The sequence below is a fragment of the Engystomops pustulosus genome, chromosome 7, assembly GCF_040894005.1.
Source record: "Engystomops pustulosus chromosome 7, aEngPut4.maternal, whole genome shotgun sequence".
NCBI classification, from domain to species: Eukaryota; Metazoa; Chordata; class Amphibia; order Anura; family Leptodactylidae; genus Engystomops; species Engystomops pustulosus.
The window spans coordinates 21,742,799-21,864,694 of NC_092417.1; the positions used below are offsets into that span (position 1 = coordinate 21,742,799).

A 121,896-nucleotide genomic window follows, 5' to 3' on the forward strand; every position below is an offset into this window, starting at 1 on the left:
CAAAGTGGTTTTTCAGAGACGGATGAGACTCTTTGCATAAAACCCTCTTTAATCATGGGATGAGCAAGGCAACCAGGGACCCAACAGATCCCCCTCCCCCCCAGATATGGCAATTTCTGAAGACTTGTCTTAGAGTCCTGTGAGCGGCACAACTTTATAGACTGCACGTAGGTTTTCTATTGACAGTTATAAGACAAGCATTCATAGATCCAAGCCCTGTGACTGTGGTAATCTTCTTATATTTCTTATCCATGACCTCCTTCCTTGTAAAATCAGCATGTCAAATTATACTAATGAGACTGAAGTGCTCAGGGGGTGTTACCAGAGCCCTTCAGTGTTGTAGTTTCACAGGCTGTTACACTGTGCAAAGAAGCACCTCAATCTCCCACTCTTCCTGTGAAATTACATCAGGCAGAATGAAGGGGAGGTCCTGACGGAGCTTAGAGGGAGAGTAAGACATGCTCCTGTACAGTGTAACAGCCTGTGAAGCCAGGGCATAGAGAAGCCCCCATCATTAACATAGTTATAAAAGTTGATTTTAGAATGAAGGAGGCCATGGAAAGAAATATAGAAGATTACCACAGTCACAGCGCCTGAGCCCTAAACTTAAAGGAAACCTACCATGCCAAGCCCCCCCATACATCTATATTGGGGGAAAAAAAGAATCTTCTGGAGTATTAACTATTAACATGCTGAGCTTAAAAGGGGTTTTCCCACCAAGAATGTTATAGGGCATAATTTCCTGATCAGGGGAGGTCTCGCTGATGAGATCCCGACGGATCACAAGAACCGATGGGTTCCCAGGTACCTCTGTTGGACCCCTCTTTGCTCCCCTAGACGGCCGTGCATGACCTTTCTGCTCCATTTATCTCTATGGAGCTGACAGAGGTGCCTCATTCTCTTGATCTGTGGGGTCTCATCACTGGGGATAGGGCCTAACATTCTTGGTGGGAAAACGCCTTTAATGATGAAACTAGGTCATGTCCTTGGGGGATCCCTCAGTGTATGGGGCTTATTATACAGCAGGTGATCTTCAGGCACAATTAAAGGAAGCAGCGACACCTAGTGGTCACAAGTCATATTACATAAAGTGGAGACTGTTAAAGTTGTGGCCAATTGTGTGGTAAATGTTCAATGGGATAAACAGCCTCATATGTGGGTTCCACCAGAACCACTAGAACAGGCAAGGTGGTCCTCAGGAATTTTGGGGCCACATACTGGCAGATTTTGTTTTTACTCCCATTACCAGAGACACATTACAGTATCCCATCCCACAACTTATCACATAGTTTACTTTTTGTCTAAGCAATTTTGACAGTTCTAAAGTGAGTCTGATCAATCCAGTGCCTGCAACAATTGTGGGCGTTACCCATTTTAATACCAGCGGCTCATGTGCGCTGCCGTCTTGACCCCGATTTTGCCCCCCTCCCCAATGATGTCAATGGGGAAGGTGGGTGCCATCCATTTTTGCGATATGGGGTGTTATAGATCATGTCTAGAGGTGAGTGGACCATATGGTCAGGTTCGGGTTCAGCTGCCTGACCCACATTTTACTTCTCAGCCCACCCAGACCCAGCAGAAAAGTCATGGTTTTTGGGGCCTCGTCCTACATGATGTGATGATGTCATCCCTGCCTGCAGAAGGAAGGGAGAGAGGAGCTCCTGCGGAGCAACACGGTATTTGTGTTTATTATTTTACTGTGGGAGCACAATAAGAGGGGGAACTGCTAGGGGGGCACTATGAGAGGGGGGGCTGCTGGTGGGGAAAATTAAAAAGGGGAGTTGCTGGGGGTCAAAATAAGAGAGGGACTGGGGGCACATTGTAAGAGGGACTACAATGTGACAGGGAGCTGGGGGAACACAATGTGAGGGAGAGATAGAGACACTAATGGAGAAAATATACTGTGTGTGATTGGAATAAAAGGGTAAAAAAAGAGCCCTCTTCATACATCTACAACCACTTAAGGACTTATATTCACCATGTATGGTCCTGAAGAGGTTAATAATTGATCTTGGCCTACTCAAACTTTGTATTTGACACTACACGTGGTGAGGGTTGTGTCACACATCAGAGGGTTAGTCAGTGACTACAGCCAGAAGTGGCATCTAGCGAGTTATAGGTAACAATCATGCTGGGTACAGATAATAATTCTTTATTTACATAGCGCTGCACAGAGTTTGCCAAATCGGTCCCTGTCCCCAATGGGGCTGACAATCTAATCATCCTACCAGCATGTTTTGGTGTGTGGGAGGAAACTGGAGGACCAGGAAGAAACCCACGTTAACACGTAGAGAACATACAAACCCTTTGCAGATGTTGAGCCTGGGACATGGACTCAGGTCCCCAGCGCTGCAAGGCTGTAATGCTAACCACTAAGCCACCATGCTGCCCATATACAGATCTGCATAGTGACTTCTGTCGGTCACGGCTTATAATTGGAGAATTTACCACCAGATGTCTTGGGGTTTTGTAGAACTTCTCTATACTGTGCCCAAGTAAATACCACAGGAGACAATTACAGTAAACTTTATTATTCATGGAGCTGATTTAAAACCACAAGGCTGGTAATGTGGGCAGTATGGAGTGTGATGACTTGTATGGCTGACAAGACCATATATACAGTATAACGCCCCCTATAGCAATGACGCTGTGACTAAGGCCTCTTACCCACAAGCAAGTGCAATCTGTGTAAAGTGATTTCCTAACCCAAACCACTGATCACTGGAATGAACTATACCCGTTATTTCAGATCAGAGGCCTAATATTCAGGGAGCGACCTCCAAAGGACCAATAATGCCCTCTACAGGGCGCTCCCGCTAGGCCAGGACCTCTGGTTTTCAATAGAACATAGAACAACACTATAACACCTTAAGCTGTATTAACGCCTTATAAAAGATGTAAGTTTTTCTGTTTACAGAGCAGTCTGAGGACTTGTTTTCTGTGGGACAAATTGTACTTGGTGGTGGCACCATTTCATACTCTTTATTATATAAATCTGCGGTGACCTCCTGACTGAGGTGCGTCATGAAAGGGCAGCAGAGGTCAGCCAAGTGTCAGCCTCTTCTAGTCATCTGTGTAAGTTTTCTGAGCACTGCTCAAATCTCTGTAACCACCAAGTTTGTTGCCTCTTTGTAAATAAACTTTTGCTGACATGATTCTGTCATCACTGAGTGGGGAAACGACTCCAGCACCACCTAGAATAAGGGAATTATAATTAAAGGTGTATATTATTTATCACCCTGACTAAACCCAAACGTAGCGAACTCCCACTTTGATATTAGGAGAGGACAGAAGGGGTTAACAGATGGATTATCATTGTTAGGGTCCGGCTCCTGTGAGTTACCTGTAGAACCAGTCGGGCAATGCTCGTGCGCCCGGAGGCTCCTGGAATGCTATGGCAGCGTGCCCGGGGGCGGCCAGGCTCCTGGCTGTGACTACATACAGGCTGCATTGTGGAGCGGGGAATGTGTGTGCGGCCTGGGGAGGATTACTATATGTACATATGTGTCATGGTAACACTATAGATGTGGTTACCAGTAGTAACCAATTGTTTGACTATCCAGACCCATATCTACCGGTATAACGTATGAACTTACTGTCATTCATTGCATAGCATACAACGTGTACCCCATATGGTGCACCCCTACAGGTCAATGAGAGGTGGGTACCTCAGACCTCTATTGATTGAACAGTCCTCTCTGCTGAGTGGTACTTATCTAGGATTGGGTGGTCCCACAGTTATCTGTTCACTATAGGTTCTCATCCCATTATACTGTGAAACTGTGAAAGATGATGGTACAAGCTGAAATCAGATAGATAGATATAAGATATAAGAAAGATAGATAGAAAGATAGGTGATAGATAGATAGATAGATAGATAGATAGATAGATAGATAGATAGATAGATAGATATGAGAAATATAGATAGAAAGATAGATAGATATGAGAAATATAGATAGAAAGATAGATATGAGATAGATAGATATGAGATAGATAGATATGAGATAGATAGATATGAGATAGATAGATAGATAGATAGATAGATAGATAGATAGGAGATAGATAGATAAATGACACACGCATATAATTTACAATGTACCGCTTTGCATTACACCGAATGGTTCTAGGAATATGAGTGACAGCAGAGCATTAGTGACGTTGGTCTCCTAGACAACGGTATAGCAGCATTTCCGGTCATGCGCATTACACCTCCTTTGGCTTGCGTTCCATATGTGCGTACCACGCACGGAGGTTATCGGCGCGCTCACAGGCTGGTTATTTTCCCTCTGCAGCGCGTGGATGGGATGGTGAGATCCCGAAATCTTTTGTCATTGTTTTTGATTGTAACACTGCACTTAGCACTTTATAATACACAATCTTGATGATATTTGTAAAATCAATGGTATGTACTGTACCACAGCACATGCACTATGTATATATTTATTGATGATTTTGTGGATATTTAATGTATATATATATGAGCTCCACTGTCTTCACTTGGCTTGAAAAAGGCTCTCTGGAGCCGAAACGTTGCTGCTTATGTACTTTAATGTACTCTAACATGGAATAAAGAACACTGCTTTTTCACTGAATACCTTGGAGTGTTGCCTATTTTCAATTACCTAGATAGATAGATAGATAGATAGATAGATAGATAGATAGATAGATAGATAGGAGATAGATATGAGATAGATAGATAGATAGATAGATAGATAGATAGGAGATAGATAGATAGATAGATAGATAGATAGATAGGAGATAGATAGATAGATAGATAGATAGATAGATAGATAGATAGATAGATAGATAGGAGATAGATAGATAGATAGGAGATAGATAGGAGATAGATAGGAGATAGATAGATAGATAGATAGGAGATAGATAGATAGATAGATATGAGATAGATAGATAGATAGATAGGAGATAGATAGGAGATAGATAGATAGATAGATAGATAGATAGATAGATAGATACAAAAAGAAAGTCCAAGCAGCACAAACCTTCAGAGAAAAAGAAAAAGAAAATTGGGTGCAGGCAACCTAGGACCGGGCCTCAGGTCCTCCAGTAATAGTATAAAGAAAGCGGGCAGCACTCCGTTGTAGATAAAAGTAAAAAAGTGTCTTTATTCCATAGTGAGCAACTGTGACAGCGACGTTTCGGCTCTGCAAGAGCCTTTCTCAAGCCATTCAAACAGTGAAATGGTGGCCATATTTAAATACAACAGGTGATCACATGACAAATTGGGATACTCCCACCATTTTTGTATAACTGTGATATAATGCATATTACATAGTCAAATTACATATCGTGAACATTAAACATAGTGCACAATGTAAAATACATGTATATGTATGTGATAGACATTAAAATTGTGTTATATATAACAAACAGCTTTATTAGTGACACAGATTAGTCCAGCCATTGGTCTTGTCTGTGTAAAGGTGCTCAAGTGCTTCTGTGTTGACAGCAATGCTTCCCAGTTGTTTCCACGTGTCGACCTTCCCTGATCAGCAACAATGTACTCCGATACATGTAAAAAAAATTTCTTTGAAAAAATTTTTTTGAAAAAAAATTTTTTTTGAAAAAAGGAAAAAAGGAAGAAAAATGCTACATGGAACGCAAGCTGAGCGCCAAAATGTGCGCATAAAAAATATGTCGCACGGTGGGACACACACTATGCGCCTGGTTCTGCGCATGTGTATTATGCCCCAGCAAGAGCGTCTGGTGCTATAGAAACCAAAAATGAAAATTTATCAGATAAAACATAGATGATTCTGGAATGCAATATTCATGCAATTTACATAAAGGAAAAGTCCACGATGTGTCAGCCATAAATCAGGACCAATTGGCTGTGATAACAACCATGTTGGATGCACGTTGATATTGATTCACCAACGATTGTATAACTCGCAAATATAAGGGACGACCTTGCTGAATATACCCCTAATAATAAACGGGGCAGACGGCATCATCAATCCCCTAAGTTTTTGACTGTACTTGTATAAAAGACAGTGTGGTCCCTGGCTAGACACACCAACCGTAACCCATGAAAGAACAACAATATACAAAATATAAGGGAATGGATGGAAATACGTTTACCATAGCACTTGACAATTGCATGAACGGCGCATCAATTTGCGCTCTTGAAGCACCAAATGACAAAAGAATATTTTGGGAGTTGTGTAGGGAGGCTTCCACGAGGAGACATCTGGGATAGGCTCATATTCTAAAAGAAAAAAAAAAAAAAAAAAAAAAAAAAGACATATAATGTCAAAATTATTATATCACAGAAAGTTACTCATTGCTACTCTGATGATGGACTATACAAAAGGAACTACAGCTGGATCAACAGGATCATAGGGACCAAAGTTTAAAATCCACATTGAGACCCTGTGGTCTCAGTGTGTCAAGGGTATAGATCCAATGTAACTCACGCTTTTTTAGAATAGCTACTCTATCACCACCACGTATAGGAGGTGGCACGTGATCAATGAGACGGAAACTGAGATGTTTCTCTAGATGTCCAGCTTCTGAAAAGTGTTTCGATATCGGGAGATCTTTGCGGTTGGATCGTATCGTATATCTGTGTTGGTTGAGGCGCGTCTTAAATTCAAGTGTCGTTTCTCCCACATATAATAGCCCACATCCATTTATTACGCTTGGTAAGTTCTTGTTCAGATTTGCCAGTTTTCACATGCGTCTGAACCGTAGCAAAAAAACGTTATACTCGACTTCAATTCGATTTTGACCACAGATGAGTATAACGTTTTTTTGCTACGGTTCAGACGCATGTGAAAACTGGCAAATCTGAACAAGAACTTACCAAGCGTAATAAATGGATGTGGGCTATTATATGTGGGAGAAACGACACTTGAATTTAAGACGCGCCTCAACCAACACAGATATACGATACGATCCAACCGCAAAGATCTCCCGATATCGAAACACTTTTCAGAAGCTGGACATCTAGAGAAACATCTCAGTTTCCGTCTCATTGATCACGTGCCACCTCCTATACGTGGTGGTGATAGAGTAGCTATTCTAAAAAAGCGTGAGTTACATTGGATCTATACCCTTGACACACTGAGACCATAGGGTCTCAATGTGGATTTTAAACTTTGGTCCCTATGATCCTGTTGATCCAGCTGTAGTTCCTTTTGTATAGTCCATCATCAGAGTAGCAATGAGTAACTTTCTGTGATATAATAATTTTGACATTATATGTCTTTTTTTTTTTTTTTCTTTTAGAATATGAGCCTATCCCAGATGTCTCCTCGTGGAAGCCTCCCTACACAACTCCCAAAATATTCTTTTGTCATTTGGTGCTTCAAGAGCGCAAATTGATGCGCCGTTCATGCAATTGTCAAGTGCTATGGTAAACGTATTTCCATCCATTCCCTTATATTTTGTATATTGTTGTTCTTTCATGGGTTACGGTTGGTGTGTCTAGCCAGGGACCACACTGTCTTTTATACAAGTACAGTCAAAAACTTAGGGGATTGATGATGCCGTCTGCCCCGTTTATTATTAGGGGTATATTCAGCAAGGTCGTCCCTTATATTTGCGAGTTATACAATCGTTGGTGAATCAATATCAACGTGCATCCAACATGGTTGTTATCACAGCCAATTGGTCCTGATTTATGGCTGACACATCGTGGACTTTTCCTTTATGTAAATTGCATGAATATTGCATTCCAGAATCATCTATGTTTTATCTGATAAATTTTCATTTTTGGTTTCTATAGCACCAGACGCTCTTGCTGGGGCATAATACACATGCGCAGAACCAGGCGCATAGTGTGTGTCCCACCGTGCGACATATTTTTTATGCGCACATTTTGGCGCTCAGCTTGCGTTCCATGTAGCATTTTTCTTCCTTTTTTCCTTTTTTCAAAAAAAATTTTTTTTCAAAAAAATTTTTTCAAAGAAATTTTTTTTACATGTATCGGAGTACATTGTTGCTGATCAGGGAAGGTCGACACGTGGAAACAACTGGGAAGCATTGCTGTCAACACAGAAGCACTTGAGCACCTTTACACAGACAAGACCAATGGCTGGACTAATCTGTGTCACTAATAAAGCTGTTTGTTATATATAACACAATTTTAATGTCTATCACATACATATACATGTATTTTACATTGTGCACTATGTTTAATGTTCACGATATGTAATTTGACTATGTAATATGCATTATATCACAGTTATACAAAAATGGTGGGAGTATCCCAATTTGTCATGTGATCACCTGTTGTATTTAAATATGGCCACCATTTCACTGTTTGAATGGCTTGAGAAAGGCTCTTGCAGAGCCGAAACGTCGCTGTCACAGTTGCTCACTATGGAATAAAGACACTTTTTTACTTTTATCTACAACGGAGTGCTGCCCGCTTTCTTTATACTAGATAGATAGATAGATAGATAGATAGATAGATAGATAGATAGATAGATAGGAGATAGATAGATAGATAGATAGATAGATAGATAGATAGATAGATAGGAGACAGATAGATAAATAAATAGGAGATAGATAAATAGATAGATAGATGATAGATAAATAGATAGTTATATAGATAGTGTATACAATGTATAAAGATAATGTAAATGGTAAACTCCACTTATACTTGGCCACTGTCCATAAACATCCAGAAGGAAAATCTTATGTATTCCAGCAAAGCAAGAAAAGAGGGTGCATCCAATGATATAGATGGTCCAAAGAAAAAGACACAATAGATTCTGCCTGGTCATAATTTATTTCAGCCTGAAGAGCTTTCTGCACAGTGCACCGCGGCCCCTCCCCTCTGCTAAGAGTAGGAGATTATCAGGGTTTTGGTTGGCCGCTTACAGCAGTCACTCAGAGCAGAGGGGAGGGTCGTGGAAAAGTTCATTGCAAAGAGCAGAAAGCTCTTCAGTCTGAAAGACCTTCCCAGAGCATTTAAAGGAGCTGTAAACCTGGATTTACAGTTCACTTTTCACAGCTCTGCTGGTGTTTACTACACACACAAACGTTACACCGAAGGGCCTATGCCAAGCACTGCCTGCAGTTTATTGTGTTCAAAACTGATGGTAGATTCCCTTTAAGGATGACGAATACTGGGGCAGATTTACTTACCCGGCCCATTCGCGATCCAGCGGCACGTTCTCTGAACAGGATTCGGGTCCGGAGGGGATTTATGAAGGTAGTTCCTCCGCCGTCCACCAGGTGGCGCTGCTGTGCTGAAAATCATCTGAACGCGCCGGAATACTCCGAGCTGGACCAGGTGAAGGTAAGCGCTTCCCAAGCGACACATTTTCGGTTTTTAAATGCGGCGGTTTTTCCGAATCTGTCAGGTTTTCGTTCGGCCACGCCCCCCGATTTCCGTCGCGTGCATGCCAGCGCCGATGCGCCACAATTCGATCGCGTACGCCAAAATCCCGGGGCAATTCAGGTACAATCGGCGCAAATCGGAAATATTCGGGCAACACGTCGGGAAAACGCGAATCGGGCCCTTAGTAAATGACCCCCAATGTTTTCAATGTGCTGCCCCCTGTGGACACTAAAGAATATAACATGTGACTCCTGAAGCACCAGATTTGCTTTGTGTAAGTAAAAAATACAATTGTCCAGCGATGGAGGAAAATTATGTGAAGGACAATGGCGGCTCGGTGCAGGTTACAGTATTATAGAGTCTATTCCCTGTAGCGTACAAGGGAGGGGGATGTAATACACAGCCAGAGCTGACAGTCACCTGATTCCCCAAATCCGCCCCTGTGCCAGTGAATAGAGAGGGATCCCCACCCAGACGCTATTCATCAGCCTGGCTCCATGTAAGTACTATAGTCTCCTCAATGCTACATGTATCATGTATATACACAATGCTCCATGTATCTGTACAACACAGGATCACAGAGTATTTTCTGATCAAAGTTTTTGTGGAATGATGACCGCACCCCTGTGGGCACCTCTCTTATCTCTACACACTGGTGACCCTACACAGACACTGTATTAACCCTACTAGCGGGATATCTAGAAGTATGATATGCTTTCTGGGGCAACAAGAGCAAATTTTAAAAATTTTTTTTATCCCATTTATTCCTGTTTATGTATTTTTTTTGTAGTTTTCTTTTAACTTTGTAGCTAGGAAATAAAATATTAAGTATAGGAAAACAATCAGCAAGTTGTATTATAGAAAGAACACATGAAGAAACCATTGTCAGGCCGCGCGCTATGGCGCAAAGCTAAAAATCGAAATAAAAAATTGCTAATCGCTATCGGTGGGGAATAAAAAGAGAATTTATGACTTATATACAACCTGCAGGTTACTTTCTGTGGGACATAAAAATGGGGTAACAATCAGCAAGTTGTTCCTTCTGCCGTACGGCAAAGATCCACCGGCTCCTCACTTTATGCAGTAACCAAACTTTGCAAACAAGCAGCAAGTTACTATCAGTGCAGTATAGTATAAAAGATGTAGAGACAATCAGCAAAGTCCTCTAGAGAAGAATAAAACACTATGGAAACAATCAGCAGGATGCTCACTGGCAGCAGATTCTTATGTCACCCATTAGGACCTACCCTAAGTTTCTGATATCATCTGTGGAAAACTGCTTGTAGTCTTTCAGGTGTTGTGGATGCATTGGGGCTTATTTACTAAGGGTCCCGTGGCTGCGTTTCCGTCTGGTTTTCCGACGTTTTCAAGGTCCGCACCGCTGGGACAGGGATTTAGATTGGAATTGTGGCGTACACGATCGGATTTTGGCGCATTGGTGCCGGCTTTCATGCGACAGAAATCGGGGAGCGGGCCGCCGGACAATCCGTCCGATTTGGAAAGAGCACGGGATTCAACTTTAAAATTGTGTCCTATCCAATGCACTTACATGCACCAGGAAGAAGATGGTGTACTCCGGCGGACCTGAGCGGGGAAGCGACACATGCAAGAAATCGGGCGCACAATGTTAGTGAACGCGGCACAGTACATTCTCGGATCGGGAAACGCGCAGGACCGGGTAAGTAAATGTGCCTGTTGGTTTTCCCCTTTCAACAGGGATGTTGACTTTACTGCGACATGGTCTCACGAAGCTGCCCCTTAGAGTAGTCCCTGTGTAGATGGCACAGGCACTGGGTGGTCAAGAAATGCATCATGGGGTTAGGCAAGGAATAGTCAATAGTCAAGCCGAGGTCAATGAATGTTCTATTGGACTGAAGGGAACCTGTCATGAAGACTTAGACTCATAAGCTGTCACCAGCTTGTCATGGAGGAAGAAGAGGGTCCTACTCAGGTGTCCCCTTCTGCATAATGATCTATAGTTGAATCAGTGCTTCATCATAAATGACCATAACCTGCCGCCACCATGACTTATCATGTCATGTCCATCTACCTGGACTACGGGACATCAAGTCAGGAGAGGACAACCCAGTATGACTTTATGCTGCCCCATGACTCCTTATACATAACTTGATTTAGTATCCTACTTTATAACAGGTTGGTGGTAAATTGTTGGTCTAAATCCTTAAGGAGGACAGCACAGAGCTGTGGTCAAGACTCACTAGCATTCTCATAGGGGAACGGCAAGTCAGGACAAGTTATAGGTGCATAGATCAATAATCACATTCCTTCAATTCTTGGTCCACCCATATAGATAAGTACCTGCGGAGACATTGTGAGCTGCTCATGATGTCCTACATAATACTTGCTAGAGTAGTACATTGCCATTCAGCAGGAGGAAGTGAAAGTGATAATGTCCCTGAGGACTGTAACATTGCGGTGTATTGGTGTATTACAGGCGGAGGGCGGTATGTAAAGGTATGTTTGTCATCCTGGATGGAGCCTTTCTGCCAACCAGCGCTTCAGCTACTTCCACATTCTTTGACATTTTTCCATTGAAGAGCAAAGGGCTGTCCACTCCCATCGTTCCTCGCTACGGGACAGGCTCTGTGCTTGTTTAAGAACAGCCAAAACCAGTTATTCACTTTCAATAAAAAGTCAGATCCTGGGCTGCTGCAAACTTCTGCCTGAACACCACCAGGAATCTTCACTAAAAAACCTTGTGTATATTCCAGACTGAACCTTGAGGAGCAATGACGTTGACTCAAGAAATCCTAAGTTCTCTCCACCTGGCAGATAAGGTGAGTCATCATGAGATTTAGAGACACATTTCGACTCTACTTCTAAGGTCACGGAAGGCAACGGAGACCTCTGTTGGAGAATGAGCTGCCACAATTTCTGATTCTGATTGGAGATATGTTTTGGCACCGGGGTCTACAGAGATGTCAGACTCTACTCATAGTGTAGAACCAGGGTGGGCCATTGGGGACATGCACCAGAAGATGAGATCTCCTTCACCTCAGTATATTTTATTGCTGGCCATCAGGGCAGTGCTGGAGGTCATAGTAGGGCTTGTCCTTCTTGATAAACAAGTGGTCACAAGTGGTCAATCTTCTCCAGCAGGTAGAGCAGGTCTGTCTAGAAAAGAAATGACCAGGGGTCTGTCAGTTGGGTTGATAATCTTGTTGATAGTCCCACTACTTTGATGGTGTGAGGGGGTTTCTTTGGCTATTGTCATGATGGATATTCCAAGCCTTATCTGCTTAGTATCTGAGATACTTTGCACCAGTTTCTATAATCTGGGGATTACTGTATGAAAAACTGACTTTAGGATACTGAAGAAAGGTCAACTTGGGTGGGCAGAACATACAACTTGTTGATAATAATGGACAAGCCACCAAGCGTTGATCATGTAGGGTTGGATTTTTATCCTGAAGTTGGCTATATCTTCCTCCAAAGTGAGTCTTTGACATGATTGACATAAAGTTTTGTTTGATTTTGGAAAGCCCGGGATCCTGCTTTATCAACCAAATGCATAAAAAGTGCCTTGTAGAGTGGAGAATCTCAAAGGTTCCCTACAAACCTTCTTAAACCCTTCAGAAGGCCACACAAGGATTAGGTTTTATTGGGTTTTCTTCGTCAAAGTCTAGAGAGAGCCCATCTTTCATCGGAGTCTTCCATCCATAGAGTCTAAAACTAAGAAATAACATGACATTTAGGTCTTCAGTTTCATTCATTTCATTGTAGAGAGACTGAATATGTGACCTTCTGCCTGAAGTGAAAGGCCCATCCTTGAATTCCAGTGAGCAGATACCACATATCTTATGGCTTTATACTATTTTAGTTTGTATACATACTTCCATCAGATGTATGAGCAGCAGATCATCTGGGTCCCATTGATATAGTGTGAATCCTCTAAGATTTTGTATATTTAGTTTCACTATTGATATATTTTTAATGGGAATGGATGTGGTTTGGGATAAGATATAGAATATTTGGCCACAGGAGCTCCAAAACATTATGGACCTGCAGCAGGGGCTCCATGGATGGACCTCATTATAAGAACATGGTGTCATGTGGCAGTTTTTATACAGACGGTCCCCTACTTAAGGACACCCAACTTACAGACGACCCCTAGTTACAGACAGACCCCTATGACCTCTGGTGACCTCTCTGGATGTTGCTTTAGTCCCAGATTGCAATGATCAGCTGTAAAGTGTCTGTAATGAAGCTTTATTGATAATCCTTGGTCCCAGTACAGCAAAAAATGTTTAAACTCCAATTGTCACTGGGGCAATTTTTTTTTCTGGATCTACAATAATAAAATATATAGTTTTGACTTGCATACAAATTCAACTTAAGAACAAACCTCCGGAGCCTATCTTGCACATAACCCATGGACTGCCCGTACTTAAATCTACTTTATTACAAAATATTTCTTAATGTTGAGGTGATTTTTTAATGTCCGTTCCCTAGACTGGTATATACCATTCATTATCCCACTCCGGGAATGGGGTATTACCTGTTGTCTGTCGTGCTGTACTTGTTCTTGCTCAGTTTTGTCAATGAAACTGTCACTAATAATAGTCGCACACAATCCTAGCTCTTCCAGTAAGCAATGTCATCCACATTCTTTTCTATTCTTATTTCACAATTTGCTCATTTGTTCATCCTGAGCACCCTGGTTCATGCCTAGAAGGACATAGCTGTACTTGACAATGAGAAGCCACTAATGTTGGCCTGTGAGAGCGTGTCTTTGGCCCATTCCAAAGTGGATTTTGTTATAGTAAGCGAGAGAATAGAGGCTACAAGGAGACCCACATGTCAGATGGAGAAGGTTTTGAGCCATGAGATAGTGGCCCTCGCTGCAAAGAGCTATCCTTAGAAATAGGATTTAGACCCTAACCAGCGGTCCGGTTTAAGTCTTCCTAGAATGTAACAAGTTCATCAGTTATCTTCAGTTCCTCTGTAAAAATGTTCCGGCCTTAGGCTGCATGTACACGACCGTATGGGAGACGTATGTATGGCATAGATGGCAACGGCCGCACGGAGCGATAGGATGCTGCACAGGTGTGGCACCGTACCGCTTCATACACGGGAAAAAGATAGGACATGTCCTATCTGCCCGTACAAAGTGCATTGCTATGGAGAGGGGGGTCACTCCCATTTTGCAACCCCCCCCCCCATACGGCCTCATACTGTATAATTTCAACTTTGTGGCCCCCATACTGTTTATACTGCTTATAATTCCCCCTTTCCTTTACCTCCCCCCATTACTAATTCATCCTTTTATTATCCTCATATAATGCCCCCCCCCCCATTTTCTCAAAAACAAAACAACTAATACTTACCTCCCCTGGTTTCCGTGTAGCACTTGTGCTTCCTCTCCTTCTCTAAGCAATTCTCAACAGAGCTGGCACCGTGACATCATCACCCCCGAGGATGTAGATAGAGTTCATTTGAGGACTGTCCTTCCGCTACCCAGGACAGTGGGACAGACCCCGAAATCTAGGACTGTCCTGCTAAATCCGGGATGGCTGAGAAGTGTGCAGGAGGCTTTGAGGAGCTTTTTGATGGGGCCTGTATACTCCATATATCAAATATACCAAATATCATACTATATATGGTATATAGGGAGAGGGAACACTAAAGTCATACAGGATTTGCTGTCCTTGGTAAAACAAAAAGGGGCTCTAATGAGAGGTGTAGATTGTAGTCTCTGTCTTTTTGCAAAAATATTATATTTGGGTGGGATTTAGATGCTATGGACCCCTCTCTTCAGTATGAGGATTGTACTTAGTGGGGGGGCTTATGTTGTTTTTTCTGCTCCTTCTGATAAATTATTCACAGCGCCCCCCGGAGGAGCACCTGACGCCTTTTCACATCCGTCATTGTGTATATTTATCCTTTTCACGTCCGTAATAATTGTATTATGTGTCACAAAGCAGCAGTAAGCGAGGAGACAATGGCAGCTATTCCTGTCCCACCAGGAAACAGATTGTCCGTATCATTCTCAGCGCACAGAGCTTTATTAATACAGACCTGGTTGTACGGTCGCCGCCTGCAGAGCCGGGGCTTCCTCAGCATTGTGATACGTCTTAGTTACAGATCTGAAAAATTCAATCTAACTCAAACCTTTATGTCCCATAATTAAACACCTTTGTCCTGTGCCCTGTTGGTTCAGATGGGGACGTCGGTGCCTCTGATGGGTGAAAGGTCAATATGGCAGGTGACCTTTCCAGCGACACTATAACTCCCAATGTGGTTATCAACTACACCTTTTAGTAGCCATTGGGGGTCATTTACTAAGGACCCGATTCGCGTTTTCCCGACGTGTTACCCGAATATTTCCGTTTTGCGGCGATTTTCCCTGTATTGCCCCGGGATTTTGGCGCACACGATCGGGTTGTGGCGCATCGGCACCAGCATGCACGCGACAGAAATCGTTTACTCATTTACTCAGGGTCCGCGTCCCGCACGATTTCCGATGTGTGCCACATATAGAAGGGTTTTTTGGCACACGCGATCGGATTTTGGCGCATCGGCGTCGGCTTTCAGGCGTCAGAAATCGGGGATTCAACATTCAAATTTGTGTCGCAAGCCAAGCACTTACATGCACCAAGAAGAAGAAAGTGAACTCCGGTGGACCTGAGCGGGGAAGCGACACATGCAGGATATCGGGCGCACGATCTACGTGCATCGTGGCACAGTGCAGGATCGTCGGGGAACACACCTCGGACAGCTAAGTAAATGTGCCCCGATGTTCCAGAAAACTGATTTAACTTGAGGCTACACCCTTTAATCCCTGTGTAGATATCCACCAGGTACCTACCTCGAGTATCAATTTAGTATCAATTTAGTTGCAGCTGAAGACATATGAATGTGTGACACCAAAGGGAGAGGCAGAGATATAGACAGAGAACAGGCCAAGGTCAGGTAATTTTTGTAGGGACACAAGGAGACTAAGGAACATTTCTTGTGGAATTGATGGAGAATGCAGGACATGTGCTGGCTCTTTGAGAAGATGGCAGGGCACGATCTAGCACTCGGACCAGTGACTACATGGTGGGGATGGAGCATATGTACCCAGAATCCTCCCCTTTAAGCAGTCAATGTTAAAATGAATTATTTTCCATCTTTAAACCTATATGTTTATACACCTCAGCCCCCCCGAGAACTAATCCACGTCTTTTCTGACATCTCCTCCAGCTTTCCGCTTGGGATACACTCGGCACCATAAAACCTTTTAAGAATTTTGATCCAGAGTCCGATGTGGACAGAATTAATGAAATACTGACTGAGAAAGGTAAGTTATAGACTTTCATATAAATGTCTTAATACGACCATGAACTACCTGTACCATTCCATTTTAGTACCTAGAACATGTTTAATTATTAATGCGCCCCCCATATTAGTAACCATCACAGTGCCCCCTATAAAAGTACCCTTCACAATACTTCATGTTACTTCATCATAGTACCCTTCACTGTTCCCCCTATACCAGTACTCTTCACAATACCTCCTATCATAGTACCCTTCACTGTTCCCCCTCACCAGTACTCTTCATGGTGCCCCCTATATCAGTACCCTTCACAGTGCCCCCTATATCAGTTCCCTTTCAAGTGCTCCCTATACCTGTATCCTTTATAGTACCCCCGTTACCAGTACCCTTAATAGCACCCCCTATGCCACCACCCTTCACAGTGCCCCCTATATCAGTACTCTTCACAATTCCCACCATTATAATAGTACCTTCACAGTGCCCCCTATATTAGTACCCTTTATAGTAACCCCCCATACCAGTACCCTTAGAAAAAGCCCCTTTTGCCACTACCCTTCACAGTGCCCCCTTTCCATAACATGTATATAAGTCATTCCCATCCTGTTTCTTGGCAGGTAACGTGCAAACCATCATCGACATAGTGACCAATCTCAACAATGACCAGAGACAAAAGGTGGCCCAACTATACAAGGCAGCACTGGAGCAGGTAACAAGGAGCTGTACTCATATTTATTATTATATCAAATCTTGTGAACAAGAATGGGGAATAACAAGAATTTTAATTCATAATCCAATAATCCAATAACTGGTATATTGGAAGGGCCTAAAGGGCTTCTCAGTTCCCACATTAACACCAACCCCTAGATTTACCTAATGCAAAATAATAGCTATTGTATTGTGGGGACAGCGTTACCCTCGATACCCGAGTGCCATTACCAGTGATATGGGTGAGTTTCACTTATCATAGGTTTAACTATAGGGAAGACCTTGGGTCATTTTTTTATATACATATGTATTGTTGTACTTCTTTTTACTTATGATGCCGTTCACTAAACCCTATACCAGGCCGATTAGAGATCGTTCTATGTTACTTCTGCACCTTTTTTTACCGCTCATTGTTTTAATGATGTGTTTAATAAACATAATTCATAAAGTTTATTACATTAAAGTATTGTCCCTTGGTTTAATTTTCCCATTTCTGGGATACAATAGATATTACTAGATATTTATTATATTATATCTTATATAAACATTAAATAAAAGTATTGAAAACTACCAAAGAAATACACTACCTAATATAATGATGAAATCAAGGCAGCAGAAAGTAGAGCAGAAAACCACTGGAGAGGGAACCACAAGGGTAGTCCAACAGTATAAGAGTAGCCTAACATAATAAGGGTGGTCCAATGTTACTTGGGTGGTCCGACAATGCAAGAGTCATCTAACGTTATAAGAGTGGTCCAAATATTACAAGGGTAGTCCAACACTACATGGGTGGTCCAACATTATAAGGGTAGTCCGACATTACAAGAGTCATCCAAAGTTATAAGAGTGGTCCAAATATTGCAAGGGTAGTCCAACACTATAAGGGTGGTCCAACATTACAAGAGTGGTCCAAATATTACAAGGGTAGTCCAACACTATAAGGGTGGTCCAACATTACAAGAGTTGTCTAACATTACATTTGTGGTCTAACATTACAAAAGTCATCCAACATTACAAGGGTGGTCCAACATTACAAGAGTCATCCAACATTACAAGGGTGGTCCAACATTACAAGAGTCATCCAACATTACAAGGGTGGTCCAACATTACAAGAGTCATCCAACATTACAAGGGTGGTCCAACATTACAAGAGTCATCCAACATTACAAGGGTGGTCCAACATTACAAGAGTCATCCAACATTACAAGGGTGGTCCAACATTACAAGAGTCATCCAACATTACAAGGGTGGTCCAACATTACAAGAGTCATCCAACATTACAAGGGTGGTCCAACATTACAAGAGTCATCCAACATTACAAGGGTGGTCCAATATTACTAGAGTCATCCAACATTACAAGGGTGGTCCAACATTACAAGAGTCATTCAACATTACAAGGGTGGTCCAATATTACTAGAGTCATCCAACATTACAAGGGTGGTCCAACATTGCAAGAGTCATCCAACATTACAAGGGTGGTCCAATATTACTCGGTTTCCGACTACAATGATGGTCCAATATTACAATGGGGGTTTCAAGTAAAATCAATGCTGCCACTTATGTTTTTCTCAGCTAGACTTGTATACCTTACTACGGAGATAACATAACTTCAAAAACACAAGACCGCTAAAGCCATTCACTGGTCTCATCGGTTCTCCTACTAAACACTGGACTACTTGATAAAAGGGTCTGAGATAAAGATGGTGGCCCCAGATATCAGGCACTTGGACTTGAGCATCTGAACCTCTAGATACCAGGAAGGAGATTACTGACCACCGGACTATCATGGAAGATGAATGTTTCATTGACTAGCTTGGTGTGGGCATAGGGCACATTTTGCTTTAAGAGCCACCATGTCCTATACTGCAATGTACACCAAGCACAAGTCACACAAGTGTAAAAAAAAAATGTAATATTAAAAATAATATTTGATGTGCATCTTAATCCTTGTAGGACTTGGTGGAAGACATGAAAAAAGCTCTCTCAGGAGATCTTGAGAAGGTCATAGTTGGGCTCCTGAAGACTCCTGCAGCCTTTGATGCCCAAGAACTTAAATCAGCGATGAAGGTGAGAAGATCAGCTATGAATGATCTAATCCAACATAATTGAGGACTATGTTAGAAGTTTCTTTAAGGATTAGGTTGGGTCTTCATCATGACCATGTGGTGGAAGTAAGCTGCTGCTAGATGCCTCTTCTTTGAGAACAAAGGATTGGGAATGTTGGTCATTTGGCATCTCTTACACGACATGTCTCATGAAAAAGGGGTAGGATACCCCCACACACATTAGATTTGGTATGTTCCACCGACATTCACCCAATGTGTATGACGTTTCTATAGTACTGAGGACCTCACAGGGTGGTTGCATCAATATTGGCATCCCAATGATGAACTAAGAAAGGTCCAGAGGGATTCCCATAATTCTATCTTCTAATGCAGGGTTTAGGTACCGATGAAGCAACATTGACGGAAATCCTGTCCACAAGATCCAATGATCAGCTCAGAGAAATTCGGACATGTTACACGCAAGGTAAGTAGACAATACAAAGTTCAGCCTCGTAAATTATAATGTTTTCTTAAAGGCAATGGTATTTTGAAAAAAAAACTTACGGGAGGCGGTTCGTTCGCGAAGTGATGGGATTATAGAGCTTCCCTCTGATACCTGAATGTAGCAGAGGAGCTGTACATAGATAATATTGATGTGTATAATATTACTATGATGCCTAATCTAGGCCTCAGCCTAATGTAGTACAGTATAGATGTCACTGACTCAGAATGAGATAACTCTGCTCATTCTGTCCCAGTCTATAAATGTCTGATGGGAGTATAAGACCTCCCTCAGATGCCTGATGGTAGCACAGACCTTATCGATGTGTATAATATTACTATGATGCCTAATCTAGGCCTCAGCCTAATGTAGTACAGTATAGATGTCATTGACTCAGAATGAGATAACTCTGCTCATTCTGTCCCAGTCTATAAATGTCTACAGGAAGTGATGGGAGTATAAGACCTCTCTCAGATGCCTGACGGTAGCACAGACCTTATGGAAGTGTATAATATTACTATGATGCCTAATCTAGGCCTCAGCATAATGTAGTACAGTGAAGCTGTCAATGACTCAGAATGAGATGACTCTGCTCATTCTGTCCCACTATATAAATGTATACAGGAAGTTATGGATGTGTAGCACCCTTCAGATCCCTGAAGGTAGTTCAGTGGAGCTGTCATTGACAGAGAATGAGATAACTCTGCTCATTCTGTCCCAGTCTATAAATGTCTACAGGAAGTGATGGGAGTATAGGACCTCCCTCAGCTGCCTGATGGTAGCACAGAATGAGATTTCTCTGCTCATTCTGTCCCTGTCTATAAATGTCTGATGGGAGTATAAGACCTCCCTCAGTTGCCTGATGGTAGCTTAGACCTTATCGATGTGTATAATATTACAATGATGCCTAATCTAGGCCTCAGCCTCATGTAGTACAGTATAGCTGTCATTGACTCAGAATGAGAGGACTCTGCTCATTCTGTCCCACTATATAAATGTCTAAAGGAAGTGATGGATATAAAGATGCCTGGAGGTAGTACTGTGGAGCTGTCATTGACTTAGAATGAGATAACTCTGCTCATTCTGTCCCAGTCTATAAATGTTTTCAGTAAATAATAGGAGTTTAGCCCCCTCCCTCAGATTTCTGAAGGTAGCAGAGGGGCTGTACACAGACCTTATTGAGGTATATGATATAACTATGATGCCTAATCTAGTATAGCCTCATCTAGTATAGATGTCATTGACTTAGAATGAGATGACTCTGCTTATTCTGTCCCAGTCTACAAATCTCTACAAAAAAGTTTAACTCCCATTCCTCAGGTGCCTGAAGGTAGCAGATGGGCTGTACACAGACTTGTATTGATGTATAAAAAATTACTGATACCTACTTTAGGCCTCAACCTCATGTAATAGAGAGGATCTGTCATTGATTTTGAATGAGATGACTCTGCTCGTCTGTCCCAGTCTATGCTGCAGAGCTGATAACAGAATTAATATCCAAGATAATACATAAATAATGTGACATATGATGAGAAATTCATATTTTTGCTGAATATAATGGAAGATATCAGATCTTTTCAATGTTGTCAAAATGTAGCAACTCTTGTAGGCTTCAGGACTACACGTGTTAATATCTATAGCACCTACACTCCCCATTTTGGCTGTTGAGGTTGAGGCTAAAACCTCTTATTTTGTATCCAAAACAGAATATAAAGTCGAGCTGGAAAAGAATATAACTTCAGACACCAGTGAGCCGTTCACCGGACTCCTCCTAGCACTGGCCAAGGTGACAATACACACAGAGCAGTTATCAATGTCCTTACTGTATATGAGAATATTACTAATAATATATGTGTCCATTCCAGGGCAAGAGAGAAAGGGATTCTGGGATAATTGACTACGGCCTCATTGAGCAGGAGTCAAAGGTTGTATCCGACTTTGTATAGTTACAATGCTCCACCTAGTGGTAGAAATTGGTACAGGCTCATTTATTTAAAGGACATCTACCACCAGGATGAAGGATTGTAAACTAAGCACACTGACATACTGGTGTGTGCCCCGTCTGGTGGGATCTGCTCTTCTTTAAGCTACCTATGCCCTAGTTTTTAAGAAAAAGGCTTTAAAAATCATGCAAATTAGCCCGAGGGGCTCCAATTAACACCTATGGAGCCCAGAGCCCCCCAGGCTAATTTGCATAATTTTTAAACCCTTAAGAAAAAAAAATAGGGCATACGAAGCTAAAATATGAGCAGATCCTGCCAGAGGGGGGCACACACCAGTATGTCAGTGTGCTTGGTTTACAATCCTTTATCCTGGTGGTAGATGTCCTTTAAAGGAGAATTCCACCTTTAATTGATGCATTTGATATTTGGATCAGATGCTGAGTGAACTCGGACCCAAGAACACACCCAACAGCGCCCATTGGATCAGTATTCTGACAGAACGCAACCATGGACACCTTAGGAGAGGTACGGTCCTAAAAATGGCTGCCTTGAAGGCATAATGATACAAGACATTGCTCACTTTCCTCACATTCACTATATCTAATCTTAGTGTTTGATCAGTTCAATAAATCGACATCGGTGGATATAGAGGAACATATAAAGAAGAATTTTAAAGGCGACTTCCAAAAAGGTCTATTGACATTAGGTAAGTTTAGAGTCACAACCCTACTAAGCTGTACACCATAGTTTCCCAGACTAAAGATATTCCAGGGGAAAGTACCACCCCCCTGATTAGTTTTTTTGGAAGTACAGCTCCATTTTCTGTATAGTGGTTGGTTTGGGTAACTGCATCTCAATTGCCATTGCAATTATTGGGAGCAGAGCTGTAGTGACACAACCCTGCCACTACACTAAAAAGGGATCTGGACTTCAGTCACCTTCCCATGCTGCTTTTCTGCTGCCAGGATTGGCTGATCAATCGTGGTCCCATGTGTCAGACCCCCAGTAATCTGATATAAAAGACCAAACCTATGGATAGAAAATCAGTATTAATAAACTGCAAAACCCCTTTAAAGGGAATCTGTCATCAGGTTTTACCCCACTAAACTACTACCCCCTCAGGTAGGGGATCTAATGTCCATTCTAGAATTCCCTCTTTCATGTGAAATGTCACCTCTTTACCTATAAAAAAATCTCAACCATCAGGCAAATATGACTCGTTTCACCTCATTTTCACATGAGATGAGTCAAGTTTAGTGGTTGCAGGGGGTGTGTCACATCAGAAGCCTCCTATCTTCTGTTCTATAGCACCTACAAACATGCTTTTTGTGACATATTAAAGATAAGAATCTTGTCTTTCAGAACACATCCTATGGCTTTGTGATCTGCAGAACCAGGGATACCTGCAGCTAAAGATGTAGTTGGAAATGCAAGTTGCAGATAAAGATCCAGTTCTATAGTTGCCTGTTTGTCCATTTCTGTAGATCACAGAAAAATAAGCTTGATGGTATCTGAAAGATGAGATTTATATCTTTAATATGACTAAAAAATGTTTCGGGGTGCTATAGAACAAAAGATAGGGGACATCTGAGCTGACACTACCCCTGTAACCAGTAAAATTGACTAATCTCATGTGAAAATAGGGTGAGAAGAGTCATATGTGCCTGAATTTGAGGGAAGATATTTTATAGGTAAATGGGTGAAATTTCATATAAAAGAGGGAATATTAGAAAGGACATTTCATCCCCTACCTGTGGGGGGTAGTAGTTTAGTGGAGTAAAATCTGGTGATAGGTTTCCTTTAAGGGGATTTAAGGAAAAAAACTTCTATCATTGTTCAAATCTCATTAATTCAAGTTCACTGTTTGCTGTCAGTGGATGGGAATATTTAATAGTATATGTTAAGAGGCTGACAATACATCTGAAGTCTTCGCTATTACACAGCGGAGGGTTTGTTACAGGGTGTAACAGATTCCTGCGGATGCGTTGCAGGAATATGATCAGGACCGGTTGGCAGCAAATGGTTCTAACAACTAAAAGCAAGCAGAGATCTTGAAAGAGTTGATGAATAAAACATTTCAATACTGGTAGTCCCCGGGTTGCATACAAGATAGGGTCTGTAGGTTTGTTCTTAAGTTGAATTTGTATGTAAGTCGGAACTGTATACTTTATAATTGTAATCCCAGCCAAAAATTTTTGGGTCTCTGTCACAATTGTATATTAAAAATGTTGGGTTGTCATAAGAACCAGGATTATCACTATAGCTTCATTGCAGACATCATTTATAACTGTTACAGCTGATTATTGTAGCCTAGGACTAAAGTACAGTAAATTACCAAAATACAGAGGTCCGTTTGTAACTAGGGGTCGTATGTAAGTCGGGTGTTATTAAATAGGGGACCGCCTGTACATGACAAACCGTCAGTACTTAAAATAACATCTCGTATGTTCTCCTCCTAGTGGCCGTGATTAAGGACACCCCACTTTACTTCGCAGACAAACTGTACAACTCTATGAAGGTAAAAAGACTTCTTTATTATTTCATGACCCTTGTATTAGGGGCTTTTTCATCATAACCTCCCCACAGCATTAGCATGTAATAGAGCAGGTTGTACATAGTGTCCTATCTGCAGGCAGCATGTTATAGAGCAGGAGGAGCTGAGCAGGTTGTACATAGTGTCCTATCTGCAGGCAGCATGTTATAGAACAGGAGGAGCTGAGCAGATTTTACATAGTGTCCTATCTGCAGGCAGCATGTTATAGAGCAGGAGGAGCTGAGCAGGTTGTACATCGTGTCCTATCTGCAGGCAGAATGTTATAGAGCAGGAGGAGCTGAGCAGATTGTACATAGTGTCCTATCTGCAGGCAGCATGTTATAGAGCAGGAGGAACTGAGCAGGTTGTACATAGTGTCCTATCTGCAGGCAGAATGTTATAGAGCAGGAAGAGCTGAGCAGATTGTACATAGTGTCCTATCTGCAGGCAGCATGTTATAGAGCAGGAGGAGCAGAGCTGGTTGTACATAGTGTCCTATCTGCAAGCCGAATGTTATAGAGCAGGAAGAGCCGAGATGGTTGTACATAGTGTCATATCTGCAGGCAGCATGTTATAGAGCAGGAGAAGCTGAGCAGATTGTACATAGTGTCCTATGTGCAGGCAGCATGTTATAGAGCAGGAGAAGCTAAGCAAGTTATAATTGGTGTCTTATCTGCAAACAGCAGGTTATAGAGCAGGAGGAGCTGAGCAGTTTGTACATAGTGTCCTATCTGCAGGCAGCATGTTATAGAACAGGAGGAGCTGAGCAGATTGTACATAGTGTCCTATCTGCAGGCAGTGTGTTATAGAGCAGGAGGAGCTGAATAGATTGTACATAGTGTCCTATGTGCAGGCAGCATGTTATAGAGCAGGAGGAGCTGAGCAAATTGTACATAGTGTCCTATGTGCAGGCAGCATGTTATAGAGCAGGAGGAGCTGAATAGATTGTACATATTGTTATAGAGCAGAGGAAGATGAGGAGATTGTAACATGTCACCAATCTCTTTTGCCTATGTTTTAATAAATTTGACATGATGTTACGGATTTTCCTCCATCAGGGGCTGGGGACTAGTGACAGCACTCTTATACGTATTCTTATTTCTCGGAGTGAGGTCGATCTCTTGAGCATCCGGGTGGCTTACAGAAGGAAGTATGGAAAATCCCTCTATTCATCCATTCAGGTAACGTCTATTTTGTGCAAAATCTTAAAGAGAGATATATATGTTTTATTTCTCTTGGGTAGTGGTACAAGCACATGTATGGTGGGAATCATGTAGTAGGATAGTACCTACCCTATTCCTATCCTACTACATTCCCCCATAACAAACATCTATCACCCTATCAGATGGTGCAATTCAAGGGGCCGTATAGCCAGCACCACTATATGTCTGGTGTTACGGTTAAGGCCTATTGACTGAAATGCAGTACCGGATGCCTCCATTGACACGAGTGGTGCTGTTTCAAACAGAAAAGGAGAAGCCTTGATTCTTTTTAAAAACCCTTTATTGGAGCCTAAATGTTTACAATGACCCTGATCGTAGTTACACGGCGTAAGCTAAAGGATTAGATAAAGTCACTGTCAGCACTTCATAAACACAATAACCTATTAATTATCATGGCCTAATGAAGGCCCCTTGGCTGCAAATGCTTTTAGGATTGTAAAAACTGGAGCACGGCAAGTTTAATAGACTACAGTTGTCAGAATGTTTGGAAAAGCAAGTAAAAAATACTACATAAATATCTTTCTGTAATAAGTAAGTAACATATACACATAGTATGGAAAGAAAGTACAGAAAATGTAATGAATAAATAGTGCAAACGGATGCCTTTGAAAAGCACAGCTCACCATGCAAAAAACAAGCCCCATACTGATAGGGGAATTAAGTTCCAATGTCAACATCTGCAAAGAGTTTGTATGTTCTCTCTGTGTTTGCGTGGGTTTCCTCCGGGTCCTTCGGTTTCCTTCCACACTTCAAAAACATACTGATAGGTTGATTAGATTGTGAGACCTATTGGAATTATTCTTAACCCCTTAACGCTCTGCGCCGTAGCTCTACGGCGCAGAGGTATAAGGGATGTATGAAGAGGGCTCACGGGCTGAGTCCTCTTCATACAAAGGTGGGGGTTTTTGCATTTTGCAGAAAACCCCCACCGCCAATAACCGCGGTCGGTGCTTGCACCGATCGCGGCTACTAACCATGTGATTGCCGCCGGCAAAGTCGCCGGCGGCGTTTAAAAAACGGCGGCGCGCGGGCGCGTCATAGGGGGCCGGCGATCGGTTGCCGTGGTAGCCTCGGGTCTTCTTTTGACACGAGGCTACATGGCTTCTGCAGATTCGTTACAATGAGCCAGTGGCTCATTGTAATGAATGTGCTGCAAAAATGCCATATATTGCAATACAGAAGTATTGCAGTATATGGTAGGAGCGATCTGACCATCTAGGGTTAATGTACCCTAGATGGTCTAAAAAATAGTGAAAAAAAAAAGAAAAAAAAAGTTTAAAAAATAAAAAAAATTAATAAAATATAAAAAATTCAAATCACCCCACTTTCCCTAGAACGGATATAAAACATAATAAACAGTAAAAATCACAAACATATTAGGTATTGCCGCGTCCCAAAATGCCCAATCTATCAAAATATAAAAACGGTTACGGCCGGCGGTGACCTCCGAGGCGGGAAATGGCGCCCAAATGTCCGAAATGCGACTTTTACATCTTTTTACATAACATAAAAAATGAAATAAAAAATGATCAAAATGTCGCACAGACCTCAAAATGGTAGCAATGAAAACGTTGGCTCATTTTGCAAAAAATGACACCTCACACATCTCCGTGCGCCAAAGTATGAAAAAGTTATTAGCGTCAGAAGATGGCAAAAAATTTTTTTTCTTTTTTGTACACATTCGTTTAATTTTTGAAAATGTATTAAAACACAATAAAACCTGTATAAATTTGGTATCACCGCGATCGCACCGAACCAAAGAATAAAGTAGGTGTGTTATTTGGAGCGAAGAGTGAAAGTCGTAAAAACTGAGCCCACAAGAACGTGACCACGTGCGTTTTTTTTTTCAATTTTTCCACATTTGGAATTTTTTTTCAGCTTCGTAGTACACGGCATGTTAAAATAAATAACATTACGGGAAAGTAAAATTTGTTACGCACAAAATAAGCCCTCACACAGGTCTGCACACTTAAAAATGAAAAAGTTATGGATTTTTGAAGTTGGAGAGTGAGAAATGAGCCGAAAAACCCTGCGTCCTTAAGGGGTTAATGAAACAGCAACAACAAAAATCCACTTCTGGATTTGTTCTTCTGGTTCCTTTCCCTATGTTACTGCTGGATTCGGTCCGATAGCCTCACCAAAATGATATTAAGGTATGTGGAGGGAAGCCCCCCTTTAAGTACCAGAGAAGGGGCCATCCCTTATTATTCATCAAACCTCTTGGGACACGCATGTTTCCAATGTTATACAAAGAACAGAGCAATAGGGGGCGCTGTATTACCTTTATTCATAGAGCTGAGCTCCGCAGTGGTGAGAAGTTGTGACTATGCTGCAGATTGGGGATGAATCTTCTGATGATGGCCGACCTATCAGTCTGAGCAGCGAGCTGAGCTTCAGGGAGTATCTCCAGTATACAAGACACTTTATATGTATATATGTATGTACTGATATCATACACTTCTCTTTCAGAGTGATACCAAGGGGGATTACCGCTCCGCTCTGCTGCTGCTGTGCCGGGCAGAAGATATATAGATGTCATGGCATTATATGAACATATATGTTACTAAATGGACAATCAGTACCTGTGGCCACCATGATTCTCCCCCCCCACGGCTGCCCTCTCCTGTATAGTGACCTGTGACCCACCATTGTGCCTACATTTCATACCTGTCTAAATAAATGTGTCTTTCATAAAGATGTCCTTCTATCATTCTCAGTGATTGTAGGGATACATCATACACACAGTATAAGACTGTTATACCCCCACCATATAAGCCGCACATACACAGCACACCCACCAAATCAACCCCTTATACACAGCACACCCACCAAATCAACCCCTTATACACAGCACACCCACCACATCAACCCCTTATACACAGCACACCCACCATATCAACCCCTAATACACAGCACACCCACCATATCAACCCCTTATACACAGCACACCCACCATATCAACCCCTTATACACAGCACATCCACCATATCAACCCCTTATACACAGCACATCCACCATATCAACCCCTTATACACAGCACACCCACCATATCAACCCCTTATACACAGCACATCCACCATATCAACCCCTTATACACAGCACATCCACCATATCAACCCCTTATACACAGCACACCCACCAAATCAACCCCTTATACACAGCACACCCACCATATCAACCCCTTATACACAGTACATCCACCATATCAACCCCTTATACACAGCACACCCACCATATCAACCCCTTATACACAGCCCACCCACCATATCAACCCCTTATACACAGCACACCCACCATATCAACCCCTTATACACAGCACACCCACCATACCAACCTCTTATACACAGCCCACCCACCATATCAACCCCTTATACATAGCCCACCCACCATATCAACCCCTTATACACAGCACACCCACCATATCAACCCCTTATACACAGTACACCCACCATATCAACCCCTTATACACAGCCCACCCACCATATCAACCCCTTATACACAGTACACCCACCATATCAACCCCTTATACACAGCACACCCACCATATCAACCCCTTATACACAGCACACCCACCATATCAACCCCTTATACACAGCACACCCACCATATCAACCCCTTATACACAGCCCACCCACCATATCAACCCCTTATACACAGCCCACCCACCATATCAACCCCTTATACACAGCACACCCACCATATCAACCCCTTATACACAGCCCACCCACCATATCAACCCCTTATACACAGCCCACCCACCATATCAACCCCTTATACACAGCACACCCACCATATCAACCCCTTATACACAGCCCACCCACCATATCAACCCCTTATACACAGCACACCCACCATATCAACTCCTTATACACAGCACACCCACCAAATCAACCCCTTATACACAGCACACCTACCATATCAACCCCTTATACACAGCACACCCACCATATCAACCCCTTATAGACAGCCCACCCACCATACCAACCCCTTATACACAGCCCACCCACCATATCAACCCCTTATACACAGTACACCCACCATATCAACCCCTTATACACAGCCCACCCACCATATCAACCCCTTATACACAGCCCACCCACCATATCAACCCCTTATACACAGCACACCCACCATATCAACCCCTTATACACCGCACACCCACCATACCAACCCCTTATACACAGCCCACCCACCATATCAACCCCTTATACACAGCCCACCCACCATATCAACCCCTTATACACAGCACACCCACCATATCAACCCCTTATACACAGCCCACCCACCATACCAACCCCTTATACACAGCCCACCCACCATACCAACCCCTTATACACAGCCCACCCACCATATCAACCCCTTATACACAGTACACCCACCATATCAACCCCTTATACACAGCCCACCCACCATATCAACCCCTTATACACAGCCCACCCACCATATCATGGTTCTCTGTTCGCCATGACTGGACTGAAATGTTGCTCATGGAAACCAATCAGAGCTCAGCTTTCATTTTATAAACAGCTGTGGGAAAATGAAAGCTGATCTCTGGTTGGTTGCAGTGGGCAACTAGACCAGTTCTGCTCTAAGAGACTTATGATAAATCTCCCCATGGTGCGTATCATGGCAGTAACCTTTTAGATGCCGTGGTCAAACCTGAACTGTATGCCTAAACTCTGGCGGTGCATCGGGCGCTTGCCATAACATCTGGACAACATTTCTTTTCTACAGATATTTTTATTTATTTATTTATTTTTTAGGAAATGTTACGGTTGAAGGAACAAAAAATCATAAAATAGGGTATAATTTATGAAAACAACATATATACAACATAATAACTTTAACTTATAGCTAAAGAAACTGGATATATGTTGTTACCCAAAAAAGTGTCATAGGTTCAGTATATGCACCTACAAGAATCTGTAACATTGGCCCAAAAGTCTTTCAGTGCACAATGGTCCAGATTTATCAATACTACAGAGTGTGCCAGATTATTGAAGATTATAGTCTGGCACTCCCTGCCCGCACCGATCATTCTTAGTTTAACAGGCCACATTTCTGTCAAGTCGCTATAATAAATGTGTGGCACCGCTCGAATTGGCACCGGAATTCCCCTTTAGGTGCAGAACTGGCGCAGACACTTCATAAATACACGTGTCAGCAGTTTGTATGTTCTTTCAGTGCAAAGTTCCCCCCACCCAGCTATTTTATGGGTGCTCTTAGGTCTATCTGGTGGCTGACACACTGCACAGAATATTAGTCCAAACGGTGATCATCTCATGGGGGTCATTTATCTTATATCTGTTTGTTTTTCTTTTTTCCGTCTGCTACTTTGGTAATTTATCAATCTCACTTTTTTCTTGTGTTAACAGTTTTTTTTTTTCAGATCTCTTTTTGCGACATTTGTAACAAATGTCTCCAAATTGTCACACAAATGTCTCAAGTCACTTTCCATTTTCTAAGTTTTCCTTAGGCATGGCTTTGTCTGGAGTTTTTTTGCAGCAATAAATGTTGCAAATTTTAGACAATTTGCAACGTTTAGCATATCTGGAATAGAAGATAGAAGTTGTACTTGCGATAAACAAATGTCTGACGGCCTTCAGTGCACATTTCAAACAGTCCCCAAAAAGGCGCAAAAATTGCCTTGCGCCAAAAAAAAGTCTCAGAAAAGACAGAAGAAAAGGAAGAAAAATAAAGACAAATGACCCCTATTGTGTTACATAGCAGAGGGTAAGAGAGCCGTGCTTCAGAGAAGATTTGTCACGAACATAGCAAATCCCAATATCAGAAAGAAGGGGCAGTACTGGAGGACAACAGTGGTGGCGCTATTGCAAACAATGCCCAAGTTCATGACCACACCGGCCATGTTGAATGTGTGATTTCCGAAATTACAGATTGAATCTGTTGCGCAGCCTCGTAGTTTAGTGCCAAGACCTGGCCCCACTGGAAGGAGAAGAAAATAACGTAAAATTTTTACTAAAACATTCACATAGGATAAATATTTGGAAACATTTGGGCAACTCATTTTCTATATATTTATAGCAGATCTATTCATTCTTACAAATTAGCAGTGCAGAGTTCACCCGTCTGGTATCTTGCAGATCTCCCCAGGTACATACACGCTGTGGACCTTTGAACTTTGAAGTGACAGATGTTCCTCAGACAGGTTCAGAGGTCAAATACACAAATAATCCCAGAGTACAAAGATAACGTGAAGAACACAACTTCAACCTCTAAAGTTATCAGACTGGAAAGTATGTCATCATTTGGCTGAAGGTGGTTTAAAGTGAAAATCCAAAGTTGGAAATAAAAAAAATCGTGAAATCATTCTTATTACGATTTCCAGTCCTTTTGTGTTCTTCTACATGGAAACCATCAACAATTTGCTGTTGACTGATCTTGTTAACATATAGTTATAAACAGTGTGGGATTGGGGTTCCTTGGGCCCACCAGACAAATTATGCTGGGGGCCCACCCTCCATCAACTTCTAGAAAACAGACTCTAGAATCCTCCTCCAAATTGAGTTGTCTTCTGCTGTATCTCTGGGGTCCAGTACTGGGTTAGAGCCTGGGCCCACCGGAGGATCCTCTGGTACTCTGGTGGGCCAGTCCAACACTGGTTATAAACCAATCTTGAAGGTCAAAATCAATGAATACAATGAAGTCATCATAAGATCTGTCAACAGCAACTCAACTGCTTGTTGACGGATTCAATATCTCCATATGATATTCCCATTTGTATGACACTTACCTGTGGCTAGCTCCACAGTAGCGCACTTTTTCTCATCTCCTTTGCAGTTAATGATACATTGGTCCTGAGATGATGGGGGGCACGTCTGGCAGCTCACTCCATTTGGCTGGAGGTTGCTGGAGGGCACTGCAAGAAAAAAGGATTGTCTACATTTTGAAGCCATAGTCAATGAATATTTGTCACAACCCAGAGCTATTTTACAGTTTTGGGAATGAAACAGCCATACTTTTCTAATCATGTGCAACCCCTTTAAGGACTAGGTAGGAGTGTGCCATAACCATAATATTATACCCACAGATGTCTATAGGCCTCACTGCACGCCTGTAATTTGACATGGCTCACAAACTACCCTTATGTATAGGAAGAGAACACAAGGCATACGTACACTTCAGCTCATCAGGCGTGCAGCCGTCAGTTTTGCAGCAGGATGTGGAGAGAATTGCCCTCCCTGTCGAGGTAATACTCCCAGATATTCCACATGTGTCGGCATTGGGTGCACACGATCGTCCAAATAACAAGGTTTCTCCTGTATTTAGACAAAGGCAGAGACAACCATTAGGAAGGATTGTAACCAGAAAAATACTATCGGTGATTCAATGGGATCTAGACAGTTGTGTGTACAGAGAGCTCCCCCTTGTGGAGGCTGCAGGCGGACACAAACCTCACACTTATTTCTATGATACTGATAACTATATGCACTTTATGCACTATGAAGCTACATTCAGACGTTGTATGCCCGCTGTACAGTAGTAGCTCTCCCCCGCCCCTCTCCATAGGAATATACAGCGCACGGCGCCGTATCACGTAGAAAGATAGGACATGTCCTATCTTTTTTATGGGCTACGGAGTGGTAGGGTGCCGCACGTGTGCTGCACCGTACCGCTCCCGTACGGTGCGGTGAGCCCATAGAAGTGTATGGAGGGCGTATATCCGCTGTATATACAACAGCCCTATATACGTCCCCCATACACGTGTGTGAATGTAGCCTAATGCATTATACTATTTATTGAGCATAAATATGATGGATATGATGGGCATTGCCTCCTTTGGTGAGGGGAGTTAATAAAAAGCCTACACCTCAATATTTTCCTGAGTAAAACCACTCTTTTTAGTTTTCAAATTAACTCTTTACTAAGCAGTGCCATACTTGTCATCTGTGTTTGTCGTGTGATGGGTTACAGGGCACACAAGTCCATTATTTTTTCCACTTGTCTGCTAGAATCTGAGCAGTAGATCTAGGACCATTATTGCTGAACCTGATTATTATCAGAATGAAGTAATATTTAACTAGAGTTTATTCTTGTCCTGCTGACAGGGTTTCTGGAGTTGAAATAGTAAACATTAAAGGGGTGGTATCAAGTTTTAATGTACCACCGATCCATAAGATATGGAATAAAGATGGCTATTTCAACTGCCCTGGCAAAACAGGGGAATGCCAGTGCCTCAGCAACTCCATACCAGTGGTACATCTGGGTTTGGGACAACCTGTACTAGTCAATGTTGTGCAGACCTGCGTTCCTTTTTATTCTGTGGGACTTCCAAAATCCAGAAGTTCCACTGGCATGGGGTATTTCTGAGGACTTGTGGTGCCATACTCTTTTGGGATTGGTAAACAGCCAGAACCCAAGCAATCATACATTTAGCCCCTATCTTGTGGGTAGGGCTTTAAATTAAAATTTGCCCAACAACCCCTTTAAAGGATCTATGGGGGATATTTATCAGGACCTCTGCGCACCGCCACTGGCGCAGAGGCCCTGAAATAATCGCAAATGCTAGCTTATTGCTAGCTTTTGCGATTATTTTCCCCAATCCGCCACCTTCACGCCAGTGGAGTGTGAAGGGGCGTGAAGGGGCAAGAAGGGGGGGCGCGGTCGGCCGAGCGGGGGGCGCGGCCGTACGGGAGTGGGCCGGCGCGGGGCGTTACTGTCCCCGCACATGCGCACTCGCTGCTGCCGGCGACTTTCCATACTTTTCATATGTGAAAAGTCGCCGGCTGCGTCTTTTTCTACGCCAGGCCCTGCCTGGCGTAGGTTAAACGCTGCGCTGCTGGCAGCCCGATACATCAAGAGGCAGAAGCCTCTTGATGTATCGGGCTGCGAATTTGCAGCGGCACGAGCGCCAGCGTATGATAAATATCCCCCTATGTGCCTATTTATAGTGTGCCCGGGTGCCCCTATCTTTTGTCTGATGCTGCAGAGCAAATATGTTGCAGTTTAAGACTGTCCAATCTAACTATTGGCTGATTTATCTTCATAAAATGTGTCAAAAGTTTGAAAAATGTACTTGGGAAGGGGTGAACATTTAAGCAAGCAAAATCATTGCTTGTGCTTGTGTTATGACCCCTGTGGGGGGGAAAGTTTAATAAAATGTGTGAGTGGTCAACCAGCAATCTGTTTCCAAAAAGTTGAAGGCAACATAACTGATCTACAGGACAAAATAAGGAAGAATAGAAGGAAAAGGTTTAGATAGAATAATTGTGAGTAATATTCTATCTGTGTACAGAGAAGGAGAATTGGAGCAGACTTAGGGACTTATTTTTATTTTTTTTTAATGTTTTACCACACATTAGGCCTTGTTAAAACTGTGAAAGAGTAAGACTGTCCTTGTTTCCTATGGCAACCAATCAGAGCTCAGCTTTGATTCTCTCAGAGCCCTTTAAGGAATGAAAGTTGAGCTGTGATTGGTTGCTCAATGTCTCCTCAGATTGCCTTACTCCATTGACAGTCCTGATCAATTCTGAGGGAGATAAACTAAAGTTCTCTAACAGTTAGATAGTCCTAAACTTCAACAAAATGTCAAAGATGATAAATCTGTGTGGTTACCCAAAGAACAAAACCCACCATTACTGAACGGGCTGTCATAGGACCAGTAACACAGAACATGCACTCTGAGCCCATATTTGGTGCCTAAATCTATGAAAAAGTCATAGTACAAAGTGCAGCTTCACCTCCTTACTGGGTTATGTGATCTGTACACATCGTGGCCACCGTATGGTTGCATCATTTAGACATTATATAGAACAAAATAATAGGGAACATTGATAAAATGTGCTGCGCAGGATCCCATCTAACCTAAACTGCAGCATACACTTTAGATGAAGAATATTTGAGCCTCCAGCTATTCCTTCCTTCCCCTCCATACACATGCATCCTTGAAACACTTCCAAGGACGATCAGAGAAGCCATTTTTTAATCTAACAACCCACCTACAAGTTCAATTATCTTCCATATGTTATTCTATCGGAAGACTTACCTAGTGAGATGAGTCCAGACATACAGATCCCAACATCACAATCCTTTGTTGGTCCAGTGCAGGAACTTGCACTCGTGTTGAAGCACTCAACACATTTTAAAGAACATCCTATAAAATAAAAAGTAACATGGAGGATTATTCCCGTGTTACATCTGCAGTACTAGGTCACCACACGCACATGTAGGTAGGTTATGATTGTAAGTGACACTTCTCTATTGCTCTCAGCTGGTTTCAGTGTCAGTCTTTACTGTAGCTTTGGCATTCTATACAGTATATCTATGCTACTGTTAGGAATATATTTTAGGGTGCTAAATGTTCTGGAGAATTCATGCTATAAACCTGAATCTAGCTACACGGTAATAGTAGGTTGTCCTATAATAATAATAATTCTTTATTTATATAGCGCACACAGATTACGCAGCGCTGCACAAAGCATGTCAAATCGGTCCCTGTCCCCAATGGGGCTCACAATCTAAACAGCCTAACAATATGTTTTGGAGTGTGGGAGGAAACCGGAGTACCCGGAGGAAACCCACGCAAACACGGAGAGAACATACAAACTCTTTGCAGATGTTGACCTGGGTGGGATTCGAACCCAGGACTCCAGTGCTGCAAGGCAGAAGTGCTACTCACTCAGTCACCGTGTCCTAGATAAAATACTATTATAGTCACATATAAATGGAAGAATGGGGACTCATAGCTAGCTATCAGTCTCATACCCACATCGCACACGCCTGCGTTTTGTTGCTTATGTAGATTTTGTCACTTTGCCATATTATACTTGTGTATTAAACCTTACACATAGCACTTTTACCTTGTTTGCAATTGGACCTTTATTGTCTTCAGATTTTTTACGCATACTTTTTACCCTAATCATATCACATTGTAAAATGAACAATAGGTGGAGTCAAATTGGGCAAGAATTTTTTATATAAGGAAAAAAAGAACCCGCTACACTAATGCCACGGTTTTATGAGGTCAAAGAGGAAGACAACGAGACTGTCTGAATGAAAGACAATAAAGGACGCAAGCAATAAATGTACAAAGCAAAAGCCAAAGTAAAAACTGAAGCAACGTTAGCTTAAAAAAAACACCATCCTTCATACATACCTCCCACTACATACCTGCCGGCTGTATAACACTTCATTCTCAAGAAAGGTTTTGTACTAAAATGTTACATTTCATCGATTTTCTTAAGTGCTCCATTTCTATTTATGCTAGGTCCAATCTAGCTATCTCATTATCTGTCACTCATATCTATCTACAGGGCCGGCGTTAGGGGTGGCAAACTGGGCATTTGCCCTAAAGCAGCCCCCTGCATGTATTGCTCCTTTAATACCCCTTGGTTGAATGCCCGGGGGGAAGATGCTTACCATCTATCTCCTGTCTATGCATTTATCATCCGTCTAGTTTTCTTTCCCTTATAATTTGTTTGTCTCCTATATATCTGTCTATCTAACCATTTATCTATCTAGAATTTTGTCTATTTATCTATATATCTTCTATCTATGTGTTTGCGTGGGTTTGCTCCGGGTCCTCTGGTTTCCTACCACACCCCAAAACATACTGGTAGGTATTGGCAAGTTTTGTGCAGCGCTGCGTTATCTGTGTTCACTGTATAAATGAAGGAATTATTATCTATTAATCAATCTTCTATCTTTCTTCTACTGTATCTATCTCTCTTCTATCATCTATCTAGCTATCTATATGTAATCTACTGTATAGTTATGCATCTATAAATCTATATAATCTTTTATATGTATCTTGTATCATCCATCTCCCTCTCATGTCTGTACCTACTACTGTGTGTAACTACAAAGTGTTATTATTTTGCCAGGATAAAAGAGCCTCTTAGTGACTGTGACTGCTCATAAAATAGTTTTATTTTAGGTCCCCACTTTTAGTTTTGCCCAGGGCCCCGCCTGTCTAAAACCTGCCCTATCTATCTATCTATCTATCTATCTATCTATCTATCTATCTATCTATCTATCTATCTATCTATCTATCTATCTATCTATCTATCTATCTATCAAATCCAAAAAATGAAGCAGCACTCCAAATCCAAGCAGGTAAAAGTGAAGAAAAGTTTATTCCAAAACTGGCAACATTTTGGTGTGTTACCACCTTTATCTATCTATCTGGGAGCATTTATCATGTCTTTTTGAATCAAAAAATTTTTTCAGGCTTTAAAAAAAAAAACTAAAATCTGCCAAGCCTTGCACATAATGCACATTGAGGATCGTGGGGCAGATTTACTTACCCGGCCCATTCGCGATCCAGCGGCGCCTTCTCTGCGGTGGATTCGGGTCCGGCCGGGATTCACTAAGGTAGTTCCTGCTGCGCTGAAAAGCATCCGGATGCCCTGAAATTCACCGACCTGGACCAAGTGAAGGTAAGCGTGTCCCAAGCGACACATTTTCCGTTTTTAAATGCGGCGGTTTTTCCGAATACGTCGGGTTTTCGTTCGGCCACGCCCCCCCCGATTTCCGTTGCGTGCATGCCGGCGCCGATGCGCCACAATCCGATCGCGTGCGCCAAAATGCCAGGGAAATCGGCGCAAATCGGAAATATTCGCGAATCGGGCCCTTAGTAAATGACCCCCCATGTGTCATTTGTGCTTCTTTCTTCCTCTGTCTTTCCCATGTCACTAGTAGTTACTTGTATTTGTCTTGAGTTATTTATCAAACACGCTCGTAGGTGATGATACATTTGCACAAAATTTACAAAAATCATAGAAACTTTTGAAAATTGTTCAAACGCCAGATAAAATTCTGCCCAGCTCACTTGATACACGCTTTCCAATGCCTACGTACTGCCTGTCATTTCACGTTCTTATAATTCCATGATATACCTGCATCAGAATGCCCAGGATGAGCAGTGCTATAGCTCCCGCCCAGTGCAAGTAAATCAGAGAGAACATTTAACGAAAAGATGTTAAAAAAAAATAGTAAAACGGTGGCAGTTTTTGTAGCTGAAAACTCCAGGGGCCTCCCGGGAAAGTTCTCGCAGTGTGCTAGGAGAGTTCTGTTTTAGATAAAAAGGATTGAGGCCACCAACTCCGGGGAGAATAGACGCTGACATTAGAGGAACACACACAAAAAACCCTCCAAAACAGCAGAAACTAAAAACAGTAATAAAAGTGCAACATAATAGACATTTTTGTCTCTTACCTGGAGTAACAAGATTAAGGAGAACCCCGAGAGGTAGTAGCACAGAGAACATGGTGTCTTTTAAGACGCAATGATGTGCTGCAGAACTAGTGACACCTATGGGTGGGGCCTGAGGTGACACCCCTGTGACATTACCATGTGCACGCCTACCATGGAAAGCCAAGAGTGTAATTACTGCAGAAATTTCCATAAATCCAAAAACTCCCAACTCAGTCTGGAAAGTGTTTTCTAGTTCTGGAACAGCAGCCAGGAAACTCCAGGTTATGGAAGTCATTACAGATCATAGAGGGGAGGGGGGATGTACAATGTAGGGGACTTCTGCACTCACATCAAGTGTGACCACTGAATCATGAAAAGCTCTCTTTGTTTTGAAATTTCTCACCGGTTTCAAGGTCTTTACCTGCTGTTAGTGTCTTACTCTTACTACAGTTATTAAAGTTTGTTACAATGTGTCAGTGTTAGCAACGCAAATCAGAACTGAACATCTTTATCCTCTCCTGACTACATCGTAGTCTGTAGCCATGGTGACAAAGGTCTTCTAAGGAGGGTAGGTACAAAATGGTAAATTTTGTATAAGTAATTTGGATAAATTAGAACAAAATGGTTATAACAAAGTAAATAGGGGAAAGGGGGTTATCATATAAACACCTCCTCACCCATATAGCTCTTAAAGGGGTCAGACCACAAAAGACCTGGGTTTGCCCCAATAATAACTTATTTAATGCAAAAACAACCCATTTTTCTGTGTAAATTACAATTGATTATGAAAAGATTGTTCCTGCCTACATATTGCTGTTTAATAATTGTTATTCCGCCCCCTGCTGGGCGTTTTAATCCCCATTTAGAATGTCCTGCTAGTGCTAGTGGTCACACATGCTTAGATCATACAGAGACCACCCACGGGCACCCTAGAGAACTAAGGAGAAGGTGAACATGGAGATGCAGAATGCGGCTAAGCAATCAGTCTGCACCGCACACAAATCCCAAGCTGAAGAAATTACCAGAGACTCGAAAAGTCAGAGTGTTTGCTTCCATATTATTGTTAAGACTGGAGCTCTGGATCTTTGCATTTATACTTTAATTTTTTTTCAGCAAGTGGCAGGAAAACAGTGTCCAATAGAAAACTCCTGCACTCACATTGTTATTATGTCCTGTCTGGGTTTATTGTGGTTAATTAAACAAATATGACCCAACCTGCAAAAAACAAGACCACGTATGGTTTCACTGGCAAAAAAAAGTGAATGGATCTTGAAATGCATAAAAATGATGTTGAAGTTCAACTAAGCAAAAATAGAATATAAAAATATCTATATATACATGTTTGCGGTCTCAATATAATTGTATTGAGCCATGGAAGAAAGGGCACAATATTGAAACCCGTAGTAGAACACATAAATTTACATGTTAATAGGTTTCAAATGGTTAAACAGTGTTTAAAAAACATGATGCGTCCTCATTGCCTTGAATGTGCAAAAGGTGGAGCTGATTTATAGACAAAATCTTCGTAGAACGGAGTGGCGTTTTGAAACCGTTTTTGACAGGTTTTACCAATTATCTTTACTAAAACTGGTCAAAAACGCATGCGTTTTTAACGGACTGCTTAAAAACGGCCAAAAATGGGTTCAAACCGCCATGTGTGCCACCGACTTTATTCAAAGTGGATTGTATGAAGGTTCAGCCATGATTTTTAGAATAGAGGACAATGAGAAGGTCAGTAAGTGGCTGTAAAGCTCCGCTTATAATAGTCATTACTATCCGCTACACACCTGTCCATACAATAAGGTTCAGAACCAGAATGCAGTACCGTATGTCCCCTAGAAATAGTGAATTTCATAGATTCTTCTTCAGGATTGCCAATGCAATCCAAAATTCTACTATCCAGAGGATAGGTGGGGGTCTATAGTAGCCTAATCCCTGTACAAAGACTGGGTCCCTCCTACCCTAATACCTACAGGAGAAGCTTTCTGACAAGTATTTGAGCTCTGACCGGTCCTCTATAATATGGACCCTGAGGGAGACAGGTGCTGTACATAGGGACCAGACAGATTGAGACAAAGGATCGCTTGGAGCAACGTGGTGCTAGCCCTATACAGGCCGGACAACATTCTGACATGACAGACCCCAGGGCGAGTAAGAATCACTGAAATCACACAACCTGGTATCAGATGTGCTCAAAGTCACAGAAAGGGCCCAATTACTGACATAAGAAAGGATTAACCCATGAGTTCCCACCTGCAGAATGCAGACGAGACACAAGGCAAACCTGAATGTGTGAATACGCCCTAAAGATATGAGATGTCTTTGATCACATCGTGAAAACTGCGTAACAAATCACACGTGGTTTTATCTTGCTGTAATGGCAAAGGTGTCCACCATGATACATGTAGATCAGACACTACACCCTTCTAGCAGTATGACTTGTCCATATCCGACTTGTTTGATCATTTCAAGGTTGAGTCACCCAAACTATATCTCCATATACCCTTCTCATTCGAAGCATTCAAAATGTGCAAAAAAACAACAACATTATGGAGACCTACAGGTTATCAATAACTACAAGTAGGAGAACCTGGGATGGAGGGCTGGAGGAAAACCAAAGCACCCCAATGGTAGCAAGAAAGCGAGGGTGCAAGATGGATAAGAAGAAAATAGCGCAACTATCGTGTGATATAGTTAAATATAGATGGAATCACACCTGGATTCAGATGATAAAAGGCATTTTCCAAGAAAAGGAGTCCAGCTGCCAATCCTAGGTGACCACGTTCGGCATGGAACCAGGATCCTGGAACGGTGTGGAGCAGATGAGAAGTAACCCGGAGGAGATATCAGGACAGCGCTGTTTTTGACTCACACGGATTCGGTGTACAAATGAACTACTTTATTATTAAAAAGATTGCGACGCGTTTCAGCTCCGGTCCAGAGCTGAAAAGCTTCGCAATCTTTTTATAATAAAGATGTGTCACTTGTTGGTATGTTGGACACTACACAGAGTAAGGTTTATGTAGAAAGTGTCAGGTGACATTGAACTCACTGCCCCAAGATCATTCTCTAATACACAAAGTACAATCTAAATATCTAAATATAGCAAAATAATATGTATAATATATAGGGTCAAAAGAACTTGGCATTACATTTACATTACTTTATTTTTTTCTGTGATTTAATGTGATTTTTACCGGAACCTATGATGAAGCACCCGAAGAAGAATGTTGTCCAAATCTGTCCATTACGATGAGTTTGGCTGAGCAGGGGTGGACTAAGACTGGCATGGACCCTGGGCTGTAGGAACATTATAGCACCTACAAGTCTGTGATCACTTCCTACATATGTTGCTAGAATCAAGCTTTTGGGGGAACGGAGGATGTGTCCCTTCTGCTGCTTTCAATCTGGGGTTTAAGGACCTTTGGAAGAACTACAAAGGTCCTGAAATGGCTCTTGTGTACATGTGTATTGAGAGCAGAAAAAGATGTATGAGGTGAAGGTCTTTCTCAGTTGAAAATTTGGTGGGTGGTTTGGGTGGGCATGTGCCCCCTAGAAGGCTTGGGCCCCGGGCTACCGCCCAAATCGCTTGTATTATAATCTACTACTGTGGCTGAGCATCTTATGTGTATGGGGTCTTCTGCCTCCACTGTCCTCCCAGGAGATATTTGAGAGCAGATGAGATGAGACTGTGCCGCGATTCACTAAAATCCTGCACCCAATATCCTGCATGTGTCACTTCCCCGCTCAGGTCTGACGGAGATCACCTTCTTCTTCCTGGTGCATGTAAGTGCATTGGATGCAACACAATTTGAAAGAGTTAAATCCTGCGCTCAGTCTGAATCAGTCGGATCATCCGTCGCCACCCCCCCCCCAATTTCTGTCACATGAAAGCCAGCGCAGCCGCGCCACAATCCGATTGAGTGTGCCACCTGTTAAATATCTGTCACAGCCGTGCAAAACCCCAAAACATTGGAAAGTCTGTCAAAAGTGCATACGCGGACCTTTAGTAGATAAGCCCCATTATGTTTATGGGATATAAGCTCCTACTAGAGTGTAGCTTCTGCTGTCTCCAATCATTGCGCTTGTATGAGGCTGACAGCAATCTCACGTGTATGGGAACACTAACTCTAAAATCTGATCTGACATTTGGCACGATCTGGACAGGGAGAGTGGGCCTGGCACAAGAAAACGGAAAGTCGGGAAGTAGGTCAATTCCCTGGGTGCACTACCAACTCATTCAATACATCTGGTCTGATGGAGATTACAATGTTACATGGCATACACTGTGTAATACTCTACATTCACCACTAGATGTCACTGGTGTAGAGATGTGTTTGGTTAAGCAAGTAGATTTCCAGTTCAGTAGATTTTCTGGGAGAACTTCCCAAGGATCCCATAGCGGTCATAGCAGGATCTAATACAGATCCAGTGAGGTGCCAATATACTGAAATAAAGCAATATTGCAGTATAGTGTATCAGGTGTCAGGGGCCTCAATAAAAATAGATAAAAAAAAAAATTCCAAATATCTTTCCTTGTAAACAGCGCTGTGTCCTAAAATCCAAATATAAAAACAATTATTCCTATATGATTTGTAAAGCGCTACGGAATCTGATGGTGCTATATAAATAATTAACCCCTTCCCGCCACAGCCCTTTTTCGTTTTTGCGTTTTCATTTTTCACTCTCCACCTTCAAAAATCTATAACTTTTTTATTTTTCCATGTACAGAGCTGTGTGATGGCTTATTTTCTGCGTAACAAATTACACTTCAAAATGGTGGTATTTAATATTCCATGCCGTGTACTGGGAAGCGGGATAAAAATTTATGATTTTTACTGTTTATTTATATTTATATCAGTTCTAGGGAAAGTGGGTGATTTTTTTTTTTAGGTTTTTTTATTATATATTTTTTTTATTTTTACTTTTACTATTTTTCAGACTCCCTAGGGTACTTTAACCCTAGGTTGTCTGATCGATCCTATCATATACTGCCATACTACAGTAGCCTCGGGTCTTCAGACGTCACTGGGAGCGACAATCCTCAGAAAGATGCCGGCACCGATCGCGGGTGTTACCGGTAAGCCTTTGCTGCAATATACAGCAAAGACTTACCGGCTATGGAGAGGGCTCAGCTCGCGAGCCCTCTCCATGCACCTGTACGCGGCATGTGACGTAATACTACGTCACATGTCGGTAAGGGGTTAAATAAAGATATATATATAAATATATAAATAATATAAATATAAATAATATAATATATAATATAAATATAATATATTAAATAATTAAAAATATAAATAATACTATATTAATAATAAAATGATTATTATTATTAGGAAAACCCTGTAATGGGAAATAGCGCGCAAATGTCTGAATTGCCTTTTCACCACTTAACCACAGTTAAAATTTGAATAAAAAGTGATCCAAAAGGTCGTACATTCCCTAATATGATATCATCATCATTGTCCCTCAAAAAGTTACACCTCACACAGGTTCATACAGAGAACTATGGAAAAGTTATTAGAGTCAGAATACGATGAAACAAATACATTTTTGTATATTTATTCAATTGTGGAATCTTTTCCAGATTCCCAGTACAGGCAGTCCCCGGGTTACGTACAAGATAGGGTCCGGAGGTTTGTTCTTAAGTTGAATTTGTATGTAAGTCGAAACTGTATAATTTATAATTGTAGCTCCAGACAAAAAAAATTTGGCCCCAGTGACAATTGGAGTTTAAACATTTTTTTTGCTGTAATGGGACCAAGGATTATCAATAAAGCTTCATTACAGACACCTTACAGCTGATCATTCCTGCCTGGGACTATAGTAAAGCATCCAGAGACTTCCCCAGAGGTCACAGTGGGCAGAGGGGTCTGTCTGTAACTATGGGTTGTCTGTAAGTCGGGTGTCCTTAAGTAGGGGACCGCCTGTCCATGGCATGGAATATTACATTGCTACACTAGGAAGTGCAAATTGGCCTGCAAAAAACAGACCCTCATATAGCTCTGTCACCTGAAAAATAAAAAAAATTGACGATTTTTGTTTTTAAAAAACAAAAAAAATGCAAAAACTGAAAAAGGCATCGGTGTGAAGGGGTTAATGGCAAGACTTGAAAAAGCTGCAATGACTAAATATTTCAGGTGAACTTTTTGTGGTTTGAAGGCCATTACTTTCTTTTTTGTGTGCTACTTTAATTATTTTTGCAGTTTTTTTTATTTTGACACCTAGGACTAGTTAAATACTAACAATTTTTAAAGGATTTTTTAAAATTACTTTTAGCTTTATTTGGGGTTCATGTTTCAAAAAGTCTAAAAAAAAAAGCTGTTTTTGTATATTATATAAAAATGATCATGAATCGTTCTGTCATTTTGATACATACTGGGGCAGATTTACTTACCCGGTCCATTCGCGATCCAGCGGCATGTTCTCTGTGGTGGATTCGGTCCAGCCGTGATTCATTAAGGCAGTTCCTCCGACGTCCACCAGGTGGCGCTGCTGCGCTGAAGTTCCCCGGAATGCACTCAAGTTCACTGGCTTATTCCTAGTGAAGGTAAGTACAAGCTCTGCAACACTTTTTTTTTTTTAAATGCAGCGTTTTTTCTGAATCCGTCGGGTTTTCGTTCGGCCACACCCCCCAATTTCCGTCGCATGCATGCCAGCGCCGATGTCCACAATCCGATCGCGTGCGCCAAAATCCTGGGGCAATACAGGGAAAATCGGCGCAAATTGGAAATATTCGGGTAACACGTCGGGAAAACGCGAATCGGGCCCTTAGTAAATGTTCCTAGTTTTGGTTAAATGCTTGTGTGTCCACCCTCTGGCAGGATCTGCTATACTTTTAGTTTCTAGCTATTTATGCAAAAAAACGATTTAAAAATGATGCAAATGAGCCTGAGGGGCTCCAGTCACCATTAACATCTATGGAGCACGGAGCCCCTCAGGCTCATTTGCATTATTTTTAAAGCCTTTTTTTTTAAAATAAGAAGCTTAAAAAAAGATCAGATCCTGAAAGAGGGGGCACACACCAATATGTCAGTGTGCTTGATTTACAATACTTCCTCCTGGTTGTAGATTTCCGTTAATATCTATTTATTGATTTATATTTAATGTAGTTTATTTTATATTCCCCACATGAGGTCATGAAAGACCCATAGGGGACATTTTCAGTATTTTAAATTCTTTCTTTTTCCTCTCGATACGAGCCCCAGCTACGGGGGAGACAGATGTACTGATCCGGCTCTGGTTGAATATTTCACATCCGGTGACTATAGCCTATATCAGCAGCAGCACTGCTCATACCGATGTAAGACAAGGTCTGAATGCAGCCTAAGGATGATAATAGTTTGTATTTTAATGACAAAATTTAAAAAACTTCTCTTTTCTAACAAGAGCCCTACAAGAGTGACATCTAGTGGTGAATGAAAAGTATTACACAGCATATGTTCTGTAACATATGTAACATCTAACATATGTTCTGTCTTCTTCCACATCACTTTGCATTAATAAAAAAGGAACATAGAAACAGATATCTATGATCAGATGGATGATGTATAAGATTTATGTATTTATGTTCATAGATACAATGTATACTTTGTTTCTATCACTGTGATGTAACTATTTGGATTGGATGCATCACATTGTTATCTGCAATGAGGTTTTCCTAACGTGATACTTGGAATGAGAACGATCCCTGATTGGGTTTGAAGTTTGTCTTCTTTTACCTGTAATTTTTATACATTTGCCCAAGGGCTGTTTCACAGTAAAGGAAACCTACCACTTGAAGTGGCAGGTATAAGAGGGAACTACCGAGCACCAGCTCAGGGTGAGCTGGTGCCGGAGCTTTTTTTTCTGTTAGTGTTTTAAACCACAGTATCGCGGTTTAAAACACTTTTTAAACTTTATGGCCAAAGCTGCTTCGGCGCAGGGAGGTACGCGCTATTTTCGAATTAGAAAGGGATAAAGAAAGAGTTATTAAGATGGCGGATAAAGGGGGTACTGTTGTTGTTATGAGTAAAAGCATGTATAAAAGTCAAATAGAAAATATGTTACACGATACAACGACTTATAGATTACTCCCTGCAAACCCGACAAATACGTTTATGAAAGAAATGTACTCCTTGATAGATGATGGTATAGCATTACATGTACTGACAGAAAAACAAGGTGACTTTATCAAAGTAAGAACCCCAGTCACCCCTATATTACATGCATTACCAAAGATCCATAAGAGCATAACTTTACCTCCTATGAGACCTATAGTTTCTGGAATAGGATCCCTTAACGAACGTCTATGCCAGTGGCTAGATGTTCATTTACAGCCCCTGGTCAAACGTATTCCGGGATATTTGCAAGACTCCACTGACGTTCTAAGAGCCTTTGAGAATATAGAATGGACTACTGAATCCATCTGGGTCAGTTGCGACGTAGTTTCCTTGTACACTACCATTCCCCACACTGTTGCGATGGAGGCTCTGACCTTCCATTTAGACAAATATAGTAGCTACACTACAGATTGTAAGTTATTCATCAGAGAAACTACATGGTACCTCATGACTCATAATTTTTTCGAGTTTGACCAGGTTTTTTACCTACAAACCAAGGAGGTCTCTATGGGGGCGAAGTTTTCGCCCTCATTGGCCAACTTGGTTATGGCATTTTGGGAAGAACAGTTTATTTATGCTCCTGCTAATCCTTTTCTCTCTTCCATGCGCTGGTACGGCAGATACATCGACGATCTCTTGATTATATGGGACGCCGGTGTGTCTGCCGTACCGGCGTTTGTGGACTATATCAATAACAATGTTTTCAATTTGAGGTTCACGCATCATGTGGACCCAAAACACATAGTCTTTCTAGATTTGTCCCTGAATATTTCTAATGAGAATAAAATTATTTCCTCTACCCATCGGAAGGAGACAGCGGGAAATACTATCCTGCACGCGAATAGCTCACATCCCAGACACACGATTAGGGCTATCCCAGTCGGGGAGATGACTAGGGCCAAAAGAAATTGTACAGAGCAAGAAAACTATAACCATGAAACCTCCCAAATACAACGCAGATTGATGGATAGAAAATATCCACAGTGGATGTTGAGAAGAGCAGGGGCTATAGTTGATAAGAAGGAACGGGAATACATGCTCACAAGAAAGGAGAAACCCTTAAAAAAGAACATACCTAGGAATGCCCCTGTTTTAAGCTTACAATTTTCAGACCAGTTCCACGAAATAAAACAAATTATACATAGACACATACCAATTTTGTTTGAAGATAGGATCTTGTCTGAAATCTTGAAAAAAGGTTGCCAAGTGGTCGCTAGGAAAACAAAAACTATAGGCAACCATGTTTCTTCTAGCCTGTTTAGATCTAAGGAGCGTAGTAATCGTACCTGGTTGGCACAGAAGGGTTTTTACAAGTGTGGAACTTACCCATGTAAGACGTGCAATTTTGTGTCACCTACTAAGTATTTTTTCAATTCGGATGGAGATCACAGGTTCATCATTAATAGCTATGTAAGCTGTAATAGCGACCATGTAATATATCTGGTGGGCTGTACCTTATGCCGTAAGATATATGTGGGGTGCACGACTCGTAAATTTAAACAAAGATTCCTAGAACACCTTAGAGATATTAACAACTAACACGCTGAACAGAGTGAAAAAAAGAAGAGTTTATCGGGAGTAGCACGACATTTTATTGATGTACATAAAGGCAAGGTAGCATCTCTATATGGGGCTGTAATCGAACAGGTAAAACCCCTGGTGAGGGGAGGAGACAGAGCTAGGGTCCTACGGGATAGAGAGGCCTATTGGATTTTTTGCCTCGATACAAGGTTCCCTAAAGGTCTAAATCATAAGCACAAAATTATGTTTCATTATTAGATTGTCTTGAGAACGCTGATATTTTGTCATGTCTAAAGTCATAATATGAGTATTACTGGAGCACAATTACGATGCGATATACCAAACTCTGGACCGGAATATCTTTTATATCAGGATATGTCAACCATCATTATTGGATACATAATTATCAAAAATACCCATTTGTGTACATGTAGATGAAAAATATATATATGTTCTTTCTGGAATTTCTGTTTTTAACAATTCCATTATATCCTTTAATTATGGTAATATGTTGTACCTTTAATACACTGGTATCTAGTGCCGGAGTCCGGTCCGTTCTTCTGCAACAACCTAGTCATGTGACGGAGGTGGGGCAGGGGAGCGGCTCTTATTCCGACACATTCAATGGAAAGTTAGCCATGACTAAGGGTGCATTGTGCACCAGAAACATGTAGGCTTTTATGACCTCATATGCACTTGCGGGGATTATGCTTGCCACGTTTTATTGGATTTGCCGAAAATAAAGAGTTCTTCAGTGGAAGACGAATATTTTTACCAAGCACTGTTGCGGAGTCTCGTGTTTTCCTTGGATAGACATGTAGCCCATGAATAGACCAGATGTCAAACAACTCTCTAAACCCAAGGTGTTCATAATGTAAGTTATTACATTACCCAAAAGAAAAATATTGCACCACTGGTCCAGAGACTTGACTCCGATCACAGGACGGGGGGATACTGTCACATATCACCTGTGATTTTCAGAATTTTTCAAGATTCTTGTTGCTATCCTCCACTATGACAGGAGAGCAGAGATGGTACCAATCTGGTACTGACTCCAGCCCATCTTCCTCCAATCTGGGAAGCAGATGTTCCAGTCTGGAGAATTATCTAGATAAGGAGAAAATGGACCTGAAACCTGTGAGTCCCTAGAACGATCTCCTGTTCTACTAGGATACCATATTGGTGAAGGTCCATGCCAGGTATACAAAGCCTGCAACCCAGACAAGGCAAAAACCATCACCCACCGGATCAGGTAAGGAGGAACCTCTATAATAATGGAACATCATCTATAATCCAGATTATCATCTCTCCATCCACATTTCAATTGAGTACAGATAGGATCAGGTTAGAAGGTACCTACCGTCTATAATCCAGATTACAGGTGGTCCCCTACTTAAGAACACCTGACTTACATATAAACCCCTAGTTACAAACGGACCTCTGGATATTGGTAATTTATTGTACTTGAGTCCTAGGTTACAATAACCAGCTGTAACAGTTATCACAGGTGTCTGTAAGGAAGCTTTATTGCTAATCCTGGTTCTTATGACACTCCAACCTTTCTAAAATCCAATTGTCACATTGACCAAAAAAAGTTCTGGCTGGGATTACAATGATAAAATATACAGTTCCGATTTACATACAAATTCAACTTAAGAATAAACCTACAGACCCTATCTTGTATGTAACCCAGGGACTGCCTGTATTATCCTTCCATCCATAGGTCAGCTGGGGGTCTGAGAACAGGGTGGTCTGATCCCAGGAGTCATCTATAGGAGGTTGTGGTGAATGTGATCAATAACTCAGCAGAATATATGTAACTGTTCTGCATTCCCAATCTTAAAGATTCATCTTGACCACAAATGTCTGCACGACCCTGACCTCTGCTCCTGCAAGACAGCCCCCAATGGTAGAAAACCATATATGGGCTCCAGTTAATCTGCTCGCTCCTCCACCATCAAGACGTAGCTAGAGCCAGGATCGAGGAGCTGTCACCATTATCAATAAGATATTATACGTCTTATAACAAGAGTGTATTATTTTATATTTACTCATTCTAATCACTTACATCACACAATGACCAGGAATTAGCTCCACTAATGAATAGGGGCACATTTACTTTCCCGGTCCAGTCACGATCCCGCGGCACGTTGTCGGACGAGGATTCGGGTCTGCCGGGATTCACTAAGGTCGTGCGCCCGATATCCACCAGGTGTCGCTGCTGTGCCGAGGTCCGCCGGAGTTCACCGGTGCATGTGCTGATCTTGCGACACAATTCTTTTATCGCGGATTGTCCGAATCCGTAGGGTTGTCCGACGGCCATGCCCCCAATTTCTGTTGCGGCGCCGATGCGCCACAATCCGATCTCGTGCGCCAAACCCAAGGCAAAACGGCGCAAATCGGAAATATTCGGGAAAACCCGACGGAGTCGCGGCCGCAGGACCCTTAGTAAATGTGCCCCAATATTCTGTGACGGATATACTGGGGTAACTACAGGACAGGATTACAGGTAAAGCTGCAGTAACACCGAGATGTTCCTGATGATCTGATGCTTTCCTTCTGTTTTCCATGCAGGTGAAGAATCTACCATCTGCAGTCTCCAGAGCTGCCATGGTGGGTGCCTGGGTGACATAACTGAGGGGCTACAGGACAAGATGCTACATGGACTTACCACCTCCGTCCATATCCTTCTGCAGAAGAGCGGAGATTGCAACATCTTTCTCTGTGACGCTATTGAAAAGGCCTTGCCCTCCATGGCCCTCAACATCCACCCAGGCAGAGCCCTCGCCGCCCTCATTGATGGCGGAATAAGGTATATTTGTATATGGTCATACAGACAGGAGGAATAGTTTTACTTCTTTCTATCAGTAGATTTTCTATTGATCTTTTTTTGTTCTTTCTTCACGGTTACATTAACCCCTTCTATAAAATCCTGAAGAGATGAGCAGCTCTAGACTACGGTCCAGGGGAGCCATAGCGGATCAGTTTATTTATGACTCTTTATATAACTACACTCTTTTCCCCTACTATCATGGCAGGGGAGTCGGGCTTGTACCAACATCTTAGCCTATCTTCCTCTAGACTAGGAAGCAGATGGTCCAGTTTCAGTAGTGGATTATAATGTAGGTGGTTGTGTGGGGCCCAAACCTTCTAGGGGGCCCGTGGCCATCCAAATCTCCAAATTTAATACTGAGAAAGACCTTCACCCGCCACTTTTGAAGGTCCACCATAGGTCCTGAAACCGCAGATTGAAAGCCGGCAGAAGGGACGCATCCTCCATTCCCTCCTCCAGTATATAGGAAGTGATTCCAGACTTGTAGGGGCTATAATATTCATACAGCCCACGGTACACAGTCTTTATCCGGCCCTTTCCAGTCTAGAGAATCTGCAGGGATAGACAAAATGGGATAGAAGTAGATATATGCGGATGTACAGAGTACTATCACTAATCCTATGCATCCTCTGCAGGGAAAAGATGACCACTGACTTCCAGGCGATTCGCTCCCTATCCATCCATCATCAGGACATAGCTGGAGCCAGGATCCAGGAGCTGCCAGCATCATCACTGAGATTTTTATACACTCTTATTATAATAACTTATTTTTATCTTTTATTAATATTTGATATGAATGCTGAAGAAGAAAGAGACATAAGAACAAAAATCACCTAAATTCATATCATATTAATATTGTTACCGCTTCTTTTCTACTTAGGAGAGGTAAGTCACTCACTTTATGAGTGGATATGGGTTCCTTCATTGACTCTAGATCTATGACCAGACTAATAATAATAATTCCTTTATTTATATAGCGCACACAGATTACGCAGCGCTGCACAAAGCTTGTCACATCAGTCCCTGTCCCCAATGTGGATCACAATCTAAACAACCTAAAAGTATGTTTTGGAGTGTGGGAGGAGACCGGAGGACCCAGAGGAAACTCACGCTAAGATGAGATATAAATATATATGGAGCCTATGGTTTTATTGGTATAATATGATCACTATTTTAATTTTATCTATTAGTATTCTTTAAGAAACAAAGCTGTAACTTATATTATACTGAGATTTGCAGTGTATTTATGTCTTATATATTTCTTGTTGTCCTGTAATGTTATAGGCTATAACCTTAAATACCTAATAACTTATGGTAATAAAGAACCCAGAAACTGCAGGCTGAGTAGATTTTGATAAGTTATTAGAGGGAATGCTTTTTTAATATTGATTTTTATTTGATTTTATTAATGTTATATGATCAGTATTTCAATATTATGCGACAATAAACTTCAATAAAGAAGCTTTGTCTGAATTTTATCTCCCACTGATATTTAATTGATTTCTCTTTACTTCTCAGTTATTGTTGTGTTCCCAATATGTGATGAATCATCCCATGGGATTGGTCTTGGATCACACAATTGACTAAGTGTGGACTTCAGGGATCAGAAATTGTGACCATTTTGGATGTCACCACCACCTCTCACCAGCCATAGAAGTAAATACAGGCAGTCCCCGGGTTACGTACAGGATAGGTTCTGCAGGTTTGTTCTTAAGTCGAATTTGTATGTAAATTGGAACTGTATATTTTATAATTTTAACCCCAGCCAATAAAATTTTGGTCTCTGTGACATCTTTTGGGTTGTCATAAAACCAGGATTAACAATCAATCTTAGTTGCAGACACCTTTGATAACTTTTACAGCTGATCATTGTAGCCTAGGACTAAAGTACAGTAAGTTACCAACATCCAGAGGCCGTCTGTAACTAGGGGTCGTCTGTAAGTTGGGTGTTCCTAAGTAGGTGTCTGTCTGTATAGTATATTTATGTTTATGGAAATTATAGATTTATACAAGTCTTGAAAATAAACCCATAAATTATGATGATATTTAACATGACGCACAGCAGGAAGCTCTTACTGCTCTATGATCACAATCCCAATTTTATGTTTGATGCTTTAGATGTGGAAGGATGCAACACCCCAGATTGGACCTGCTTTGGTACTCAAGCAAAGCTGTGTCTATGGACTCCCTAATATACTTTGGCTATGTCATTATCTTTCTATACACCCCCGGGCTGACGTCCTTCTAGTTACTGGTCATCACCCTGATTTTTTCACTTCTATGTATAGTTACTATTTCTTTTATGTAATCATAAACCTATTACTTTTTAGTTGTTTTCTGTGTCTTTAGTTTACGCTCTCTTTTTTGTAGATAGGTTTGTGCATTGTCTTCGAGAGGGCAATATTTTGGTCCCCTACTTGACACTTGTTGCTAATTTCATTCCTTGTTTTGTATAAAACATAATTTTTTATTTTTGTCTATAGATTTGTACTGTATTGGTGTCCAGAGGGCGTCATTATGGGCCCTTCCTGATCTTTGGTGCCAAAAGCAATTGTTTTGGTTGATTTCTGAGTAAATTCAACCCCAAAATGAATAAAAAATCTTTGTATATAAAAGTCAAATTTTATAATTGTGGTTTTCACGATTTACAGATTTTACCCAAACTTGACATATGTTCCTCATTACCCGACTGAAAATACTTAGGGGGTGAATGTGTGACTTAACATGCACTGTGTCAATGAAAAAAATCTGTTTTACACACTGTTTTTCTAAGGCCGATGGTTGAATACGCAGACATCTTTGTTTTAGGAGAATTTCACATATTTTTCTGATGCAATTTCAAATTTTTGGGGTAAATGTGCAGAAAAAAAGGTTTAAATATCATTTTATTACAATGAATTTGTTGGATAGAGATTGGAGTCAGCTTTTATTAGTATACATTGCGATAACTAAAACAGCTGAGGGTCCGTTCCTCTTTCTGCCTCTCCCTGAATGTGCTGCTTTATCAACTGTTTGTCTACGGCTGTTTGTTTGCCCATGGCAACCAATCACAGCACAGCTTTGATTTCACTAGAGCAGCAGACGTATTGTAAGCTGGGCTTGGATTGGTTGCTGTGTAGAACTGTCTGTTGCCAATTGCAGCCTATCACAGCACAGATTACATTTGACTTTAGCAGCTTATAGAATGAAAGCCAAGCTCTGACTGGTTCCTATTCTATCATAGCTCAATACAGCACAGAGATAATAATAATAGAAAAATAAATTAATAAAAAGCACAAAGCCAGATGACCATTTTCAAGTATTATATATAAAAACACAAACCCAACACCCTTGAAACACTCCTGACGCTGACTTTTTTTTGCCATTTTTTTAATGCTAATCTGCAAATTTGTAGAGTACTATAGTTTCATTGTAATAAATCTACACATGAAACTCCCTGAAATAACAATGATTATTAAAAATATCATCAAAAAAGGGTGACCTAAAAGCCCGCTTTGAGTTGGAACTGCGTTGTATATTCATAAGCAGGTGCCGGCGTCAGCACCCAGCATACCTGGGCAAATACCGGGGCCCAGAGCTGCTGGAGGGGCCCACATGGCCCAATCTCAGTCCCCAACAGCCTATGTGGAGGCTTAATATAAAATAATCCATGAGGAGGCTCTTTGGAATGATAAACTAGGGAATATTTTAGGGAACAGAAGCTTCAGAATTTTTAATTCCGCAACCTGAGTTCATTGCATAGGGGCCTATTGAGGCTCTGTCGCCCAGGGGGCCTATTGAGGCTGCGTCGCCCAGGGGGCATATTGAAACCTGGAGCCAGCCCTGTTCATAAGCCAAATGAAACTGCAGTGCCCTCATATATAACCTGGATAATAATACCATATACATCTGACGTATAATTGCCGTATACTGTTGTACCAAGATAATACATTCACATACCACCAAATAGTACCAAGATAATATTACCATATACAGTTCACATAGCACCATATAGTACCAAAAATACTGCCATATTTAACTCAGATAATACCACCACACAGTACTGAGATAATATTGCCATGCAGGGTCGATTCTAGCCTTTTTGCTTCCTGACACGAAAATTGAAAATGGCGCCTCCCCCCTCCTGCCTCACACACTAGTAGTTAGTCAGTGACACAGACATTAGTGACAGGTGATGATCTGCTCCATCAAAAAGATTTCTGCCGGTCATGAATTATCACTGCTGAATTCACAGTCAAATGTCTTTAGCTCCATGTAGCACAACTCCACACGGCGCTCCTAAAAAAAACCAAGTCACTTACAGTATGATGGAGAATGTTCCTAAATGTATATTATTCTCATAACACGACTGAGAATGCTAGCCATATATATCTTCCATAGACAGATCCCCAAATCACACTTTAGTAATATTACTGATATTGCAGTTTATTAGGCTACAAAATGTAACATTTTGACGGGTCCACCATAAGCTATCTGTGAGAATGAATCTGACACATATACAATTATAGGGATTAATCATTTTAATTCAATCTTTAGCCAATTCCTTTTATGTTTACATGAATATTGGTCCAATCCCCAAGTCATCGGTATCTTTATATTATATTTATTATATATATATCTGCTATAAAATCTAACATTTCCCAGGTCCTTTGGATTATTAAGTAAATAGCGCCACCTGCCGGCAAGAAAGGGTACACCATCCAAAAAATATTAATTCTTCAAAATATTCCAGAAGTAAAGGTCCAGTCCTCCTTTATCATGGATATATCTATTCTAAAAATAAATTAAAAGCTAAATAAAAATCCAAAGTCTTCAAGGCATATCAAAAGCTGGGCTTCCCTCCAAATAGTTTTATTAGAAGAAGGTTGAATGCACACTGGTGTTTTCCGGAATTTGCGTTTTGCGTATTGTGCTTTTGACACTGCGGTGTGACTTTGTAAGACATTGTGATTGGACGATTTACAACAGGAAGTTGATGTGTCGCTGCAAATCTGTCCATTGGTTCCCATTGTCCTGGAAGGAAGCTGATTGGTTGACATCAATACTGCAAGATTTGTGCTATACGTAGAGTTTATCACGGATGAGTGGTTGAGGCTTATTGCTGAATGGTCACATGTAAATTGAGAAATGTGGCGGATTTATCACAGTGGTGTATTGAGGACTTAGTGGTGCTAATTTACAAATGTATTTGTGCCTAAAAAGTTAAATTAATGCATCAAATTTGGTGCAAATTAGGTGTCACATCTAGTTTTAGAAATACCCTCCCAATTAGCTCAGCAGGGGGTGTGGCTTAGCCAGAGGAGGTATGATTTAAAGTGTTCAAATTTTTTCCATATTTTTTTCGGCATAGACTAGGCCTACCAATGGGTAGTGTAAACTTTTGGGCCCTCTCTGGAATTGTGTGTGGAAAATTTGCTGCAAATTACAGTAACTTATCAATGACATCTAACCTGAGGTGAATATTCCCCCATATCATCTAGATTTCTCTGGGGTTCGACGTGGAGCTGTCCGTAACAGGACTTTATCATACAACTTGGGTCACTATGATGAAATTGCCCCGAACTATGTAGTGTAAGTTGGTTTTATTTGCGCCATGATTTTGGCCCATCTCTGGTTCAAATTGTTAAGTCCAAAACTCTGCCCCTCTCCCATAAACCATGTCCTTTCTGATACACCATGTAACCCAGTCAGGTGAATTTTCCTATAGCTTAGTAAATTTCCCGCCATTTAATTTTCTTTAAAAATGTCAGACATTTTGCCAACTTTACCCATTCAACTACCCACGGTTGTCAAAAACTGCCCTCACGCCTCTGAAAATTCATCCTTACCCTAGGTTGGTTGATATATTATATCCTGACCCCATCCACATGTAAACGTGGCTCGACCTCGCATCCACTGGTTCTTAATAGGGAGATGAATATTAGGTGCACTCAGATACCTCTCTGGGTGCCATATTCCTCTTCCTCATGGGGAGAGTCACCACCAGACACAATACATGTCAGTCAACTGTGATGAAATTAGTTTGGTTTGGCCTATATCCAACTTTACTAATATGATGAACAAAATGACTTGTCCAGGACCTGATGGGGGCAGTGCAAGACATAAAGAACAACCTATACAGTCACTGTGTCATGGCCGCCTCATCTCACACACAAATCCCCTCAATATTGGCAGGTTTGTTCACATAAATCTGTCTATGGCTAGTTTTCCAAAAGGATCCCATAACATTTCAGGGGATCGTTGGCCAAAACTCTATGGGGTCATCTGATTTTCTAAAGTATTCAGTTTTCCTGACCCTTGACAAAGACAGATATCAGGACGGATAGATGGGATGCACTGGATTTTAAAATGTCTGGTCCTTTATTCCCAAGCAGAGGTGTCTGGTATTGGGTTACTTCCAGTGGCATAACTTGAAGCTGATGGGCCCCAGTGCAAAATTTGTGCAAGGGCCCCGACTATAATGTATAGTTTATAGTACTAATTTGTTTCATATGGGAAAGTGAGACTTTATGGGCCCCCAAAGCCTCTTGGGCCCGGTTGTGACCGCACCCCCTCAAGTTACACCCCTGGTTATTTCTCTCTTTCCATTGATAATATATAAGATGTCCAAACAGGGCCTGCACCAACAAGTGCCAGGGCCCAGAGCTGCTGGGGGCCCCACAAAAGGCTGTACATAAGGAATTCATGAGGGTGAGGGGGGCTTTATATCAAATAACCATGAGGGGGTGTTTGGGTTGATAAACTAGGGAACATTTTAGGAAACAGGGGACTGTTTTAGTTTTTTTTAATTTTTAATGCCGCCAAGTAAGTTCACTGCAAATGGGCCTACTGAGGCTCTGTCACCCAGTGGTCTCCTGAAACCTGGAGCCAACCCTCTGTCCAAATTTGAATGGCTATAGGAAGGCCCAAACGTGCATTTGGTCAACAATCATGGCAAATATATGAGTACTGATATTGTGGAAGACATCTCAAGGGTTCTCCTAACTTGGTGTCATAGCTGTTGGGTAATGGCTTGTTTGGCTGTCACCTATGCAAACTCGTCATGAACATAAATGATCCACTTCACAGCTATGGTTATAGTATAAAGCTAGAAGGACTCCTTTGTAAGACTTGACGGGTATCATGTAAGTTAGATTTTGGAGGTTCTAAGATTAAAACTACTCCAAGATTGGTAGTAAACTCCACAGGCTGGATCTCCAAAGTCTCTGAGATCCAAAGCCTTGATGAACCTTGAAGAGAATTATATTGAGTTTCAGGATGAATGAGGCCAGCCGATTTGCTAGACTTCAGCATTTCATTAAGTGTCTGACAGGAATTGCAATTCCTTCCAATAAGATGGATGGAAACAAATTACTCTGGAAACCTTCCCATTTAGCTAATGAGATTACAGAGAAATACGACACATCAAGTCAATGCTGAACCTGTGGTTTCATTTTCCAGATTCCTATACGTTTTCCTCTTGGGTAAGGGCAGTGATTTAGGAAATGATTAGTAATATATTGTTTCTCCTGACAGGACCCATTGATGGCTATTGCCTCAGCTTTCAGGGCCCAAAAGGCAGTAGGTCAAGGTCAAGGTCACATAAAGAAGAATTTTCCACCACAACATCTTTTGTGCTTGACCATTATGTCCCTTTGATCCTCAAACATTGAGTTTTGGATGTACTTGTAGGCACTAGGCCAAGGTACATAAAGAATTATGTCCCACCAAGATGTCTTTTGTGCTTGACCATCATGTCCTATTGATCTCCAGCATACAGTTTGGGGAGTCTTTGTAGGCAGAGGGCCAAGGTACATGAAGAAGAATATCTCACCAAGATGTCTTTTCTTCTCGACCATCATGTCGTATGAATTCTCCAATAAAAAGTTTGGGATGACCTTGTAGGCAAAAGGCCAAAGTAGATGAAAAACAATGTCCTATTGATCCTCCCACATAGAGTTTGGGATGTCCTTGTAGGGGTCCATTATAAGCCTGGCACAGCGGACAATCATCATGGCCAGGAAGACACAGAGGAGCAGGAAACACGCAATGGCAAAACCTTTATCCAGATCCACAAGGGGTAGTAAGGTGGGATCATCCATCTTAAGGGTCTTTGTCTTCTTTTCATTTGGTTCAAGAAGAAGGGATCTGTGAGAAAAAAAGGAAAGATGACATTACAAATGTGTCACCACTGGAAATTTTGACCCAAACCCAACAAGTCATTTTCATTATACGGTAGATACAGATGTACGGAAGCTGGCATGTTAGTTTTTGATGTCTCAACGCACCCCATCATGTGAAGACCACTTCATAGCTATCATGATAGTATAAGGCTAGGAGGACCCCTCTGTTACATTTTGGAGGTTCCAAGATTAAGACTTAGTAGTTGGTAGTAAACGCCACAAGTTGGATCTCCAAAGTCACTAAGATCAACCAAGAATGAGACTGGATAGCATGACTACCCCAGGGACCAAGATCTGCTCCGTGACTTCTGAGAGATAATTTGTATTTATTGAGTACAATGGTTGAAAAAAACCTTCCCTATAAAGTAATATTGGGGTGGGGGGGGGGGGGGGGTGTTTAAGAGAAATCCAACAGATTCGCCCCGAGCGGGATCAAACATTGGGTACAAATAGTGTCTATCTTTTTGGAGGAATAATTACATCCATCATAATAAAAGGATTTTCAATATTTAAGATGTCACCAACACTTGCCCAACAATGAGTGGACCTGCAAGAAGTTTTCTGAGATTATTGAAAAACTCCTTTAAGAACCCACTGACATCAATGAGCATTATTTAATACTTTATTTCACCCTCTGATTACCGCAGATATCGGGAGCCTGATATCTCATGTCTCATACCGCAGCGGTCCCTGGAGGATGAGTGAATGTGGAAAGTTCATCTATTCTGGAGAGGACAATATTTGGAAGATAAACAGTGCACGTCCATCTGATTGATGTCCTGCCATGACACTGGGCTGAGGCCAGAGAATGTAGCACGCCTGTGCTATGTGTACATGTGAGGAGCTTGTCATTGTCTCAGCTATGCGGTGGGTGACCCCTGTCAGGCTGCCATTCATCTCCATCAAGGTCTAGAATTCTTTTCCTTTAATTAATACAGAAGTCTCTATACTAAGAGGGGCTTCTGTCCTCCTAGGAGACTTGGATGTGTAAGTATTCATTAATTTTTTTTTTTGCCCCAGTGACAATTGGAGTTTCAAATTTTTTTGCTGTAATAGGACCAAGAATTATCAATAAAGCTTCATTGCAGACAATTTTAAGCTGATTATTGCAGTCTGGGACTATTTTAAAGCATCCAGAGAGCTTCACCAGAGGTCACAGTGGGCAGAGGGGTCTGTCTGTAACTATGGGTTGTCTGTAAGTCGGGTGTCCTTAAGTAGGGGACCGCCTGTAATCACTTATAGCCCTTAAGAAGACATCTAGTATGCAATGAGTTACATTTTATTAAGAGATGATGCTTGGGGTCTGACCCGTGGGACCTCCACCAATCCTGAACATAAATGTATTTCCCTTTCTGTGTATCCCCTAAAAAGTGGTGCCCCCAGTCATGCAGTTCCTCAGGATCATTGGGGTCCTAGAGGTCAGACCTCCACTGACCTCTAGCAGAGGAATATCTCTATCAATGTGGCTATTTGAATACATTTGGCACAATTGGCGCTTTAATGAAGTAGTGTGCCTTTTGTCTCCATGACGCTGTCTGGAATACATGGGCCTGCATAGGAGCTGTATACACAAATGGAGGGTGATGTGGATGAAGAAGGACCCTTAGCTGGCCGGTGGTGAAAAGCTGGACGGTTAGTGACTGGTACAAGGCCCAAGACAGGACTAGCAGATGGCAGAGCAGAGTACAGAGCCCGAGACTGGATCACAAACAGGTCGCGGTCACAGGCTCGAGGGTCCGGGATGCATAGATTGCATGTAGTGGACACTGGGCTGGAGCACATGGCTGAGACCTAATACTCTAGCAACAGCTTCATAGCCCCTCCCACAGAGAAGATCACATGACCTCAGGAGGACGTTGCGGGATATGACTGCAATACTGAGAACCAGCCACCAGAGGGGGTTAGCAAGTTATCTGCATACTTGCCACTAGGGGGAGTCAGAATTGGGGGGCTACATAGAGGAGACATAACTAGGGGATGAAGAAAGGGGCATCATTATACTTAGAGGGGTATTTTACTACACTGGTGGTGGTGGTTGGGGCACTATAATTTTTAATGGAGGGGTAGCTTTACTTGTGGTGGTGGTAGATTTGCCCACTGTAACATACAGTAACGTGGGTTTGGTGCCCATCAATTGTCTCTCTCGGAAGCCCCTTTAACCAAGGCATATCATTGTAAGATAGGAATATCCCTTTAAGGCTGCAATATACATAGTCTCCTCTTATAAATTGGAGTGCAGGCGCCCTTCATCCACCCAGGCAGCTCCCAGCTGTTGTGTGTGACTATCACTAAGCAACTATGGCGTGGATAAAGGAGTCAGCCATCAGATCTATGACCTTCCCTGGCACCCATGTGCCGAGCGACCTTCTAGCGACCTTCACGCTTCACCTCCATACAATCCCATTAAGAGGCGCTCCTGCTACAGAGATACAGAAGGACAAAGCGCCGACTTCAGCTGAAAATCTGCAGATGGCGCTTTTTGGATTTTTTGCTTTCTTATTCCTGTACGGCTACATTTATGCACCGAGGGCTGGAATGTGCTGATGCGGGGACCTCCAAATTATTAGACATGATATGTAAGGGATATTTTATAGGGACAGTCCCACCAAACCTCACATCTCAGCATCTGACACACGTAGGGACACGCCTATTTGACAAGGAAAGTGGCCACACCCATATGTAAACTTACACTACCTATTTCTGAAAATTGCTATTTTGAAAATAATACAAAAAATTACAATGAAGGTGAAAGGTCCTCCTTTAACCTCTTAAGGACGCAGGGTATTTTCACTAATTTCTCGCTCTCCACCTTCAAAAATCCAGAACTTTAAAATTTTTACGCGTACAGACCTGTGTGAGGGCTTATTTTGTGCATAACAAATTTTACTTTACCGTGATGTTATTTATTATTCCATGCCGTGTACTGGGAAGCAGGAAAAAAATTCCAAATGTGGGAAAATTGGAAAAAAAAAACGCTTGTGCGTCACGTTCTTGTGGGCTCAGTTTTTACGACTTTCGCTCTGCGCTCCAAATAACACATCTGCTTTATTCTCTGGTTCGGTGCGATCGCGGTGATACCAAATTTATACAGGTTTTATTGTGTTTTAATACATTTTAGAAAATTAAACGAATGTTTACGAAAAAAAAAAAAAATTTGCCATCTAGCTGGGGGAGGGGTCATTTTTTGCGAAATGAGCCGACGTTTTCATTGCTACCATTTTGAGGACTGTGCGACATTTTGATCACTTTTTATTACATTTTTTAATGTCATAAAAAGGTGTAAATGTCGCGTTTCGGACATTTGGGCGCCATTTCCCATCTCGGAGGTCACCGCCGGCCATAACCGTTATTATATTTTGATAGATCGGGCATTTTGGGACGCGGCGATACCTAATGTGTTTGTGATTTTTACTGTTTATTATGTTTTATGTCAGTTCTAGGGAAAGGGGGGTGATTAGAATTTTTAATATTTTATTAATTTTTTATTTCTTTTTTTCCCCCCACTATTTCTTTAACCCTCTAGGGTACATTAACCCTAGATGGTCAGATCGTTCCTACCATATACTGCAATGCTACTGTATGGCAGTATATAGCATTTCTGCACACTATACATTACAATGAGCCACAGGCTCAATCTAACAAATCTGCTGAAACCATTCAGCCTCAGGTCTGACGAAGACCCGAAGCTGTCATGGCAACCAATCGCCGCCCCTCAATGACATTGGGGGAGCAACGATCAGAGGTAACATGGCGGTGCTTTTGCATCGCCATGTTTTAAGTGCCACCGACCGCGGGTGATAGCGATGGGTCTTTGCTGCGATATGCAGCACAGCCCATCTATGTATGAAGAGGGCTCAGCATGTGAACCCTCTTCATACACCCATCATACCTCTGCGGTGGATATATGGGAAAGGGGTAAAATGGGAAATTCACGTTTTGGTCTTAGGAGTCCAGTGGGCAGACCTAATCGTAGTCTCTACTGGTTTAGTCAGGGCTAGACAATCCTGAATTGTTATTTCATGAGGAATACAAGTAATTACCAAAAGAAGTATGTCAGTAGAGGTAAAAGGTCCTCCTTAAAGGGGTAAGTCAGCATGTTCTGGGCTTAGGAGTCCAGTGGGCAGGCCTTATTGTGGATATAACTGTCTCTATAAGCTAGCTTATATACATTAGGCTGCTCCATAACTGTAATATTATATGAAATACAAGCAATTAGTAAAAGTAGTATATCGGTAGAGGTGAAAGGTCCTCCTTAAAGGGGTTTTTCAACAAGTTCTGGTCTTAGGAGTCCAATGGGCAGGCCTAATCATGGATATAGCCGTCTCTATAGGCTCGGTCATAAAGGTTAGACTGTCCTGGATTGTTATTTCATGAAGAATATAAGAAATTACCAAAAGAAGTATGTCAGTAGAGGTAAAAGGTCCTCCTTAAAGGGGTAAGTCAGCATGTTCTGGGCTTAGGAGTCCAGTGGGCAGGCCTTATTGGGAATATAACTGTCTCTATAAGCTAGCTGATATACATTAGGCTGCTCCATAACTGTAATGTTATATGAAACACAAGCAATTAGTAAAAGTGGTAGAGGTAAAAGGTCCTCCTTAAAGGGGTTTTTCAACATGTTCTGGTCTTAGGAGTCCAGTGGGCAGGCCTAATCATAGATATAGCTGTCTCTATTGGCTCGGTCATATAGGTTAGGCTGTCCTGGATTGTTATTTCATGAAGCATACGAGAAATTACCAAAAGAAGTATTGCAGGTCCTCCTTAAAGGGATAATTCAGCATGTTCTGGTCTTAGGAGTCCAGTGGGCAGGCCTAATCATGGATATAGCTGTCTCTATTGGCTCGGTCATATAGGTTAGGCTGTCCTGGATTGTTATTTCATGAAGCATACGAGAAATTACCAAAATAAGTATGTCAGGTCCTCCTTAAAGGGATAATTCAGCATGTTCTGGTCTTAGGAGTCCAGTGGGCAGGTCTTATTGGGTATATAACTGTCTCTATAGGTAAATGTCATATAGGTTAGAGTGATACAGAAAAGATATGTCTAGAAGAAGAAGAAGTCCGAGACGTTCCAGTTTATTCTGGGCTTAAGAGTCCAGTGGGTGGTACTTTTCACAAATTGATAATTGTCTCTCTATAAGCATAGTAATACTGGAAAGGCTGTCAAACACTGACCAGGACAAGTCCAGAATGAACAGAAGTTCTTGGACCTCTCACCTCTCCAGACATATCTGTTCTGGAACAGTCTAACTTATGTGACCATGCCTTGTAGAGAAGGCTATATCACTGACTAGGACCGCCCACTGGACTCATAAGCCCAGAAAAAGCAGAGGTTAAAGGGATCCTGCTAGGTGTCAGGACATTGAAGGGGTTTCCAGGATCTGGCCAGAGCTTCCCACCAAACACAGCGCTGTACATTTTATAGTGGATGTTCTTGGTATTGCAAATTATCCTCATTCACTTGAATGGGACCGAATTGCAACCCAGCCATGAGACGAATGGTGGGGGTTCCAAAGTGTCGGCACTGAACCTCTACTAAGGAGATGTGATCAATTTTTAGAAAATGGAATATCCCTTTAACCATCAGCATTTCCTTAGGGAACAAAAATTAAAAATATCTCAAATTTTTACTACTTTTTGACCTGTAAAATATTAATGGATGACGCCCGAAGGCCCAAATCTCTTAGGATGGGTAGGAGTCAGACAATTGGGATGGGAAACGCCCAATTCTGTTATTTCCCAGAGATAAGCGGCTCAGACGGCTGCTTATCCCTGCATAGCACATCTATGGTGGGGCCTCGTATCTCATCCATACAGTCACTATAATCTGCTGGATCAGCGGGTTTGCTGCATTGCCGGGATAAGATAAAAAACCTATTTCTCCCACAATGCAATGCAGCATGGTAACTACGTGAAATGTATAGGACAATATAGTGGTGATGGAAGAATCAATATATGTATATATACATGTATACTGCCCGGGACAGCTGGGGAGCATGCATCACTAATGAGGGCTGCAGACCCCCAGGGATGGAAAAGATGGGAGGGGGCATCAGACGCGGAAGATCACAATAGTAGCGGGCGTATGAAAAGAATTTATAATGCGTGACCCCAGAGATGAAAAAGTGATCACATGATACATTAGTTGTCTTATTCTATAAAGAGTTAAAGGGAAACCGTCAGCAGGTATGACCATACATTACTGCAGCCATTGATAGGGACTGGCCATAGAAAGTGTGTCATATCATTATAACATGGGTCTATGTTCTCTTCATGTACTAGGGGCTTGTCCTCACACTGCTGAGCTCTGTGCGCTCTGCAGCCAGTGGTAGGTATCGGCCCTAGAGAGCCGTGTAATCATAACTTTGTATATGTTATTAAAAATGGATTTTACTTCTCTAAGTGCAATGGGGGTGGGTGTCCTCACACTGCTGTGCTCTCTGTAGCCAGTGCTAGGTATTGGCCCTAGAGAGCTGTATAATCATAACTTTGTGAATGTTACTAAAAAATGGATTTTGCTTCAATAAGTGCAATGGGGGTTGTCCTCACACTGCTGTGCTCTCTGCAGGCAGTGCTAGGTATTGGACCTAAAGAGCTTTGTAATTATAACTTTGTATATGTTACTAAAAAATGGATTTAGCTTCTCTAAGTGCAATAGGGGGCGTGTCCTCACACTGCTGTGCTCTATGCTCTCTGCAGCCAGCTTTAGGTATTGGCTTTGGAGAGATGTGTATTTATAGCTCTGTGTATGTTATTAAAATAATTAATGTTGCATCTCTAAGAGCAATGGGGATGTGTCCTCACACTGCTGTACTCTGTACTCTGTGCTCTCTGCAGCCACTGTTAGGTATAGGCCCTGGAGAGCTGTTTAATCTTAGCTATGTGCATGTTATAAAAAAAATGGATTTAGCTTCTCTAAGTGCAATAGGGGGCGTGTCCTCACACTGCTGTGCTCTGAGCCCTCTGTGATGAACTGCTCCACGGCCCCTCCCCCTGCTCTGAGTGACTGCTGTATCATTCAACCAGAAGCTGTTAGATAAGGCCAGAGCAGCTTAGTGCGGAGAACTAAGAGCACAGCAGTGTGAGGACACCCACCCCCATTAGAGATGTTAAATCCATTTTTAATAACATACACAAAGTTATGAATACACAGCTCTCTAGGGCCGATACCTAACACTGGCTGCAGAGTGCACAGAGCACAGCAGTGTGAGGACAATCTACTTTTTTATGATCCTGAGTTAATATACTTATAATGATATTTTGCTACAAATCAGGCACTTTTATGCCCAAAAGGACTGCATGGTCCCTGTAGACACAAGGGAACTACAACTCAAGCGTAACAAAAGGGACAAATACTCCCAATGACATCCTAACATAACCGGGATCCGTCTACTGGAATTATGTATAATCGACTTTTACACGAAAGTTGTCTTTGTATATATAACGGAGCGATACATCTCATTACGGAGACGTGGCGGCCGTCCAGCGAGACGCCAGAGATTCTCAAAGTGACATTACTCCCCATCTAGTGATCATATAGAGGGCAGGATGGGACAAAATGAACTCAGGAGGGGAGGGGACAAAATTAGACAGGGCAGCTCATAAACATTTAACCCCCATAGCCACCCAAATCCAACCAACCCCATTTGGTACTGCTCTATAGAGACAATATAGGGGCTTCCAGTCCAGCCCTCCTCATACATATGTGCCCACTCTTGAAATACATCTTTAAAAGAGCCCTATCAGGACCTTAGAAGGCCCACCAAAGGTCCTTAAACTACAAAACTGAAAGTGGAAAGATGGGGCCCTCTTAGGTAGTAACTAACTTGGGGCTCACACAATTTTTATAAAGCTCAGGGCCCCCTGCCCCTGGGGGTCTATTTGTTGGGCCACTCCCATCTCTCTAACCAAGGTCACAAGTCCATATCCCACTCATGTGGTCTGAATGGAGTAGAATACTTAACCATACCTCCAAATATGTGTAGCCCCTTCTGCAACCCCTGACCTGCTCAATTTTATGCAAATATTTATATGCCCCACCCACTTTTGCTTAAGCTATTCAATTTCTCTATATCGCCCCCAGAGGAAGAGTTCAGTATTACACTCTGTGTAATGCAGGACAGGACTGGTCCTCCTCTTTATAAATGAGGATCCTGAATGGAGACCCCCTCCTCTATGACTTCACAATTTGCTTAAAGGTGTATGAAACTAGACACCCCCTTTAAGATCAACAACCATCATATCTAATGGACATTGTATAGCAATATTATTAAGCCCTTGTTATAAGATCATGTATGGAGTTGTGGTATATAACAGCGTATGCTGGTACTATTATAGGACAGTATGAGGGTGAGCGCCATACACTGCAACTGTATTTTATACCATTTTTTACTGTATAGAGATGTAAGTACAGTAACACATTGTTACATATTGTACCTGTAGTTATACTGCAGCTGTATGGAAGTATTATTTGGTCAATGATTGGTGCTATGATTAAGAATATGCTTATTTGTATGGGGTGTGAGAGGTTAGGCACCAAAAGAAGCTACCATAAACACACCACCCAAGGTTAGGCTGGCCTGTTGACCAATCGGGGGAGGGATCCAGGCACAAATCTACCATCAAAACCCACTTAAATTAACACTTAGACACCACCGTGACTGTGGTAATCTTCTTATATTTGTTATCCTTGGCCTCCTATGAAAATCAACTTCTAAAATTATGCTAATGAGCCTAAAGAGGTTCCTAGGGGTGGTACCTGAGCACCTCCATGTTGTAGCTTCACATGCTATTACATTGTTCAGCACCACTCACCCTCCTCCACTGTGTGTACATCAGGCAGAGGGAGGGGGGAAGTGCTGACGGAGCAGGGGTATGTGAAAACAGTGTAATAGTCAGTTAAGTTACAGCATGGAGGGGCTCTGGTAACGCTCCTAAAGCCCTTCAGGCTCATTAGCATAATTTTAAAAGTTGATATTAGAAGAAAGGAGGCCATGGATAAGTAATATAAGAAGATTACCACAGTCACGGTGCCTGGATCTATGGAGTAAGTGTTACGTTTATCAGGATGGATTGTGATTGTAGATTTCCATTAAATACATAATAACATGTTCTCAGTTACTGGCTATTTGCAGCAGGAGACACGTCTAGAGATGTCACGCATGTATGTTAGCGTGTTAAATTAGCTTGCGCGTCCACAGAACATGAGAAGTTCTCCTTTTTACTGGGACAGACCCCGACACCGGATCCCGACTATCTGGAGTAATTAACTTTACTTAGCAAATGAAAGTGTCACTTTACCATCTCGTGTGTCCGTGTGGTCAGCCGCACATTGTCTGGAGCCTTGTACACCCCTGGCCCTACGCCCAGCATACACATTCAGTACTGACAGCCATAGACATGCATGCTGGGAGGAGGGTGCATGTCCCTTCTAATGAGAGAAGGGAATAATAACTTATCTCATGGGGTGGGGGTGTTACACCAAGGCTTCTATCCCAAAACTTGTATCAGGGGTGGAATAGGGAAGCACATCGGACGTTTTGCTTGGGTAAATCTCTAATAATATACTTTTTTAAAGTTGGGAATTTAGGACAAGTATATATTCTTCACCATAGCGAGAAGTTAAAGAGCACCCCCACCCCTCTGTGGGGGGGCACAGCACATCCATACAGGACATAAATGCACTATTAATTACAATCTGCAACAGCTGTGTATTATCCCTGTACTGTGACATCACTGTGTGTATTATCCCTGTACTGTGACATCACTGTGTGTATTATCTCTGTACTGTGACATCACTGTGTGTATTACCCCTGTGCTGTGACATCACAGTGTGTATTATCCCTGTACTGTGACATCACTGTGTGTATTACCCCTGTGCTGTGACATCACAGTGTGTATTATCCCTGTACTGTGACATCACTGTGTGTATTATCTCTGTACTGTGACATCACTGTGTGTATTATCTCTGTACTGTGACATCACTGTGTGTATTATCCCTGTACTGTGACATCACTGTGTGTATTATCCCTGTACTGTGACATCACTGTGTGTATTATCCCCGTACTGTGACATCACTGTGTGTATTATCCCTGTACTGTGACATCACTGTGTGTATTATCTCTGTACTGTGACATCACTGTGTGTATTATCTCTGTACTGTGACATCACTGTGTGTATTATCCCCGTACTGTGACATCACTGTGTGTATTATCCCTGTACTGTGACATCACTGTGTGTATTATCTCTGTACTGTGACATCACTGTGTGTATTATCCCCGTACTGTGACATCACTGTGTATATTATCCCTGTACTGTGACATCACTGTGTGTATTATCCCTGTACTGTGACATCACTGTCTGTATTATCTCTGTACTGTGACATCACTGTGTGTATTATCTCTGTGCTGTGACATCACTGTGTGTATTATCCCTGTACTGTGACATCACTGTGTGTATTATCTCTGTACTGTGACATCACTGTGTGTATTATCCCTGTACTGTGACATCCCTGTGTGTATTATCTCTGTACTGTGACATCACGGTGTATATTATCCCTGTACTGTGACATCACTGTGTGTATTATCCCTGTACTGTGACATCACTGTGTGTATTATCACTGTACTGTGACATCACTGTGTGTATTATCCCTGTACTGTGACATCACTGTGTGTATTATTTCTGTACTGTGACATCACTGTGTGTATTATCCCTGTACTGTGACATCACTGTGTGTATTATCCCTGTACTGTGACATCACTGTGTGTATTACCTCTGTACTGTGACATCACTGTGTGTATTATCCCTGTACTGTGATATCACTGTGTGTATTATCTCTGTACTGTGACATCACTGTGTAATATCCCTGTACTGTGACATCACTGTGTATTATCCCTGTACTGTGACATCACTGTGTGTATTATCTCTGTACTGTGACATCACTGTGTGTATTATCTCTGTACTGTGACATCACTGTGTGTATTATCCCTGTACTGTGACATCACTGTGTGTATTATCTCTGTACTGTGACATCACTGTGTGTATTATCCCTGTACTGTGACATCACTGTGTGTATTATCCCTGTACTGTGACATCACTGTGTGTATTATCCTGTACTGTGACATCACTGTGTGTATTATCTCTGTACTGTGACATCACTGTGTGTATTATCTCTGTGCTGTGACATCACTGTGTGTATTATCTCTGTGCTGTGACATCACTTTGTGTATTATCCCTGTACTGTGACATCACTGTGTGTATTATCTCTGTACTGTGACATCACTGTGTGTATTATCCCTGTACTGTGACATCACTGTGTGTATTATCTATATACTGTGACATCACTGTGTGTATTATCCTGTACTGTGACATCACTGTGTGTATTATCCATGTACTGTGACATCACTGTGTGTATTATCACTGTACTGTGACATCACTGTGTGTATTATCCCTGTACTGTGACATCTCTGTGTGTATTATCCCTGTACTGTGACATCACTGTGTGTATTATCACTGTACTGTGACATCACTGTGTGTATTATCCCTGTACTGTGACATCACTGTGTGTATTATCCCTGTATTGTGACATCACTGTGTGGATTATCCATGTACTGTGACATCACTGTGTGTATTATCCCTGTACTATGACATCACTGTGTGTATTATCCCTGTACTGTGATATCACTGTGTGTATTATCTCTGTACTGTGACATCACTGTGTGTATTATCCCTGTACTGTGACATCACTGTGTGTATTATCCCTGTACTGTGACATCACTGTGTGTATTATCCCTGTACTGTGACATCACTGTGTATTATCCCTGTACTGTGACATCGCTGTGTGTATTATCTCTGTACTGTGACATCACTGTGTGTATTATCTCTGTACTGTGACATCACTGTGTGTATTATCCCTGTACTGTGACATCACTGTGTGTATTATCTCTGTACTGTGACATCACTGTGTGTATTATCCCTGTACTGTGACATCACTGTGTGTATTATCCCTGTACTGTGACATCACTGTGTGTATTATCCTGTACTGTGACATCACTGTGTGTATTATCCCTGTACTGTGACATCACTGTGTATATTATCCCTGTACTGTGACATCACTGTGTGTATTATCCCTGTACTGTGACATCACTGTGTATTATCCCTGTACTGTGACATCACTGTGTGTATTATCTCTGTACTGTGACATCACTGTGTGTATTATCTCTGTACTGTGACATCACTGTGTGTATTATCCCTGTACTGTGACATCACTGTGTGTATTATCTCTGTACTGTGACATCACTGTGTGTATTATCCCTGTACTGTGACATCACTGTGTGTATTATCCCTGTACTGTGACATCACTGTGTGTATTATCCTGTACTGTGACATCACTGTCTGTATTATCCTGTACTGTGACATCACTGTGTGTATTATCCCTGTACTGTGACATCACTGTGTGTATAATCCCTGTACTGTAAGAAAACGGTGTCAATTTACAATAATACCGCGCCCCGGGTACACGTCGCCTTCCTCTCATGATCTGCAATAACTCTGCGCCGCCCAAAGTTGTCCATCTGGTCTCCACCATAATTAAAAAAAACCCTGCGAGGTAAACAAGCGGTTAAACTATAACAACAAGCAGCGGGAGGTTGTGTCATTATGGATTTTATTGGGTTGTATTTCCTATAATCCCCTATAATGACCGCGCTCTGGTGCTATCATCGTGCTCATTTACCGGATTCTCCCTAATCCGCTCACTAATTAGGAAACGGGACACGCGAGATGGAAAAAAAAAATAATAGTCATTTGGATACAAATCTTACATTCTAAGTTCCGTGTTTTGGGCATGTGAGCGGTTTCCGGGGTGTTACGTGTTGGTGTGTAGTAGTGTAGATGTGGCCGGTGCTGGTGCGGGAGGAGGAGGGGGGGCGTGGGGGATACCGCTATAGATTAGGGAGACGCTTTTACCTGCTAATCCTGTCATTTGTGCCTGCAGTCCGGATGACTAATTTCCATGAACGGAGGGGAATCCTGGCGGTGCCGGCTCTGCAGTGCTCCCCGCTGCTCCCTGTGTTGCAGACTGTCTTCTCCGGACCGTTTCATGAATCTTTAAGCTGGGAATGCACCAGAGTAAGGTTACAGGGAAGAGGAGCTGTGTCTCTCCCTGCAGGCTGCACAGGGACACGCTATAACGAGCGCTAGTAAATCCGTCACAGCGCCGGATGACACCGGCTCGCTTTTCATTAAAGGAGGCAGTAATTAACCTAATTGGATGGAACCGGGGGTGGTAGATCTTATTTACAATCAATCAAAAAAAAACCCATCATTGTATGACCTTCAACCTCCTATGGTTTTCACGTTACCGTTTTGACTCTCAAGCATCCAAAACATATAACTTTATCATGTTTCTTGTACAGGCGGTCCCCTACTTAAGAACACTCAACTTACATATGACCCCTAGTTACAAACGGACCTCTGGATATTGGTAATTTATTGTACTTTAGTCCTAGGCTACAATAATCACAGGTGTCTGCAATAAAGATTTATTGTTAATCCTGGTTCTTATGACAATCCAACATTTTTAAAATCCAATTGTCACAGAGACCAAAAAAGTTCTGTCTGGGATTACAATGATAAAATATACAGTTCTGACTTACATACAAATTCAACTTAAGAACAAACCTACAGAACCTATCTTGTATGTAACCCGGGGACTGCCTGTAATCTGCGGGACATATTGTGCTTCCCAGTTAATATTCCATGAAATGTACTGGAAAAATGTTAAAAAATGTTTTTTTTCAGAAATTGACGAAAGAAACGCAGTTGCGCTATTCTCATAGTAGCTTTGTTTTTCACTCCCGTCTTTGTACTTTGTGTCCTAACGACTAGCAAAAGGAATGTATACAGCTTTTGTTAGAACTCAAAAAATTCAATTTTGGTGAATTTCTATTTATTTTTTATTAACATAAATTGTTTATTGGTTTTTTTTTTAACCGAATTATGTAGGGCAGGGAGTTAATAATCCTGGCTTTCCCCCCAAACACATTTCAACTTCATTACAGGCGGCTTAAAAAGAGCAGCTAACATGGTGTCAGTGATTGCTCCAGTAACACAGGTGCGGGTGCTGATGAGGACAGGGCTGGAGATCAATCTGTCATGATTAAGTAAGAATCACATCACTGGACACTGTAAAAGGAGGCTGGTGCTTGGCATCATTGTTTCTCTTTTGTTAACCATGGTTATCTCTAAAGAAACACGTGCAGTCATCATTGCACTGCACAAAACTGGCCTAACAGGGAAGAGTATCGCAGCTGGAAAGATTGCACCTCAGTCACCGATCTATCGCATCATCAAGGAATTCAAGGAGAGAGGTCCCATCGTTGCCAAAAAGGCTCCAGGGAGCCCAAGAAGGACCAGCAAGCGCCAGGACCGTCTCTTAAAATTGTTTCAGCTTGGGGATGGGGCTGCCAGCAGTGCAGAGCTTGCTCAGGAATGGCAGCAGGCAGGTGTGAGGCATCTGCACGCACTGTGAGACTGAGGAGACTCTTGGAGCAAGGCCTGGTGTCCAGGAGGGCAGCAAAGAAGCCGCTTCTCTCCAGAAAAACATCAGGGACAGAGTGATATTCTGCAAAAGGTACAGGGAGTGGACTGCTGAGGACTGGGGGAAAGTCATGAATGGGTAATGAATGGGACCAGAATCTCCTCCAAGAGCAACTTCTCCCAACCCTCCAGGAGCAGTTTGGTGATCAGCAATGCCTTTTCCAGCATGATGGAGCACCTGCCATAAAGCAAAGGGGAGAACTAAATGGCCCAGGGAACAAAACAGAGAGGCCCTGAAATAATCGCAAATGCCAGCCTATTGCTAGCATTAGCGACTATTTGCCCCAATCCGCCATCTTCACGACAGAGGGGGGGGGGGGGGGGGGGGAGTGGGCCAGCGCGGGGCGTTACTGGCGTAGAATAAATACGGCACAGCCTCCCGCCTCTTGATGTATCCCGCTGTGAATATGCAGCGGCGGGGCTATCATACGCTGGCACACGAGCGCCAGCGTATGATAAATGTCCCCCTTTGGGTCCATGGCCTGGAAACGCCCCAGATCTTAATCCCATTGAGAACTTGTGGTCAATCATCAAGAGACGGGAGGACAAACAAAAACCAACAAATTGTGACACAATGCAGCAGTGATTGTGCAGGAATGGACGGCGATCAGTCATTATTGGGTCCAAAAGGTGATGAGAGCTGCCAGGGAGAATTGCAGAGGTCCTGAAGAAGAAGGGGCAACACTGCAGATACTGACTCACTGCAGTAACTCCTTCTCACTAACAATAAAAGCTTTTGTTCCTCATAACATGATTGCACTTGTATCTCTGTATGTGATAAAACATCTGACAAACCAGAGGGCGACAGATCATGTGACAATATAAGATTTGTGTCATTCTCAAAACTTATGGCCATGACTGTACATACACACACATCCAGCTTTATATATTAGATGTATGTGACCCCCTTACTGATTGTATGGCTCCATGGGATTAATGCTGCTCTATAAATAAATAGTATTAATAAAAGTTTTGAGGGGGATACGGTAGCAATTTGAGTCTATTCAAATAGAGCTGAGGGTGCACTCACATGCCATTCTGACGCATGCGTTTTTATGTTACTATGCATTTCCAGCTTTGAAAGTGTTTTTCCTCATTGCTGGAAAAGTAATCAGTATCGGAATCAGTAATCAAAAAGTAGCATTTTGGACATTTGGGCACTATTATCTGTTATTATATTTTGATAGATCGGACATTATGGGACACAGCGATACCTAACATGTTTATGTTAATTTTTATATAAGTTCTAGGGTATACCCCCTAGGGCAGTGGTGGCGAACCTATGGCACGGGTGCCAGAGGTGGCACTCAGAGCCCTCTTTATGGGCACCCTTGCCATCACCCAAGGGTAGAATTTGCCAGACAGGACTCAAGGCCTCTTGCAGTCCCAGGCAGCCCAGGACCCTAGAAGGACGCTACGATGATAATCCAAACTTCTTCTCCTTCTTTCTACTGTTATTGTGTCCTCAGGTGCCAATACAATTTAAACCTGTGAAAGAGCAGGTAGTAATAAGTTACTGCTTAATTTGTCGCATTGGCACTTTGCGAAAAATACGTGGGTTTTGGTTGTAGTTTGGGCACTCGATCTCTAAAAGGTTTGCCATCACTGCCCTAGGGTACTTTAACCCTAGGTTGTCTGATTGATCTTACCATATACTGCCATACTGCAGTACTAATCATGTATGACAATGTGCCACTTGCACATTGTAAGATCCAACGCTGTATGTATACTGGCCATTCGTTGCAAAGACCCGAGGCTGTCATAGTGACAAATCATGACGTAATCGTACAGAGGCAATCTAAGCCAAGATGGCGGTGCCCACACACTGCCTGCAGCTTTGGCGGTTGTGATCGTAGGCTTAACACCCTTGTCGGGTTATAGTGCCGATTGGGGAGTTACTGGTGGGTGTTTGCTGCAATATGCAACTAAAAATTCAATCCCCCCCCCCCCCCCCATTCCCTAGTACACAGAGAAAAATAAACAAGTGAAATCATACACATAGTAGTTATCGCTGCGTCCCAAAATGTCCGATTATTAAAATAATTATTCCTGGCTGTGAACAGAAAATCGCTTCGAAATTAACAAATTCCTTTTTTTGCCATTTTGCATTCAATAATAATTTGAATAAAAAGTGAACAATAGGTCGCAGCATCATCCCAACCTGCAAACAATGACACCTCACACAGCTTCGTGCACTAACGATACGGGGGTCCAAATACGATGGCGCAAGGCTTTTTTTTGTTTTTTATAAATGAGAGGTTTTTGAATTTTTTTAAGCTATATAAAGCTATATAAAATGTGGTAATCACTGCGATCGTCCTGAACCAACAAATAACAGGGATGCGTCATCCCGACCACACACTAAAAGGCGTAGAAATAAAGCCCATCAGAATACGGCACAGCTGGGTTGTTTTTTGGCAAATTCCTCCATCTTTGGATTTGTTTCCAGCTTCCCAGGATACGGCACAGAATCTTAAATGGCGCCAGTAGAAAATAAACTTTGTCTTGTATATTACGAGCCCTCATACAGCGTTGTTATTAAAAAAAAAGTTGTGGCTTGAGGAAGGAGAGGGAAAAAAAAAACTTTTAAAAACTTGGTCGTGAAGGGGTTAACACAGAGCCCCTCAGTGTAATGCACATGGATATGTCTGGATTCTTGATAGTGACTTGTTCTGTGTTAATCACTTCTCCTGTACAACATGTGCTAAAAATACACCAATAACCGCACAGTCTGAATGAAGTCTTATTTCCCCACACTCCAGCCGTCCTACGAGCTCGCAGCGTTCACTGCTATAGAAAAGTCCGCCCAAACTCTAAGCCTCTCGTCTCTGCCTCCAAGAACTACAATTCCCAGCATCCCCTGCCGTATTAACATGCCAGTGGACGTGGCCAATCGGATCGCCAGCATCCTCCCACCAATCGCATCAGGCCAGACCTCCCTCGACCAATCGGAGCTTTCTCACGCAAATGCTCCATCCACACGTCACGAGCCAACCTAACATGCTAGCCGCACCCTTTGCCTTCTGTGATTGGACGACACAGTATTGTGCGACTCTCATTGGACGAATGCGCTGTCAGTCATATTCTGAAGCCTAACCCATTGATTACCAGGCTGAGTTGATCTGCGCGACCCGTATTCCCGTTTAGTTGTAGGGGGTGGGGGGAGGAAAAAAAAAAGCGACAACATCGAATCGTTTCCGCCATCTTGTTACCGGGCAGCGGCAGGAGCCGGGGGTACAAGAGCTGGGATGGCGGCGGCTGCTCACTCAGGTAAGCGCTGTGGGTGCTGACGGAGGCCGGGACCGGGGCTGGTAACAGTGTTAGCGGAGCTCCTGGAACTTTATTACTGTCCTGTAGTCGGTTATTGACAAGTGTCACGACACTGAGCAGCGCTTTGCGGCTCCTGTCCAGTGTCATCAGCACTTCCTTGCGCCAGAGTAAGTGTCGCAGATTTGTCTCATCTCCCTGTCAGCTGCCCCTGACATCTCTTGTGTCATTGTCACTGCTCAGGACTTACTCATGTTTGTCACATGATGAGGCGTAAAAATATAGTAATATATAGTAAAACTGGCTCAGACTCCCCTTATACATCACCTATATAGGACATACTATAGATCTCCCACCTTATTACTCTGGAGGCGTCACAATTTACTAGTTTCTGAGTGAAATTTCGACAAGAATGGGACAATTTATTTTCCTGTCACTTTAAACGGGCGCCATTTTTTACCGCTCACGTTGCAGGTGTGACCCAAGCGTGACTAAAACGTGGCCGCTGCCTGTGGCTTATGTTGGGCATGTATGAGACAAGCAAAGTTTGCGGTTGGGACGTGTTTATAGGTTTTGGTTAATGTTTATTGGTGAATTTTATGGAAAAATTCCTGAATTTAAAGGAAATCTCCTATCATGATAATCCCTGACTCCTAGATCCAGGCCTCGGGACTATGGTCATCATCTTATATTTGTTATCAATGGCCTCCTCCCTTCTAAAATCAACTTTTATAATAATGCTAATGAACCAAAAGGGTAATAAGGGGAGGTGTTACCCCTCGGTGCTACAGCTTCAGAGGCTGTTACACTGTGCAATGAGCACTTCTCCCCTCCCTCTGTGTAAGATTACATTGGCAGTGGAGGGGGGGGGGAGTACAGACAGAGCATTGGGAAGGTGAAAAGGGGAGACAGCTTAAAAGCCAATGAAACTACAGAACGTAGGGGCTCTGGAAACTCCCCCCAGAGCCTTTTAGGCTCATTATCATAATTATAAAAGTTGATGTTAGAAGGAAGGGGACGTTGGAAAACACATTTAACAAGATACCACAATCACAGGGCTCTGCCTTCACAGGCTAATACACTGTGCAGGAGACTGGACACTCCACAGAACCCTTCTGCCTAATTAGTATAATTTTAAAGGTTGATTTTCGATGAAAGGAGGCCATGGATAATATTTATATATAAGAAGATACACCACAGTCACGGTGCCTGGATCTATGAGTAATGTCCCTGGTTTATCAGGATGGATTTTGATAGATTTCCTTTCACAAGAAATTGCGTCAGGGTTTACCTAGGATCGGGGAGGGGTGGGTGTAAGTTTAATTTTATTTTCAAAAATTTTGTTTTCTGAAGAAAAAAAAACCCATTGCACATGGATGATGCAGGTGTTTTATGGAGGTATTGGGGGTATCAATGCGTAAAAGAAAAAATTTGAAGATTTTTGTCTTTTTTTACTCAATTTATAAAACAAGTTTGGGACTCCTTCACCACTTTCTGAGTAAGGTGTATAACAAGGTTGAGGAGTGGGGGGGGGGGGGCATTCCCAATTTATTAACTAAAGTGCCCTACAAGTGACTCCTGCCCCCTAGTGGAATCTGTTGGTAGTCCATGACTAGGAAAAAAATGTTCATCAAAAACCGATGTGAATAGTCCTATAGAAAGCAGTGGGTCAGTATGTAAACTGCAAAAATCACAGAAGGCCAAGGAGGAGAAAACGCTTGTCTGAATAAGCCTCGAAAAGAGCATAAGATCAGAATTTCCCGTCTACTGGGAAGCAAGAAAACTATTTCAAATGAGGTGAAGTTTGAAGAAAAAACTAATTTTGCGCCATTTTTCTTTTTATGGCTTTGACTTTGAGCTCCGATGACACCTTCCCTTAAAGGGGTTCTCTGGAGGTGGAAAAACATGGCTGCAGTCTTCCAAAAACAGCGCCTCACCTGGTCATGGGTAGTGTGTGGTATTGCAACTAAGCTCCATTCATTTCTATACAGCTGAGCTGCAGTACTGGCAGTAACCATGGTCAGGTGTGGCGCTGTTTTTGGAAGACTGCAGCCACGTTTTTCCACCTCCTGAGAACCCCTTTAATCTTTGGGTCGGTACAATCATGGGCATATCAAATTTCTAAAGGTTTTATTATGTTTTAATAGATGTTTAAAAATGTAAAACCTTTTCTGCATTAAAAAAAAGTCTTTGTTTTGCCGTCTTCCTGGTGCTAAAAACTTTCTTGTACTTTGTGGGATGAGCTGACGTTTTCATTGGTGCCATTTTCGGGACATTACGACCTTCCGATCACTTTTTTTATTTTATGTTTGTTGCAAAATGGCAAAATATTGGTGAACCATTTGAAGGTAAATTAAATACACTTATGAAAGATCCGTAGAGAATTACGTTTTTTATACAGTATTTTGATCAGAGCCTATGGGACGTGGCCATATCCAACAACATGTTTGTTTTATTTCCGTTCTAGAGAAAAGGGGGTGATTTGAAATTTTTTTTTTTCTTCTCTGGTTTACCAATTTTTTTTTTAGGCCCCCTAGGGTACTTTTACCCTAAGAGGTCTGATCACTTCTGCCACACAGTGTAATACCACTGTAATACAGCATGTGGTACTATTGTACATGATCTGTATCCAATCTGTATTGGATGTCTGGGGCGTTGGATGTGGCTGCATCCGGAGACTTGGATGTTTGGGGTGTAGGATGTGGCTGCATCCGGAGACTTGGATGTCTGGGGCGTTGGATGTGGCTGCACTCGGAGACTTGGATGTCTGGGGTGTTGGATGTGGCTGCATCCGGAGACTTGGATGTCTGGGGTGTAGGATGTGACGGCACTCGGAGACTTGGATGTCTGGGGTGCTGGATGTGACGGCACTCGGAGACTTGGATGTCTGGGGTGCTGGATGTGACGGCACCCGCACACTTGGATGGCTAGGGTGCTGGATGTGACGGCACCCGCACACTTGGATGTCTGGGGTGTAGGATGTGACGGCACTCGGAAACTTGGATGTCTGGGGTGCTGGATGTGACGGCACCCGCACACTTGGATGTCTGGGGTGTAGGATGTGACGGCACTCGGAGACTTGGATGTCTGGGGTGCTGGATGTGACGGCACCCGCACACTTGGATGGCTAGGGTGCTGGATGTGACGGCACCCGCACACTTGGATGTCTGGGGTGTAGGATGTGACGGCACTCGGAAACTTGGATGTCTGGGGTGCTGGATGTGACGGCACCCGCACACTTGGATGTCTGGGGTGTAGGATGTGACGGCACTCGGAGACTTGGATGTCTGGGGTACTGGATGTGACGGCACTCGGAGACTTGGATGTCTGGGGTGCTGGATGTGACGGCACCCGCACACTTGGATGTCTGGGGTGCTGGATGTGACGGCACCCGCACACTTGGATGTCTGGGGTGTAGGATGTGACGGCACTCGGAAACTTGGATGTCTGGGGTGCTGGATGTGACGGCACCCGCACACTTGGATGTCTGGGGTGTAGGATGTGACGGCACTCGGAAACTTGGATGTCTGGGGTGCTGGATGTGACGGCACCCGCACACTTGGATGTCTGGGGTGTAGGATGTGACGGCACTCGGAGACTTGGATGTCTGGGGTGCTGGATGTGACGGCACTCGGAGACTTGGATGTCTGGGGTGCTGGATGTGACGGCACCCGCACACTTGGATGGCTAGGGTGCTGGATGTGACGGCACCCGCACACTTGGATGTCTGGGGTGTAGGATGTGACGGCACTCGGAGACTTGGATGTCTGGGGTGCTGGATGTGACGGCACCCGCACACTTGGATGGCTAGGGTGCTGGATGTGACGGCACCCGCACACTTGGATGTCTGGGGTGTAGGATGTGACGGCACTCGGAAACTTGGATGTCTGGGGTGCTGGATGTGACGGCACCCGCACACTTGGATGGCTAGGGTGCTGGATGTGACGGCACCCGCACACTTGGATGTCTGGGGTGTAGGATGTGACGGCACTCGGAAACTTGGATGTCTGGGGTGCTGGATGTGACGGCACCCGCACACTTGGATGGCTAGGGTGCTGGATGTGACGGCACCCGCACACTTGGATGTCTGGGGTGTAGGATGTGACGGCACTCGGAAACTTGGATGTCTGGGGTGCTGGATGTGACGGCACCCGCACACTTGGATGTCTGGGGTGTAGGATGTGACGGCACTCGGAGACTTGGATGTCTGGGGTGCTGGATGTGACGGCACCCGCACACTTGGATGGCTAGGGTGCTGGATGTGACGGCACCCGCACACTTGGATGTCTGGGGTGTAGGATGTGACGGCACTCGGAAACTTGGATGTCTGGGGTGCTGGATGTGACGGCACCCGCACACTTGGATGTCTGGGGTGTAGGATGTGACGGCACTCGGAGACTTGGATGTCTGGGGTACTGGATGTGACGGCACTCGGAGACTTGGATGTCTGGGGTGCTGGATGTGACGGCACTCGGAGACTTGGATGTCTGGGGTGCTGGATGTGACGGCACCCGCACACTTGGATGTTTAGGGTGCTGGATGTGACGGCACCCGCACACTTGGATGTCTGGGGTGTAGGATGTGACGGCACTCGGAGACTTGGATGTCTGGGGTGCTGGATGTGACGGCACCCGCACACTTGGATGTCTGGGGTGTAGGATGTGACGGCACTCGGAGACTTGGATGTCTGGGGTACTGGATGTGACGGCACTCGGAGACTTGGATGTCTGGGGTGCTGGATGTGACGGCACTCGGAGACTTGGATGTCTGGGGTGCTGGATGTGACGGCACCCGCACACTTGGATGTTTAGGGTGCTGGATGTGACGGCACCCGCACACTTGGATGTCTGGGGTGTAGGATGTGACGGCACTCGGAGACTTGGATGTCTGGGGTGCTGGATGTGACGGCACCCGCACACTTGGATGTTTAGGGTGCTGGATGTGACGGCACCCGCACACTTGGATGTTTAGGGTGCTGGATGTGACGGCACCCGCACACTTGGATGTTTAGGGTGCTGGATGTGACGGCACCCGCACACTTGGATGTCTGGGGTGCTGGATGTGGCTGCACCCGCACACTTGGATGTCTGGGGTGCTGGATGTGATGGCACCCATAGACTTGGATGTCTGGGGTGCTGTATTTATCCCTATACGCTATGTCTAGGCTTGTAGCTTTATCTTTCGGGGCCATAGTATGTAATACAGTCCATGTGTCGGCCATATTTCCCACGCTGCACCTTGCCTCAGGCGTTGAGTCATGTGTGACGCCAGGACTCGCAGTACAGGACAGAGGTATGAGCGGGCTCCTAGATGACGGTAGATGATACTAGGGGTCCGGCACACTGATGTCTGGGACGCTGTATTTCTGGACTTGCCCTTACATGTTCTTCGTGCTGAATTTTGTTTTGAAAGAAATGAAACTTCCCTAAAAACTCACATTAAAAATACCCCCAAAGCTATGATCCTCTCCAGAAGTAGGGTGATCTGTTTGGTGACCTCTAACCCCTGAAAAGGGGTAAGTGGTAGGAGAATATGTGCTGCCCCTTGATCTGCTTCTTCCCACAGCTCTGCCAGAAATGGATTGGTTTTTGCAGTGTCTGGTTATGTTGGGAGTTGTAGTACTTGTAGTCGGCACTATACACATGTGCAGCTGCAGCCTGGGTCTCGTAAATTCCTTGAGTATCAGATGGTCTCGGGGATGACGTCCATAATGAAGAACACAGATTTCCTCACACAGAAGGAAGCGCGGCTTACGGCCCCCTGAAGGCTTCTCCCGTAACGTGCAATGTCCTGATATCTCCTCATTACAAGGGAACGGGGAAATGAGAGCAAGATGTCCGCCCGCAGCTGCTGTCCTCACACAACCTCAGTGATGGGCTCTCCTCCCTGCGTGTGGGGTATATCTGAGGGGTCTGTAGTCAGGATGTGTGGACACAGGGGGGGGCGACGCTAGGAAGCGGTGACCGGGGGGCCCGGCCATTGTCCCGTCCTTCATGGGCTGTTTCTCGGAGAGATGTGAAGACCATGGCAGGACCAGCCCTTACGTGATGTCTGATCTCTATGGGGGGCAGTAGTTACCCCAGGACACAGATATTACTCCTCCTTTACATAGTTATGTGAAACTTTCCACGTTGTTGCTGTAATTCTTGTGTGTGATGTGTAAATCCTCTGCAGTAATGGAGTAATGATTCCCTGTCCTCAGCAGTAACTCCTCTCCTTCCTCCTCTCCTGTAGAGATGGCCTCGGACGTCCCTGCTCTCGGAGTGTCCTCAGGAAATCCCGGATCCAGCTCTCAGGCTGGAGGGTCCATGGTGCAGAGGGCCAACAAGCGTCGCTCAGGGTACGACCTGATGGTATAGGAGGTGTAGTCTGTGGGGTCGGCACCCTGCTGGCAGTTGTGGTGATGCAGATCCTAGAGGGTGTTGTACCAGTGACTAGCGGCTGCCATGTTTTTAAGGTGCTGATATTTACTTTCTTTTTATTTTCCAGGTTGGATTTTGATGATGACGACGACGACTCCAACAGTAAATTTCTCAGGTATTGCTGGTGCACTTTGCACTATAGTCGCCATACAATGTATGTAATATTAAGGGATAATGAGCCCCTTGTGAGCGGGTGGACACAGCTTTTCCCTACAGTCAGGTTTCCCCAGACACCTGACTGTTTAGGGATCTGCATCATCGCCCCAGCTGAAAGCGGCCTTCTACACAGCATCGCCCCAGTCTTCTACACAGCACTGCCCCAGCTACTCGCCTCTTTATACATCCATCAGTCCTCCAGCTATGAAATCAGTGTCCACTATCCTGTGCATTCAAGGGGTTGGCCACCATCACAAATTTTTACCATGGTCAGTACAAGACCTTATTAGTGTGACCCAACATAGAACTTACCTATGTAATGTTTTTGTAATGCTGACCGGACCGTAAAGTTATAATGACCAACCCCCTTTAGAGGAAATCCACCATCAAAATCCATCATATTAAACCAGGGACACTTGCTCATAGATCCAAGCACGGAGACTGTGAATCTCATGCGGATGTAGTCTCGGGGCAGCAGAAAAAGTTTCAGCATACAGTGGAAGTGCTAAGTCAAGACCCACCAGAGTTCTGATCCAAGGATAGGACGGCACTCGCTGATACAATCCACAAACTTTATTTAGCGTACAGGCAAGCAGACGTGTGAGGACGCCGAGGTCCAAAAGGTAACGGGCTGTTTCACGCTACTAGCGCTTTGTCAAACCTCCAACTCTAACCCAGACCCAACAGAGCCCTTCAGGCTTCATAACAGAATTGTAAAAGTTGATTTTAGAAGGAAGGAGGCCATGCATAACAAATATAAGAAGATTCCCACAGTCCCGGTGCCGGATCTATGAGTAATGTCCCTGGTTTATCAGGATGGATTGTGATGGGAGATTTCCTTTACACGTTCTGCCTCTAATGTCAGATCCATCCTATAACTACATACAAGAATTATACACAACTCTCACAAAATAATCAGTTCTGATAAGGAAATTGCATTGAGGCAACTATGGCCTGGACTGTGAGTAGTTTTAGGCCAGGACATGTTATCAAGTGTTGCATTTATGCCATACAGATAGGAAGCAGGGCTCTTACAGTGCATTAAAAAGTTAGACTTTTTTCTTTGGTCTATGGGCTGATCAGTGCTTGTCCTGCAGCTCCCATCCGGACCCCCAGCTGTGTCCAATCAGGCAATTTCCCCTTATAGACGCTGCCCTGGGAGCATTGCAAGGGGTTAAATTGATACCTGGGTTCCTATGGAGCACAGGGTTGTAACTGTAGGATACAGTGTTATACACAGTGCACCAGCTAATGTAGGAGCAGAGGTGCTGTGTTATACACAGTGCACCAGCTAATGTAGGAGCAGAGGAGCTATGTGTGAGTGTTATATACAGTGCACCAGCTAATGTAGGAGCAGAGGAGCTGTGTGTGAGTGTTATATACAGTGCACCAGCTAATGTAGGAGCAGAGGTGCTGTGTGTGTGTTATACACAGTGCACCAGCTAATGTAGGGAGCAGAGGACCTGTGTGTGAGTGTTATATACAGTGCACCAGGTAATGTAGGAGCAGAGGACCTGTGTGTGAGTGTTATACACAGTGCACCAGCTAATGTAGGGAGCAGAGGAGCTGTGTGTGAGTGTTATACACAGTGCACCAGCTAATGTAGGGAGCAGAGGAGCTGTGTGTGACACCTGCTGTACCATCCCCACAGCTGAGCGCAGGGAGTCCCAAGTGCCGGAGGTTGTTGGTACAATAGGGGGCGCTGCTCTGCATTTGAGGCACTCTGTAAGTGAACGTCTTCTATTTTGTTACAGGTGTGATGATGACCAGCTACCCAATGACAAGGAAAGGTTTGCAAGGTAAGTTACACTCTCTTCTTCTGTACCCCGTGCAGGACACTTACCTGCACCCAAGTAAACATGCTAATAAGTTGTCCTAATATGGATTCGATATATCTGTCCGTGGGATAGGATGGCCACAGCTGCCATGTTGCGTTTTCAGTGTTTGCGGATTAGCTGGTGACCCAGTAGTTTACAGCAGTGTAGGTAACCACAGTGATAAGTCATGGAAAGCTGTAAAGCGCTCCTGTTCTGCTGCAAAATATGAAATCCGAGCTGCTTGTGACAAAGTGGCATGGGTGTTGTGTTGGAACTATAATAATAATCTTTATATAGCGCCATCATATTCCGTAGCTTTACAAATCAATGGAGACATAAACAAGTATAATATTACATTACAGAGTACAAAGAGTGGAGCAAAAGGAGTGAGGGCCCTGATCACAAGAGCTTACAGTTTATGAACTGTGGGGTTTATCTACCATAGGTGATCAATAAAAGAAAAATACCAGAATATTCTGTAATGAAAGTCCAATCTATAGAAGCGGTTCTGATCCTGAGGGGCAGGGGTAGCGCAGGCCACATGGGGGCGTACTCTCTCCCCTCTGTGATGTGCCGTAGTGTCTCTTCACACTAGTCCGCCCGTCCTGTTCGGTTCTGACGGGTCGCATCATATCCATGTCTTGATATGCATCATGTGTCATAGCCGTGCATATCAAGACAGTCTGGAAAAACTGGATCCCAGGCTTCTGCATGCCCTAGGGCGATGATGGGATGTGAGGCCTTGGGAGATCAAGTCCCCCATCATCACTACTTAAGCAGCAAATGCATGCTTGGCCGGACCGAGTGTGCATGTGTATGCTTTTCTAAAAGTATCATTGAGTCTGTGAGTTTAAGAAGGGGTTTGTTATATCGATGCCAGACCTGAACATCTACGTAAGTGACCAACTCATTGACTCGGTGCTTCTGCTATCGCCCCATACACCTGCACCCTCATCATGGCCAAGTGCTTATGTGATCTGTATGGGGAGAGGGGAGGAAGAAGCTGTCAGCATCATCTGGTGAGGATGTATTTGTCCTTGAGATATAGGATTGTGAATGCTCAGATCTGACACGACCAGTCCTTCTCCTTCACAACTACTATAGGACGTCTTGTAGGAAGAAAGTGAGACCTGCTGAAATGGGAGACTTGGATGAACAACTTGCACTCAAAGAAGGTCATTGATGGAGTGTAGCTGCTACATATGTAGGGGGCAGTAATATCGTGCAGCCCTATAGCCGTGATCAGATCACTAGTAACACATGCAGATCGGGCCTCAGGACACAGTTGGTCCCAGTGGTCAGACCACTTAATGATACGAAGCTTTGGGGATATTTTGTGAGAGCACCCCTTATGATTATTGGTGCACCCGTACCCCCACCTAATAGTTAATAGGGGATAACCTATAGTTACTGGAATAACCTATTAAGGCTAAATGCTTGCAGATGTCTCCCCGAGTGTCTGTTTAGTTACAGGAATGGGTCCGTGTGCATCCCACATGTTAGCAGGGATCGCTGGCCGGGGATCACGCGGGTAATAGCATCTCCAGGCGTCTCCTGAAGGGTCATCCAAAAGCTGTTGACTGGAGAGCGGAGATAATGGAGCACATAAGTGTTGTGTTTATTCGTTCTGAACCCAAGAGCTTACGTCAGAGAGCACAGAACGCTCCGTGTTGACATAACACAGTCCATACACGCGGCTCTGAACTCCTCGCCCGTCCTGACTGCATTCCCAGAACTGACGCAGCACTTCCTGTTCCAGAAATTAAAGGGGATGCGCTTTTTCTTTTACGAGAAGTGTCCGGTTGCATCATCTTTCACATTTTGCAATGATCCTGTTGGTCAATAAGACAAGAAGAGTCCGTCCTTTGATTCTCATTACCGTTTATTACATTTAACCCTGCATAAATCGCTTGCAGTACCACTTTTCACCACAGCCAGGGGCTGGTTTGCGTAGGCAAGCAATGAAATAGCACCCCCACTGAATCCTGACGTGGATCAAATGCTGATGTTTGACATTCTAAATCTATGTAAACAATAGATTGCTGCGCTCAGTCTTGTTTTTGCTGAGGGGTCTGCAGGATTAGAGGAAAAACACTGAGATTGAAGTGTCCCCCTATGTTCTTTATTAAATTAAAGGAACACTCCCGTCACGGCCGATGTGCAGGGCCTGGGGGGGGGGGGGGAGCAGGGCTCCAGGTTTTAGGAATACAATGATAATGAGTCCTGCTCCTCCCTCCAGGCCCCGGCACCTTGTATTATGCAATGAATTGGCTTTGAATGGAGCGTTCCTTTTAATTTTCTTATTTTGTGATTCAGTTTCAAAGTGAAGCCATATTAAGGTATGTAGAGACCATCCATATTATGTGATACTTATTTGTGTGCAGAACATCTGTAGAGGCAGAAGTAGAGCACACGCAGGGTTATGATATGCGGTTAATGGGCTCGGGGTCCTCCGAACCTCCCTGGTCCTGGGTCTCCTCTCAGCTGAGCCGGTTGGTTCTGTTTCCAGGTCAGACGATGAGCAGAGTTCAGCGGATAAGGAAAGACTTGCAAGGTAGGAGCAGGAGCCTGGCGAGAACCTCTGATGCTTCCCGATGCCTCCGCTTCCATCTTCCTTCCTGTCCTGCACTTTCTTACATATCCCCTCTCATGTGATGCAAAGAACGGCTTCTGAGCAGCACCCCGCCATGTACCCACAAGGTTTACTGACGCGTATTTGGTTACTAGGCCATCATGGATTGATTGCCTTTTTGTGGTGCATACAAGGTCACCCTTCCCCTTTAATTACACACCGGAGGGAGCGATGGCTTCATAACTGGAACCTAGTTACATTCATATCAAGCTATTGTCCTACAGGTAACATGCCTTAAAGAGGGCCTTTCACCACCTCACATGTGTGGAGATGAGCACACCCATCCTGTAGGGCCTGCTCCACGGATTCAGGGGCATATTTAATTTTCTTTTTGGCCCCCATGGTCGCTGAGATATCAGTCTAGATATTGAACCTTTATAATCCTCTCCACTTCCAGAGAGGAGGAGCTGGAGCAAAGTAGGGGCATGTGTAAGGATAATCTTCTACTTTTCAGGGGAGATTATCATAACACACGCCTCCTCTCTGACAGTAGAGAGAATTATAATGGTCACATATCTGGACTGACGCCCCTGAAACTGGGTAGCTGCCCCTACATAATGGCATGTTAATCTTCATGTGTGAAACTTGAAGGGTCCGCTTTAAAGGGCATCTACCACCAGGATGAAGGACTGTATGCAAATGAGTCTGAGGGGCTCCAGGCTGCATTATCACCTATGGAGCCTGGAGCCCCTCAGACTCATTTGCATAAAGTTCTTCATCCTGGGGCAGATACCCTTTGATGTAGACATTTTTGGGTTCATCTAATTGTAGAGGTGCAGCATCCCCTTCAGTGCTGAGCTACAGGTAGTGGCTGTGTCTGATATTGTAAACTGACCAGAGCTACATTAATAGGGCATGATGTACCGTGTGCAGCCACTGTAGTTGTGCGGAGCTCTGTCTTGTGATGCGGCCAGGAGCCCCTGAGGTTCATTTGCATACATTTTATAAGACTGTTTTCTCAGCAATTAACCTAATTAGATTAAAAAAAACGAACAGATCCTGGCACATGTCTGCAGGTAAGTGTGCTTGGTTTATAACCACTGCATAGATGCAGTAGATTTACTTTAAATGTAGATCTAAAGCTTTCCCTTTTTTTTTTTTTTTTTTTTTTTTTTTCTTTTTTATACACTTAATGTTACTTTGCAAGTAAATTAGAAGCCCCAGCGGGTGTCTGTGTAAGCGCGTGCAGTTACTAGGAATACCACCATATGCCTGTACTGATAGACAATTACACCGCCCCCCGCGCGCCTCCATTATGTTCTCTTCCCCCAGCATTGTGTAGGCTTAGTAGCCTCATCTCCTGCTTGGCAGTAATGTGCACGACGTGGGTTAGTCGCACCTATTCAGGACTGTCCCCTTCTATCTGATTGACATGGAAGTGAAGAAATCTGGGAGGGATTTGTTGCTATGAATCGAGAGCTGACTGTCGGCCATCTTTAAATGTCTGTGGTTGCGAAGGATGGCATCAATAGCGACCGGCCTGTCAGTGATTGGGGCGCCATCTTGAATTACATTATTATGGGGCAAAGACCTCCTCACACCATGGTTATGTTGTGTCTCCTCCTATTTGTGATGCTGTGTACCCATGGTGGTGTCTCCGTTTTGGAGAAGGCCAGAGTTGGGTGGATATTCACAATAAGGGATGTCTCCACTAATGACCTCCTTATCCACAGGTTTGTCCGATCATGTGGATTGTATCCATAATAAATTGATCCCTGGTCTTGTATGATTTGTACTAACGTCCTGTGCCCCTTTGTCTCCTCCTCACTCTGCCGTGCATGGCTGGCATGTGGCACAATATCATCTAACAAGGAGGACGGGCCCCACCTATCCATCGCGTCTGCCGGGTGCCCATCATTGTCTGTTCTCTCCCCAGGGAGAATCACAGCGAGATTGAGCGGAGGAGAAGGAATAAGATGACGGCGTATATCACCGAGCTCTCCGATATGGTGCCCACGTGCAGCGCCCTGGCACGCAAGCCCGACAAGCTGACTATCCTGCGCATGGCCGTGTCTCACATGAAGTCCCTGCGGGGGACCGGAAACACTCCCACCGATGGCTCCTACAAACCCTCATTCCTGACAGATCAGGTAAGATGGGGGGGGGGGGGGCTGTGGGCCAAGTGCTGCACATATATGCAAATTAGCTCTCCTCCAGACAGAAGAAAACTCCAGTTCTTAAGGAGGCCCCATTATAGAAGAGTGATCATGAGAAGACACATCTGAACCAGAGACTTCCATCTGTTTTGGAGTTTTTGCTCCTCATCAGCAGGTTTCTAATGATAAGAGACATTTTGCATCGGTTCCCCAGGAGTCGTTCCCGGTTTGAACTACATTTTTACAAATACCTTTCCAAGAGTTTGTTTCACAGGCATCTTCTTCAGAGAACCACAACCCCTCTTCATGCTGATGAGGAGCAAAAACTGGCCAATTCAAGGCTCTGTATTGGGTCAGATGTTGTCAAGAAGTGTCTTCCTTCTAGAGGAGATCTAATTTGCATAACTCTTTAAGAAGCATTGCCTCCTTAAAGAAAATCTGCCATCAAAATCCATCATGATAAACCAAGGACATTACTCATAGATCCAGGCACTGGGACTGTGATATCTTCTTATGTGTGTTATCCATGGCCTCCTTCCTTCTAACATCAACTTTTATGAGCCTGAAAGACTCCTGGGGATGTTAACAGAGCCCCTCCGTATTGTAGCTTCACAGGCCGTTACACTGTGCACTTTCCGATGGAATCCCACTGTACCAGCGAACGTTTAAACTCAATAAGAGGGGGGACGTGATCCTGTACAGTGTAACAGTCTGTGAAGGGACAGCACAGAGAGGTGTAACACCCCAGTCTGTGTTTTTGGCTCTCGTAGGTATTTCCCTGGTGTAAAGTCATATTGAGGTTAGAGGTGAGAGATAGACAGGAAGTGATGGCCGACCTCCGCTGCCTTAATGTGCACCGTCTGCTGCACTTCCACTCTTTAAGGGTGGAACATGAGTTATGGAGAAATTAGATGTGTTTTCTTTGGCACCAGTCAGACTGCTTCAACTTGATTTATTGTGTGAGAAAGTCGTGTAATGTGATGACTCTCCTCACCCATCACCTACATAATTTTCTTGTTTACAATGGTCTCGCTGTTATCAGCTCAGGTATCCTGGGTCAGGACAGGGGTTAATGACTCGCCTCTAGGCTTAGGCAGAAGGTGTCTATAGATAAGATGGGAAACTTCTCCAGTAAGTGCCCTGTGCCTGTATCTGGCCCATCCATCTGCTCTAATTCCATTGTGTGATTACAAGATCTCTGCTTACTGGTGATGAATGGTAATCGCACTAATCAGAAAGTCTTGACCTATCGTGTCAATACATCCAGACCTGCCATAAGGTGCAGCTGTATGTTCTCTCTTTTCACCACATTTTTGCATAAATGAATAGTACAGATGCATATAAGACATTACTGCAGCTCGCAGAGGGGACAGGTTACATGCGTTTAGAGGGGGTGGAATGGGCAGAAGGTAATGGAGAGATGTATCAGTCTGTCTACACCAAACTTGCACCTATAATGACTTGAAGGTTTTAGACCATTTTTAAGGAAATTTTCCGACTCGGACGAAAAAAGGGCGTGTCCTCTAACTAGGGGGCGTGACCGGACGGAAAATTCAATATTGTGGTGCAGCAAATTAGACCAACTAATAGGAGGTGCAAAGGAGGACTCGCCACTCACTTGTAAGCACTGACCTCCTCTGTAGAGTCCCTACTGCACTGATTGTCGCCTTTCTCACCTCCTCTTCTCCCCAGGAGTTGAAGCATTTAATTTTGGAGGCTGCGGACGGCTTTCTATTTGTCGTGTCCTGTGAGACTGGAAGGATTGTGTACGTCTCTGACTCGGTGACCCCAGTCCTCAACCAACCACAGACCGAGTGGTTTGGGAGCACATTGTATGATCAGGTTCACCCGGATGATGTGGACAAGCTCCGGGAGCAGCTCTCTACCGCGGAGAATGCCATGACTGGTGAGGAATGGGCCTTATATCTGTACACGAGGACCGGGTGCTGTCACCCTGTTCCCTCATTACTGTGGTTTATTCTCTTTTATAGGGCGCATCCTAGATCTAAAAACCGGCACAGTAAAGAAAGAGGGCCAGCAGTCCTCCATGAGGATGTGCATGGGATCCCGGAGGTCCTTCATCTGCAGAATGAGGTAAGGACACTAGGACTGTCCTATAAGAGCTTCTAAGCTCCTGTTACATACAGTCATGGCCGAAAGTTTTGAGAATGATACAAATGTTAATTTTTACAAAGTCTACTGCATTAGGTTTTATAATGGCAATTTGCATACACTCCAGAATGTTATAAAGAGTGATCAGCTTAACAGCAATTAATTGCAAAGTCAATATTTGCCTAGAAAATGAACTTTCCCCCCCCCAAACACATTTCAACTTCATTACAGGCGCCTTAAAAGGAGCAGCTAACATGGTTTCAGTGATTGCTCCAGTAACACAGGTGCGGGTGCTGATGAGGACAAGGCAGGAGATCAATCTGTCGTGATTAAGTAAGAATCACACCACTGGACACTTTAAAAGGAGGCTGGTGCTTGGCATCATTGTTTCTCTTCTGTTAACCATGGTTATCTCTAAAGAAACTTGTGCAGTCATCATTGCACTGCACAAAACTGGCCTAACAGGGAAGAGTATCGCAGCTAGAAAGATTGCACCTCAGTCACCAATCTATCGCATCATCAAGGAATTCAAGGAGAGAGGTCCCATTGTTCCCAGAAAGGCTCCAGGGCGCCCAAGAAGGACCAGCAAGCGACAGGACCGTCTCTTACAAGTGTTTCAGCTTGGGGATGGGGCTCCCAGCAGTGCAGAGCTTGCTCAGGAATGGCAGCAGGCAGGTGTGAGGCATCTGCACGCACTGTGAGACTGCGAAGACTCTTGGAGCAAGGCCTGGTGTCCAGGAGGGCAACAAAGAAGCCACTTCTCTCCAGAAATACATCAGGGACCGACTGATGTTCTGCAGAAGGTACAGGGAGTGGACGGCTGAGGACTGGGGGAAAGTAATTTTCTCTGATGAGTCCCCTTTTCCTGTTTGGAACATCTGGAAAACAGCTTGTTGGGAGAAGACAAGGTGAGCGATACCACCAGTCTTGTCTCCTGCCACCTGTAAAGCCTCCTGCAACCATTCATGTGTGTGTGGGGGGGGGGGTGGCTTCTCAGCCAGGGGAATCGGCTCTCTCACAGTCTTGCCTAAAAACACATCCATGAATAAAGAATGGGACCAGAATGTCCTCCAAGAGCAACTTCTCCCAACCCTCCAGGAGCAGATAGTGATGAGCAATGCCTTTTCCAGCATGATGGAGCACCTTGCCATAAAGAAAAGGTGATAACTAAATGGCTCCGGCAACAAAACATAGAGATTTTGGGTCCATGGCCTGGAAACTCCCCAGATCTTAATCCCATTGAGAACTTGTGGTCAATCATCAAGAGACGGGAGGACAAACAAAAACCAACAAATTGTGACACAATGCAGCAGTGATTGTGCAGGAATGGACGGCTATCAGTCAGGATTGGGTCCAGAAGGTGAGTGAGAGCTGCCAGGGAGAATTGTAGAGGTCCTGAAGAAGAAGGGGCAACACTGCAGATACTGACTCGCTGCAGTAACTCATTGTAACTGTATATAAAAGCTTTTGTTCCTCATAATATGATTGCACTTGTATTTCTGTATGTGCTAAAAACATCTGACAAACCAGAGGGAAACAGATCATGTGACAATATAAGATTTGTGTCATTCTCAAAACTTATGGCCATGACTTTAGTGTAAATGTAAGGTGCAGCCTACGTGACTATATACTTGTATAAAGGGAAGGATAACTACACTGTCCTCCCAGCAGGGCAAAGATGGTACAATTGCTAGATTCCCATGTGCTGAGGCATCATGGGATTGATATCATACAGCATATAGATGGATAAATCTATCAGAGAGGAGGCTGGAGTGTGGAGAGGGGGAAATATAATTGTCATATTAGATGGAACGGAAACGATGACAGGTCCCAGCACACCCTCCCTTCTGTAGCCTTCAGGTGTGGCAATTACTGTAGGTGTGGCTGAACATCAATTACATTTTTTTTTTTTTTTCTTTTTTACCCAGATGTGGAAACTCCAACGTGGATCCGGCCTCCATGAACAGGCTCAGCTTCATGAGGAACAGATGCAGGTAAGTGGACGCTACGCTTCAGCCACTCAGGGTCTCGCAGTTACGTTTCTTTCTATGAGAACGGATCCTTTTTGTGTTTTTCAGGAATGGCCTTGGTCCACCTAAGGACGGAGAGCCTCAGTTTGTGGTTGTACATTGCACAGGGTACATAAAGGCATGGCCGCCGGCAGGTAATTCACTTCCTAATGTAATCTCCAACTACACAATCTGCTTCAGTTTCTTCATTAGAGATCCTGGACAACCCCTTTAAATTAATATTAACTATAACCTCCTGCTTATAATTGCTTTGGGAATCGAGCAGTATTAACAGATTCTGATATTACCAGGGGTCACCTTACCGGACGATGACCAGGATGCAGGACAGAGCAGCAAGTTCTGCCTAGTGGCCATCGGCAGATTGCAGGTAAGTCGGGATGTATAGATCCAGATGTGGCCATGTTCTGGGTTGTGCAGTGTATGTGAGGATTATACTAGGGTCTCCCTTCCACCAGGTGACCAGCTCTCCGAACTGCACAGACATGAACAGCATCTGCCAGCCCATAGAGTTCATCTCTCGGCACAGCGTGGACGGCATGTTCACCTTCGTGGACCACCGATGTGCTGCCACTGTGGGCTACCAGCCACAGGTAAGTGACCAGTCACATTTTGTAGATGTAACTTGTCTCGCTTGATAATAGAGATGTGCATTGTAGCTCGGCCACTGAGAGAATGTATATTACAGGATACAGATCAAGCACATCCCTATTCATGCCGTAATATACAACTCTTTGTCTGTTTACGTTAACTTGTGTGTTTGGATTTAATTTTAGGAACTTTTAGGGAAAAGCATTGTGGAGTTTGCCCACCCTGAAGACGAGCAGCTGCTGCGAGACAGTTTCCAACAGGTAACCTATATGATCATGGACACACTATGGACTATACACAGTGCAGGGTCTGGGCGCTGAGGGTGAGACCATGTGGCAGGAGCAGTAATTTGGCACCATTCATACCAAGCATTTGTGATCACTGAGCAGACCCTCAGCAGCCGGACGCCTATCCCCCTACATTCCTCATGCCCCTGCTGTTACCCAGTCTCTATTACTGTAATCATATATGATTTATGGTGGGTTTTTTTTGTATCCTCCTGCAGGTGGTGAAATTAAAAGGTCAGGTTCTGTCCGTCATGTACCGCTTCAGGTCCAAAAACCGCGAGTGGCTGCCAATGAGAACCAGCTCCTTCACCTTCCAGAACCCCTACTCTGATGAGATTGAGTATATCATCTGCACTAACACCAACGTCAAGTAAGTGCATTGTGCACCCACAGTCAGGACACCCCATAATCTGCATGTAAATGTTGTTCTTGCTTAACCCCTTACTGACCACCCATATGGATTTCTGTGTCTGTCACTAAGGGGCCTGATGGAGAAACTCGTCCACTTAGCCTAAGTTCTGTACAGATCCGCCTTGCAGGGAAGAACAGTTGCTGAGCGGGATTTTAACAGCCGTGCAACTGCTACGACAGTCCGGATCGAACTCCTTAACTCCTTAAATCCCACAGGGTCTACATACCCTCTGACTCACAAGGAAAATTCCCCTTTTTTCCATAAATACGAATGCAAAGCGTATCAACAAAAATGTTGCATGGAAATTTCATCCCTAGATATTTTCCTGTTTGTTCCTGTAACGTTCTAGTAAAATAAAATCTTGTCTTGTACCTAGAAACTCAAGCCAGGAGTCTCGCCCAGCCCTGGCCAACTCTATGCAGAGACCACCACTAGGCCAGAGCATCCCCCACTCTCTGGACATGGGTCCGTCTGCCAGGTGAGGAAGACTTCTCTTGTGTCTGTTGTTTAAGGGGGGGGGGATTACTGTCCCCATTGGGTTGGTTGTCCATCCCACCCAACGCAGTATTGGGTTTTGAGGATCGGCTGTTCACATAAACTCATGGAAATCCCTTGTAGTGTCCATAATCTTGCAGAAAGCTACATTAATATTATATTTTACCCGTCTATTCTAACACTAAGTTTTTACCTTCCCTCCAGGCAAGCTCCTCCACCACAATCAGATCTGGATGTTGTACCCAGTAGGGAGACTTTGGGTGCATACAACCACGCACAGGTAAGTCACAAAGTATCCTGTAATACAGTTTCTAAGATGACATGTGCACCCGCCCGCTGTCCTGACATGGGAAGGTCACAGATGCAGGGACATCATATAGGATGTGTAAAGGTGGCCGGATTGTCTTTGTATACTTGCATATAAAGATTGGTAATTGTCTTTCTTCTAGGTTCCGGTACAGGCCGTGACGTCTGCAGTTCCTGATCATAGCAAATCCTTGGAGAAGCCGGACACTCTCTATGGGCAGGAGAGGGATTCTAGGTTTGCTGAAATCTACAGCAGCATTAACCCAGGTGAGACTGTCATGGGGGACGGACGGCTATCACGTGTATGTATGTAGAGACTCACAGACCCGCAGTCTCATTCTGAGATCTTTTATTCTAATTACTATAGACCAGAATAAAGCGCTCAATCCCAGCGGAGTCCCCGGTAGCCAACAACTCTTCCAACAAGCCAGCACTTTCACATCTGCCCCCCGACCCATGGACAACTTCAGGTCAGAACCACATAAATGATTGCATGTGTTACTATGGGCATAAACACAGAGATGTCTTTGCATTTGTGTTTGTGAACAGCAGGGGGCAGTAGGGAGACCTATAAACTTTTTTTATTTTATTTTAGGAATAGTGGGATTGTCTCCCCCAGTAACATCATACAGCAGCCTGCGTCTGCAGGGCAGATTCTGGCCCAGATATCGCGGCATACCAGCCCAACGCAAGTGACGGGCACTAACTGGAGCTCTGGCACCCGCCCGTCTTTTACAGCACAGGTAAAAAAAAAAAACACAGAATTTTTTCCTTTTTGTATTGTCTATATCTGGTAACTGATATACTTGCGCTCCATTTACAGGCAGCAAAGACCCAGTCTCCTTCGTTCGGCATGGGCAACTTCCAGACGACCCCCACCAATTATAGCCCAATGTCCTCCCAGAGTTCAACCTCCTCCCCAGCTGCCGCCACATACCCCAACCTGGCCAGCAGGACCAACAACTTTGGTAAAATCCTAAAATGATTTTAGTAAATACTCGTCTTGCACTACGTTACAGCTGTGATCTCATTGAGCAGTTCCAGCCGGCAGAAGTATGATTGCAGCTCTGCAGTATAATGCAGACCACTGCGGGGTCACCATAGTGCTGCTTATATGGACTGAACATGCAGACATTAATAATAAATGTAATAATAATTCCTTTATTTATATAGCGCACACAGATTACACAGCGCTGCACAGAGCTTGTCACATCTGTCCCTGTCCCCAATGGGGCTCACAATCTATGTGTGTGGGAGGAAACCAGAGGACCCGGAGGGATCCCACACAAACACGGAGAGAACATACAAACTCTTTGCAAATGTTGACCCTAGGAGTTTAACCCAGGTCCCCAGCGCTGCAAGGCTGTAATGCTAACCACTGAGCCACCGTGCTGCCCATATAATAGACGTGTAGTGGTAATGTGCTAATGCAGATGCTCTTGTTTGTCTCTTTAGCCTCAGAGCTGGGACAGCCTCGCTTACCCTTCCAGACGCGGGCAGCAGATGCTGTAGGAGTGTGGCCCCAGTGGCCCCAGAGCCAGCATCACGGCCAGAACAATCCAGAGACTCACGTCCAGCCTCAGGCCACCCAGTCTGAGGTCTTCCCTGTAAGTAAGACCGGTAATTACCCAAACGTCTGTTGGAGACGCTGCATTGGGGCCCAGAAGGTTCTGCTATGGATCTTCATGGGCCGGTAATAACTTCTGTTCTTCTCATCCCCAGGACATGTTGTCCATGTTAGAAAACCAGACCTCAAGCTACAACAGCGAGGAGTTCTCCGAGCTGAACATGTTCCAGCCCTTCGCTGAGTAAGTGACGCCGGGATCCCGATGCCTACAAATCCCTCTCCGTCCCCTCCTCTTCTCTCCATCTCCTGCAATGTCCCCGGAGATGGGGGGTGGATGATCGGAGGAGGACACACGGGAGGGACCATCACAGGGACACCACAGAACTGCCTTCTATATGACCTGCGGAGAGCCCTCCACCACTCCCGCTCTCCACCCCTCACCAGCTTTACAGCCCAGACCTCGGGGGGGGCCTCCCCCCATCATGTCATCATCCAGAGACTCCCTGACGTGTGGTCAGATGGCAAGACCCCCCCCCCCCCCCCCACCATGCACCCCAAAACATTTCATTATTATATAGTGACTCTTATCAGGGATGAAACTTGCGTAGGATAATCACAAATGTAGTCGGTGCCTTTTTTAAAAAAAAAAATTGTGAACAGGGAATCGCTAGAGGACAAAGAAATCTCGCCCCGAGTCGTGACCGTACGTTATTTCTGTGTAATTATCTTATTAGATGTGGAAACCCCAGGGCAGGGGGTATGTCCCATAAGGACCTACTGTATGCCTTGTCAGGGTACAAGTCATAGGTGGGGCGCCCCTCTCCTTGTGTGGTGGACCAGGGTATTACACGGTCAGTCGGTCAATCATGCACCTTCCCCCCCCCCCCCCCCCCCCCCAGGGCAGTAGAGAAGCCACAAGCACAGGGATCAGCCCATAGCCTGTCCGGAGGGGGGGTTATACTTGTAAGAAAGCCCCTCCAAGGCCAGCGACTTGCAGGATGGAAGCGCCAAAATCGGGGCTGCTTTTGAAAAAGCTGCCGTTTACCCGCGACGAGTTGAAATAGCTCAGATTTTACGCCATTTTAGCACTTGATAGAATTGACCTCACTAAAGTACCAGCTTATTTTATCAACGTTCTTAACTTATATATGAAGTCAGATTTAGGTGACTTTTTACTTCTATTTTAATAAAATCAGGCGAACGTAGAAACTAAATGCTGCGTTGAGAGAGACGTTTGCTTTATTTTAAAAAACAGCGACAATCCATCCCCGGTGGTGGTGCCCGGTACTGCATGAATTATGCTCACTCCATTCACTTGAATAGAGTTCATCTGCAGTACCACGCCCGGCCTGTGGACAATGGCGGCGCTGTGTTTTGTCAGCCAGTACCCAGCGTCCTGGTCCTCGCCTCTAGCATCGATCCAGTACGAGCTTCACGCCGTGTTTCGGATAAGCCCAGGATTAGCACCGGTTTTTACATCTTGTATTACGTAATGCACATTTCTTCTGCAGGATAAATGGCTTTATTTTATTCTTGACTTTTTTTTTTTTTTTTCCTTGCGCTCTCTTGTTACTTTTTACGTGCAAAGTGTTTTATGTGTATACAATATGAAATAATATAATTTTATGAGAATTTTTACCTGTTCCTGTAACCAGTTTGGTCTCTTTGTGTCTTATTCCTATGGCTGGTACATGTATGCTGGGTGGATACAGCTCCTCAGCTTTGTGCTTGTAGTCGTGTCCTGGAGGAGTGTTTCTTCTATCCTGATTCATAGTAGATCAGGAGGAGTAAGGTGTAGGATTTGATGCATTATGAAGCAAACATACCTTGAGAATGCTTTAGCTAAACTGATGCAGATACTTATCTTGTTTAATCCCTGAGCTGAAAAAAAAAAAAAAATTATCAACGACAGGCTGAAGCAATCCAGCTTTCCCAAGGTCCTGAATTTTGTAAACACAGCTTTCAGAACAGTCCAGACAGGACTAATCAACCTGAGCTGGATCACTCATACACAGAATCTGGGGGATGGGGCAGCGATTGATTAATTCTGCCTGTCAGGCACAACACAGTGATTACATCAATCTCTGGTGCAGTGCATACTCAATGTGAGAGGAAACGTGCCAAGCCAGGCAAAGGAGCGACAGAGCCTCATTATCATAATTTTAGAATTGTTTTTGCAGCAAAACCATTCGGTTCAGGGATTAAACAAGATATGTTTCTGCATCAGTGTAGCTACAACATTTTCAAGGTATGTTTGCTTCATAATGCATCAAATCAAATGGTAGGATTCCTTTAACATTACAATATACAGTGAGTGTGTCTGTGTAATTATACTAATAATCATAACCTCTACATCTTATAACCCATATAAGTGTAACATACCATATAGCTATTTCTTGACAGTGGAGCATCACATTGATATCACATGAAGATGAAACTTATCCTGCTCTATTAACTGGGGCAGTAAGATTACTGTTATAGACACGGGTGTCTGATTGCTGGGACCTCTGTCACTACATACAGCGGAGTCCTGTTCTCTCTGATGGATGGAGCAGCAGGTCCTAAGACACTGACTGGAGCAGCAGGACACATTCTCGTGATTGTGGATCCCAGCAGATCAGATTATTATCTATACAAGTGCAGGAAAACCTTTTCCAGATGCAACTAACTTTTTCCAAACTGTCTACATGGAAGTAACTTAAGAGGAATCTGCCACCAAGTTCAAAAAAATATTAAAATTATGCAAATGAGCTGGGGGGGGGGTGGAACACCAGACTCTGTAGATGTTAATTGAGCCCAAAGCCCCTGGGCCTCATTTGCATAATTGTTAAAGGCATAAAGAGCTTAAAAATAAGAGTGGATCCTGCCAGAGGGGGGCGCACACCAGTATGTCAGTGTGCTGGGTTTACTGTCCTTCATCCTGGTGGTAGACGTCCTTTAGCTTGATGCTCTGCCACAGCTTGTTATAAAATCCTCGGACCTCTGCCAAGGAAGGATTGTGGGGGCTGGAGCAAACGGTCCATGTCCACACCTTCTCATTATTCTAACAGCCCAGGACGGGTCATTTTAGAACCGCGCGGCACTGCGGGAAGATGCCATGTCTGGTAAATGGCTCACATGCCCATACAGAGGTCTCTCAGTGCTAGCGCTGGCACACGTACCATAGGTTCACCACCCATGACCTGTACTGTAGGTCAGATATAAATTGGTACAATCCCTTTTACATATATATTTGAGCAGAGGCCACAGCAACTATGAAGCAAGCAGGACACAGATCTCTGGTTCTGTGCATGTATATATATATCTGCATCTGGCCATGACATGATCTGTATTCTGTTTAGCAGTTTTCCCTTCCCCAGGTTCTGTCTCTTATGCAAAGTTTGCTGAAAAGTCTGTTCCCGTGGGCGGCCAAGATCCATGATATCTTGGTTGATAATTTGCCTCCTAAATGCATCTTCCTGGGGCACATTTATTTAGTGTGTCCTCACCTCCTCGTAGTCGGTAATGAGATACATATTTAATGTCTGCACCAGTTTCTATTCTGCTCGACCATTTTTCTTTTGTTCTGCTCAATACCACTTTTCAGTGCCCAAAAAAATGAAGCAAGGACAGATATTAATGGTGTCAGAGTATGCACAGGCCTTTTCGGAGAGGAGTCGGAGGATGTGGGAAAATCACATTATTATTATTTTTTTTTCTGGGGTCGACCGCTAATAAATAGGTCGGAAAGGAGAAAAGACGGCGCAAGCGCCATAAAAAAGGCGCGTGCTCCAAATGTCGCTCTCTAAAATGTCTTTGCCGCCGTATAGTCTGTGTAACTTCTGCACATAGAAGGCTGTGCTGCTGCCTGTGTAGACCTAGCGGCACCCTGCTCGGGGCTCCTCTCTCCCAGTGTTAGAGATCAGAAGGTGATGAGGAGGCGTCGTCCATTGGATCTTGTATCCAGTCAGTACAAAGGCGAAGGATCAGGAGAGCAAGGAAGAAGCTTCCCGGACACATGAGAAAACTGCACTGACAAAAGTTTCTACAGGATATACAATCTGTTTAATGGTAACTATGCGTCTCAATGGCGTTTGCTTAAATATACAATTTATTTTGTACTAAACACCAATCTATGGAGCAGAACAAAAAAAAAAAAAAAAAACTTTAAAGGAAACCTCCTTAACCTCAATTTGGTAAGTTGTGATCTAGGGGTCCGTTCACATAGGTTAAAAGACATCTACCACCAGGAAGAAGGATTGTACACCAAGCACACTGACATACAGGTGTGCGCCCCCTCTGGCAGCGTCTTGTTTAACTTCTTCCCTGGTTTTTTACAAAAAAAGGCTTTTCCAAATTATGCAAATGAGCCTTGGGGCTCATTTTTACAATTTTTAGAGCCATTTTTTCTTTAAAACCAGGACATAAGAAGCGAAAAGAAGAGCAAATCCTGCCAGAGGGGGCGCAGACCTGTATGTCAGTGTGCTTGGTGTACAATCCTTCATCCTGGTGTTAGATATACTTTAAAGGGAAAACAAAAGTAAAAACTTTAAACCATCATGTTGAAAACTCCAAGGCCTGTCTGGTAAATGCTGATGAGATGTAATAACATGTCTACAGTTATGTGTCTATTCACATGGAGAAGATGTTATCCCACACCACGACGCCAGTCTTATTGAAAGTCAGAAAGGCCATAGTTTTCCTTCTCCGGAGCTGGAAACTTATTTGCATATTTTCTTTTTAAATATCATTAGCATATTCCTTACCCAGAATCCCTGGCTAAGCATGTACGACCACCAGGGCTCCATACGCCTGGATAGGTGGCCTGATTGTACTCAATGTTGGAAGATGAAGTGTTTTACAAGGACCCTTAGACTGGCTGTGATGTAAGTGAGTGACATGAGTGTAATACTGCGGAGGTGGATCTTCAGTCCACTACATGTTATCTGACTACTTATAGCTCCGATCCATCACACTTCAGTATAAGAGCCTCTTGTATGAAGAATGTAAGAGGCTTGGAGTGCGCAGCGTGTAGACTTGTACTCGTCCTGTAGTGTTCCTCCGGCCTCACGTTACCTCTACACAGAATTAAAAATTTGTCATGCTTTGTGCAGCGCTGCGGTATCTGTGTGCGCTATATAAATAAAGAATTATTATATTTAAAAAAAATTCTACATACAGAGATGAATCATATGGAGCGGATAAAGATTTTTATTACTGCCCACCTCTTCTAGACCACCAGGATTAGACCTAGCAAGGATCAGGTACCAGCGCATTACACAGGGTATGAAATGTCTTTTCTCTCTTTTATGTGAAATTTTGCTTGTTCACCTATAAAAAAAAAAAAAAAAATCCCCTCCAAAGTCATGTGATTTTGACCTGAGATGAGTGATTTTTTTTGTCTTGGGTGAGTAACTTTTAAAATCTGGAGAGTCACACTAGTCGCCCCTATCTTGGGCCCTATAGCAGCTAAGATGTTGCTTTGAGAATCACATAGAAACTAATACAATTGAGTCAGGTTTTATACATTGCACCATGTGGTTCTGTGAGTTATAGAAACAATGATACACACAGTAAAAAGGTGTAATAGGGAAAATGCGCAGCATGTAAAGACCCAATTTCCGATAATAATTTTAATGCCCTGAAAACACAGAACCAGAGTCCTGATGACATTTTAAAGATGGGATTCTTAACGTTGATATGTTACCAAAACCAGGGTGTTGTAGAGCCCAATATTGCCACTCAGTGTGACTCCTCTCCGGAAAAAAAATTCCTCTTTTTTTTTTTTTTTTTAGCTTATTTGAATATGAATTCCAAGGGTAAAGGCCAAGATTTAACATAAATGCGGTTATAGAAAGAATATTTCATACCCTACCCGAGGGGCTAGTGGTTTGGATGGTGACAGTGTCCCTGTAGATCAACAAAGTGTTGGTGATAGTCATGCACTGTGTACCTGAACCAATTATTTTGCCCGTGTAGTGTATATTGGTAGAGTAACAGGACGAGAGCACTAACCTCCGGTGACATACGCTGCATGCACAGCCACAATGGACGGTACATTTATTTTTTTTATATATATCTGGTCCTCTGGTGGTGTAGTGATAAATCATTGGAGACTCTCTGAAAGGAGGATGAAGACAGGACATTGGTACACAGGACTGTGCTGCTGTGATCAAACACGATCATAAACCCTAATGTCCAATCTGTGTGAGTCAAGTATCCACCCGGGATCCGCCCCAGGACCCAGTGCTATGACAAAATGCAGGCCCATTCCCACAATCTACCCTGATTGATCTCAACTTATAAGATAACTGGAATGAGGGGACCTGGTTCAGTAACCACAGACAGGACAGTGAGCCCTAAACTGAAGTCCCCCAAAAGGCCCTACCTACCTGCCTCACTGTACCCTCAATATTACGGGACAACTAGAAGGTGTTCCCTCCATACACCAAAACACATAACAAGACAAACAACACAAACAGGAAAGTCTGGTCACAACAAAGATAGCAACGCAGTACAAAATCACAGAAGCAGAAGAGTAGTCTGAACAGGAGTAGAAATCAAAATACCAGGAATGCCGAAAACAGTCACTCTAAAGGTATAGAGCTAAGATAAACTATAACCAGCACTGAGCTGAACGTGATCCGAATACTCCTGGGAATACAACCCCCCCTCCCCCCCTGCTCCAGGAATAATTGGATGAGTCATAACTGGTTCTGGACAAGAGCAGACTGCAGGAGGAGAAGGGGCTGGTGCAATCATCTCCAAACAGCAACCTAGGCCCATGTTCACACCAAGTACAATGAAATAGAGACAACATTGGCATCTCCTAGGCACACGCCGAAGATGACACTTACACAAATGTAACAATAACATAAGTAAAAACAAAGTAGGATCTGAGCACACCCTCCCGCCACCATGTCCTTCAGTATCTGCCCGCCATATCTGAACTATCTGAAGTGTCTACAATAAGCATCAAGATTTTGGCACAAAAAACATGAAGCTTTAAAAAAAATTTTTTGAGTTTCGTGTCAAATAAGGTTGAGGGTTTTTCCAAATCTTATCTCCACCTTTTCCAACTCTTATAAAAAGCCTGAAAAGTGGCGACTTCTCCCAGCTGCCACTTACTTTCATCAGGTAGGTGAGATAGAAGATCTTCTTATACTACTGCATGTCTCTGGCTTTGATTTTGGCAAGTGTCCCCCTTTCTGTTGTCCTGTAAGTGGTCATTTTGGTTTTGTGTATGTGTCTATGTGCGTGATCCATGTACATGTGAGTTTGTGCATTTTTTAATATAGAAAACCATGTACTTCTTTGTGGTCCACCTCATCGGCCTGATGGCCATCATGATGCTTGTGGACTGTAGACCCGACCCCAGTCTGGACAGTCATTGGCAGCTGTGGGCTAAGACACATGAGAAGACTTACAACAAGGTAGGTCTTGCATCTTTTTAGTCTTGACGACCATATTTCTCTCTTCGTTACTGACTTTTCTTGAACGTTATAGGAAGATGAGTTTAGGAGACGTAGTATCTGGGAAGACAACCTGAAGTTTATCATGGTCCACAACCTGGAATATTCTTTAGGTCTTCATTCCTATGAGGTGGGGATGAACCATCTTGGAGATATGGTAAGGATATTACAGATACAATGAAACATTATCCCACGCTATTGGTGATCCTAGACCAGGACCTTCATAAACAGAGCCATGAAATGATGATGGCAAACAACTAGTAGACCTTGGTGAGCAGCAGAGCACTAGTGGTGGAGACTCTATGACCTCCACAATGATTTTTGGGTACTTTGACAATGTTGAGGCATCGAGAGATGGGCCGTAATCCTGTTCTCATCCATCAGGGATTTCTTAATTTTTTTTGCAGACCGGTGAGGAGGTGTTGGTGACAATGACTGGGTTCGGAAGTTTAGATCTCCCCGTGTCTAATGACACAGACCTGCCAGAGATTGTTTTGAAGTCTAAGGTCCCTGAGTCCATGGACTGGAGGAAACAGAATTGTGTGACTGATGTGAAAGATCAGGTATATACCGTATACAGGTTATATTATGATTACTATGTTGTAGATCATCCGTATCCCGGATACATAATGCACTGACACTAGGATCCCAGATACATGATGCAACAACACCCGGGTTCCCAGACACACAATGTATTGGCATCTGGGTTCCCGGATACACGATGCTCCATCACTTACATTACAAGAAACACAATGAGGCACATTTACTTACCCGTTCCATCGCGATCCCTGAGGTGCGTTGTCCAACGAGGATTCGGAGCTGCCGCTATTCACTAGGATCGTGCGTCCAATTTCCTGCATGTGTCGCTTCCCCGCTGAGGTCCGCCGGAGTTCACCTTCTTCTTCCCGGTGCATGTAAGTGCATGGCTTGCAAACCATTTTGAATGTTAAATCCCATGCGTTGTCTGAATCCGTTGGATCGTCCGACGGCCCGTCCCCCGCGCGAAAGCCGGCGCCGATGCGCCAAAATCCAATCGTGTGCAACAAAAATCCCTTCCGATGATAGTGGGGTCCGCGGACCCTTAGTAAATGAGCCCCAATGTATTGGAATCTGTGTTCCCAGATACACAATGCTACATCACTGGGGTTTTCAGATACACAATGCTACATCACTAGGGTTCCCAGATACACAATGCTCCATCACTAGGGTTCCCAGATACACCATGCTCCATCACTAGGGTTCCCAGATACACCATGCTCCATCACTAGGGTTCCCAGATACACAATGCTCCATCACTAGTGGTCCCAGATACACCATGCTCCATCACTAGGGTTCCCAGATACACAATGCTCCATCACTAGTGGTCCCAGATACACAATGCTCCATCACTTGGGTTCCCAGATACATGATGCTAAATCACTGGGGTTCCCAGATACATCATGCTCCATCACTAGTGGTCCCAGATACACAATGCTCCATCACTTGGGTTCCCAGATACACCATGCTCCATCACTAGGGTTCCCAGATACATGATGCTCCATCACTGGGGTTCCCAGATACACAATGCTCCATCACTTGGGTTCCCAGATACACAATGCTCCATCACTAGGGTTCCCAGATACACCATGCTCTATCACTGGGGTTCCCAGATACACAATGCTCCATCTCTAGGGTTCCCAGATACACAATGCTCCATCACTGGGGTTCCCAGATACACAATGCTCCATCACTAGGGTTCCCAGATACACCATGCTCCATCACTAGGGTTCCCAGATACACCATGCTCCATCACTAGGGTTCCCAGATACACAATGCTCCATCACTGGGGTTCCCAGATACACCATGCTCCATCACTGAGGTTCCCAGATACATGATGCTCCATCACTTGGGTTCCCAGATACATGATGCTCCATCACTTGGGTTCCCAGATACACCATGCTCCATCACTGGGGTTCCCAGATACCCAGTGCTCCATCACTAGGGTTCCCAGATACACCATGCTCCATCACTTGGGTTCCCAGATACACCATGCTCCATCACTAGGGTTCCCAGATACACAATGCTCCATCACTGGGGTTCCCAGATACACCATGCTCCATCACTGAGGTTCCCAGATACATGATGCTCCATCACTTGGGTTCCCAGATACACAATGCTCCATCACTAGTGGTCCCAGATACACAGTGCTCCATCACTAGGGTTCCCAGATACATGATGCTCCATCACTAGGGTTCCCAGATACACAATGCTCCATCACTAGGGTTCCCAGATACACAGTGCTCCATCACTAGGGTTCCCAGATACATGATGCTCCATCACTTGGGTTCCCAGATACACAATGCTCCATCACTAGGGTTCCCAGATACATCATGCTCCATCACTAGTGGTCCCAGATACACCATGCTCCATCACTAGGGTTCCCAGATACACAATGCTCCATCACTGGGGTTCCCAGATACATGATGCTCCATCATTTGGGTTCCCAGATACACAATGCTCCATCACTGGGGTTCCCAGATACACAATGCTCCATCACTGGGGTTCCCAGATACATGATGCTCTAATGCTTTGGGTTCCCAGATACACAATGCTCCATCACTAGGGTTCCCAGATACACAATGCTCCATCACTAGGGTTCCCAGATACACAATGCTCCATCACTGGGGTTCCCAGATACACAATGCTCCATCACTAGGGTTCCCAGATACACAATGCTCCATCACTAGTGGTCCCAGATACACAATGCTCCATCACTGGGGTTCCCAGATACACAATGCTCCATCACTGGGGTTCCCAGATACATAATGCTCCATCATTTGGGTTCCCAGATACACAATGCTCCATCACTAGGGTTCCCAGATACACCATGCTCTATCACTAGGGTTCCCAGATACACCATGCTCCATCACTAGGGTTCCCAGATACACAATGCTCCATCACTAGGGTTCCCAGATACACAATGCTCCATCACTAGGGTTCCCAGATACACAATGCTCCATCACTGGGGTTCCCAGATACACAATGCTCCATCACTAGGGTTCCCAGATACACAATGCTCCATCACTAGGGTTCCCAGATACACAATGCTCCATCACTAGGGTTCCCAGATACATAATGCTCCATCATTTGGGTTCCCAGATACACAATGCTCCATCACTGGGGTTCCCAGATACACAGTGCTCCATCACTAGGGTTCCCAGATACACAATGCTCCATCACTGGGGTTCCCAGATACACAATGCTCCATCACTGGGGTTCCCAGATACACAATGCTCCATCACTAGTGGTCCCAGATACACAATGCTCCATCACTAGTGGTCCCAGATACATCATGCTCCATCACTAGTGGTCCCAGATACACAATGCTCCATCACTAGGGTTCCCAGATACACAATGCTCCATCACTAGTGGTCCCAGATACACAATGCTCCATCACTGGGGTTCCCAGATACACAATGCTCCATCACTGGGGTTCCCAGATACACAATGCTCCATCACTAGGGTTCCCAGATACACAATGCTCCATCACTAGTGGTCCCAGATACACAATGCTCCATCACTGGGGTTCCCAGATACACAATGCTCCATCACTGGGGTTCCCAGATACATAATGCTCCATCATTTGGGTTCCCAGATACACAATGCTCCATCACTGGGGTTCCCAGATACACAGTGCTCCATCACTAGGGTTCCCAGATACACAATGCTCCATCACTGGGGTTCCCAGATACACAATGCTCCATCACTGGGGTTCCCAGATACACAATGCTCCATCACTAGGGTTCCCAGATACACAATGCTCCATCACTAGTGGTCCCAGATACACAATGCCCCATCACTAGTGGTCCCAGATACACCATGCTCCATCACTAGGGTTCCCAGATACATCATGCTCCATCACTAGTGGTCCCAGATACACAATGCTCCATCACTAGGGTTCCCAGATACACAATGCTCCATCACTAGGGTTCCCAGATACACAATGCTCCATCACTAGGGTTCCCAGATACATCATGCTCCATCACTAGGGTTCCCAGATACACCATGCTCCATCACTAGTGGTCCCAGATACATGATGCTCCATCACTTGGGTTCCCAGATACACGATGCTCCATCACTGGGGTTCCCAGATACATGATGCTCTAATGCTTTGGGTACACAGATACTAGATATATGTAGATATGTGACCTATTTACACGTCTTATATTGATTACCTCCAGGGTATGTGCAGTTCTAGTTGGGCTTTCAGCAGTGCGGGGGCCCTGGAGTGCCAGCTGAAGATCAGGAAAGGTAAGTTGGTCTCTTTGAGTGCCCAGAACCTGGTGGACTGCTCAGGATCCTACGGGAACAATGGATGTGAAGGCGGCTTCCTGGTGGCAGCCTACAGATACATGATGGACAATGGCATAGAGCCCGATAGCGCCTACCCCTATGAAGGACAGGTAATCCAGTGATGTGGGGGATGGGTAACATAGGACCACCTTGGTGGCTCAGGACGATACAACCTAGTGCAATGTTATCCTGTTACCAGGATAGGACCTGCCACTTCAGCACCACAAAGAAGGCCACGAGCATAACCAGCTACAAAGAAGTAGCACACGGGGACGAAAATGAGCTGAAACAAGTGGTGGGTAAAGTGGGTCCTGTGTCTGTGGCCATTGATGCCAGCCGCAGGTCCTTCTACTTGTATAAGAATGGTAAGTACCGGGGTAATAGGCCTCCATTACTGCAGTATAATTAGTATATTATAGCCCCTCTCTCTATTCCTAGGGGTACACTATGACCCCCTGTGCTCAAGCTCCCAGGCAAACCACGCCGTGCTCATCGTTGGGTATGGCGCTGAAGATGGCGTAGAGTACTGGCTTGTTAAAAACAGGTAACAACTAAAAATATTCAGCCCCCGACAGACAATGGGGCAGATTTACTTACCCGGTCCATTCGCGATCCAGCAGTGCGTTCTCTGCGGTGGATTCGGGTCCGGCCGGGGATTTCTTAAGGCAGTTCCTCAAACACCTCCACCAGGTGGCGCTGCTGCGCTGAAGAGCATCGGAACGCACTGGAATACACTGAGCCGGGCTGAGTGAAGGTAAGTGCAATTTTCGCGACACATTTCTTTTTTAAAAATGCAGCGGTTTTTTCGAATCCGTCGGGTTTTCGTACGGCCACGCCCCCGATTTCCGTTGCGTGCATGCCGGCACCGATGCGCCACAATCCGATCGCGTGCGCCAAAATCCCGGAGCAATACAGGGAAAATTGGCGCAAATCGGAAATATTCGGGTAACACGTTGGGAAAACGCGAATCAGGCCCTTAGTAAATGACCCCCAATGTGTGGGGGGAGAAGGACCATCTATGGAGAACTTCTCAGGGCCAGAAATGACAACAGTTTACACATATAATTGCCGGACTGGGTGTGCATGTCTGTGTGGTAGTAGAGAGGAATAGCGGTTGGTAAAGTTAGTATGTGTGTGGGGTGTGGGAGGACTAGATCAGACATGGGGTAGAAGGTGCCCATAGGGGGCGTAGTAGCGTCACATAGAATACAAAGAAGACTTGAGCCCCAAGATTTTGGACTCTATAGCTTTAGGGTCCTGGTTGTTGGGGGCTACCCTGTCACCATATAATCCCATAATGTTCTCTTTCCAGCTGGGGAACATCCTTCGGAGAAGGGGGCTACATAAAAATGGCGAGGAACCATTATAACCACTGCGGGATTGCGAACTTTGGCTCCTATCCGGTTCTCTGAAGAAATCTCTTCCTAAACCTGAATTTCTTATGTTTTATTTTATGACATTCGTGTCCTTGTTGTGAATAGAACCATTGAAGGGATTCTCATCCTTAGGCCTCGGATTACCATAGAAACCTCCGTCCCTCTCTGACCATTCAGAAGTCGTGGCCAGCATTGACCGCTGCATCTAAGTGGTTAAACAGCTCACACTGAATCTTCATTTGAGGGCGTCCTCTGATAAACATTATGGCAGCCTGGGCCTTAGTGACTTGTTATTTTTTGGGTCACGCTGTTCGATGGGGTTGGAATAACTTTTGGAATAATTTTGGTTCAAATCTGAAAATTTTATTTCAACATAAGCGTATGTTCCTTTACTTGTGTTATAAACCGCGAGAAATGTTCAATAAAACGGACTCTGTCTTTAATTGTAACCCTTATATTAGGAAGACGTTATATTATATACTACACATAATAATACACATGAAGTATTTGGGGGGGGGGGGGATCATGAAGCCACTTTGGCCAAATTTGTGCGAAAAACTGATCACCAATACATTTATCAACACCCCTTTATTTTTTACTTTTCAGACTCATCTGAAGTAAGGGGTGTGGCCTCTGGAAAAGGGGGCGTGATCAGACAGAAAATAGTCTATGAACCCAAAAATTTAGGAAGGTGCGGCACAATTTGGGACAGCTAAGAGCAGGTCTAAAAGTAAAACTCGACAGTTTTATACTGCGACGGAGTCATCATTCAGTGATGAATCAAAGAATTCTTCCCACATTAATAATTCCTATATTTTTTATAGCGCACACAGATTACGCAGCGCTGCACAGAGCTTCCCAGATCAGTCCCTGTCCCCAATAGGGAATCACAATCTAATCAACCTACCAGTATGTTTTGGAGTGTGGGAGGAAACCGGAGGACCCGGAGGAAACCCACGCAAACACGGGGAAAACATACAAACTCTTTGCAGATGTTGACCCTGGGACTTGGACCCAGGTCCCTAGCGCTGCAAGGCTGTAGTGCTAAACAGTAAGCCACTGTCCCCGCCCATTGAGTCTGGAGCGCCTCCCTGTGGTCAGCACCGGTATTGCAGTGGTTGGTTGTATGATATTACAGCATCTCCACAATCTAATCTATCGCCTGGGGCCAAGTTATGGTTCAGTAGGATTATTTTCCGCGTTCCCGGACGGTTATATCCTGTAAGTTGTGGCGGTTTAATGAAGCATTTAAAAAATTTTGATTATTCATGAAACCACATCAGATTTCTTCTCCCATCCTGCCGTGTTTTATACTTTCTCCCCTCCTCCGCCGTCTACATGGGGTTCAGACCCACCGCGACCACCAATTATACTGCACCCCAAACAGTGTCATAGTGTAGTATCTATACACAGTAGTGGATTATATTATAGGGGGTTTGGGCAGTAGCCCGGGGCCCAAGCCTTCTAGGGGGCCCATGGCCACCCAAACCACCCACCACATTTTACACTGAGAAGGACCTTCACCTAAGAAATCTTAGTACATCTGTTCCTGTTCCCAATACACATGTACATAAGAGCCATTTCAGGACCTTTTAACGTCCTGCAAAGGTCCTGAAACCGCAGATTGAAAGCAGCAGAAGGGGCACATCCTTCATTACCCAAAATCTGATTCTAGGACCATGTGTAGGAAGTGATTCCAGACTTGTAGGGGCTATAATATCCATACATCCCATGGTGGTCTGAATCCACCAGACCCTGCATACAATGCCAACTGTACTGCGACCAATGCATCGCAATTCTCTTTCCGTAAGTATTCTGCTCTGTCTGTATATTTAGATAAGGTAGGAAATATCTCTGTCTCATCTCCCCCTCCATCAGCTGACAGATCATCATGTGATTTTTCCATAATGGAAAACAGATGTAAGCAGCAGTCATCGCGGAGGGTCTGCCGTCTCTATATGAGTAATATTATATCTGTTTTCCTGATACACAGCACCAAATCATCAGCTTAGACAGTAAAATGATGAATCTCTGGCTGCCAGTAACTGGAATCTAGTAACTTTTTCTGCATCAGTTTTGTGCATCAGAGTAAGGGAACGATACATTTCCCCTATTGTGTTACTAATTGGATTCTAGATACGCACTGAGCTCCCCCTAGTGGAAACTGTAGGGAGTCATTGGGGCAGATTTACTTACCCGGTCCATTCGCGATCCAGCGGCGCGTTCTCTGCGCTGGATTCGGGTCCGGCTGGGATTCATTAAGGCAGTTCCTCCGACGTCCCTGAAGAGCATCGGAACGAGCTGAAGTTCACCGGCCTATTCCTAGTGAAGGTAAGTGCAAGCTCCGCAACACTTTTTTTTTTTTAAATGCGGTGGTTTTTCTCCGAATCCGTCGGGTTTTCGTTCGACCACGCCCCCCCATTTACGTTGCGTGCATGCCAGCGCCGATGCGCCACAATCCGATCGCGTGCGCCAAAATCCCGGGGCAATACAGGGAAAATCGGTGCAAATCGGAAATATTCGGGTAACACGTCGGGAAAACGCGAATCGGGCCCTTAGTAAATGACCCCCATTATCTTTTCCTTTATAGGCTTGGTCTGGTTTAGAAAGCTCATTTTATACATCTATACATTAGGGAATTTGGAGTCAATAATAGGCGTAGGGTCTTTATACTAGATTCTCATCTCTTGGCAATAATAATAATAATAATTCCTTTATTTATATAGCGCACACAGATTACGCAGCGCTGCACAGAGCTGCCAAATCACTCCCTGTCCCCATGGGGCTCACAATCTAATCAACCTACCAGTATGTTTTGGAGTGTGGGAGGAAACCAGAGGACCCGGAGGAAACCCACGCAAACACAAAGAGAACATACAAACTCTTTGCAGATGTTGACCTGGATGGGATTTGTACCCAGGTCCCCAGCGCTGCAAGGCTGTAATACTCCCTCTCTCAGCCGACCCCTGATTTGAATAGACATAGTGTAATGCACGATTGGCAGATACTAGAGCGGATATAGAGGATACAGATAAGGAATAATAATTGGGGTATTTTGTGTTCCACTTTTTGTGAAGGACCCTTCTGAAAAATAGGGACTGTCCAAAAGTGGTCCAATTTGTTTTTTTTGCAGTGGTTTATAGTGATTTGCTACCCCAATTGTAGATTATCAGGGTTCAGTGTCGTCTTCTTCCCCATCCTCCCTACTCCCATCCTATGATAACTATTCCATGCGGAGGGATGGGAGTCTTAGTGTGAGTCAGAAATCTTATGTTCTCTTGTATCAATCTTTTCCACTAAAACTTCCCTATACAGGACTATATAAGAGGACGGACACAAACAGTCTCTCAGTCTGAAGGCAAGTCACCTAGCAAGACGTCCAAAAGGTAAGTAAGGATCATATCTGCCCCCAGACTGTTGATGGACACCTCTGCACCCCCATCTGTTGTCAAATCTAAAATTTTGTCAAATTGCACAGAAGTCTATGGAGAGGGGAGGGGGAGTGGTGAGTCACAGCAGCTAGGTCTCCTAGTCACAGCAGCTAGGTCTCCTCCCATTGGCTCAGAGAGGATGGTAAAGATGTACACAGCTCTGTCTGGAGTGCAGTGACTGACTACAAATTCGGTTGCCATATTAGTGGGGAATCTGTGGACAGGGCTGAGCCCACTAGGATTCTCAGTTCTATATAATTCTTCCTCCAGCTCCAGGGAAATGTTCTGGTTCAGCCTTGTGGCGATTTTGCTGCCTCTGGTGAGGACCAATCTGTACTGGGATGAAACACTGGACTCAGAGTGGGAGCTATGGAAGATGACTCATAGCAAGCAATACAATGGTCAGGTAAGTAGCCCTCTGTCTGGCACCTTTAATGGGGGGGGCTCTTCCTAAATTTAAAACGATGACAGTTTGAATCAGATGCGTTTGATTGTTTTTAGGTCGTGTAAGACATGTCCTTTCTAAAATTCCCTCTTTTATGTGAAATCTCCTCAGTTTACCTGTAATAAAAATCTCCCCCAAAGTCAGGCAAATATGACTCATCTCATGTTAAAATTGGATGAGAAGAGTCAAGTTTAGCAGTGGGTAGTGTCAATTCAAAAGCCCCAATCTTCTGTTCTATAGCACCTAGAAACACACCCTTTGTGTCATATTAAAGATAAGGATCTCATCTTTTCATCAGGCTTATTGCTTTTTGAGTTACAGACCTAAAGACAGTTGAAAATCAAAGCGGCAGATACAGATCCAGTTCCTGCCTATTATTTAACTGCCTGTATGTCCAGGTCTGTAGCACACAAAACTGTAAGCTTGGTGCATTCTGAAAGAAGAGCTTCTCATCTTTAATATGACATAGGAGCTTCTCAATTGACACTATACTTGCAACCACTAAACTTGACTCATCTCATGTGAAAATGGGATGAGAAGAGTCATATTTTCCTGACTTCAAGGGATTTTTTTCATTTAATAGGAAAACGTGTGAGATTTAACATAAAAATGGAATTCTAGAAAGGACATTTCATACCTGACCTGAGGGGCCAATAGTTTAGTGAGGTAATAACTGGTCACCATGTAAATTAGAAAATACACTAATCCTGTAGTTCTCCATCCAGTTATTAAACCTGAAAATAATAATCTATCACTTACTGTTCTGTAGTTGATTACTTTTCAGCAATCACCTCATTATCAGCTCAGGATGGATTACAATGACATCCATGTATCATCAATATGTAGATAACACAGGATCCAGCGTTTACAATAGGTGAAGATCTCCGCCCAATCCCTTCCAGCAGAATGACCACTGCCCCGGTCACAGAGCATGCCCACAACACACTCCCATAGATATCAATGAATCTATCCCGTCTATGTGGCTGCTGTAAAGCATATAGCTAAATGCTGTTAACAGACAAAATGGCCGCCGCCATAATCGTGTACTGATCTTTCTTTTTGTCTACGATCCGAGATGGGACAAATTTATCCAGTCAGACTGAGGTGGCAGATACCGATGATACATAATGCCTTACCAATCGCTTTCCACCAAATTAACGTTCATGTTACTGTCCACAGCTCGATGAGATTAAGAGACGTCACATCTGGGAAAAAAATCTGAAGTACATCAACAACCACAACAAGGAGTATTCTGAGGGGAAGCACTCGTATACACTCGGCATGAACCATCTGGGAGACATGGTGAGAGGACCACCATATGTCCACGTGACCCCATGTAGCAACATCTAGTGGACGAGAGGACCACCATATGTCCACGTGACCCCATGTAGCAACATCTAGTGGACGAGAGGACCACCATATGTCCACGTGACCCCATGTAGCAACATCTAGTGGACCTGGAGCTTCACATCGCTGACCAGATACAAGTTACAACCCCCTCACAGAACTCCAGTTTGTATAGACGGTATTTTGTAACCAGTGTCGGACTGGGTTTCCTTAGGCCCACCAGAGAAAATCAATTTGGGGGCCCACTCTTCATTATCCCGCAGGAAATAAACTCTATCAGTCTCCAAATTGTGGTATTTTCTGATGGACCTCTGGTGTTCAGTATTGGGTTGAGCCAGGGGCCCACCGGAGGATCCTCAGGTACTCTGGTGGGCCAGTCCGACACTGATTGTAACCCATTATAGGACCCATATTGACAGCTAGAACTTAAAATGTCCTATAACACAAGTAAAAATCCCATGTCTCTTCAGAAGTTGTATGTCCTTCTACAATATTTCTTTAGACCGTTGAAGAAGTTGTCCTGACGATGACCGGATTGAGGGTCCCCACCAATCACAAGTCTAATAACACGTTTGAAGCCGACCGGAAAGCCAAAATCCCAAAGTATATTGACTACAGGAAGAAGGGTTACGTCACCCCAGTACAGAATCAGGTAACACCATCATCAAACAAATAGTTTCTAATGTTTCCACCAAGGAAGCCATGTCCACCACCAGTCATGTGATGAGTCACATGGTGGACACTGAATGTTGTCTCTGCAGGGCTCCTGCGGATCATGTTGGGCTTTCAGTTCAGTGGGAGCACTTGAAGGACAACTGATGAAGAAGACAGGGAAGCTGGTGTCCCTCAGCCCTCAGAACCTGGTGGACTGTGATTCGGATAACTATGGATGCCAGGGGGGATACATGACCAATGCGTTTGGGTACGTGAGGGATAATAACGGCATAGACTCCAATGCCTATTATCCATATATTGGTCAGGTAAGGATTAGCAGGTCCTGTTGACTAACTCATTTAGTTGTGAGAGAAGAAAGGAGTGTATACATTACTATGTGATCTTATATGTCATCCAGGATGAAGGCTGCCTCTACAACCCATCCGGGAAAGCTGCCGGCTGCAAGGGCTTCAAAGAGATCCCCAAAGGAGACGAGAAGGCCCTGAAGCGAGCGGTGGCCCAGGTTGGTCCCGTGTCTGTCGGTATTGATGCCAGTCTTCCTTCTTTTCACTTCTACAGCAAAGGTAAGATATGTACCTACCTACAGTACCTACCTCACATCTATCTCATATCTATCTATCTATCTATCTATCTATCTATCTATCTCTCTCATATCTATCTCATATCTATCCATCCATCCATCCATCCATCTATCCATCCATCTGTCTCCTATCTATCTATCTATCTATCTATCTCATATCTATCCATCCATCCATCCATCCATCCATCTATCCATCCATCTGTCTCCTATCTATCTATCTATCTATCCATCCATCTATCTCCTATCTATCTATCTATCTATCTATCTCATATCTATCTATCTCATATCTATCTATATCTATGTATCTATATCCATCTATTTCATATCTCCTATCTATCTCTCTCATATCTATCTCCTATCTATCTCTCTCATATCTATCTCCTATCTATCTCTCTCATATCTATCTATCTATCTATCTATCTATCTATCTATCTATCTATCTCTCTCATATCTATCTCTCTCATATCTATCTATCTATCTATCTATCTATCTATCTATCTCTCTCATATCTATCTATCTATCTATCTATCTCATATCTATCTATCTATCTATCTCATATCTATCTATCTATCTATCTATCTATCTATCTATCTATCTCATATCTATCTATCTATCTATCTATCTATCTCATATCTATCTATCTATCTATCTATCTCATATCTATCTATCTATCTATCTATCTATCTATCTATCTATCTATCTCATATCTATCTATCTATCTATCTATCTCATATCTATCTATCTATCTATCTCATATCTATCTATCTATCTCATATCTATCTATCTATCTATCTATCTATCTATCTATCTATCTATCTATCTCATATCTATCTATCTATCTATCTCATATCTATCTATCTATCTATCTCTCTCATATCTATCTATCTATCTATCTATCTATCTCATATCTATCTATCTATCTATCTCATATCTATCTATCTATCTATCTATCTATCTATCTATCTATCTCATATCTATCTATCTATCTATCTATCTATCTATCTCATATCTATCTATCTATCTATCTATCTCATATCTATCTATCTATCTATCTCATATCTATCTATCTATCTATCTCATATCTATCTATCTATCTATCTATCTCATATCTATCTATCTATCTATCTCATATCTATCTATCTATCTATCTATCTATCTATCTATCTATCTATCTATCTCATATCTATCTATCTATCTATCTATCTATCTATCTCATATCTATCTATCTATCTATCTATCTCATATCTATCTATCTATCTATCTCATATCTATCTATCTATCTCATATCTATCTATCTATCTATCTATCTATCTATCTATCTATCTATCTATCTCATATCTATCTATCTATCTATCTCATATCTATCTATCTATCTATCTCTCTCATATCTATCTATCTATCTATCTATCTCATATCTATCTATCTATCTATCTCATATCTATCTATCTATCTATCTATCTATCTATCTATCTATCTCATATCTATCTATCTATCTATCTATCTATCTATCTCATATCTATCTATCTATCTATCTATCTATCTATCTATCTCATATCTATCTATCTATCTATCTATCTCATATCTATCTATCTATCTATCTATCTATCTATCTATCTATCTCATATCTATCTATCTATCTATCTATCTATCTATCTATCTATCTCATATCTATCTATCTATCTATCTATCTATCTCATATCTATCTATCTATCTATCTATCTATCTATCTATCTCATATCTATCTATCTATCTATCTCATATCTATCTATCTATCTATCTCATATCTATCTATCTATCTATCTCATATCTATCTATCTATCTACAAAAAGTAGAGTTCAAGTCCGCACAGCTTTATGGAACCCCTAAGGAGGGGGGGGGGGTGCAGAGCCCGCCAAGGTCCTGGCTTGGTCCTTACACAGATACAAATTGGAAAGAGTGAGCAGCACTCCAAAAGTAGAATTCAAAAGTTGGTGATCTTTATTGAGGCAAGTGGCAACATTTCGGTGTTGGACAGGCTTGAAAAAGGTGTCCAACACCGAAATGTTGCTACTTGCCTCAATAAAGATCACCAACTTTTGAATTCTACTTTTGGAGTGCTGCTCACTCTTTCCAATTTGTATCTATCTATCTATCTATCTATCTATCTCATATCTATCTATATTATGTCTATCTCTGTAATTTCAGGAGTCTACTATGATGAAAACTGTAACCCTGAGGACGTGAACCATGCTGTCTTGGCCGTTGGCTATGGAAACATAAAGGGTACAAAGCACTGGATCATCAAAAACAGGTACCTAATAATCGTCTTACATAGAATGAGTTCCTGTATTATACTCCAGAGCTGCACTCACTATTCTGCTTGTTCTTTGTCTCCTAGTTGGGGCGAGCAATGGGGCAGGAAAGGCTACATCCTTATGGCCCGTGAAAAGAAGAACGCCTGTGGCATCTCCAACCTCGCCAGTTTCCCAGTGATGTGATTGTATAAAGCTCAGGTTAATAACATCTCTATGTGTCGTGTCTACATATAGTAACTGTGTCTGACACCAATAATATAAATTATAATGTTTATTATACTTATGCAGTCTAATGTCCTTAAAGGGGCTCTCCAGACAAGGGGTCACGTGATAACACCTAATAAACTATGAGCTGGAGCTGGCTTCCTATACTGTTCTCAATTGTCATTCATGTATATCCACATCATCTGCTCTCTATAGTTTGTACATATAAGATTCATGTAACACAGAGAGACAATATATACATTTTAAAACACAGATTTATGCACCCTCTTCAGTCACCCGTACCTTGCACCTATAAGCATGCTGTCATTGTGAAGATGAGAATCTCAGCATTAGGACCAAGGCCTGCTTTGCTATAGTACTATAGAAAACTATAACATGCTGCCTGCAGATAGGACACTATGTACAATCTGCTCAGCTCCTCCTGCTCTATATCATGCTGCCTGCAGATAGGACACTATGTACAATCTGCTCAGCTCCTCATGCGCTATAACATGCTGCCTGCAGATAGGACACTATTTACAATCTGCTCAGCTCCTCCTGCTCTATAACATGCTGCCTGCAGATAGGACACTATGTACAATGTGCTCAGCTCCTCCTGCTCTATAACATGCTGCCTGCAGATAGGACACTATGTACAATCTGCTCAGCTCCTCCTGCTCTATAACATGCTGCCTGCAGATAGGACACTATGTACAATCTGCTCAGCTCCTCCTGCTTTATAACATGCTGCCAGCAGATAGGACACTATGTACAATCTGCTCAGCTCCTCCTGCTCTATAACATGCTGCCTGCAGATAGGACACTATGTACAATCTGCTCAGCTCCTCCTGCTCTATAACATGCTGCCTGCAGATAGGACACTATGTACAATCTGCTCAGCTCCTCCTGCTCTATAACATGCTGCCTGCAGATAGGACACTATGTACAATCTGCTCAGCTCCTCCTGCTCTATAACATGCTGCCTGCAGATAGGACACTATGTACAATCTGCTCAGCTCCTCCTGCTCTATAACATGCTGCCTGCAGATAGGACACTATGTACAATCTGCTCAGCTCCTCCTGCTCTATATCATGCTGCCTGCAGATAGGACACTATGTACAATCTGCTCAGCTCCTCATGCGCTATAACATGCTGCCTGCAGATAGGACACTATTTACAATCTGCTCAGCTCCTCCTGCTCTATAACATGCTGCCTGCAGATAGGACACTATGTACAATGTGCTCAGCTCCTCCTGCTCTATAACATGCTGCCTGCAGATAGGACACTATGTACAATCTGCTCAGCTCCTCCTGCTCTATAACATGCTGCCTGCAGATAGGACACTATGTACAATCTGCTCAGCTCCTCCTGCTTTATAACATGCTGCCTGCACATAGCACCAGTTTCTGTCTGACTTTGCACTGAATACAACGTCTTTGGAGCTGCACATGTATCTGCAACATCCCCCACAGGGGCCTAGCCTTTTCTTGTGGCCTGGAGGCAGCCGGGGCCCGGAATACCAGAGTGGCTGGCGGTTGCGGCCTAGGCACGCTGTGGTCACGGTGCTTGGTATGGGGACCGGAGGGCTGTCCTACAGCCTGGCAGCTCTCCAGCAGGTGGTGTGTGCAAGAAATATGGAGGGAGAGGCTGATGTACTGGTTC

The 121,896-nt window shown here is 43.5% G+C and overlaps 6 protein-coding genes across 11 annotated transcripts; 4 read left to right on the forward strand and 2 right to left on the reverse strand.

The window, feature by feature from the left end:
• Positions 1–9,717: 9,717 nt before the first annotated feature.
• On the forward strand, positions 9,718–28,237 carry ANXA9 (annexin A9). 2 transcript variants are annotated; one of them, XM_072114087.1, is made up of 13 exons: positions 9,718–9,809; positions 11,766–12,108; positions 16,517–16,613; positions 17,204–17,295; positions 19,248–19,361; positions 19,733–19,823; positions 21,548–21,627; positions 21,707–21,766; positions 22,219–22,309; positions 22,395–22,490; positions 24,244–24,302; positions 25,376–25,498; positions 28,010–28,237. In XM_072114087.1, exons 2-13 carry the CDS (start codon positions 12,061–12,063, stop codon positions 28,070–28,072), a joined length of 1,014 nt encoding a protein of 337 aa, XP_071970188.1. In that variant the 5' UTR covers positions 9,718–9,809; positions 11,766–12,060; the 3' UTR covers positions 28,073–28,237. The 2 variants fall into 2 exon arrangements, with proteins under 2 accessions (XP_071970188.1, XP_071970189.1); XM_072114088.1 differs by lacking the exon at positions 9,718–9,809 and having other exon boundaries at positions 11,755–12,108.
• Positions 28,238–30,873: 2,636 nt separating this feature from the next.
• On the reverse strand, positions 30,874–38,849 carry LOC140068696 (phospholipase A2 inhibitor and Ly6/PLAUR domain-containing protein-like). The gene is made up of 5 exons (XM_072114089.1): positions 38,717–38,849; positions 35,547–35,654; positions 32,680–32,820; positions 32,295–32,420; positions 30,874–31,486 (listed from the first exon to the last, which is right to left on the reverse strand). The coding sequence occupies exons 1-5, from the start codon at positions 38,766–38,768 to the stop codon at positions 31,290–31,292; spliced, it is 624 nt and encodes a 207-aa protein (XP_071970190.1). The 5' UTR covers positions 38,769–38,849; the 3' UTR covers positions 30,874–31,289.
• Positions 38,850–55,662: 16,813 nt separating this feature from the next.
• On the reverse strand, positions 55,663–72,512 carry LOC140069404 (cortexin domain-containing 1 protein-like). Its single transcript, XM_072115075.1, has 2 exons — positions 72,279–72,512; positions 55,663–59,281 (listed from the first exon to the last, which is right to left on the reverse strand). Exon 2 carries the CDS (start codon positions 59,233–59,235, stop codon positions 59,071–59,073), a length of 165 nt encoding a protein of 54 aa, XP_071971176.1. The 5' UTR covers positions 59,236–59,281; positions 72,279–72,512; the 3' UTR covers positions 55,663–59,070.
• A 4,489-nt stretch (positions 72,513–77,001) lies between these two features.
• ARNT (aryl hydrocarbon receptor nuclear translocator) lies at positions 77,002–98,634 on the forward strand. 2 transcript variants are annotated; one of them, XM_072115076.1, is made up of 22 exons: positions 77,002–77,180; positions 83,412–83,517; positions 83,667–83,714; positions 85,510–85,554; positions 88,082–88,126; positions 90,081–90,294; positions 91,993–92,206; positions 92,292–92,394; positions 94,341–94,406; positions 94,491–94,576; positions 94,733–94,809; positions 94,898–95,032; positions 95,216–95,290; positions 95,536–95,687; positions 96,106–96,207; positions 96,429–96,504; positions 96,674–96,797; positions 96,898–97,000; positions 97,126–97,273; positions 97,354–97,498; positions 97,986–98,137; positions 98,253–98,634. In XM_072115076.1, exons 1-22 carry the CDS (start codon positions 77,159–77,161, stop codon positions 98,340–98,342), a joined length of 2,328 nt encoding a protein of 775 aa, XP_071971177.1. In that variant the 5' UTR covers positions 77,002–77,158; the 3' UTR covers positions 98,343–98,634. The 2 variants fall into 2 exon arrangements, with proteins under 2 accessions (XP_071971177.1, XP_071971179.1); XM_072115078.1 differs by lacking the exon at positions 88,082–88,126.
• Positions 98,635–105,122: 6,488 nt separating this feature from the next.
• On the forward strand, positions 105,123–114,596 carry LOC140069406 (cathepsin S-like). Of its 4 annotated transcripts, XM_072115081.1 has the most exons (9): positions 105,123–105,213; positions 105,375–105,509; positions 105,583–105,705; positions 105,956–106,111; positions 109,769–109,990; positions 110,080–110,245; positions 110,319–110,424; positions 110,498–110,634; positions 111,193–111,683. In XM_072115081.1, exons 2-8 carry the CDS (start codon positions 105,381–105,383, stop codon positions 110,586–110,588), a joined length of 993 nt encoding a protein of 330 aa, XP_071971182.1. In that variant the 5' UTR covers positions 105,123–105,213; positions 105,375–105,380; the 3' UTR covers positions 110,589–110,634; positions 111,193–111,683. The 4 variants fall into 4 exon arrangements, with proteins under 4 accessions (XP_071971182.1, XP_071971183.1, XP_071971180.1 ...); XM_072115082.1 differs by lacking the exons at positions 110,498–110,634; positions 111,193–111,683 and adding an exon at positions 114,572–114,596; XM_072115079.1 differs by lacking the exon at positions 110,498–110,634.
• Positions 114,597–114,963: 367 nt separating this feature from the next.
• On the forward strand, positions 114,964–120,397 carry CTSK (cathepsin K). Its single transcript, XM_072115083.1, has 7 exons — positions 114,964–115,093; positions 116,312–116,434; positions 116,982–117,131; positions 117,241–117,459; positions 117,552–117,717; positions 119,919–120,024; positions 120,112–120,397. The coding sequence occupies exons 1-7, from the start codon at positions 114,968–114,970 to the stop codon at positions 120,209–120,211; spliced, it is 990 nt and encodes a 329-aa protein (XP_071971184.1). The 5' UTR covers positions 114,964–114,967; the 3' UTR covers positions 120,212–120,397.
• Positions 120,398–121,896: the final 1,499 nt, after the last annotated feature.

Bases quoted from the DNA above. Each gene is read 5' to 3' on its own strand.
- ANXA9 (XM_072114087.1), top strand. From the start codon at position 12,061: ATGACGTTGACTCAAGAAATCCTAAGTTCTCTCCACCTGGCAGATAAG. The intron at 21,628-21,706 runs GTGACAATACAC...TGTCCATTCCAG, and splicing joins TCCTCCTAGCACTGGCCAAG to GGCAAGAGAGAAAGGGATTC. The intron at 25,499-28,009 runs GTAACGTCTATT...CTTCTCTTTCAG, and splicing joins CCCTCTATTCATCCATTCAG to AGTGATACCAAGGGGGATTA.
- CTSK (XM_072115083.1), top strand. From the start codon at position 114,968: ATGTTCTGGTTCAGCCTTGTGGCGATTTTGCTGCCTCTGGTGAGGACC. The intron at 115,094-116,311 runs GTAAGTAGCCCT...TACTGTCCACAG, and splicing joins GCAAGCAATACAATGGTCAG to CTCGATGAGATTAAGAGACG. The intron at 116,435-116,981 runs GTGAGAGGACCA...ATATTTCTTTAG, and splicing joins TGAACCATCTGGGAGACATG to ACCGTTGAAGAAGTTGTCCT.
- LOC140069404 (XM_072115075.1), bottom strand. From the start codon at position 59,235: ATGGATGATCCCACCTTACTACCCCTTGTGGATCTGGATAAAGGTTTT.
- LOC140069406 (XM_072115079.1), top strand. From the start codon at position 105,381: ATGTACTTCTTTGTGGTCCACCTCATCGGCCTGATGGCCATCATGATG. The intron at 105,706-105,955 runs GTAAGGATATTA...TTTTTTTTGCAG, and splicing joins TGAACCATCTTGGAGATATG to ACCGGTGAGGAGGTGTTGGT. The intron at 109,991-110,079 runs GTAATCCAGTGA...TCCTGTTACCAG, and splicing joins CCTACCCCTATGAAGGACAG to GATAGGACCTGCCACTTCAG.
- LOC140068696 (XM_072114089.1), bottom strand. From the start codon at position 38,768: ATGTTCTCTGTGCTACTACCTCTCGGGGTTCTCCTTAATCTTGTTACT. The intron at 32,421-32,679 runs GTACGTATGCCT...TTTTTCTTGCAG, and splicing joins CACGCCTGATGAGCTGAAGT to TGCCCTCCAGCAACCTCCAG. The intron at 31,487-32,294 runs GTAAGTGTCATA...TTCTCCTTCCAG, and splicing joins TACTGTGGAGCTAGCCACAG to TGGGGCCAGGTCTTGGCACT.
- ARNT (XM_072115076.1), top strand. From the start codon at position 77,159: ATGGCGGCGGCTGCTCACTCAG. The intron at 88,127-90,080 runs GTAGGAGCAGGA...TTCTCTCCCCAG, and splicing joins GATAAGGAAAGACTTGCAAG to GGAGAATCACAGCGAGATTG. The intron at 94,407-94,490 runs GTAAGTGGACGC...TGTGTTTTTCAG, and splicing joins TTCATGAGGAACAGATGCAG to GAATGGCCTTGGTCCACCTA.